The following is a 144,179-nucleotide window of genomic DNA, read 5'->3' as shown; positions in this document are numbered from 1 at the left end:
GTAAAATTGTTTTCTAAAATTCTTAGCCTTCGGCTGAATGAATACATGCCACGGTTAATACACCCAGATCAGTCTGGTTTTATACTTGGTAGACAAACCACTGACGCTATAAGAAGGTTGATTAATATAATCCATGATACCAATATTACCAAGTCACCACTTCTAATATTAATGATTGATATCTATAAAGCATTTGACTCGGTCTCATGGCCGTATCTTTTCAATGTACTCTCAAAATTTAATATCACTGGACCTTTCTTAGAAGGATTACGAGTTCTGTATGATTCTCCTACAGCTTCCATTAAAATGTTTAATATGCCTTCTCCCAGCTTCCCGATTCTCAGAGGAACGAGGCAAGGATGCCCGCTTTCCCCGCTTCTATTCGCTCTTGCGATAGAACCCCTTGCTTGGCTGATTCGAGAAGATCCCAATATAATGGGTTATAGCAAAGGCAGTAAAACTTATAAATTGGGGTTATATGCAGATGACCTGTGTCTCACATTAATTAATCCCTTAACCAGCCTTCCCAATTTATTTCGAGTACTGGACAAATTTCAACAAGTTTCGGGCTTGAAAGTCAATTTAAATAAAACTGAGGCACTACCAATCCATACTCCTTCCCACCAAGTTAAACTGCTACAGTTGAATTTTCCCTTTCAGTGGAAGCAACACTCAGTGAAGTATTTAGGAGTCAAAATAACTAAAAATTACACTACGCTATACCAAGCTAACCTCCCACCCATGATCCATCACTTACAAACTAAATTAATTGAATGGAATTCGCTTATGCTCTCTTGGCTAGGTCGTATTGCTGCTGTACGTATGGTGATCTTGCCGAAATTACTATATTTATTTCGTGCCCTTCCTGTTCCAATGTTCCACAATGATATAGATAAACTACAAAGGGCGACATTAAAATTCCTTTGGAATAATAAGCGTCATCGGATTAACAAATCAATATTATACCGTTCCCTAGAACAGGGAGGCCTTGCGGTACCCAATTTTCTTAATTACTATAAAGCAGCAAGGGTAGCGCAGTCTATTCTTTGGCATGCGAAACCTAATACAATCCCATGGGTTGACTTTGAGAATTCTACTATATCTCCGATTGCAACTGCATCGTTATTATGGTTGATCAATCCTAAGCTTAATCATTATCATATAGAGAATCCTATCGTTCGCTTACATTTACGAATATGGGCCACAGTAAGAAAGAAGATATTAATGCATGAAACTCATAGTAATAGGCAGCCTATCATAAACAACCCTGATTTTTTACCGGGGCTTCAGGGTTCGTCTTTTGAGTGGTGGAGAAATAATAATTTTAATATTCTGAAAGATTTGCTCACCCCCAGAGGTTTTATTTCAAAAAATCTACTCCAGGAATCCTATGCTATTCCTGATGCTGAGCTGTTCAGATATAATAAAATTTTACACTTTTATACTCAACAGGCTAATCTGAAACCCACTATGACGAGTTCTCTATTTGAGAATAGATGCAGATATCCAGAGCAGATGTCTCACGCAATATCCCACTTATACGCACAAATTAATGGCGCAAACATAGATGAGACTCCAAGTTATACCCAAAGATGGGAGAGTGAACTTGATGCTATTATATCTCCTGCTAAATGGGGACGGATTTTTGACTCGATACGTCATCTTTCTCCGAATGTTAGCATACGAGAATCTGCATACAAGGTTGTCATGAGATGGTATGTAACTCCTATCCAAAAACAGAAATACCATTCCTCAGTTTCAGATACCTGCTTTAGAAATTGTCAAGAAAGAGGGACGTATTTGCATTCTTGGTGGTCTTGCCCTGTAGTCAAACACCTATGGTCTGAAACTTTTCAAATGGCATCACGAATCTTTAATGTGCAACTTCAGCCAGATTTCGATAATGCATTATTTTGCTTACCCTCTAAGAAACTAGATAAATTACAAAATAAGCTACTGTCACAGTTATTAGCAGCAACGAGATGGAATATAGCCTTGAATTGGCTGGCTTCTACACTCCAAATGACACCAGTGACGAACCGAATTGATCATATATACTCATTGACGTATCTTGCGGCATTGGTTTCGGATGCTAGGGAAACCCACAAACTAATATGGGAACCTTGGGAGACCTATAAAAAGAATAATTCCACCTAAGATATTTGATTCTGGTTTTTTTAATTGCATACTTGACCTCATTGGGATAAATTTTGGGAAGCGGAAGTCTTTTCATGTACATGAAGAATGCTTACTATAAATGTTGTACATTTCAAATGACAACGGTTAGCCTGATTGAAGTTGTGCTTACAAATGCCTACCCCTTCCTTTTTTTTTATTTTTTTTTTTTAATTTATTTTTTTGTTATTATTGTTTTATTTATTTATTTATTTTTTATATGATTTGATTATTGATAACATGTTATATGAATGTTTTCTTTCACATGTTCAGTTTGAAAAATGTAAAATAAAGAGATTATAAAAAACCCGAGCGGATTTGATCGGCGTTTGTAGTAGAAAATATTGAGATAAATTCGGACTTTGATAAATAACCCCCTAAATGTAAATGCTACGGTAAAGATATGGGACCTGCTATCCTGAATGCTTGAGACCTGGGGTTTTCTGGGATGTTTCAGTAAATAACCCAAATTTTGTAAAAATGAATTCCTTTTTCTCTGTAATAAGAATAAAACAGTTCCTTGTACTTGATCCAAACTAAGATATAGTTAATTCTTATTGGAGGCAAAACCAGCCTATTGGGTTTATTTAATGTTTACATGATTTTCTAGTAAACTTAAGGTATGATGATCCAAGTTATGGAAAGATCCATTATCAGGGAAACCCCAGGTCCCAAGCATTCTGGATAACAGGTCCCATACCTGTATTGAATAATCTAGCCCGTATTGAAAAATATATAGTGAATAACATAATGCCTATTGTCAAATGTAAGCATATTTATCAGAAATCAATGAGGATTTCTGTAACCCCTTATGGGCACATTTAAGACGCAGGTTTCAGCCCACATAAAAGCATCACTTATATAGATTCAATTATATTCTGTCAGGTTGTAAAATTGAGCATGTATGGGCCTATTTATGAAGGCTCAATTTTTTTGGGTTGAGTTTTTAAAGGGGAAAACTAATTTTTTTTAGAGATTTATTATACCCCAAAGCTGCTAAAATTCTGAATCCAAAAATACTACCAGCTAAAACCTTTCAAGGTCATGTAGAAGTCAATGGCAGAGGTTCCTGAAGATGTTTCTTGACATTGTGATCTGTACTGGATAATCTGATAAAAGTCTGGGTTTTTGGGCAACAACTTGAAAAGATCGTATGATACAATCTGAATTTTCATACGATTTTATTGAGTCTCTTCCTGCACTGACTTTTTCGATCTGATTATTTGATAAATTAATTAAATTTGTGGATGGGAGTTGACTGTTTTAATAAAAATATTTGAAAAATTAGAGTTTTGGTAAATACCCCCTGTAGAGTTGCATTGTAATTTCTAGCACCTTAGAACATTAACATGGTACAGGTTGTAGGACCAAGCACCATGGAAATATGTTAGCCCTTACAGTAAGCACATGTATATCAGCTAACTACGTTTAAGATAAATACTCACAAGCAGATATGGAAGGCATGAGACCAGGGGTTTTCCAGATAAGGGTTTAGCACCATACCTTAGTCTACTAAAAAATACTTAAAAACATTAAATAAAAACGAGAAAAAGGTAATTATACTTGTAAAAGAAAAAAACAGATTTACTAAAATGGACACTATGGGAGCTGGCCTTCCAAGAATTTGGAGCTTTCTGCATATTGGGCTTATCGTCTCTCCAGTCAACACGATTTTCTCCCTGGCCCAATAAATGACATTCTGAAATTTGCACGCTTTAGGGAATTTTTACATATAGGGTTAAAACATGTTTACCGTAAGTCGATAGTGACAACTCATTTCCGCCTACAGTTCTGCTAGCACATTATACAAGTTGTGCAAGCTTGAATACAAGCTCAGATTGTGTCTAAAAATATTTGAAATCAGAGCATGTTGTATTGTTTTAAGTGAATAACATGAGTATAATGTTGCTCATGACCAGCAATTCTAAACTCCACATCCATCCACTAAAATTATAAGAGAGTATGAGAGTGTGTGCGCGCCATACCTCTAGTATACAGTAGCAAGGCTACACACAACTATCATATATAAATACAGTATAGAAGTAGTCTACATCATTGTACACCTGCAGCCATAATCAGCACAGCAGCAATTCAGTGCTGCTGATTTAATAACAGCATTAATGCAGCTATCTGCACCACCAATGAGATGTCTGCTGTCATTTCCAACTTGTAGCAGACCAATTGCTGACTGGTTGCTATTGGTAACTGCACTGTTAATCAGTCCCAATATGTGGTATTTTCTAGGGATGCACCATTTCAAGAATTCAGCTACCGGTAAATCCTGAACAAAATATGAGTCCTTAAAATCATGTAAAAAGCTCTGGACATCTGAATGTGGTATATGATAAAATATAAAACAAAATCAGATGTATTAGGTAATCCCTTGCATTTTATCATTTTTGGCCAGCACTGTCGAAGTATTTTGTTACCATCTTTGATCTAGATGCAGGACAATGGATCATTTCTCTTTTACAGAATGTTTGTTGACTGTTACAATTAAATGAGACATGAAAAGGCTCTAAGGGCTTATTTATGCTAAAAAGCACAAGTGCAGTTGCCTATAGGAACCAACCAAATGATCATTCTACCAGGTTAAAATGACTGCAAAGATCTGATCGCTTGCAATAGCCAAGAGCACTGGTGCAACTTAAAGGGGAGTAAACTTTTAGTATGTTATAGAATGGTCAATTTTTCGAGCAACTTTTCGATTGGTCTTTACTATTTATAGTTTATTGTTTTTGAATTATTTGATTTCCTCTACTGACTCATTCTAGTTTTCAAATAGGGGGTCACTGACCCCATCTAAAAACAAATGCTCTGTAAGGCTAACAATTAATTGTTATTGCTACTTTTTAATTACTCATATTTCTATTCTAGCCCTCTGTTATTCATATTCCAGTCTCTTATTCAATACAGCGCATGGTTGCTAAGGTAATTGGGACCCTAGCAGCTTAAACTGCAAACTGGAGAGCTGCTAAATAAAAAGCTAATTAAAGGGGAACTCTGGCTTCCAAACCAGAAATTTGATAAAGAGGCCCACATAACACAGAAACCCCAAATATACCCATCAAAGTTACACGTTTCTTCAAAAAGTATGAAAAAATGCCATTTTCTATGCTGAAATCCAGCTGTTTAACAGTTCTTCTCTTTCTGCATCATTTCAAATCCTGGCATGGAAGGTGGGACTAAAACACTGATGTTACAAATTGTAACAACTTCTTCACAGCTTACAGACTGCATGCAGGAACTACATATCCCACAATGCATTGCACTATGATGTTCCTTTCCTTATTGAAATCAAATCTGCAGGGAATTGTGGGGTTTGGAGAATGCAGTCTAAGGACAGTTGGCTGTTGATAACAGTAGTCAGCCAGCTCAGCAAAGTAGTCAGGGAGATCAGCAGAAGAGCAGGGGGCTAGGAAACCATTAAAATCATAAAAAGTCTGCATATTTTTCAAATGATGTATATTGCAAAGTTGCTTGAAATTATGTTTAATTTTCAAAAAGCTTAAGTTATGTTTTTGTGGAGGTCCCCCGAGTAAAAAAAACAAATACTAAAAAATAAAAAGCAATTGCAAACTGTCTTAAAATATCACTCTTTACATCCTACTAAAAGTTAATTTAGGGGTCAGGGCACACGCTCAGATTCAGGGAGATTAGTCCCGCCGGCTAAAATGTAAATCGCCGTCGGGGTGGCACTCGGAGTGCTTCGTTTCCCGAAGTTGCCTGAAGTTTCCTCGTGCGGCAACTTTGAAAAACGAATCACTCCGAGTGCCATACCGCCAGCGATTTACATTCTAGCCAGCGGGGGGGGGGGCAGTTCAGGGAGATTAGTCGCCGGGTGACTAATCTCCCTGAATCTGAGCGTGTGACCCTAAAGGTAAACAACCCCTTTAACACTGTTTGTAGGTTTATGAAACCTTGCATATATGTTTATAGTCTGTTCATAAACAGTCTTGCATAGAAAAGTAAACTGCATTTAGTGCTGTATTAATGCTAACTTCATTAGGGGTCCCATTAACTCCTTGATAATTGGAAATTATTTGCAAAATGACAGCAACATCATAAATGACAAGGCAGTTTCTTGGATTCAACAACCTACATAATAACACCAATCCTTATTGCTGAAAATCAGTGTGTCCCCTTCAGTACAAACTCTATTGGAATGAATTGGCTTCGTTAATGCACAAGCAAAATGCTCATGTGTACAAGCCCTGAAAATGGTATATTGGGCAAATAAAAGAAGACCTATTATTGGGATCAGAAGTTTCTGCAGCTTTTTTTTTTAACCCTAATAAATGTGTCTTGTTCAGAGGGCTGATTTGGACTAGTTTTACTTTCCTAATAAAAATCGGACTTCAATATAAATAAGGTGGAAAAGCAGAAACATGACCAGATCTCTTGGCTGCAGGAGGTTTATGAAAGCTGAAGGCTGAAGGGGATTGGTCAGCAGAATCCAACAATCATTGTGAATGAAAGAGGAAGTGCGATCATTATACTTTACTGCACAGAATACACATATGTATGTATATTGGGGGACACATGCATTTACCTGTTCCCTTGTGAGATGGGTCAACCTGTGAAAAAGGGACTTAACAGGAACAAAGTATAAAGGTCTGGGTTCCAACTTGGGAAGTAAACGCCCTAAGCAATTGCCGAGTTTGCCGATCCCTAAAGCCCCTGTGCATAAGTACGAGCAAGCCTTCTCCATTTCCTTCTAGAGAGACAGAAGCAGCAGTGGAGGTGGGAGGCGGGCCTCAACTTACCTGGTTTCACGGGTTTAGGCGGAGGTTTAGACATGTTCTCCCACTTCCTTTAGTTCACAGGCCGGACAGTGTCCTCTCAAGCAGGAGAGGAGATGATAAGGTAAATAGACAGTAAGGCGGACGATTGTAGAGCACAGGGTGGCTTCAGTCTCTCGAATGAGGAAGTATAGGGAGAGGCCGTCACTAGAGATGGGGGTGGAGCTCCACGCAAGCACGGACACTTAAATGTCATTCCATGCTGCGGATGGTTGCGCCCATAAACAATTGGGCCTTTCAAGAATTCTGTACGGTGTCCATTTTAGGACATCCATGTCTCTCCTCCCTGTGTAGTCTCTGTGTTGTCTCTGTGTTGCTAAGAAATCCTTATCGCACGTCTAACGTTGAGATATTCTCGTACTTCTCTCCTCGCTGTCTGCCCTTTCATTTATGTCATCTTCTATAACTTTTTTTCCCTGACAGGTCCCATCTCCCCCATTTAGCCTCCTCCCAGGGATGTCCACTCTTGGGCTTTTCCTCCAAATTGGGATACTATTTTAATGCTGTTGTGTACTTTTGGAAACCATAGACTAACCCCCACCCCCATGTACCTGATCTGTCAGTGGAAGTTGGGTAAAGTAGTTTTTGTTTATCATTTTGCCTACTGCCAAGGTTAAGGTAAAACTACAATACCCAGCATGCAATGGGACTGAGGGGCGTGGTAAAAACATCCTTTTCCGCCTACTCTACTTTGCAGAAGTTCTAACCTGGCAGTGCTGCAACCTTTCGTCCTGCTGCATCTGGTATGTAATTACTGGTATTTAATTGTACTACTGCTATGGGATGTGGGGGGCTGACATTTGTTTCTGCAGTTAATCCATAAACTATAACTATCAGGATCTTTTGGTTTTGCTGAGAGTTGTAGTTCAATTTTTTCATCTCTATAAAAAAAATGCCTAATAGTGTGTATATCATTGCTATTGCTTAATTATCCACTACCTTTAGATTATACATGCAGGAGGCTTTATTTAATACTATCACATACGTCTACATGTTTAGTGCCTCTTCTGGGCACTTTCTCAAGACTACATCTGTCACAGTATTGTTTCCAGGGTGCGTAGACTCGTATTAAGTAGTTCAAATAGATTATATTTTTAATAACCTCACTTGGAGTTTTGTTGAATGTGGTGTGGATGATACTGTAAACTTACAGAAGGCATTCCAGGCTAACTAACTTTGATATGTTGTGAGATTCAGATGTTTATGAATATAACCACTTAAAGTTATTTAAGTCTATATTTAGAAGGTAATACACAAGTCTAGTGCTCCACTGCTTCAGGAAAATAGGTCCAAACAATATTACACATGCAGTGGTGTTGCTGAACTAGAACTCAGAGACTCGTGTGAGTATAAACTAAAGGGAGCAGGGAATTTATGCAATACAAGTAACATTCTCACACTATTATTGTTCTCTGTGCCACAGATTGGCCTCCTGCACTTCAGTTAGGGAAAATGTTTTTCAAATGACAAGTTCCCTTTAGTGAACTAGACTTTAATACCAGAAACATTTTTATTCAAGACTTTTATAAAACAAGTGATGGAGTGCAGTGCTGGTATATTACTAGCTATAATACTGCACTCAATATTATCTACCCTCTTTTTAAATGCATTCAAATGAATACATTTAGGTGCAAAAGTGAAAAGAGAACTTCGCTAGCAGATCACTTGACGGTTACTCTACAAATTCGTGCCTGCGCAATACAGCTCTTGCCTCAATGAAAAATGATTTATGGACTTTTTGGCTCTGTTTTTATTTGATGCCCAACATTTGATGAAGCCCCTCTTAGCTAATAACAGGGTGATGAATCTGCTTGGAAAGGCCAGCATTACGTTTACAGAAAACCTCTGACCATCGGTAAGGCCAAGATCGTGTGTTGTTCTTGCATGTTGTGTGGAATGCCCTGGTTTTGTTTTACCAGAGAGCTAGGGTTTCATTCATAACAATGCACTCTTCTTCCATTAAATAGGTGTATAGGTAATTCTTCAGGTACCCTCCCTTGTTATGGGAAAGGAGCACAAAAAAAAAAATATGCCAGAGGGAATATAGCTCCTTTAAATTGTTTAACAAATATCTCTTTGTATGTTATGAATTGGCAAATGATGATGTTTTCTTATGCACACAGAATAACAACCATTCCTCTCGTGTAAACGATGAAACAGTTCATCATTGGAATTAGTGGGTAAGTTCACATGAAGTATAATGGTTGCAACACATCAGGCCTGTAATGTCCACTTGACTAGAAAATGTCCTTTGTGTGTTAATTGTTGTATAATATAGGATCTATTATCCAGAATACTTGGGACATTTTCTGTATGAGGGATATTTCTGTAATTTATCAGTATACCTTAAAGGAGACCCATCACCCAAAAAATAATTCCAAATCCTATTTTATCATGTTAGTCAAGCAAAATGAACTTTAATTACACTGTAAAAATTATTTGAATCTTGTTTCCTTCAGTCTGGGAATTCTTAATTATAGCAAGCAGGCAGGAGCCATTTTGTGGATATTGTTATTAAGACAAGCCTTGTATCATCTCAGAATCTTGTTTGTGCCCCACAATGGGGGACCTGATATCTATCCCCATGCACTGGTTATACAATTAAATGTTGAAGAGAACCGGGGGGTATGTGGGGAGAGCAATTACATCTAGGAAGTGCTGAATGGAAAGTGAAAGTAATCGCCTGGCCCGGGAGGGGCAGGCAATATTTGATTGACAGCTGAGATTTTTAAATGAGTTTACAACAGCTATGAATGCTTAAATAAAAAAATAATTTTGGTTTCATGTTTAATTTGAAAACAACATTTAGGGGCAGATTTACTAAGCTCGAGGGAATAATTTGAATGGAAAAAAAATGTGAATTTCGAAGTATTTTTTTGGGTACTTCGACTATCGAATTGGTCAAATTCGACCGAATCGAATGATTTGAAGTAAAAATCGTTCAACTATTCGACCATTCGATAGTCGAAGTACTGTCTCTTTAAAAAATACTTCGACTTCATACTTCGCCACTTTAAACCTACAGAGGTTCAATGTTAACGTATGGGGACCTTCCCCAGCACTTTTCTAAGTTTTTTTTTTGTGGTCGAATAAAAATCCTTTGATCAATCGCTTAAAATCGTTCGATTTGAAGGATTTTTTTATTCGATTGTCCGATCGAAGCTTTTGCGGTAAATCCTTCGAATTCGAAGGATTTTACTTCGAGGGTTTAACCCTCGAAATTCGACCCTTGATAAATCTGCCCCTTAATGTACAACTTTTTATGTCTGGCTGACAGGTCCACTTTAAAGGGGTTGAGTTAACTTTTAGTTTGATGAAGAGAGTGATATTCTGAGACAATTTGTAAATGGTTTTTATTTTTTATTATTTGTGGTTTTCTGATTTATTTAGCTTTTTATTCAGAAGCTCTCCAGTTTGCAATTTCAGCAGTCTGGTTGCTAGTGTGCAAATTGCCTTAGCAACCATGCATTAATTTGATCAAGAGACTAGAATATGAATAGGAGAGGGCCTGAATAGAAAGATTGGTAATAGGAAATAGCTTCACAGAACATTTGTTTTTTGATGGGGCCAGTGACCCCCTTTTAAAGCTTGAAAGAGTCAGAAGAAAAAGGCAAATAAATTAAAATACTATAAAAACTAAATGAAGACCAATTGAAAAGTTGCTTAGAAATGGCCATTCTATAACATACTAAAAGCTAACTTAAAGGTGAACCACCCCTTTTATTCTGCTTAAAATTATTTAAACATTACTTTGTCACCAATATGGATTTATGCAACTTAGTTAGGACAGGCAAAAAGCACTGTTTTATTTTTACAGAGAAAAGGAAAATCTTTTTTAAAGTGGACCTGTCACCCAGACGCAAAAATCTGTATAATAAAAGTCCTTTTCAAATTGAACATGAAATCCAATTTCTATTTTTTATTAAAGCATTCATAGCTGTTGTAAGTTCATTTAAAAATATCAGCTGTCAATCAAATATTGTCTGCCCCTCCTCTATGCCAATGGCATAGAGGCGGGGCAGAAAATTACTTTCACTTTCCATTCAGCACTTCCTAGAAATCGCTGCTCTCCCCACATTCCCCCTGTCTCCCCCACATTCCCCCTGTCTCTTTACCGTTTAATTGTGTAGCCAGGGCATGGGGATGGACATCAGGTCCCCCCATTCTGGTGCACAAACAAGATTCTGAGATGATACAAGACTTGTTTTAATAACAGTGTCCACAAAATGGCTGCTGCCTGCTTGCTATAATTATGAATTCCCAGACTGAAGGAAACAAGATTAAAATAATTTATATAGTGTAATTAAAGTTCATTTTGCTTGACTAATGTGATAAAATAGAATTTTGAATAATTTTTTTGGGTGACGGGTCCCCTTTAATTTAGAATTATTTGTTTAAAATGGACTTTATAGGTGATGTCTTCCCATAATATTGAGCTTTCTGAATAATGGATTTCCGTATAAATATATTTTTTGTAATTAAAGGGGTGATTCACATTTGAGTTAACTTTTATTATGTTATAAAATGTCTCTTTCTAAGCAACTTCAATTCGCCTTCTTTTTAATAGTTTTTGAAATATTTGCTGCCTTCTTCTGACTGTTTCCAGGTTTCAAATGAGGGGGTCACTGACCCCATTTAAAAACAAAAGCTCTATAAGGCTACATAGTTAATGCTATTGCTACTTTTTATTATTCATCTTTCTATTCAGGTCCTCTCCTATTCATATTCCGTTCTCTTTTTCAAATAAATGCATGGTTGCTATGGTACTTTGGACCCTAGCTATCAGATTGCTGAACTTGCAAACCAGAGAGCTACTGAATAAAAAGCTAAATGGCTCAAAACCCACAAATAATTCAAACTGATTGCACCTTGTCTCAGAATATCGCTCTCCACATCATACTTAGGGGGTTATTTACTAATAATTAAAAATAATTTATCGAAATTTCTATTTTTTCCATGAGCAGTGGAACTCTTGGGCGCTTTTGCTTTGGCAATCTTCATAGCTTTCCAGCGCATGCGTGAATAAGCTCTGTGCCGCGGCTCACTTCTGCGAGGAATCCAAAGATACTGAAGATGGTGCCCATGAGCTCCGCTGCACTACTCTGCATGAATTTGCTAACATTAATGCCAGGGGCACTTATTTTCAAGTAAGGTACTATGGAAGGAGAAAGCGGGGGGGGGCAATGGAGGGAAGGGGATTATTGATTAACGAGGGTTTAAAGGAACAGTAGCAACAAAAACCGAAAGTGTATCAAAGTAATTAAAATTGAATGTACTGTTGCTCTGCGCTGGTAAAACTAGCGTGTTTGCTTCAGAAAGATTACTATAGTTTATATAAACAAGCTGCTGTGTAACCATGGGGGCTGTTCTTCAAGCTGGAAAAAGGAAACAAGGCATAGGATATATAGCACATAATATGTATCTATTATGTGCTATGTATCCTGTGCCTTTTCTTGCCCTGTCCAATACAAAAATGTTTTATCTGTTATTTGTTATGTATCCTGTGCAAACACACAACTTTTACCAATGCATGCTAACAGTATATTATATATTAATTACTTTAAAACACTTTCATATTTTGGTGTTACTGTTCCTTTTATATACTAATGTATTTTCCATGTTAATTACACAACATACAAGGCATTTTATCACTGCCAAAGCTCAAAAATATAAGCAGCTTCCTTTGGTTATTCTAAACCAAAGTCAAAGTTAAACTACATCCAACAATTGGAAAACCTAAAACAACTTATATATTAATTGAACCTGGCATATAGCTGTCGAATAGCTGTTAAATACAATCCAATCCAACAATCCAACGTAAGTATTGTTTTTAGAAACCAAATTGCGTCTGCCATATTTTCCTTTATAAAGGCTCTTAAATCTGATTTAAGTATTTTCAGTGCTTGTTTTTAAAGTTAGTTGGAGTTGGAGTCAGTACATTTTGGCGACTTTGATACCCAAAATTGCTTCCGACTCCACAGGTCTGGTTAGAGCACTTTGGGGTAGGCTTACTGTATCATTGCAAAAAAAAAAATAAAAAAAAAAATGTGAGTTCTATTTTTTTTATATATTTGTCATTGTTACAGTATAACAAATGGTGGGAAAACAACCCTCGCTAATAGGCTTCTGAAAGTTCTGCCAAACTGTACTCTAATTTGCCAGGATGACTATTTTAAGGTACTGTATTGCTTATGAATGTTTTACATACATTATATTATACAAATAATTCCTGTGCATTCATGTGTACTTTACCTCACAATGACAAAAATAAAGTAGCTTCAAAAAAATGAATACCATAATGGCAAATAGGAAAAAAGTATAGACACAAGCCCTATTTACTGCACTCATGTAGAGCTAAGGAGTTTACTACCCCTTTTAAGCCTTAACCCTTTAAGTGCCACAGAACGTAGAATCTACGTTCTGTGGAAAAGTAACTTGAAATGCCACAGAACGTAGATTCTACGTTCTGCAGCACTTCCGGGTTCTGGAGCGGAGGAGCGGCTGTTAGAGCCGCTCGCTCCGTTCCGCTTCGATCCCCTGCCCCTAGGCAACGAGCAGAGCAGGGGATCGAGTGGCCCCTGGGGCGCGATCGCCCAGGGGCCCAAAAACAGCAGCAGGCACGTGTTCCTTACGTGTCCTGCTGCTGCAGCCTGCACTGCGCCATCCAGCTCCGCCCCCACAGCACAGAGACACGCAGATCGTCGCAGATGTCTTCCTGGGACGCCTCCACATCGGGTGCAACAGTCTTCAGCGACTTTTTCAGGTTAGTGCAACAATTACACACACAAACACACCAACACACACTTATTACAGTAATACACACTTAGATTCACACTTACACACACTTACACATACATTTTTGGGGATTGGGGGGGTCACTTACACTCACTGCACTTACACACACGTGCACACGCACACACGTGCACATAACATGTAATTTACCATTTGTACACACGCACACACACATACATGGCATTGTGGCTTTTTTTTTTTTTTTCTTATCGCATCGTCTCTTTTTTTTGCTGAAAAAAATGTTTTATTGCCATTATGAATAGCGTATTCGCTAACCGTACTGTGCAATATCTTTTGTATGTTATTTCGGTGATTATATTGCAATTTTGGGTATTTTGGTGCATTTTTAGCCATTTTATTGAATTTTTAGCCATTTTATTGCATTTTCAGCTCTGCGTATGTTGTGTTCACTTGTTTCTAGCCATATAACCTGTTTGGCCCAGCTAAAATATTCAAACTGTGATTCTGATGGCCGATAACACTATTCTGGAAAAAAAACATTGATTTTTGTGGTTTTATTGGATTTTTTTTCATTTCACTCTTTACTGCCTTATTTTGTTTTGCCTTGTAAATTTTATCTACTATATATCCATTTGGGGGTCTCTGTGCGCCACATAGTTTGGTATATCTATGCATATTGGGCATCAAAGTGTTCAGTAGACCCCTGTCGTTCATATTTAGGATGTTTTATGCTGATACGTTACGAAATGTGGGGCATATAATGGGGTAAAATTCAAGCTTTGTGACGATTTTCAGAAATTTGATAAAAAACGTTATGTTCAGCATTGCTTTGCAGTTTGGCAGTTTGTAGTAGAAACACTTATTTACCCATATTGGATTCGTCAGAATGTGTACTTTCTGAAAATATATGGTTTTCTGGGGTCTCTGTACTGTTAGGGGGCCTAATGTCGCATAATACACACACCAGGTGCTTATATTGCAGCAGCCAGCGCGTCAGCTGTGAAAATGTATATACACTATTGTCATTTGGGGGTCTCTGTGCGCCACATAGTTTGGTATATCTATGCATATTGAGCATCAAAGTGTTCAGTAGACCCCTGGCGTTCATATTTAGGATGTTTTATGCTGATACGTTATGAAATGTGGGGCATATAATGGGGTAAAATTCAAGCTTTCTGACGATTTTCAGAAATTTGATAAAAAACCGTTATGTTCAGCATTGCTTTGCAGTTTGGCAGTTTATAGTAGAAACACTTATTTACCAATATTGGATTCGTCAGAATGTGTACTTTCTGAAAATATATAGTTTTCTGGGGTCTCTGTACTGTTAGGGGGGTCTAATGTCGCATAATACACACACCAGGCGCTTATATTGCAGCAGCCAGCGCGTCGGCTGTGAAAATGTATATACACTATTGTCATTTGGTGGTCTCTGTGCGCCACATAGTTTGGTATATCTATGCATATTGAGCATCAAAGTGTTCAGTAGACCTCTGGCGTTCATATTTAGGATGTTTTATGCTGATACGTTACGAAACGTGGAGCATATAATGGGGTAAAATTCAAGCTTTGTGACGATTTTGAGAAATTTGATAAAAACCGTTATGTTCAGCATTGCTTTGCAGTTTGGCAGTTTGTAGTAGAAACACTTATTTACCCATATTGGATTCGTCAGAATGTGTACTTTCTGAAAATATCTGGTTTTCTGGGGTCTCTGTACTGTTAGGGGGGTCTAATATCGCATAATACACACACCAGGTGCTTATATTGCAGCAGCCAGCGCGTCAGCCGTGAAAATGTATATACACTATTGTCATTTGGGGGTCTCTGTGTGCCACATAGTTTGGTATATCTATGCACATTTGGCATCAAACTATTTAGTAGACCCCTGGCGTTCATATTTAGGATGTTTTATGCTGATACGTTACGAAACGTGGAGCATATAATGGGGTAAAATTCAAGCTTTGTGACGATTTTCAGAAATTTGATAAAAACCGTTATGTTCAGCATTGCTTTGCAGTTTGGCAGTTTGCAGTAGAAACACTTATTTACCCATATTGGATTCGTCAGAATGTGTACTTTCTGAAAATATCTGGTTTTCTGGGGTCTCTGTACTGTTAGGGGGCTCTAATGTCGCATAATACACACACCAGGTGCTTATATTGCAGCAGCCAGCGCGTCAGCCGTGAAAATGTATATACACTATTGTCATTTGGGGGTCTCTGTGCGCCACATAGTTTGGTATATCTATACATATTGGGCATCAAAGTGTTCAGTAGACCCCTGGCGTTCATATTTAGGATGTTTTATGCTGATACGTTACGAAACGTGGAGCATATAATGGGGTAAAATTCAAGCTTTGTGACGATTTTCAGAAATTTGATAAAAACCGTTATGTTCAGCATTGCTTTGCAGTTTGGCAGTTTGTAGTAGAAACACTTATTTACCCATATTGGATTCGTCAGAATGTGTACTTTCTGAAAATATCTGGTTTTCTGGGGTCTCTGTACTGTTAGGGGGGTCTAATGTCGCATAATACACACACCAGGTGCTTATATTGCAGCAGCCAGCGCGTCAGCCGTGAAAATGTATATACAGTATTGTCATTTGGGGGTCTCTGTGCGCCACATAGTTTGGTATATCTATGCATATTGGGCATCAAAGTGTTCAGTAGACCCCTGGCGTTCATATTTAGGATGTTTTATGCTGATACGTTACGAAACGTGGAGCATATAATGGAGTAAAATTCAAGCTTTGTGACGATTTTCAGAAATTTGATAAAAACCGTTATGTTCAGCATTGCTTTGCAGTTTGGCAGTTTGTAGTAGAAACACTTATTTACCCATATTGGATTCGTCAGAATGTGTACTTTCTGAAAATATATGGTTTTCTGTGGTCTCTGTACTGTTAGGGGGGTCTAATGTCGCATAATACACACACCAGGTGCTTATATTGCAGCAGCCAGCGCGTCAGCCGTGAAAATGTCTATACATATTGTCATTTGGGGGTCTCTGTGCGCCACATAGTTTGGTATATCTATGCACATTGGGCATCAAACTATTTAGTAGACCCGTATGTTTATATTTAGGATGCTTTATGCTGGTAATGATACATGGACAATACGATGCTGGAAAGTTGAAGCTTTGAGGCAATTTTCAGATATTTCACCAAAACCGCCAAATTTGGCAAAGCCTTGCGACTCAGTAGTTTGGAGCAGAAAAGCATGGGTACCCATTTTAGTTTCTGTAGAATGTGTACTTTCCAAAAATGTATGGGTTTGGGGGGTAAACATATATTTCTGTGTTTTTACCCCACAAAAATGCAGACAATGTGCTGATTTTTCATTAGCTGAAGTTACCCACAGGACAATTTTTATGTGCTAACTTCATTTTGGGGCCTCTAAATGCCATATACTTTGGTAAACCTATGCACAGTGGGCACCAAACTGTTTGGAGGACCCCTGGCAATCACAATTTGGGTGCTTTTTTGTGATACGTAATGATACATGGGCGATATGATGCTGGAAAGTTGAAGCTTTGAGGCAATTTTCAGATATTTCACCAAAACCGACAACTTTGGGAAAGCCTTGCGACTCAGTAGTTTGGAGCAGAAAGGCATAGGTACCCATTTTAGATTCGGTAGAATGTGTACTTTCCAAAAATATATGGGTTTTGGGGGATAAACATATATTTCTGTGTTTTTACCCCACAAAAATGCAGTCAATGTGTTGATTTTTCATTAGCTGAAGTTACCCACGGGACTGTTTGTATGCGCTAACTTCATTTTGGGGCCTCTAAATGCCAGATACTTTGGTAAACCTATGAACAATGGCCACCAAACTGTTTGGAGGAACCCTGGCAATCATATTTAGGGTGCTTTTTCTTGGTGCGTAACGATACATGGGCGATATGGTGCTGAGAAGTTGAAGGTTTGAGGCAATTTTCAGATATTTCACCAAAACCGACAATTGTGGGAAAGCCTTGCGACTCAGTAGTTTGGAGCAGAAAGGCATGGGTACTCATTTTAGATTCGGTAGAATGTGTACTTTCCAAAAATATATGGGTTTTGGGGGATAAACATATATTTCTGTGTTTTTACCCCACAAAAATGCAGTCAATGTGTTGATTTTTCATTAGCTGAAGTTACCCACGGGACTGTTTGTATGCGCTAACTTCATTTTGGGGCCTCTAAATGCCAGATACTTTGGTAAACCTATGAACAATGGCCACCAAACTGTTTGGAGGAACCCTGGCAATCATATTTAGGGTGCTTTTTCTTGGTGCATAACAATACATGGGTGATATGGTGCTGAGAAGTTGAAGGTTTGAGGCAATTTTCACATATTTCACCAAAACCGACAATTGTGGGAAAGCCTTGCGACTCAGTAGTTTGGAGCAGAAAGGCATGGGTACCCATTTTAGATTCGGTAGAATGTGTACTTTCCAAAAATATATGGGTTTGGGGGGTAAACATATATTTCTGTGTTTTTACCCCACAAAAAATGCAGTCAATGTGTTGATTTCTCAGTAGCTGATCAATTTGGATGTGCTAACTTCATATTGGTGTCTCTAAATGCCAGATACTTTGGTAAACCTATGCATAATGGGTATCAAACTGTTCAGTGGACCCCTGGCAATCATATTTCAGGTGCTTTTTCTTGGTACCTAATATAGTTTGGGATATGCGGAGCAGCAAAATAAAACCTTTGAAATGATTTTTCAGAATTTTGAATTTTTTTTTGAAAAACCGCTATGTTCAGACAAGCTTTTATGTTTGGTAGTTGGGAGTAGAGAGACATAGTTACCCATTTTGTAATCGGCAGAATGTGTACTTTTCAAAAATGTATGGTTTTCTGGGGTAAACCTACGGTTTCAGGAGTTTTTGCCTTGGAATCTAAAGCATGCCGTTTTCTGCCTTAGTGCTTTCAAAATTCGGCAATATACTGCCGGGAGTTTTTGAGGTACAGAAGTCCTAAATCTCCCTAAAACTATACATATCTGGTATTGGCACGTTCGAGAGACATAAGGCTTTCCAAATCAGTTGGATTTTCATCCGTAAAATGAAATATTTTTCTGGTATAAATTGATATACGATGAAAAATGGTAATTTTTCATTTTTTTTTGGTATTTAGCACTATAAATTTTTTTGCACAGGTGGAAATACATGAAAACTCAGGCAGATTTAGAAAGCTCAGTTTCTACCGAAAAAAACAATGTATAGTTTTCCTAGGTAAACTATAGGTTTCCCCTCAGAAAATGCCCCTAAAGTGAGAGAGCACAAAATGTTTCAAAAACGGCTGGCATTTCGCGTAACCAAAATGTGAAATTCTGCTGGCACTTAAAGGGTTAAATAAACTGTATATTTTGATAGACCTGATATTTTGCTATAACCTTAAAGGGGACCCGTCACCCAAATAAATTATTCAAAATCCTATTTTATCACATTAGTCAAGTAAAATGAACTTTAATTACACTGTATAAATTATTTGAATCTTGCTTCCTTCAGTCTGGTTTTTCAAAATTATAGCAAGCAGGCAGCAGCCATTTTGTGGACACTGTTATTAAGAAAAGCCTTGCATCATCTCAGAATTTTGTTTGTGCACCAGAATGGGGACCTGATGTCCATCCCCATGCCCTGGTTACACAATTAAATTGTAAAGAGAATGGGGGAATATGTAGAGAGCAGTGACATCTAGGAAGTGCTGAATGGAAAGTGAAAGTAATGGTCTGCCCCGCCTCTATGCCCGGGGCATAGAGGAGTGGCAGACAATATTTGATTGACAGCTGAGATTTTTAAATGAGCTTACAACAGCTATGTATGCTTTAATAATAAATATAAATTGGAGTTCATGTTTAATTTGAAAAGGACTTTTTATTATACAGATTTGTGTGTCTGGGTGACAGGTCCCCTTTAATGTTTGGCAAACTGAGACCTATGCTTGATGTGTTGTGATCTTTTTAGATATCCTTATTGAAGATATCTTGGTATGCACGTGAACCATTTGTTATTTGTATTTGGTTTATCTTGTTTATTTTTTGACATTTTAACAGCCTGATTCATACATCGAAACAGATGAAAATGGATTTAAACAGTTTGATGGTAAGTGAATATCTGAGACTCCACATATATTGATACATGTAAAAGGGAGGATCATTTTCCTTATCCCCCTTGAGAATTGTGCAATATGTTTGTCTCTGAAATTGCATAATTTAAAATGTTATATTTTGGTGGTTATTTCCATTATAATATATGTACTTATTTATTATGCAGACAAATTCAATTATTTTTATTCCTATAAATTTCAAGGCAGTTCCAATTTTGGCATTTCACTAGTGACCGTGATCCCCAACCAGTGGCTCGTGAGCAACATGTTGTCTGCCAATCCATTAGTTGTTGCTCCCAATGGCCTCAAAGCAGGTGCTAATTTTTTAATTCCTGGCTTGACGGCAAGTTTTAATTGCATAAGAACCATGTGTACTGCAAACAGAGGCTACTATCATAGAGGCCACTCACAGCCCATGTTTGGCACCCCAGGAACTTTTGGCATGCTTTTGTTGCTCTCCAATTTTATACATTTGAATGTGGCCCATGGGTAGAAAAGGTTGGGAACCCCTGGTTTAAAGAAAAGACAAAACATGTGAGAAAGCAATGGTTCTAGTTACAAATAGGTTTAACGCTTTGCATGCCAAACACGTAGCTCCTACAAGCTGGCAGACTTGGGCTCTTAACTGTCAAGAACAGCCAACAGTGAACATAAGATGCATTCAGGTGGCTTATTTTTTAGCAGGCAAAGTGTTAACCATGAAAGTTGTATTAATAACATTTAGGATATAAAGGAAAATACATATAGTAAAGCAAGAAAGACCAGTGACATTTTCATTATCTGATTTTTTTAACAGGATACCACTTTTTTGGCTCAGCACTCCCTGATACTTAAAGGAGAATTCAACCCCCCCAACTAATAAAAGCCCCTACCCCCTACCTTACATAGTCCCCCCTCCCTGCCCCCCCCCTGCACAGGTGTTAACATCTGTAAATGCCCCATATCCTGTAATTACCCCGCGTTGCAGAGTCAGCGCAGCGGAGCTCAAGGTTGCCATTTTCCAGTGATTTGGTAATCTTCGGATCTTCTTCCTTCCCTTTGGCAATTTTCGGCACGTGCACAGTTATCAAGAAGCAGAAGACTGCTCCAACTACGCATGTGCCAATACGGCGCTTACTTTTCAAAGAAGACCGAAGAGAAGAAGATTGTGCCCGTGAGCTCTGCTGCGATGATTCTGTGTGTGGGGGGGGGGAGCAGGGAGGGGGGACTATGAAGGGTAGGGGAATGAAATATCCTTTAAAGGGCAAGTCAACCCCAAAATAAAAATTTGCAGAATAAAAGAAAATATACTTCTAAAAAACTATCCAATATACCAATATAATTTTTTCAAAAATTTCAGTGCATTTAAAGTTATTTGTAAAAACAATTGCTATTGAAAGCAGCATTTGCTTAACTCCTGGTTTTGTGTTTTAAACAGTGTTGCAAAAGTCTTAGTTCCCCAGCAAAAATAGGTCTGTTAATCAGCTGCCTTTTCTTACATTGTATCAACAGTCTGAGCCACCAAGGCAGAGAAAAGAATGGACAGACACACTGCTTTTAATAGCAATACATATACAAATAACTTAAACACCATAGAAATGTATAATGAAAAGTTTCCTAGAATATTTTTTTATTTTATTAGGCAAAAATATATTTTTTGGGTTGATATTTCCTTAAAGCCCTGTATGCCATAAGCAGAGCAGATTTGGCCTAAAACTGGATAGTGTAAATTGGGGAACTCTCCACTAGTGGTTCTATCCATACATCTGTTTTGGTGCTTGTTTATTATGCAAAAGCAGAACATAAGATACCACAGTGTGCCTAAGATGCCACAAGTCATTTATTTGGTACATTGGCCCTGATATTTTGTGGAGAAACATTGAAAGGGGAATTGTAAAGTGAGGTTTGTAGATTGTAAACAGAATGATGGCAAGAATTCAGGGCGTAATTTGCATGTGGATAAAGGGGAAACCTAGAAAGTTTAGAGGCTTTCCAAGAGAAGTGGTGTTTAGAGCAGTGAAAAGCAGTGGTCAGTAACTGAGCCTTCTGAGGCTTGGAAAGGTAAGGGTTTCTCTTGAGAGGGAATTGGGGGGGAAAAAAATAGGAAGAGAATAAAACCGTAAATGAGAGCATTTTAAAAAGGAATGTGTGCCACTTTGAAATCATAATGAAATACCATTCAGGGTGTCACTATATAATGCAGAATTACCATTAGCTCTTTTTCACTGTATATATAAGATGTTAAAAATTATATTTGCAATTATTATCAATTGTTTTCAGCATTTCCTGTATACCTTTAAATAGAATAACTAACCATACATTCTGTTAAACAGCTTTTATTGTGTGTAATTATCAAACATTCTTTATAATTTTTTAGTGATTGAGGCTTTAGACATGGAAACAATGATGGCAGCTGTACATTCCTGGATAAAGCAATCTCAAGATACCCTGACTGTGGACGAAAATAAAGAAATGCACCATGCTTGTGAGAAAAAAGCATACTTTTTAATAGTTGAAGGGTTTCTTTTATACCACTACAAGTAAGTATGAAAAAGCAGAAAAAAAAACGATAGCCACTGTTTTTTATCTTAATTTAATAAAAACATTTCAACCGATGGATATATCCACTAGGATTAAGTATAAATAAAAAAGTCTCAATATCAAAAATATAATACAAGACCCAAAAAGAAGTTAACATATTTTGTTTTTAGTTTTTTTTTTGTTAAGCTTACCAGTTCACAAATAATATCCCACAACAAAGAGGTGACGGGGTTATACTGATAACCTGATTATTTACCTCACAAGGACCAAACATGTAGCTTAATTTTCCCTCTTTGTCCTTTTAACTTAAGAGACAACAAGATCAGTAAGATATGAGTATAGCTTATACATATTTTTTTCTACAAAGTTCTGTGTGCCACAGATGTATTGGTAAATATATATTTGTTACTTATAGAAGTTACTGTTGTAGGCCTCTGGAAAATGTGTTGAATAGAAAATACTTCCTAATCATTCCATATGAGGAAAGCAAAAAGAGAAGAAGGTATGTGTAAACTCTAAGGAGGCTTGTAAAGGTTCTGTTTTTATTCTACTTAAAAATACATTTTTCTTTTAACAATAGTCAGAGAATTTATAATCCACCAGACCCACCAGGTTATTTTGATGGACATGTGTGGCCTATGTATCTGAAGCACAAGAAGGAAATGGAAGAAGCTAATAATGAAATTGGTAAATAAGAATATAATTCTGTTAATTTTTATAAATAAGTAATTACTAAACATATAAAGCACCAGAGCAGAAAAAGAGCATGGACATGAAATTTATAAGCATTAAGAAGTCCAGAATTTTTTGGAAAATGTTTTCAGCAACCAATGTTTTATTATTTTGATTATCTGGTATTTATATAGCGCCAACACATTTACGGAGCTCTTTACAAGAACAATGCATCATTCACTCGATCAGTCCCTGCTTCAGCAGAGCTTACAATCTAATGTTCCTATCACATTCACACTCAGTAGGGCCATCATTTATCAGGAGCCAAATAACCTGTCTGTTTTTGGAGTGTCTTCCATGCAGATGCCAGGGAAATATACAAACTCCTTGGAGGAAGGAATCTTTTGATAATTCTTAAAACTCCAAGTTTCTGATCAAACTGTTCATCATAACTATTACCGTACCATCTTGTATGAGATCGGAGAATGTGCATGATTTTCAAGAACATGTGCATTATGAGGAGGATGAATGCCAGGGTCTTGCTTTTAGTAGAAGGTGTGCCTAGGTGTGATTAGAACTGTAAAATTGATGGATAGTTTGATGAATATTGCTTGCAGTGACATGGTTTGCAGGGGAGCACAGGACCCATAGTATTATACTGGGCTGGTGTTTACTAAAAGTACTAAATACAAGGTGCTAGAAACAAGCAGATCAGTGGGTACTATATTTTCTGATCTTTTGGGGCACACTCAACTTTTTAGTAACTAATGTTGATGCCAAAATAAATGCTTTTTATGGGGGTTTTTTATAGTAAAGCCCAGCACGACGGAAGGAAGTAGCTCTGAACCTTACTGATTAATCTTCAAGTTCATGACTGATACTGTACTTTTGAACCTGTGTTTAATGTCTAGACAATGCTTGCATTATTACTTTTTTTTTTTTTTGCAGAGTTGTCTATTAAGGAATAACTATAAAGCTGGAAAAAACATAATAACAAGCATTTCTTTTGGCATCAACATTAGTTGCTAAATGTTAATATTGTAATCTTCTGGGCCATACTCATATTGTTTGTATTAAGAAATCAGAAAATGTAGTACCTACTGAATTGCTTTTTTGCCACCTAGCATTTAGTAACATAATTTTCTCTTTGCTTGTTAGTATATTTGGATGGAACCAAATCAGAAGAGGAAATACAGTCTTCAGTCTATGCTGATATAATAAATAGGTAAGCATGTGATCTAGTTTAATACTACTAATATTAGTTTATTAATGGAGAAGAAAAGGCATGTTATACTGGGGGTAACAAAAGTTTGGTACCGCAAAGTGATTGTATCTACTTACCTGACACCCCGAGGGTTACTGTAGCGAGCATCACTGAGAGTCTTCCTGCTTCTTCTTTCTTTAAATCTCTCAGTGGCAACGAAATAGACAGCAGTATGGCTTTTGCTGTACTGGGCATGTGCAGCCACGAGAAGCAGGAAGACACGATCACTCTGTAGTGCTCGCTGGAATAACCCCGGGCTGGAGTAGTTTTCTGCTGATAGGAACACCGGCCCAGGGTTTCAGGTAAGTAGATACAATTACTTGGGGGTGCTTAATTTTTGGCACCGTCAAATTAAACATGCCTTTTCTTCTCCTTTAAAGATGTTGAGCCATATTTTTAATAACGTATGCAGTTTCATTTTAGTATGCCATTTCATCTGCATATAAAGCTCCGTTTATGTTGTACTGTTAGTTTGCATCTTCATTTTTAGCTCCACAGCTTCGACAGTTCCCCTTTAATATCTTTTTGGGATCTTTGCTTTCGCTCTTCTAGTAAATAATACTATAGCTTTTATTCTTTATGTACTGCTTTGTTCTGCTATCTTTTTAAATTTTACATCCTTCTAGTGTATGAAACAGTCATTGCCTTTTGCATAAAATTATATTCTAGGATGTAGTATACAGAAACCTGGTAGTCAATCATTCTTGCCCGATTTGCTGTCCTTCTTATAAGATAATGCTTTTTAATGGGTTAACTTATTAAGCATAAATATGTGTTGACAGCAGTTTGTTTTTGTGCTATTCATTGTAAGCATGTTGCTCTATGTTATTGCACAAAAGGCTCTTGCAAACACACATAGATACACAGGATAGTGTCAACAATGGTTTAGGCCTGTGGTTTCCCATACTAGTTCAGGTTGTGGGCACCCTTATTTTCAGCTACTTGATGAGCCATATCTTTACACTGACACGCAGTCTACGGTTTCTGTATTTATATACTTATATATCCACTTTAGAAAATTACACAATTGCACAAAATCTCAGCTCTGGTATTATTCAAAAGACAGTATACAACTCTTTTCAGCATGAGCTTGATGAATAGGGCTTGTGCTAACCAGACGGTTTACTTATGGAGCAGGCACATTGAGCAACAGCAGAGGAATTGATTCTCAGTCTGCATTTCCCTGAAGGCCATGACCCACAACATTGGGCACTAGCCTAGGCTTAGGGACTGAGCAGTTTGTTTATTCAAAGGGAGATAAGGAACCCTGAATAAATTTACTTGCTTATTATGGGAAAGAAAGAAGGGTGTTTAGGGCAATGACATGACACATGGAGCTACTTGTAGCCAGTTACTTGTCGCAGCTACAAAATAGACAATACTGATAACGTGTGTTTTAGCAATGACAATTCTCAGTATTTTCTATCGCAGTGTATTTTTTTCCTTTTTGTAGCCACAAGTTGCTGGCTACAAGGAACGCTGTGTGTCATAGCTCATCGTCTAATTGGTGCATTATAATGGCAAAGAAACTAGGAAAATATTGATTGTATTTTAAAATAAAAAAAATTCAAAATTCAAAACAATCTCTATTGTAGTTTTTTTAGTAAGTTTTTTTTTTTGTAAAGGTGTTTTGGTTAATCTGCTATACACAAGAAGGGGGCATGTACATGACTCTGGCTTTGACTGCTGTATATGCCCAGACCTCATTTTAAACCAGACTTTTACAGTCAACTGTACATTTATTACACGGTTAAGAAATACATGTGCCTCTGCCGTCTTCATGTATATGACACTTCTACATCTTTAGCAATTGTTTCTCTCCTTTTATCCCCTATATATTTGACTATAATATATTTTACCTCTCTATTTTATTTGCATGCAGAAGTGGGGAGGAGCAAAAGAAAGCTTCAGTATTATTAAAAAGTTCCGTAATTCAAAACTCTTGCATCCCCCAGAGGGGATGCTGTTTAACAGAAATAAAGAAGCGGAGGGATGGCATCCCTCCCCAATTCCAGCACAGGTGGTAGATGGTGTAAAATCAGAGTAAAGCTGGCTATAGATGCAAAGATATATTTGGAAAGGGAGCACTACTCACACTTCTCTGGTGCTGGTTTTCACGGTGGTGCTATTCCTAGACGCACGGCCACAACATCACATAGCAGAATTTACAAATGGATAAAGCACGCTACCATTTTTTTGCTGTGCAATGAATCCTTTATTGAGTCAGGTTTAACACAAAGATGTAGAAGAATATTTAGAGGGGGTCTACACCTCCCTTCATCAGGTGACCTGACGAAGGGAGGTGTAGACCCCCCTGAAAAATTGTTCTGCATCTTTGTGGTAAACTTGGCTCAATAAAGGTTTTATTGTCTACCCAAGAGCTATGAACGTATTGCCTATCTGAAGATATCAATGGGATACCACCACGATAACTTTTGTACGATTGCTGCCTGTCAATTAATGGACCAAGCATTGTTGTCGGAAGATTGACATAGATGGTTGGTCATCCGACATAGGCTGTAATATGCACCTCTATGGCCAGTTTAAGGAGACTCTCACAGCTTTAGAAATACCATTTTAATTTACTCCATTACGCCAATTTGGTGTAAAACTTTACTTACTTTTATACAAAATAAATGGAGTTGAATGTTGTGTTTACTTGTTTCTATAGCAGAAACTCATAGGTTGCTTTTACTTGCATTGCGTGAAGATATTTTTAGACACAAGCTATATAGGTGCTTATTAATGAATTGTTATTTTGTTTTTTTACAGCTTCTCGGTTCACAAGGAAAGCTATTAAAAGGAAAAGAAAGTGTGTGCCGCCTTCTCTAGGATATATTCATTTAGTGTAAAAAGGCATCCAGAAAACCAAAGTCCCAACACAATGTATGGAGAGTCCTGAAGAAAAGAATAGGAATATGTTTGAAGATGATATTGAACTGTTGTAAGGAATCTTATGGGGCACATTTACTATTGGTCGAATATCGAGGGTTAATTAACCTTCGATATTTGACCATCGAAGTTAAATCCTTCGACTTCGAATATCGTAGTCGAAGGATTTACCGCAATTCGTTCGAACGATCGTAGCAAAAATCGAACGATTCGAAGGATTTTAATCCATCGAACGAACGGTTTTCCTTCGATCCCAAATTGCCTAAAAATCCTATGGGGACCTTCGAAATTCTAAGTATTTTTTATTCTAATCCTTCACTCGAGCTTAGTTAATGTGCCCCTATGATTTTGAATACCCCATTTTACTCACAATCGACAAACTCAAAGCAATGGATTCTGTTGCTAAACTGTGCATGCTACATTACAATGCATATTACGAAGGCAAAATATACGTTTGACTTCACTGGCACTACGTGTTTCAAAATGGAAAATTATTTCCTCATGCTGTTGAAATATTTTATAGTGAAGTTCTGAAGTAAAGAAAATTTATTTTTTTAATTTACATGATTAATTTTATTAAAGAAGACATATATGCTTAATTTGAGGCAATAATGAATACTATATGGTGCTGGTTTTACTTTGGGCTTAATATTATAATTAACTTTAAAAAATGGCCCCTTTATTGGAGCCCTATAGATCTGCCACTGTCCCTGTTTCAAATGAGGGTGGGCATGTCCTAACTGTCCCTGCCAGAAGCACAGTAGGAGGGCATAGCCAATCACAACCCTGCAGTCACACAAGCAAAGACAGGCTTTAGTTCCCTTTTAGGTCAGCCTATGTACTGATTGGTTCCTATCCTACAGTGCCACCAGCTCTCCTGCTTAGCCTGGGAAAAGAGGTAGCAGGAAGTGGAATGGATGGTAGGGACTAGTAGGATTTTCAATAAATCAACCTGAAACTCAACTTTTTAAAGGAGACTTGTTACCTAAGATATAATGTCACATTCTTTTCTATTGTGCCAAGCAAAATAAACTTTACTTAAAAATATACAAATTATTTTGTTTCCTCATTCTTTTGCAAATGCACAATTTGAGTAGATAGACGAGCACCTTTTACGAACACTGTTATTAAGGGAAGCTTTGCATTAACTTGTTTATTCACCAGAATATTGAATAAATGAATATCAGCTTTCATAAGAACAGTGCACAGGATGAGTACCCCTGACTGCTGGGATAAAGACATTTACTTCCTGATGTGCTACGTTCCTTATAAGTGTATTTTCTTGCAACAGCAGAAGTTCACAGAAGTTCATTTTACTGGCACGGATACCTGACAAACTATTTTTGTTGTTATACACAACAGTTCAAGATTTGAAAAATAAAAAAAAAATCTTACATTTGTTACTTGCGTGGTCTGTGTACTGAAAGACTTTCTCTTTCGATTGACTTTGGTTCTGGAAGAGGACTTTTGCTATTTTAAAGGAATTGTTCAGTATAAAATAAAAACTGGGTAAATAGATAAGCTGTGCAAAATAAATAATGTTTCTAATATAGTTAGCAGTTACGTAACTACCGGGGAGCAGGGGGTGCGATTGGGCCAGGGCCCGCACCCCCTCAGGGCCCCCGGCAGCTTGCACACCACTGACTTTATTGTATTCCGGGCGTACGGAGGGGGGCGGGGGCCCGGCTGCACATCCTGTGCCAGGGCCTGCCCCCCTCTAGTTACGTTGCTGATAGTTAGCCAAAAATGTAGTGTATAAAGGCTGGAGTGACTGGATGTCTAACATAACAACTAGAACACTACATCCTACTTTGCAGCTCTCTTCCTTTCCAGCTAGAGAGCTGAAAAGCAGGAGGTTGTGTTCTATTCAGTTATGTTAGACATCCAGTCACTCCAGCCTTTATACATTACATTATTGGCTAACTATATAAGAAACATTTTTTATTTTGCACAGCCTATCTATTTACCCCATTTTTATTTTTACACTGAACTGTTGCTTTAAGTGTGCCGCTCATTGTGGATCTAACAAAATAGACCAGAGCAGCTACACACTCTGAAATGGAAGTTATCTACAACCCCATAGCCACTATAAAAACAAAAATTATTTTGTTATACACCCAGAAGTTATGTCATCCAAGGATAGCAGTTCCTAGTACACAGAGGTCCAAACAGCCCCCACCAGCCCACTTAATAGTCACTTTCTAAGGCATCTTACAGTAGCCCCTCTGGCATTTGCCAGAACCCACACCCTGGTGGCAAGTGAGGCAGAGGATTGTAGTTTATAAGCTACAAACTGCAGACCGGTCGACCTGCACCCATGCTCACATCCACTGTTGCTATTGCAACCTGCCAAATACCCACGGCAGGGCCCTAGTCCATGGGTTAACATTACAATGATAAAAATGTAAATCGTTTTCTTAAAAGTATTTATAAATCAATCACTCAATCTTTTTATGGCAGCTACAATGCAAGCTGCATATCTCACTTGAGAGGCATTTTCTTGCAAAATTAGTAGTTGCCCCCAACTGAAGTGTGTGCTTTATTGGAATGCACCTTCAGTAGGAGAGACAATTTTTCTATGATAGATGCCCTTTAATGACCTGGGTTAGTTAACATTTCTGCACTTCCCGTATGTTATTGTCTCCTGTGTATAGTAAATGCCAAGTGGAATAAAACCCAGTAGGAAAGAGGTTGCAGCCCCAAAAGTGGTGGTGGTGCTTGTGATGTCATTGGCTCATTGATTGTAGATCCACTGTCCATTTGCAGGCACAATAGATATGCTGCAGGGACTTTTAGGACGTATAGTTAAGTGTAATTCATACAGATGTAGCCGCTTCTCTTCTACAATTTGGGACAAAAATGCCTATTTTAGGAAAATCTCAGGAGCTGCTATGGCAGCTAAAAAATAACCATACTGATTGCAGTCAGGTTCAATTTGCAATTTTACCTATTGTCTTAAATAAGTAAAATCACAATCTGAATGCATTTGCAATCAGTGTGTATATTCTCTAGCTGCCATAGCAGCTCCTGAGGTTTTCCTAAAACGTGAATTTGTCCCGAATTGTGAAAAAATCTAGCCTTCGTTTGCACTAAAAACAATGGGACCCTGAGAGTAGAAAAAAAAACTAGCAAGATCACTACATTTCACCAGGCCCTAGTTTGCACGAAAAACCTTCCTTTGGGGTCAGATTGGAATAAGAAGTGAGAAGTGTTTTACTTTGTTCTTTCTTCTCTTGGCCAATACTGGGAGCTGACACTCTGGAGGCAGCGGCAGGGTTGCCAGGTCTAATTTTCAAAAACAGAAGCCAAAGTCAGCTACAAAACTAGCCAAGAGGCACTTCAAAGGTAGCCCAATAGAGCATATTATGTGCAGTGAAAAAAAGTAAAAAAAAATGAATATGTGAAAAATGTTTCCATGAAGCAAAACGGTACAGAATCGCCTATCTCCAGGGGCGTAAATACAGAGGGGGGCTCAGGAGGGCCTAATACATATAAAATTTCAATAAATATTGGTAAAACAGGTCAACTTCTAGACATTTTGATGGCCAGCAGATTTTTGCCCCAAAATTGTCTGAAATTCGGCAAAGTCACAGGTAGGGTTGCCACCTTTTTAAAAATCTTTGGGGGGCGGGGACACAAAGGGGCGGGGCCACACCACGGACGCTAGAAGAAGTAAAAGAAAAGGTAAGTTCCAGGGGATTGGGGGGCAGGCCGAGGGCTCCTTTTAATTGTATTACAAATTTACTGGCAGCTACATTGCCGGTAAATTTGTAATACCGCCCCGGCCATGGCAGGTATTTTAACGGCTAGGCCGGTAAAATACCGGCCGGGTGGCAACCCTAGTCACAGGAAAACAAGAGAATGCTTAAGACTGGGGTACAGAGCCCAAACTCCAGACTTCTACACAAGTCAGTCCCATTGCATGCTGGGTTTTGTAGTCTTACGTTAAACTTGGCAGTCGGCAAATTGTTAAACAAAACCTACATTACCCAACATGCAATGGGAGACGCAGGCTTGGCACATTAGGGCAAGAAAAAACCTTGGCAGGTTTCCGAAGTACAAAACAGCAGAAGGCCAAAAAATAGCCCAAAACTGTTCCTTGGCTAGTTTGTACTACCTGGCAACCCTGGGCAGCGGGTATGACTGGCAAACCACGACCCATTACCCCTATGCTATCCTTGCTATCACTCCCTCACGCCAGATACGCGCCGCGTCACGCATTTATATACATGTAGTCGTGACGCCACCATCTCGCGAGATAGGATTTGTGGCGTCGGGATTAGCTGTCAGGCTGGAACTGAACGTTAATGGGGTTGTGGGACGTTTAAGCAGCGATCCGGAATTGTCGGGCGGTATGGAGGAGCAGGATATCTGTGCCTATAGGGAGCGACGTCAGCGCAAAAGTCCAGAGGAGGAAGAGGCGCTGGAAAAAGAGCACTTCTGGAAGATCATCAATGCCTTCACAGGCTATGGGTGATTATCTTTGTGTGGCTGCCATGTCCAACGTGCACTTCCGCTCGCTTTGTTTGTTTGCACTTTGCAGCATCCATGCTGGTTGTCTAGCGATGCCGGGACTAGTTTAAATAGTAACTGGAGAGCACTGCAATATATATATATATATCATGGAATAAGTCTATATGCCTTCGATGCTGTCTCTGAGCATTGAGTGCCTCATTCTAAGCAACTTTTTAATTGGTCTTTTTTATTCTAGTTTTTGAATTATTTTCTGACACTTTCCCGCTTTCAGATGGGGTCACTGACCCCCCCATCTTAAAAAACAAATGTTCTTTTAAGTCTAAACATTTATTGCTGTTGATATTTTTTATTACTCGTCCTTTCTATCCAAGCCTCCTTCTATTCATCTTTCAGTCTCTTATTATTATTTTATTATTATTATTATTAACATGTATTTATATAGCGCCAACATATTGCGTAGCACTGTAAAGTAAATGTGATTATACAACTACATCACATGAATTACATACATAGAATATATGGAGTAACAAACATCACAATCAATACAGGTACAAAAAGGTGAGGAAGGCCCTATGCATAGGCATACAGTCTAAAGGGAAGGGAGTAATACGCAAGGTGTGGGAGTGGGCAAGATCGAATTGAGTGGGTGAGAAATGTGGTATTGCGTTTGGTAGTTAAGCAGAGTGAGGGTAGGCTTCTCGAAAGAAGTGCGTTTTCAGAGATTTCTTGAAAGTAGAAAGGTTGGGAGAAAGTCGGACAGACCGTGGGAGAGCGTTCCAGAGGAGGGGTGCAGCCCTTGCAAAGTCTTGAATGCGAGCATGTGAGGAGGTAATGAGAGAAGAGTTGAGTAGCAGGTCAGTAGAGGAGCGTAGTAAGCGAGTGGGTGAGTATATAGAGATGAGTTCAGAGATGTAGGGTGGGGCAGAGTTATGAAGTGCTTTGAAAGTCAGTGTCATTAATTTGAATTTGATTCTGAAAGGTAACGGAAGCCAGTGCAGGGATTGACAGAATGGCGAGGCAGAGGAGGAGCGGTTGCTGAGGTGTATGAGCCTCGCAGCAGTGTTCATTATGGACTGGAGAGGTGACAGTCTCTGGAGGGGGAGGCCAATTAAAAGAGAGTTACAGTAGTCTAGACGCGATATGATGAGAGAGTGAATAAGAATTTTGGCAGCGTCTTGGGTGATAAATGATCGTATTTTGGATATGTTCTTTAGGTGGAAGTGACAAGATTTAATAAGTGACTGGATATGAGGAGTGAATGACAGGGCAGAATCTAGGATAACCCCAAGGCACCGGGCCTGGGGAGAGGGGGTGATAGTGGAATTGTTAACTATGATGGATACTTCGGGGATGCTACTGGTGTTAGTTGGAGGAAAGAGAACCATTTCAGTTTTAGAGAGGTTTAATTTAAGGTAGCGTTGTGACATCCAGGTAGAGATAGCGGACAGGCAGGAGGAGACGCGAGTTAGGAGTTCTGGGTTGAGGTCAGGAGATGAGAGATAGATCTGAGTATCGTCAGCATAGAGGTGGTAGTGGAAACCATAAGAATTTATTAATTTGCCAAGGGAGGAAGTATAGAGGGAGAATAGTAATGGTCCCAGGACAGAGCCTTGGGGAACTCCAACAGAAAGAGGTAGGGGAGAAGATGCTACTCCATTGTAGGAGACACTGAAGGAACGATTGGTGATGTAAGAAGAGAACCAGGACAGGGCTGTGTCACGAAGGCCAAGTGACTGGAGGGACTGGAGGAGGAGAGGGTGATCTACAGTGTCAAATGCGGCTGAGAGATCAAGCAGTATTAGTAGTGAGAAGTGATTGTTGGCTTTAGCGGTTAAAAGGTCATTAGTCAGTCGAGTCAGGGCAGTTTCCGTGGAGTGTTGTGGCTTAAAACCAGATTGTAGGGTATCCAAAGCAATTCATGGTTGCTAGATTTATTTGGGCTCTAGCAACCAGATGGCTGAAATTGCAAACACTAGAGCTGCTGAATAAAAAGCTAAATGACTGGAAAACTGCAAATAATAAAAAAAAATGAATACCAGTTGCAAATTAGAAATTCACTAAAAGTTAATTTAAAAAAAAAGTTTTAATTTAAAGGTGAACAGTCCGTGTAATGAACTGGCATGTGTGGATTACATGATTAAAAGAAAGAAAAAAAAAAAACACTCTTCCACCAGCGCTGAAATTTCACAATGTTATTTAAAAAAAAATACTGAATACTCTTAATTAGGATAAATGCCACTCCCACTTAATCTTAATATTGCAATTAGCCAGTTTCTGTATTAAAGTGCTAGTGCATTTATATTAATAAATATATAAAAACTAAGTGGAGCATATATGATAGTACCTTAAAAAACTATGTATAAAAGAGTGCTGGGTATAAATAAAATATAACCCGTTAATTAATGAGTTCAGACCATTAATAGTTTATAAGTGCAGTTCTTTTAGTTAAATCAATTCATAAAGTTTTCAATAAATCCGTTAATCCCTTAATAGATTATGAAGTAATAAAGTGCAGTGCTAATAAATAATTGTCCCATATAATGGTGATTTAATAAAATAGTAAAATTCATTTTTACCAATTAAGTATTTCAGGATAAATGAATTCCAATGGACTCCGTTCAACTGAAAATAGTGAGAAAAGGAAAAGAGAAGGTGGAGTTGTCCCCAAAACTTCTGCCTAATTCATTTCTAATCCTGGGACACCACAAAGATGGAGAAAGGCAGGGTAACCAAGACTGTGGTCTCAAATTTTAACTTGCCCTAACTTATAAAGAACTATCTTAACCTCAAAAAAACACAAATCAATGGTCCCTTGGGAATCCCAGTGCGGGACCGCAATAGAAGAAAGAGATTGAACCGATTGCCAATTTGACCCGCTGCCCACCCTGCCCGACCAATTTCTTATTTAAATTCGAAGGCTTTTAAGCTAAAATTTCTTAAAAACAAATCACACGGCAGTTATTCCGCGAACGCGCGTTTCGTTAAAATGGCTTTTTCAAGGCCATTTTATGTGTGGATTAAGGCAGGAGTGATCCTTTTAAAGGAGAATGCAACCCTTTAAGGAAAAAACCCGTGCCCCACCCCACAGAGACCCTCCTGCCCCCCCCCCCCCCCGGAGTAAATGCGCCATACTTCATACTTGCCCCTCGGCGCAGATTCAGGTATCAGAGTTCCACGCAGCCATCTTCCAGGTCTTCGTCTCTTCTTCCAGCGCTACGGCAATTTTTGTGAGTTTCAGCACATGCCCAGTTGTTGCAAACAGCAAATTGCTCCAACTGTGCATGCACCAACACGCCAATCTCTTACTCAGCTTGCAGAAGACCCAGAAGATGGCTGTGTGGAACTCCGATGCCCGAATCTGCACTGAGGGGTAAGTTTAAAGTATGGGGCATTTTCCCAGGGGCAGTTAGGCTGGGGGGGATCTCCGTGGGGTGGGGGGTACAGGTTTTTTTCTTAAAGGGTTGAATTCTCCTTTAAAATAAAATGTCAGTATATCAGTTGTAATGCTGCACAGTCTTGTAGTCATTGGTTATGTGCAGGAAACTTTTTAGTGAAGAACTGGGAATGGGATACCTTTTATATGATGGGGAACAGTTTAATTTATAAAAGCAATTTAGATGGCAGACATAGAAATTATTTTTACATTAATAATGGCAGTTTTAAGTTATTAAAGGAGCAGTTCACCTCCCAAACACATGTTTTAAGTTCAATTGTTTAGTACAAGTTATGGCATTCGCAGAAGCACAGAGCACTAAAGACAAGCTCCTTAAAGGAGAAGGCTTGGGGGTGCTAAATGTTATTGACTTCCTGAAACCCCGGGCCGGTGTTCCTATCAGCAGAAAACTGCACCGGCCCGGGGTTATACCAGTGAGCACCACAGAGCGACCCTCTTCCATCTTCCTCTGTCTTCGCACGCATGCGCAGTAGAACGAGAAGCCGAACTTTAACTAAAAAGTCGCCTATTTCGTTCAACTGCGAATGCGTTTGCCCTGGGAAATTTGAAGAAAGAAGAAGCCGGAAGAGGATCGCTCTGTGGTGCTCGCTGGTATAACACTTGGCCGGTGCAGTTTTCTGCTGATAGGAGCACAGGCCTGGGGTTTAGCTAAGTCAATAAAATCACTTGGGGGTGCCTAGCATCCACCCCAAGTGCACCAAGCCTTTCCTTCTCCTTCAAACAGTCCTGTGGTAGAAGTGTCCAGTACAAATGTAATCCACAAATGTTCTTTGAAATTAGTTTCTTTATATTTAACCTACATTTTTTTCACTAATGATTTTGTTCTTTGCTTATTCAGGAGTAGCATTCATGAACAAGTGAACCGCACAGAAAGACAGTTTAAATCCCTGCCAAAAAATCAGCAGGAATTGCTTCCTCACTTCGTTCCTCACTTGGACTGCATCCGTCAGTGCATAGATCACAATCAGAAAATTCTGCAAATGATTGTGGATGATTGCACCCATATGTTTGAAAACAAAGAATACGGTGAAAATGCAAGTACACTTTTATATAAAATATACAGTGGGAATATAATATCAACAGAAACAAAATGTTTAAATTTGAACTGTTCGTCATTGAGATTTTTTTTTCTTCTTGATAACCGATCTAAATGCACTGCACATATTCTTTGTATTCATTTATAGAAATAATGTTTTTGCATGTTTAATAGTGCATTCGTAGCTGTAGGGAATGGGGTGGTAACTGCAAAGTTCCACTTTATGTCAGAATGGTCTCTTTATTCCCTAACTAATCACTGGGGTGCAAGGCATGCAAAACTGCAAGTGACGCTCAATATTCATAATGTAATGGTAGTCAGTGGGTAGTATACGTCTCCGTTAAATACACGTAAAATACTTTAATCACGCTAAACCCTAAATAAATGTGTTTTTAAAGTTATTCTCAATGTAATTGAATTGTTTTGTACCTCCCTTTCTGTTCTTTGGATCTGACTCTCTGCCTTGCGACATTGTTTCAGAAGTCAGAGCCAAGAGTGCAGAGAATGTAAACCGATTCCATTCTCAATAGCAGTTACATTTACATATCTTTAAATCAGTTAAAATGTTTCATTATTGTATATAGCGTAGGATAAATTAATTGCTTAGCAATATATTTTCTTTTACTATGCATAAAAACTTTTTTAGGTAGAGAACCCCTTTGAGGACCTTAATGTAATTCTTCCCTGTGGGTCTATAAACTCAAGGATAGATGCTAAATGTTGATCTTTGTTCCCATAAGTATCCACCTGCAGGAAGAACAAGATCAGTTTACACGTGCAGTACTGTGAAGCTCCTGGAATGCTCTACATGTCAACATTTTATAAAGGCTCATGGATACAAAAGCCTGTTATAGATTTTTAGATGCATATGCACTGCAAACACTCTGCTCTCACAGGACATACAGTATATTTTGTGTTATTCGAATTGATTTTCCACGTGACAACCATTTGACCTGTTGAGCATTTGTGTTTATTGCTGTATTTATAGATGGACCTCCCATTGAAAACAGATCACATAGTATGTAAGCCTATGTTTCCAATACACAGGGTTACAGAAAGCCTACTCCTCCATCCACCTTTGATATGGACAAGCTTAAATCTACTATAAAGCAGTTTGTGAGAGATTGGAGTGAGGATGGCAAGGCCGAGAGAGACGCATGTTACCAGCCTATTGTTGACGAAATTCTTAAACATTTCCCCAAAGATAACGGGTAAGTACTTCACTGTTTGTTCTTAATTTTAGGCTTTTGATGTACATTTTGACACTGGCTTTTTCCCTAGGAAACATCACTGTGTCAAAAACTGGTTACTAACATTGGTCTCTTCCCACGGTAACCAGTGAGAACTGACACAGCTATGGGCTGAGGTCATTAGCAGTATTACCATGCTTACCATGGCAAATCACACTGACTACAATGGGAAACGAGTGACACGTCTCTTCATCCAGACACCTGCCTATCCAATGTCTCATTCCAAAACTAAGGGGATTATTAGGAATTTGGTCCTACCTGCTTCTGTCAACAGTCTCTACTCTTTTGAAAGGCTGTTCAATACATGTTGGAAGATTGTTGGTGCAATTTGATTACATTCAGCCATAAGAGCTTTGTGGAGTTGGGTCCTGATGTTGGGTATCAGAGCCAACTCCCAGCTGACATTTCCACAGGTGTTGGAAAGGTAGAGGCAGGGGCTCCGTGCAAGTGAAATACTTCCACTCCCATCTCCACATACCCATTCTATTCAAACTTTGCTTTGTGCATTGGGAAGTATGGTACATAAACAGGACTAAGACCCTTACCCTAAACTGTTGCTTTTTCACCCTCCCAATTATGTATTAAGGCAGGTAGGGTTCTCCTGGCATTTGCCAAACCCATTTTCAGTCAGAATGCCACAAGGTGAAATTCAAATTATCACTCCAGAGGATGTGTTTAATAAGTGTGCTTAAACACTAAAGCTCGTAAGTTCAAAAGAAGAGATCTCTCTATAACCAGAAATATACTGGGTTGCTTCCATGGAAACCTACAGAGATACTGGTGATAGCTTTTGCAGACCACCTGAACACACAGTTGATATTTGGGTTTTGTCATATTCTTACACCTTTGCTGTAAGTGCACTGACAGGCTTCATGTCGGCCTTGTGAAATAAAAATGCGTTTCTGTGCTGAAATCTGACACCATGCCTGAGTGCACTTACAGCAAGTAGCATATAGTAGTAGAACCATTTCGATCTGCAATTTTTACGCAGAGAAATGCAAGGCAGCAAGTAGTCAGAAGGTTTGTTCACAATTTCAGAAGTACTGATTGTAGCAGACGGAAATGATCAAATTAAAATGCCAGTTGTAATGCCCTAAAAAATACAATCAAGGTATTTTTATTTACGCACATAACATTGCACTGTTCCAGTTTGCTGGAAAAACCGGCAGAGAAACTGGTTGTTGTTGTGACATTGGCCTTAGGGTAATGGCGCATGGAGAAATAAAATAACTTTGCATTATAGTCAATGAGAATTGCTGCTGGTAAAACTGATTATTCCTGCACATCTTATATCTTTACAATGAGTTCCAATTAGTCTAATTAAGCTAAGCTAGCTTTCTGACATTATATTTGAAGTACCCATATGAGAATTCAGGCTACACCTCTTTCATCATGCAAAAAATGGTGGACTTACAGGACTCTGTTTTATTTTTTGTATACAATATGAATCAAATGCAGTATAATGGGGGAAGCTGCTGCTTGCATGCTTTAGCTTGTTACAGCGCATTAAAATACAAGTTTATTATGAAAACATACACTGCCATAGTTAACTGCTTAACATTCTATTAGCACTTATGTCTTAGTAAATTATGGCACTTTTTTTTTCTTTTTTAATCTTTTAAACCTTGCAGTGACGTCTCCAATATAAATATCTTAGTGCCTGGTGCAGGACTTGGTAGGCTAGCATGGGAAATTGCGAAGCATGGATATTCTTGCCAAGGGAATGAATGGAGTTTCTTCATGCTATTTTCCTCAAATTTTGTGCTCAATAGGTAAGTAATAAATGCAGACCCTGCAGATGTTAACATGTAGTTGCGATATGTAACAAGTACAGGATAAGGGATTCATTATCCGGAAACACATCCAGAAAGCTCTGAATTACGGCATCTCTATTTTATTCAAATATTTCACATTTTTAAAAAAAGATTTGCTTTTTGTCTGTAATAATAAAACAGTACCTTGTACTTAATCCCCAACTAAGATCGAATTTACTTATTGAAAGCAAAACCAGACTATTGGGTTTATTTTATGATTACATGATTTTCTAGTTGACTTAAGGTATACTGTATATACCTGTATTGCTTTACTGAATTTAGGATGGACTATATACTGTACACATACACAATATATTAGTACCAAATAGTAAGAGCACCAGTTTCATTTAACAATGAGAACCATTGCCTTCTACATCAATAATAGTGTTCATAAACTACATAAACTATTACACTTATCCTGGTTTTCAATTTATTTTGGAGCAGTCTCCTTTTTTACTTTTCTCAGTTTACACCATTGCTAGCCTGATTCCTTTATAGGACTGATAAGCTGTATGTATACCTTGAATTCCTAGTCTTTTCCTAGTCTTTTCCTGTAATACTTGTGGTTTGGATACCTGCAGCTGTATGGTGATACATTAATTGCAATAAGAGACAATTTTCTTTTACCACTTTGTACAATGCTTATTATTTAAAAAAAAATATTATAAAAATTATTATACGTTTAATTATCATATAATAATTTAGTGATAATGCTTGCAGCAAGTAGAACTATAACATCACGGCACAATACACATTTTTTTATTTGTAAAATTGAATTTTGCAATATCAACAAAACTTCCTGAGTTCTGTTTTCTATGTGTGTGTAATGTATGTGCTATTGTAATTTCCTGTTTTCCAGATGTTCTGAAACTGATGCTTTTAAACTTTACCCATGGATCCATCAGTTTAGTAACAATCGTAAATCATCAGATCAAATAAGACCTGCTTATTTTCCAGATGTGGATCCTCATGATCTCCCTCCAAGCGCAAATTTCTCCATGACTGCTGGAGACTTTGAGGAAATTTACACAGACAAATGTAAGTCTAACTTCTGTTGCCTTTCAAGGTGAAATGAATCCACTAATATGTATTTAACTCACTTTATTGGGGCAGTTTTCTATTTTGCTTCAAGTCCATCCATGAGACTCAAATGCTAACTACTTAACTTTCCTATGTAGGTTCTTGGGACTGCATAGCAACATGTTTCTTTATAGACACTGCACATAATGTCCTAGACTATATTGACACTATCTGGAAAATACTTAAGCCAGGAGGCATATGGATAAATTTAGGTAAGTCTTTAATATTTATTTACAGGAAAAAACAAAACCTTAAACTTAATAATTAGCTATATACCTATAATCCCTAGTGCCCAGTATTTTAACCTTTATGTTATGGTCCGTAGAAATACTAAACACCCATTGACCCAGGTGGCAAAATTTTCAGTTGGGTCTCCCCTCCATAACGCATCCATTTTGTAATGGGCCCGGTATAGTCACACTTGCAGTCTCCATGGTAGTTGGAGCCACTGTTTATAGTGGACCTGCAGTGACCATAAACTGTCCAGCTGCTAATTATCCCAGTGGAAAGAGAATTTGGTGCTCTGCAAGTTGATGTTCAGCAAAATCCAGGTTTTAAACATAGAACAATTTTCTAGTTTTTTTTTTTTTCACACCTGGTTTTTAGCTAACCAGTGTGCCTTGTAGGCTAATGTTTTATATAAATTAAGCCCTTTAGCACATTGACAACAGCAATTTCCTAACCAGTGGGTTTCTGCCATACGTCATGTTTGCCTTAATGATATTTGCCTTAATACTTGGGTGGCAAAATGCTAAGACGCGTTGTTTGTGCTTATTCATTTTCTCCTCCTTGCAGGCCCACTTTTATACCATTTTGAAAATATGGCAAATGAGCTTTCTATAGCATTGAGCTATGAAGATATAAAAAATGTTGCTTTGCAGTATGGATTTCACATAGAGGTTTGTGCGGTGATTCCTGCTCTCTTTTAATGAATGTATCTTATTTCAACATATATTGTCATTTTGATGGGTTTTATTGGTCAAATAAAAATGAGTTGTTTGGTTACAATTATGTTATACAGATTAAAGTTGTGGGTGTGATGTGTGCCTTTATAGGTAGGAAAGATTGGTCAAAGAACTACAGGGACCTGGGGGAGGGTTACATGAACACAACTTGATCCTACTTCTATGGTTTCATAGTATTTTTCTGACTGAATGGTATATGAGAGAAGTCCAAATAGCAACATTGTGAAGCCTCTCTAAAACATTACCAGTAGTTTTAAATTTATTTTCCCGTTTGTTCAACGCTTAAAAATATATTGTCAGAATCCTTTCTCCCCTTTGATTGACACATGTATCACCATTGATGGGTCAATTTTTTGGAAAGTTTTTATTGCATTTTGTTCACCTTCCAACATTTTTTTTTCCAGTTCGTGGGGGGGGGGTCATTGACACTGTAAACTGTTCTAAATTGATATATTTAGTTGATACATTACTTTGGCCCTGCTGAGCTGAATCCCTGCGTTTCATGAAAGGGGATGTTCGCCTTTGAGTTAACATTCGGTGTGATGTAGAGTGATATTTTAAGACAATTTGCATTTGGTTTTAATTTTTATTATTTGTGGTTTTTGTGTGTTGGCTTTTTATTTAGCAGCTCTCCAGTTTTCAATTTCTGCAATCTGGTTGCTAGGGTCCAAATTATCCTAGCAACCATGCATTGATTTTAGTGAGAGACTGTAATATGAATAAAAGTGGGCCTAAATAGAACTATAAGTAATGAAAACCATACATTTGGTCACTTCGCCCTTTAGTAAATTTGCTCCTTTGGTTTTTTTTATGGGGTCAGTGACCCCCATTTAAAAGCTAGAAAGAGTCAAGAAAAAAGACAAATAATTCAAAAACTATAAAAAAAAACAAATTATGACGTCCTATTGAAACGTTGCTTATAACTGGTCATTCTATAACATACTCAGACAGATGCTGCTGAGAACTAGTGTAGCAAATTGTAACAGTTCAGGATCTGCAGCAGGTTTACTGAGATCGGAGCAACAAACTTTAATTCATGGAAAAACGGTAAATTGAAAGCAGTTAACAAAAATTTCTATTATTTCTGGTGAACAGTCTGAAAACAACTGAACTGGAAGTGTTTGGTAGGTGAACCAATTGTAAAATAGATTGACCAGCTGGAGGGAAAGCATGCAATGGGTTTGGGAAAATTTCAATACAGAGTTGATCCAGAAACTGATCCATTTACTAGTTTGGAATCCGGAATGATTTGTCTCCGTTTCTAAAGCAAATTCAAAGTAAAGTATTTGGAAAATGTTAACCTATTGCATACATACTTATTACATACTGTGGTAATAGGGTCCAGACATCATTGAAAGTAGTTCTCTTGCAATTTTTACTGTACTCCTTTTAAATTAAGAAGTGTTAAAGGAAAACTATACCCCCCAAAATGAACACTTAAGCAACAGTTTATATCATATTAAGTGGCATATTTAAGAATCTTACCAAACTGGAATATATATTTAAGTAAATATTGCATATTACATCTCTAAACTTGCTTGCTCATCCCCATAGACTACTGAAGGGAAACATTTTTTTGGTTCCCCCCCCCCCCAAGCTGTTCGCCCCTGCCCCCTGTCGGAGACGGCAAAATCCATTGGTTAAGTTAAGGGGAGAGCGGGTACCTTGCATTGCATATCTGCTACAGGCTCTGGGTATGTGCCTGTAATGTGCGGGTACCAATAATAATGTAAAATCATTTAACCCGTGTAACTTCAGTATTTGGCAGGAGAATGCAGATAAGATAGACCTAGTTAGTGTGTTTTTGACATGTAGGCTATTGCCTTGGCAAGCTCATCTTCCCTCAAACAGGGAACATGCAGCTTTAAATCATAATATAAATGAGTCTTTTTGAACTATATTTATATACTTTTAGTTTGTTAAATCAGTATAAAATTTGCAGCACTTTGGATTGTGGGGAAAATGCCTGAAGGAAGTACAGTAGCAACATTGTCCAAAAAATGCAGGATAACAGATCAAAATAAATGCATTCTTTATGCTACAAAGGACGTAACGGCAAACTGTGACAATACATTGGAGCCCTTATGGCCACCAGTGTGTATTCATTCAGTAGTACCTTATTGCAAATATAGCATTTCTCCACTCTTATATCATAAGCCAGCAGAGAAATGCCCATTACAGGTATTTGGTCTATAATTGCATGAGCAGTGGCAGGCGGATTCATTTTATAAATATGACAGGAGGCTGGGGTATATGAGTGTTTCTTTGCTAACACAAATTATGTGGTGGAGAAATAATTTTGCCATTAACCTGTGAATGCACCTCCTGTAGTAAAAGCTTTGCACACAATAAATAGTTAAGTTCTTTCTCTTTCGCTCATATCACAGTTAAGCCTTTACTGAATGCAAACAAATAGTGTGTGTAAACAAGCTTCATGTTTGAGAACTCCTTTTCTGTTACTTTTCTCTGAACAGTTTGAAAAAGAATCGGTGTCAACAACATACACAGTGAATAGTTTATCTATGATGAAATTCTTCTACGACTGTATCTTTTTTGTGGCTCGCAAGCCACAGCAATAATGGACTCTGCAACCTAAAAAGAAGAAAATCTAAAGATGGTGTCTTGGGGCAATCAAGAGACACTCTGAAAGGTGCCTTTTTATCTGTAAATGTGTTGGTATTTAACCGAGTATTTCAAACACTGAGTGCACATTACTTGGCAAATGGCAGTGCACAATTACAAATAATACCAACTTGAATTTTAATTTTATTCAACTTTTTTTTTTAAGTTAATAAAATCTGACTCCTGAAATTAAACTTTTTATTATGTCTGCATATATTTTTTGTTAAATATTTTAAGGAGAATGAATTTGTCTATGGAATTGTCCAGCAAAATGGTGAATAAAGTTTTTGTGTATTTTTAATACTTTTTTGTGTATTTTAATACTTTTACAGATTTTCAGTCGCAGGTACTGTAAAACATTTGTATTGCATAGAAATATTTAACTAAATGAGTAAAATGCTTGGACACAAACACCAGTTGTTATTTTATTATAATACACAAGCCATGATAAGCCTATAAATTATATCCTTATAAAATGTGCTTAGTGATTAGTCATTTCTGTCACATGAATCTCTGAAACTTGTGTATTATGATTAAAATACCCCATTTCAAAATATGAGGATATTAGAAGTTACATCGGATTTCCATGAAATGTATAAAAACACTCAGCCTTCGGCCTTGTGTTTTTATATGGTCATGGAACACCTTGGTAACTTTTAATATCCATACTTTACAATAGGGGGTACTTTATGCACTATATAATACACAAGAGCCATGCATAGCTTGTAAATGATATCCTTATAAACGGTGCTTAGTTATGTCATTTCTGTCACGACTCACTGAAACTTGTGTATTATAATAAATAAAGTACCCCCTGTTGCAAAATATGAGGATATTAGAAGTCACCTCGGAGTTCCATGATCTGTATAAAAACATATGGTCATGGAACGCCTCGGTAACTTATAATATCCTTATATTTTACAAGAGGGGGTACTTTATTTACTATATCATTAACCTTTTTTATTTATTTATAGAGCACCAATTTACTCCACTGTGTTTTACAGAGATTATTCATGATTCACATCAGTCCCTGCACCAGTGGAGATTAAAAATATTTAGTCCCCATCATACACACATTCACCATAGTCAATTTAAATCCGTTATTCACCTTTAAATTCAACTTTTAGTATGATAAATAGAGTGCTATTCTGAGACTATTTGCAATTGGTCTTCATTTTTTTATTTGCGGCTTTTGAATTTAGATTTTTGTTCATAGAAAGATAAGTAATTATTATTATTAACATTTATTTTTTAGAGCGCCAACATATTGTGCAGCTCTGTAAAATGTGTTTATACAAAGAAATCACATGCATTACATACATAGAACATACAGAGTTACATAACGACCAGTACCGATACAGAAGGTGAGGAAGGTCCTGTGCAAAAGAGGAAAAGGGAATGAGGTGGGAGTGGGCAAGATCAGAAATAAGCAGGTGAGAGATGGGGCATATGGTATTGAATTTGGTAGCTAATCAGAGTGAGAGACGGCTTCTCTAAATAGGTGTGTTTAAGAGATCTTTTGAAAGCAGAAAGGTTGGGAGAAAGTCAGACTGACTGTGGGAGAGAATTCCAGAGGAGGAGTGGGAAAATAAATATTTTTTACATATTTATAATATATATATGTTTTTCCCTGATGAAGGTTCAAATATAGAACCGAAACGTTGTATATAATAAACCTGCTTTAGTTTACCTTTTTTTCTCGTTATTGCAAACCTTGGAGTGCTGTCATTTGTTGAAATATATATATTTACAATAAAATTATAGCTAAACAGCAGTAGATTTTTGGTCGGTGGCCCTCATTTGAAAAAGAGTCGGAAGAGGAAGACAATTACTACAAAACCTATTAAAACTTTTCAGTGGTTTTAAATAATTTGTAAATGTAATTGCAGTTAAAAGCAGTATCGGTCATTCTTCTACCCTGGGTCTGACATTTAAAATAATGTAAAAAGAGTCAGAAACTGCACTGTGGAGACATTAAAAATTAAATCTACATATAACTTTGAGACCATAGGAATTCTGTAATTTATATTGGAAAGTTGCTTAGAACTGCACTTTTTTCCCCATAATGCAAAAAAAAAAAAAAAAAACATACACATACTTTAGTTGATGCTGGTATTTACCCATTTTTCCATGCTCCTCATCTCCCTTCTTGTTGTTTTTTTTTTTTTTTGTGGGCGGGGGCTGGGTATTTTTACTTGCTTTAGGTTTCTGCTTTAACTCACTGAAACACTAGTAGTCCCACAGCTTGAATATCATTACACTTTCTACCATTCGGTTATTGAGATGTACAATTAGAGGGCCCTAAAATGTTTGCATACTTCCCTAGTGTATTGGTTTGTGCAATCGCATAGCAGGAATTTCAAAATTGTCTTTGTCCTAGTAACTTTTATTTATTAATACATTACAATTTCCTTGGTAAAAGTAACTGTACTAGTATATTAGGTGTAACCCTTACAGCTAGTACACATTTAATAATATTGACCGTTAGCCAACTTTCAATTTTGAATGGCGACCACGCGCGGATCAGAAATACTGCGAATAACCATTTTGATTAGATGCTAGATATGCCAACATGATGTACATTGCAGGTTCTGGCTTAGATAGGAGTTTCTGTACCTACAGCCTTCTATAACTTCAAGATTACTTAGCGGATGGAGACTGCATTTGTTTCTCTGTTAACCCTTTGCATATCTGAAATGACCATTAATGCATTGTTCTATACTTCTATTTCCTTTGTTGTACGTTTATTCTGTACCGCTCCGTTAGATTTCTCAAATTCAATAAAAATTATTGAAACAAAAAAAGTATACATGTGTTATTTACAGTAACAAAATTATCAGCATTTTGATGCTTTGTGCTGGACTGGGATGTCAGGGGCAAACCTGAAAACCTTACTCTATGGCCCACTCTCCAATCTATTTTTATTCCTTTTTATTAAACTTTCCTAGCATCTTTCCATTACATACTATAAACTATCCTTACATCTGTTTTGCTGCTTTGTTTTAATACAAAAATAGGGAATGACCATGGAATTTTTAGAAGCCGGAGGGGGGGAGTTTTCATGGTATCCCAGTGGTCCAGTCAGACATTGGAGATGTTTCACGGTTCAGTCAACAGGGAGACCAGAAGAAGCAAGAATCAACAGGTTTCTGTAAATGAGCTATATTTCGGATTTCAGAGTTATATACAGCACAGCAAAAGTATCTGCCGACCAGTTTTCTCATTTCACTGAAATATATTTTCTACAATGAAAATGTATTCTATGTGAGATTGTTTGAAGGGGTTGTTTAAGTAACTTTTTTTTTTTCAATACATTTTTTTATTGAGTAACAAATTTATATAGACATTTCTTTGTTTTCAATTTATTTTTGTTGAATTTTATAATACATCAAACAATTCATTATATAAACTGACATGAGGTTTTCAAAGCAAATTAAATAAAATAATTGATAGATTACTAGAGGTATATTAACGAATACTGGTTAAAACCAGTGAAAACTAGTAAAAAGCAATAACTGGAAACTACCATGTAGCCAAAGAGTAAAATAACACCATTCTGTTTAAGATGACATGGCCAATATCAGAGTATATCGACCTATGCTACTGGTAAACATCACATATATAATGCACATGAATAAAATAGGTGGAGTAAATATTAGCTGGTATTAAAGTAATCCAGTAGAGGCTAAAAGGAACAGTCTGCCTAAATTTAGTCAGTAGAGATAAAATTAGACCATTGAGCAGCTGTCTGACTAGCAAACGGTAGTCCAATAAAATAACTAAAAGCAACTAAGACAACAACATTAGTAATATATTATCTGCCATCTCTCAGCTATGCCAAACCATAATAGGACAACGGAGACTAGATAGTATATTAAGATTAAATTACCAGTATGTTAACATATCAATCTGAAGGTGTGGGCTAGGCTAGATAGGGGGGTCTGTCATAGAGAGGAGTGTGTTGCAGTAGTCTGTCCAGTATCTGTAATGGAACCACAGTTGCCAGAGTTTGAGAAACTTTTTTTTTTTGTCTGTTAAGATATGTCATCTTTTCCAGGGTCATTGTCCAATCCATTCTGTTTTTGAGAGGTTAAACAGGAATTGGTTTAGTCTTCCAGGCCTTGGCGATTGTTCATTTTGCTGCCGTCATAATCACCATAAATAGCTGGAATTGTTGGAGTGTAAGCTCATCTGGCTTTTTACATAATAGGGCAGTAGTAGGATGCTCAGGTTCAGAGATACCGAAGACAGAATGAACCATAGTGTAAACCCTGATCAGAATCTCTAAATATTAGGATATCACCACCACACATGAAAAATGGTACTTTGAGTGATATTCTGAGACAATTTGTAGCTGGTTTTTATTTTCTTTTTGTGTTTTAGTTATTTAGCTTTTTATTCTGCAGTTCTCCAATTTGCAATTTTTGCGATCTGGTTGTAAGTTCCAAACTACTTTAGCAACCATACACTGATTTGAATAAGAGACTGGAATGTGAATAGGAGAGGACCTAAATAGAAAGATGAGTAATAAAAAGTAGAAATAACAATACATTTGTAGCTTTGCAGAGCATTTGTTTTTTTTAGAGGGGGTCGGTGCCCCTCATTTGAAAGCAGGAAAGAGACAGAAGAAGAAGGCAAATAATTTAAAAAAACTATAAAAAAAATAACCTTCTGAAAAGTTGCTTGAAATTGGCCATTGTATAAGATACTAAAAGTTAACTTAAAGGTAAACTTCCCCATTAAGTAATGGAAACTCAGATCTATTTTTTTGTTATATAAAGAAATACATGAAATACTGAAATATGATGTTGACAAAAGTATTTGACACCCATCTTTGAATATTTTCAAAGATGAGTGATGACTTGTAAATAAGTGTCCGTATAAGTGGGAGTTTGTCTTATGAATTCTGTAGGATTTTTTTTTTTGTTTCAGACCACAGCGATGTCTGGTTTGCTAGATTTCACCAACACCAACAGACCTGCCACTAATGATCTGTATTTGATACTGTACCTGAATAAACAATCTGAAGATTATTTGTATGTGCTTTGTTTTATTTTAGAACATAAATGTATTTGTTTTAGAACATCCATATTTTCAGCGCAATGCTAAAGAGGAATGGGTATTGGTTCAATAAAAAAATATTCAATCTGGTTACTCCACATGATGTTTATTATACCTACAGTATATATGAAATAAAAGTGCATGAAACTGCTTTTTGCCTGTTTTACTGTACTATGGCCACTGACAAAACCAGGGCAAACTTTTTTAATTGCTACATAAATACTTCCATAAATTGTTTTTACCAAACCCTAAAACTCCTCATAATTAATACTCAAGTCCCACCATATGAAAGAATTGCCTTATCCATAGTTATGAACAATACTGTTATATATAAATACACTTTGCATTCCCAGAAAATGGAACAGTTCTTTGAGAAACAGCAGCAAGTCCCATGATGTCGTACATTTCTCTTTGTAATTGTTTGACCATTTTTTATGGGAACTCCAATGGAAAACAAATTTTTTTTTGTTGCCCTTTATAGCCCTAGAGGGCTGCAGGGTTGCCAGGTCTAATTTTCAAAACCAGCCAAAGTCAGCTACAAAACCCAGCCCAAAACTTCCCAAGATGCACTTCAAAAGTAGCTAGAGTTGCCACCTGGCCAGTATTTTACCAGCCTGGCCGGTAAAAATTATGGTTGATCCCAATGTTATTAATAGGGAAAAAAGATAAATATATAGGAAGGCCGGTATTTTTTCCAGAAAAGGTGGCAACCCTAAAAGTAGCCTAAAATAAAACGTGCAGTGAAAAAAAAAGTCTAAAAAATAAATGAATATATGTGAAAATACAAAAATAGTAACAAATGGCACACTCACTTCAATGCTTCTGCTTCAATTCAAATCGTGTTCTTTTTATTTCGGTGAGATCAATAAGCAAACGTTTCGGGGTCAAGTCCCTTCATCAAGTGCTACTTCATCAAGTAGCACTTGATGAAGGGACTTGACCCCGAAACGTTTGCTTATTGATCTCACCGAAATAAAAAGAACACGATTTGAATTGAAGCAGAAGCATTGAAGTGAGTGTGCCATTTGTTACTATTTTTGTGGATATGTGATAAAAGCTCTTTAATTGCAGCAGAGCTAACATTTGAGCACCTCTTTATTTTTCTACATAAAAGAAAGATAAAAGTTTAGCGGAAGAAAAAATTGACATTTTGTACCTACGGATATGTGAAAATACATCTTTTTCAATTTTCACTGATTTGCACATTTTTTCATGATGCAAAATGGGAAAGATTTGCCCTTTTCACCAGGGCCGTAACTACAGAGGGGGGGGGGGGGGTCAGGAGGTATAGGTGCCCCATGAGGCCTGAATCATATGCAATTTCAATATATATTGGTAAAACAATTCAACTTCTAGACATTTTGGTGGCCAGCAGATTGTTGCCCCAAAATTGTATGAAATTGAGGAAAGTCACCTGAAAACACAGAGCCCAAAATCTGGTAATTTCCAAGTTCTACACAAGTCAGTCCCATTGCTTGCTGGGTATTGTAGTCTTACATAAAACATGGCAGTCTGCAAATTGTTAAACAAAAACTACATTACCCAACATGCATTGAGGACACAGGCTTGGCACATTAGGGCAAGAAAAAACTTTGGCTGGTTTCCAAAACAGAAACCAGGCCCAAATCCGTATCTTGGCTAGTTTGTACTTTCAAAACCTGCATGGACTTTAAATTAGTAGCCCAATTTGACTGGAAAGCAGCCAACCTGGGCTGCCGAAAATGTCGCACGACAGGCTTGCAGGTAGAAAAGCAGACAACTCAGTCCCTTTTTCAACAGCTTTGAAAAGCACCTCGGTAACAGTTACCACAGGAGGCGAGCGGTGGCGCTGTACTTGGTGAGCTATGCCTACTCTATCGTTCCTGCGTTCCAAACAGCGGAAGGAAAACAAATCCGCACGCTGTTTAGGCGATAATTCGTAGCGCCAAGAATAAGACGGTACCAATAGATCAAAGCCAAATATTAATTACGAAGTTATTGTAACACGCAGAGTTGCTAAGGACTTTTATAACTTTGACTTACGATACGACTGAGTGACTGTGTTGCAGCAGGGAATATAGTGGCAGTCCTGCTGTTGGCATAGTGCGGGCATTAGACTTGCTCCTGGCGAAGTGTGTTTGTATTGTAACACTGGGCGCTGCGAATGGCTAAGAGGAAAGCGGAGCATCACGTGGCTACCTTGGCGCCCCCGTGCAAAATGCATGCAGGGGAATTGTCCTCATACCAGTATGAGCCCAGTAGCGACCCATTGACTCCCAGAAGGAAAAGAAAGCTTGGGGTGGATGTTTGTGTGGACGTGATACTGCCTGCAAGGTGCAACAGTAAGACTCCTGAGCAGGAAACCCTGCCAGCAGCCCAGCCGCCAGTTCCGTGTAAGAAGCAGAGGGTGATGGAGAGCAAAAGCACAAATGAGTACAAATGCCAGGTAATTGCACGTGCTAAGAAAATGCAATCGATCCATTGCACGTACACGGAATTTATGTACGAAATGTACTTGGTTATATATGAAGTATGCAGGACATATTTGACTTTTGTAAAGGTAAATGAAAATTAAATGACTGGTGGATGCCAAGCAGTTAGGCCCTCCAAGTGATTTTTAATCTCACTCACTTCCTACTCGGCTTTAAAGGAGTAGATCATCTTTGAGTTAACTCTTAGTATGTTATAGCATGCCTAATTCTAAGCAACTTTTCCATTGGCTTTCTTTTTTTTTATATAGTTTTTGATTTATTTGCCTTATTTTCTTTCAACTGTTTCCAGCTTTCAAAATAGGGGGTGGGCATCGTATCTAAAAACAAATGCTCTGTCATAATTGCTACTTTTTATTATTCCCCTTTCAATTAAGGGGCCCTCCTTTTCATATTTCCTTCCTTTATGTATATCAATGCATAGTTGCAATGCTAATTTGGACCCTAGCAACCAGATTACTTAAATTGCAAACTGAAATTGCAAGCTGCTGAATAAAAAGTTAAATAGCTCAAATCAAAAGTCACAAATAATAAAAAATGAAAATCAATTGCAAATTGTCTCAGAATATAACTTTTAAAGGTGAACAACTTAAAAAAAAAAAACCCCAGCATGGATTGCTCTATTTAAGGTGGTTGTGTAGAGTGTCCCGCAGTGACATAGCCTTGGGACAGTGAGTGGGATACTTTTAATCGACAATCTTTATGCCATATATTGGGCTGTTACTTACATGGTCCCATACTGAGCATATAAGAATATCACCAGCACACAAGGTATGCATCTAGCAGGGCAAGTCCTTGCAATTTTATTTAATGCATTGTGCACCATGCATTAAATAAAATTGCAAGGGCTTGCCCTGCTAAATGCATACCTTGTGTGCCGGTTATATTCTTATACGTTTCACTGGAGGTTGCCGATTTCCCCAACACTGAGCACCAAGAGGAGATATTTGGAATGGTAGGATGTGCGGTATTTCCATTTTTTTGGAACCCATACTGAGCATGACAGATGCCTTTTAATTCTGCAAGTGCTGATTTCGATGGCATCCTTTTTTTATCTCATCTGCAGGCCTGTTGAGCTGAAGACCGGCTGTTCTGCATTTGAGAAAACTTATATTGCCTGTCCTGGGCTTAGAATTGTTACTGACCCCAAACCACTGAATTGCATCTTAAAGGGCTACTGTCATGGGAAAAAAACATTTTTTCATAATGAATCCGTTAATAGTGCTTCTCCAGCAGAATTCTGCACTGAAATCCATTTCTCAAAAGAGCAAACAGATTTTTTTATATTCAATTTTGAAATCTGACATGGGGCTAGACATATTGTTAATTTTCCAGCTGCCCCTGGTCATGTGACTTGTGCTCTGATAAACTTCAATCACTCTTTACTGCTGTACTGCAAGTTGGAGTGATATCACCCCCTCCCTTTTCCCCCCCAGCAGCCAAACAAAAAAACAATGGGAAGGTAACCGATAACCGCTTCCTAACACAAGATAACAGCTGCCTGGTAGATCTAAGAACAACACTCAATAGTAAAAACCCATGTCTCACTGAGACACATTCAGTTACATTGAGAAGGAAAAACAGCAGCCTGCCAGAAAGCATTTCTCTCCTAAAGTGCAGGCACAAGTCACATGACCAGGGGCAGCTGGGAAATTGACAATATGTGTAGCCCCATGTCAGATTTCAAAATTGAATATAAAAAAAATCTGTTTGCTCTTTTGAGAAATGGATTTCAGTGCAGAATTGCTGGAGTAGCACTATTAATTGATGCGTTTTGAAAAAAACATGTTTTCCAATGACAGGATCCCTTTAAGAACTGCTAAATGGCACAGTTTAAATAGCAGATATCAGATAAAATTTGTAAAAAGCGAGTTTAGTTCAAACATTACAACCTGAACAAACTATATTCTACAGCATTGTATCCTATATGCCTTTTCTCATTTTTTCAGATTGATTGCTACACAGCAGCATATTTATATAAACTATACTAGCATTTCTGAAGCAACCACAACCATTTTACCAGTACAGGGCAACAGGACATTTATATTTTAAAACACTTTCATTTATTGGTGCTACTGTTCCTTTGAAATTGCTGTGCATCCTTGTGCAGGAGGCGCACCCAGTGTTCTTACTACAGGAGAATAATTATGCTAGCAGTGAGCTATGGTATCTCTCTGTACAAGCAATGAGAAAACCTACGCAGTTGTCCCTTCTGTCAGGGCATGGTCTGCCATGCATTGCTATAAATGTCTCCTTAGATGAACAACCCCATACATTTGTATTTGATACACTGATAGCATTCACTATAATAGAGATATTTCTCCAGTGAGAAGTAGATCAATGGCAGTGGAACATGAGGCACTTTGATCTCCACAGCATTCAAAACATTAAAGGGATCCTGTCATCGGAAAACATGTGTTTTTTCAAAACACATCAGTTAATAGTGCTACCCGAGCAGAATTCTGCACTGAAATCCATTTCTCAAAAGAGCAAACAGATTATTTTATATTCAATTTTGAAATCTAACATGGGGCTAGACATTTTGTCAATTTCCCAGCTGCCCCAGTCATGTGACTTGTGCCTTCACTTTAGGAGAGAAATGCTTTCTGGCAGGCTGCTGTTTTTCCTTCTCAATGTAACTGAATGTGTCTCGGTGGGACATGGGTTTTTACTATTGAGTGCTGTTCTTAGATCTACCAGGCAGCTGTTATCTTTTGTTAGGGAGCTGTTATCTGGTTACCTTTCCATTATTCTTTTGTTTGGCTGCTTGGGGCAAAAAGGGAGGGGGTGATATCACTCCAACTTGCAGTTCAGCAGTAAAGAGTGATTGAAGTTTATCAGAGCACAAGTCACATGACTTGGGGCAGCAGGGAAATTAACAAAATGTCTAGCCCCATGTCAGATTTCAAAATTGAATTTAAAAAAAATCTGTTTGCTCTTTTGAGAAATGGATTTCAGTGCAGAATTCTTTTGGAGCAGCACTATTAACTGGTTCATTTTTTTTCCCATGACAGTATCCCTTTAACTGTTATGTGAATCGCTTCCCATTGATGTCAGTTAGAATTTCAGTGAGTAGTTCAGTGAGTCACACACATTTATTGCCAGGTTTTAGGTTTTGGCCTTGTATAAAGCTATGTTGGTATTAGCTATATTAATAAAGCATTATAATAATGCCCCTTGTGAAATGGTCTGCAGTAGGTTTTAGTATGCTGTCAATGTTTCACGAAACCATAGTAATGAACATGAATTGTTTTGGGTACTTTACTAAATCATTTTGTCATTGATATGTTTTTGCAGAACGATGATGACTTCAAAGAATACAACTCATTTAATTACTGGAGGACTCCTTTACCTGAGATTGATCTTTCTGAAATAATCATTGAACCTGAAGAAGTTAATAAGCATCCTAAACCTAAAACAGAAACATTAGAAGAGATGGACAGCTGACTTTACATTTTATATTGAGTGCAAGCATTTTTTTTTTTTCATTTTTGTCAATCTTACTATTTTTTTTAAATGACAATATAAATCCTTTGTTCAATGTGAAAATATTTTTTTCTGAGCTGATTTATATTTAATATTTTGCGTAAATATGAATATTCAAATTGGGTTTGTATTCCTTTCAGCCTTCGACAGGCCTCCCCCCCCCCCCCGAGGATTTCATAGTCAGCCACATCCCAACATTGTGGATTTAGTGCAGTAATACTTCTGACTTCTTTTCATCTAAAAAAAAATATTTTTTTAATTTCCGTTTTTCTAAAGCACTAATGGAGCATGCCCAAAGCTGTACAAGCCCTATTCATTGAAGTTATGTTGAACACAAGTGTATATTGCCAGTTTAATAAAACAGTAGTTTTGTAGCTTTGTAGCTTTGGGGGTTGTTTTCCTACATAAATGTCATGCAGATACTAATGGAAAACTGATGTCATTCTAAGTTTTGTCATAGGGGTATAAATTCAGTGAAAGTCAGTCTAAAAATTCAGGTATCCACTACCCCAAAACAGTCAGGTAAGTATTGCTGTGACCAATGTCGACCATGCTATGGATTGGAGACTTTTTATACTGGAGCAGCATCACCTGCAGTTTTTTCTTCTTTGCTTTTTAGGGTATAAATTGCCTTAGCAACCATGCATTGATTTGAATAAGAGACTGGAATATGAATAGGAGAGGGCCTGAATAGAAAGACGAGTAATTAAAAGCTTTACAGAGCATTTCTTTTTTTAGATGGGGTCAGTGACCATTTGAAAGCAAAGCAATAATTAAAAAAGATATACAAAAGAAAAAATGAAGGTCAATTGAAAAGCTGGCTAGAATTAGCCATTCTATAACATACTAAGTGACAGGTTTATTAAGTTGTTTTTTCAATAAAAAAAATAAAATACATTTTTTAAGGCTATTTTTCAGTCAAAATTTGAATCCAAAAATACACCATCTAAAACCTGTCGAGGTCATGAAGGAGTCAACGGCAGAGGTCCCTTGAACCACTGGAAGATGTTAATAACCTTTATGATGCTGGAGTATTTTTCGGTGGGTTTCCCTCAACAACTCGGGAGTTTTCTGGTTGTTAACCCCGAATCCACTGATTTGAGTGTTTTTTACATTTGAGTTTTTTCTTAAATTAGAAACCATTTGCGTTGTGACTTCATTTGAGATATAAAAAAAAAAGCCCACAAAGCTCTAAAATTCAACTTTTGATAAATAGCCCCCTAAAGTTAAAATCTTTAATATGAACCCCCCCTTTAAGTTGAACATAGAACCACAGATAAAATCTCATGAAGCAAAGGTTCCAGTGCACCATATTTGCCAGTGCATGGCTCATCAGCAGATGAGGAAGTGAAGAGAAGCTGCAGCTCATTTTGCACAAACACTTGACACAAAGGTGGGCCATGCTTTGCCCATGGACTGATTGGAGAGCATATAAGATCATCCACCTTTACTTTTATTTAGTGTTCAATGGAAAAGATATTGGCACATTTCATGCTTCTTTAGAGCAATACATTTCTGGACACGTGAAGATTTTTTCTCCTTTCTGTTAACCATCAGAAACCCTGTGTCACTTTATGGCATGGATTCTAGATATACACTCATGCTCAAAGCCACTGTCCCACAAGACAAATAGTTTTTACCTATAAGGCTTGTTAACATTTTTACACTGTTGCATGTGATGCCTGTTGAGGAATTAGCAATAAGTAAAAATTACGATGTTTAGCAAAGGAAAAGTAAACATGCATTAATAAATTTTATAATTTCATGAAATCTGAACCTCTAATATGTCAATAAACGAAAATAATAGAACACAATTCAAGCTTAATTTAAAATTAAATGTTCTTATTATAGGGAGGGTTATTAAATGATTATAGTATTCCTTTGACTTTTGAACATGCATGTGATCTGCTTTCTGTATGTGACGTGAGGAGCCACTGGGCTGTGATAATGGAAAAAAACCTTTTTCTGGTTATGGAAGTCTTTCTCTGGTTGGACTGCTTGGATATATGCTTATCACTTTTCTCATAGCATAATACATATTTGCAGTGCAGAACACAACTGAGAAACCCAATGTATGTTTGTCACTTTATTTCCATTGCTATGCATTCCAGATATGCAAATTTTCCTTGAATTGCCTTTAGCTGCTTGCAAGGTGCAAGCCTTTTTTAAAAATATTATCTAATTTCTGTTGGAGAAACCAATATTAGTTGTGCTTTCATAATTGGGAGGACAGTTAAAGGGATGCCATTCCTTGTTGCCAAGTTGAGGTGTAGTGGGGGTAGTAGTTATGAGAAAGCATTTTGTAGCCCTACTGGGGGCCCTAAATAGATTTCATCAGATTTAAGTACGCACTTGTCTGGCTGAGCAAGGCAGTATACGACAAATAACATGGAATTCATCGATGTTCACTTTAGTGCTCATGTTTTTTTTTTTATTTACAGACTGAGGGTGACATGATCTATCCAAGCCACTTTCCTAAGTTTGGGAATGGCGGGGGGGGGGGGTCGTACTGAGATAAGGAAACTAGTTCTGTTGCACAGAACCTGATGCACTCTGTTAAACAAGGAGTTTTGGTAGCTGAAGTGGACAGTTTGTTTCCCCGAAATTAACAGTTTGGGTTACCCAATTGATCTAAAAATGCATACAACTCAATGCTGAGCAGCCTCTGTTCCAGTATTCTAAAGCTCTTAAAAGCATCACACATAATTTTGTACAAGAGAGGATGCTAACTTTAAGGTTTGTAACCAATTGGATTTTACTAGTGAAGTGAAGGAATCTTAGGCAATTTCAGATTTCTACAATAGTATTACATGCTATTCAGGTTATAGACGGTACCTGACTTCATTTTAGATAAGCCATCCAAGTTGGTTTTGTGGCTGTCATTTCTCAAATGGAGATACAGACCAGACTTAAAATTGTATATATTTATTTATATAGCACCCCAAATTTATTTAACAAAGGTCGAGTTTGTGAGGTTTTTTATACCTCGAATGAAGTCACTCTATGTTTTCTAATTTATGAAAAAACTCCAATGTAGAAAACTTGAATCCGTGAATTTGGGGTGAAAAACCTGAATACTCAAACTGAGTGAGATTTCCGCAGAAAAAAACTCGAATTAATCGAGCTTTTGATCGAAACCCACTTTATAAAGCCCAAACATTGTGAAGGCTATTAACATCTTAAAATGGTTCAAGCGACCTCTGCCATTGACTTCTGCATGACCTTGACTGGATTTAACTGAAATATTTTTGGATTCTAGCTATTTCGAGCTTCAGGGTATAATAAATCTCAAAAAAATGTAACTTTTTTTTTTACATCAGAAAGATTCAAGTTTTGACTGAAAACTACCCTTGAAAAACTCAAATTTTTCAGGAAAACAACTTGACCTTTGATAAATCTGCCCCTTAAATATGAATGGGAGAGGGACTAAATAGAAAGATAAGGGATAAAAATTAACAGTAATAAAATTGTAAGCTCAAGCAGCAATATTTATAAGCTTCTGGGGTCATTGACCCCCATTTGAAAGCAAGAAAGTTAAAGAAGAGAAGGGCAAAGTAATTAAAAAACTATAAAAAAATAAATAAATAAGACCAATTGCAAAGTTGCTAGGAATTTCACAACGTACTAAAAATTAACTAAAGGTCTTAGCGGAGGTGGAATACTTTTGAGTTTGTAAATCTAGTTTGTTTGTGACAACAGTCTTTTATGTATCTATGTACAGGTATGAGACCTGTTATCCAGAATGCTTGGGACCTGGGGTTTTCTGGATAATGGATATTTTCAGTAATTTGGATCTTCATACCTTAAAGGGGTGGTTCACCTTTTAGTTAACTTTTAGTATGTTATAGAATGGTTAATTCTAAGCAACTTTTTAATGGGTCTTCATTATTTATGTTTAATAGTTTTTTTTAATTATTTGCCTTTTTCTTCTAACTCTTTCCAGCATTCAAATGGGGGTCACATTTAAAAACAAATGCTCTGTAAAGCTACAAATGTACTGTTATTGCTCCTTTTTATTACTCATCCTTTTATTCAGGTCCTCTCCAATTCATATTCCGGTCTCTTGTTCAAATCAGGGCATGGTTGCTAGGTTAATTTGCACCATAGCAACCAGATTGCTAAAAAAAGTTAATTAGGGAAGCTGTTGAATAAAAAGCTAAATAACTCAAAAACCACAAGCAATAAAAAATGAAAACCAATTGCAAATTGTCAAAATGTCATACTAAAGGTTAACTCGAAGGTGAACAACCCCTTTAAAGGAAAACTATAGCCCCAAAATGAATACTTAAGCAACAGATAATTTATATCAAATTGAATGACAAAGAATCTTACCAAACTGGAATATATATTTACATAAATATTGCCCTTTTACATCTCTTGCCTTGAGCCACCATTTCGTGACTCTATCTGTGCTGCCTCAGAGATCACCTGACCAGAAAAGTATATTATTATGATAATGGTTCATTTACATGAAGCAGGGGTTTACACATGAGCTGTTTCATGCAATATCTTTTTATAGAGACCTACATTGTTTGGGGGGTATAGTTTTCCTTTAAGTCTAGAAAATCATTTAAATAAACCCAATAGACTGGTTTTGCGTACAATAAGGATTAATTATATCTTAAGTTGATGGGATCAAGTACAAGCGACTGTTTTATTATTACAGAGAAAAAGGAAATCATTTTTACAAATTTAGATTATTTGGATAAAATGGCATCTATGGGAGACAGCCTTTTCTTAATTCGGAGCTTTATAGATAATGGGTTTCCGGATAACAGATCCCATACCTGTTGTTAGATTGAGTTTGGTCTATAGGCAACATTGTGTCTGTGATACATTTCTGTACAGTATCTGGAGTTGTCTTTGTCTGAAGGTATTTCCTGGTGCACACAGCCTTGAAGCCAATCACGCATCTTGTTTTTGGAATAGGGGGTGTTTTCACTTTTATGCAGAGTCTTCCAAAAGTGTGAGAGAAGTGTATGGCCAGTTTCATGTTTCCTAATCCATCTGTGATGCTGTGTATACAGCCATAAAACCTGTGCTGCTCTGTGGTGGTAATTCCAGGCTTCTCTTAGCCTGATGTAGAGTTCTGCACGGAACCAATTTCTAAGACCCGGACCGGACCCGAACCTGCATATTTACCCACTTATTTACCCACTTTGATCCGCTACCTCACCCGGATCTGCAACCCGCCGGCTACCATCAAACAGGTGTTGGTGGTGCTGCAAACCGGAAGTGCCGTCATCAAATCCTGGATTCGGTACATCCCTAATCCTGTCTCACCCCTGCACATTGTCCTTCTTGCTTACATGCTGTGGCCCATGGGAAATATAGGGCCTGCGCAATCTAGATCTAATAGCAATCCACCACTGGTTATGGGCTAATTTCCATATGATGCAATAGTTTTGTCTTAAAGTAAGGAGAACCTTGGCAAATGTTGGAGTACATTTTTACCAACTCTGTATATTACTTTCATTAGGCTTATGGAACAAGGGATGCTTTGACCACCCCTGTTATCAGGCTAAAAATACAGTAAAAAAAGTCCCCATAATCTTGACGTGTCTTCCCATGTTAATCTAATCAGTGACAGGCCGACCTCCACTCTGATTGTGCTTAAACCAGTGCCCACATGGTAATCTTGGCTCTACAGCTAAACATTTGTATAAATATTAAAGGTAAGTAAAGGGCACACAACAAATACTGTATGTATCACAATATCCATCACTGAGATCTTGCAAATGATTCAGTCCTTGAGAAGGGACTCTGTGCAATACACTGAAATATTCCCACTTGTCAATGAATTTATAGTTTCAGCCAGATTGGACCTGCAACCTGGTTGGCTGTACTAAAGGGGTTGTTCACCTAAACTAACTTTTAATATGATGTAGAGCAGGGGTCCCCAATCTTATTTACCCGTGAGCCACATGTAATGTAAAAAAGTAGGGGGCAACGCAAGCATAAAAAAAGTGAGATGCCAAATAAGGGCTGTAGTTTGATATTTATATACAGACTGGCAGCCTATAGGATCTACATGGCAGTACACCTAGTTTTTATGCAATTAAAACTTGCCCCCAAGCCTGGAATTCATGTTGCTCGCGAGCCACTGCTTTGGGATCACTGATGTAGAGAGTAAAATTGTTTTTCATTATTTGTGTTTTTTGAGTTATTTAGCTTTTTATTCAGCAGCTCCCCAGTTTGCAATTTCAGCGATCTGGTTGCTGGGGTCCAATTTACCCTAGCAACCATGCATTGATTTGAATGAGAGACTGGAATATGAATAGGAGAGGCCTCGAATAGAAAGATGAATAATAAAAAGTAGCAATAACAATAAATGTGTAGCCTTACAGAACATTTGTTTTTTTAGATGAGGTCATTGACCCCCATTTGAAAGCTGGAAAGAGTCAGAAAAAGAAGGCAAATAATTCAAAAACTATAAAAAAGAAAAAGACAAGGCGAGTTGAAAAGTTGTTTGGAATTAGCTGCTATTGTATAACATATTGAAAGTTAACTTAGGGTCAAGCACCCCTTTAATGTACACGACTGATCACAAATAAATAATATTCACTGTGCATTAAAAAAACATTTATGTTTAGCTCTAATATCATTAATGTAAATAAGATGAAAGAAACCATGTTAAGGGCCCACTTTACACTGCTGATACATTTTAGGGTGGACACATTTTCTGGAAAAAAAAATAACTGCCTAGTTTATTATATACAATAAAATTGGCATCAGTTGGCACTTGGGCCTTTCTCAAGTTTGACCTGTAGCTATGTGGTGGGGCAGGGCCGCCATTAGGGGGGTACAAGTGGCCCAGGTCTGAAGGGGGGCTAGGGAGTGCTGAACTTTTCAAACGAGCCGGGCCCCCCTTAACAGCCCGAGGCCGTGCCGCCCTTCCGAAGTCCCGAACAGCCGAAATGCAGAGGTGCTGAACAACCAAATTCCCAAAGCAGCGAAAAGGCCAGAAGTCCTGAAAATGGCAAAAATACCCAAAGTCACGATAGGAGGTGAAGTTGAAGTACTGAAGCAACAAGTTCAATTCTACTGAACACCAATGTGTGTTTTTTTATTTAAATAAATTTAAAAAATATTCTCTGGGGCCCTAATTTTATTTTAACTTGTAAGGGGGGCCCTAGCACCAATGTTTTTTTTTTGAAAAAAAATATTCTTTGGGGCCCCAAATTTTTTTTTTACTTGTAAAGGGGGCCCTGGCACCAATGTTTTTTTAAAAAATATTTTATGGGGGGCCCTGGAGCCAATGTTTTTTTTTTAACTTATAAGGGGGCCCTGTCACCAATTATTTTTTTTTAACTTGTAGGGGGCCCTGACCACCAATTTTTTTTTAAAAAAAAGTTTTATGGGGGGCCCTGGCACCAGTTTTTTTTTAACTTACTGTATAAGGGGGCCCTGATCATCAATAACTTTTTATAACTTATGTGTGTGAGGTTGTTACTTTTTTTAGCACTATGTGGTTTTTTAACTGTGGTGTGGAGTGAGCAGGATTTGGGGTGGGGCTTGGGGCCCAGGGTCTCCAAAAATTTGTTGTACGGGGTCCCGTGATTTCTAATGGCGGCCCTGTGGTTGGATACCTGCTAGAGGCCCACCATTGGGATGGTGCATATCTGTTATTGGGGGAGGGAAGCTGAAAAATCTGCAGACTTAAAAGTATAGAGACCCAAAAATTTTGTAGACTCACAAGGAAACTTCGGGCCACTTTGGAAAATGAAGCGCTGGCATCCCGCTGGCGACTTTCATTCTAGCAGGCGCGAAGGCAGTTTGGGGAGATTAGTAGCTCCAAAGAAGAGGATATTTGTTCCGGGCGACTAATCTCCCCGAATCTGCCAGTGTGTCTCTGCCCTTAAATATGGAGACCCAAATTATGGAAAGGCCTCATATCCGGAAAACCCAAGCAGTCTACATAACAGCTCCCAGTCCCATACCTGTACTGTGTAGAGCAGCACATAGGGACAAACAAATCTCAGATCAGAGTGTGTACGGGGAGTAATGCGCAAGAAGAGAGTAGATGCCAGTGCGATTTATAAAGATTCCAATAGATACAAAAGAAGACGCGCCCACTCTCCGGGGGAGGTAGTCCCGGGACGTGCCCAGGTGCGTGGGGATCTGAGCTCTGCAGAGGGAGCCCGTCTTGCAGGAAAGAATTCCCGGCCCAGGAATCATCTGATTGTGTAGTAGAGAGATATGTTAAGTGCTTGGAGGAAGGATCCACCGCCCCTCCCTCCTCCCCCGGGAGAAGCAAGTGTTTCCCTGGAAGGTGGGGGATTTCTCAGGCTGCACATTGCTCCTTTGCCTGCCTCTGTCACAGCTGACCTGGAAGACAAGTCTTACTAGCCCATGGGCACCTGTATGCCACAGACACATGTATTGGGGAGCTGCACCTCTGTGTAACCCCCTGCAAACATGAAAGTCCAGCTAAAGGTACAGTACAAAGAGAACTCTTTTACTGCTTTTCCACTCACTTTTTGCTGACTAGGGAGTATAATATGAAAATGTCTAACAGAGAGATAAGCAACCTGTGGCTCACCTGCTGATCCTGCACTGCAGCCTGCTGTATAGAGAGATGCTTGGCAAGGGGATACTACTTGTCTTGTTATATATGTGTATATTGCTATGGGGAACTCCTATGCTTAGTCCAGAAATTGTGTACAAAGTAGGGGTTGTAACCCCAATAGATCATTTCCCTTAATAATATAAATATAATACCTTCAGAATACAGTAGTTACGCATCTTCAGCCATTTTGGAGTTATTTGTAAATATAATTGCTACTGAAAGAAGTATCTGCCTTGGTAGTCTTTGCACTGCCGCTTCTGACTATTGAAACAATGAGACAGAAGCCAGCTGATGCGAGAAGTGTGCATGGCAAGGCATAGTGGGAAATGGAGTCTTGGCTGGAGGAGAGCTGTCTTTTCAGATTGTTTCAAGAGTAGGAATCCGCAGTGCAGAAAATAGGAACTGCTGTTAATGTCATTTACAAATAACTTTAAAAATGTTTAATATATATGAAAAAAAGTTCTAAGAACGTTTTTCATTAGGCAAAAATGACACATTTTTGGGTTCATATGTATTGAATCTTCCATTTGACCGTTCTCACTAAAACTGTTACAACTGCTTATTAGTTTACAATTACTGCTAAATTGTCTTTAAAAAATAAATTCACTTGATAATCCCAGGTACAGTATTATCGGTTCTGCACCTTGTGCTGGTAATGAGCTGCTAGCCTTAGGAACAGTGAGTGGGAGTTAATAGGCAATATACTTTAAGATACAGCTTTTAGAAAAAATGTATTATTGTCACTAATAAGGTATTTGCCAGCCATCGTACTGCTGAAAGGTACATCCAATGTGCTCCAAGCATCAGAGGAATTCAGTCCGTAACCCTGTGCTGTGTGTGCAGTTACCATGGTAACCACAGATACTGACTGAAGGTGATAAAAAGTGTGTCTAATGCTGGTTAGAGCTGTTTTTATGGAAATTAAAGTGACAGCAATCCCCGAAGCAGGATGCTTTTACTTGAAATAATACTGTGAGATCCCTTATTATATGATAAGGGTTTGAGTTTGTATCAGGGAAGACGAGATGGATAAGAATACTTTCAGTTGCATCTGTGATATATTGGTTTTGTGACGGGTACTTATTGTCCATCCTAAGGCTATGGCAAGAATGAGAAAAATTCCACAAGTCGAATTTTGTAAATTGTTTTCACCATACCAAAACACTTGAATCAAAAAGCCACTTGTGCCATTGTCTTAATGCTTGCCATTGTACCACTGTGATTTCAGATTTAAATGGTATGTAGATATCTGTTATTGTGCTTGATGTCGGATGTAGGATGTAAGTTGACCCAAGACCTCCGCCTCATCCTGTATGCATAGAATAAAAGCACCGAGTCTGTTATTCCACCTAATACAGTTCAAACCATATATTTTGCTACCATTTTTGTAAGTAGTTGGGACTTGAGACAATCTGCCACCCTCCTAGGCCTTGGCCTTTGTGGCATTTTCCCAAGTGGCTCGTATAGTAATAGCTCATTATTGTTAGTCTGCACTTGTGAGTATCCCCACGTTATTGGAAGCAGCGCTTCCTCACCATGGGGCACACCACAGGGACGGAGTTGCTTGTATTAAGAGGCACAGGAGACAAGTCTCTGCCCCATAGAGATGACAAGCAGAGAAACAAGGACACCGTCCGTACTTTTGGAGAAAGACAAGGAGATTTGTTGACTTTTCAAAACCTGATCTTACTTGGGCGACAAATTTCCCAAGAATGCCTTCCCCTTAAGGAAAAGTTCAGTGCAAAAATAAAAACTGGGTAAATAGATAGGCTGGGCAAAATAAAAAAATTTCCAGTTAGCGAAAAATGTAATGTATAAAGGCTGGAGTGAGCAGATGTCTAACATAGAACATAATACAACTTCCTGCTTTTCATCTCTCTAAGGGCAGGACTACACAGGCGATTCCGCCTATTTATTAAGTCTTGAATTTTTCTGGTCAAGTTTTTATGGGAAAAATCAGATTTTTTCGAGATTTATTATGCTCCAAAGCTGCTAAAAATCCACAAATGCTCCAGCTAAAACCCTGTTGAAGTCATGTAAACGTCAGTGGCAGATGTCCCTTTTACAATTGCAAGATGTTTTTTTGCCTTCATGATGTTCAATGATTCTGGGCTGATTTTCTTTCAAAAATCAAAAAAAGTAGAGGGTCTCAGGCAACAACTCAAAAAAGGTGAAGTTTTCGGGTGACAATTAAAAAAAGATGCACAATTTTGTCAAGATGTTTTTAAGAGTTTTAATCAATACCCCCTGGTGTCTCCGGGCCAGTGTAGTCTTTTCCTAAATGGAGCACTGGCCAAGGGATCAATTTATTCGTATAAGATTTTTAGAATTGTATTTATCAATGGGTGAAAGTTAGAACTCACCATTTGATAAATATGGTTCTAAAAATCCCATAGGAATGAATAGAACGTGGGTGAGTTTTCATTTATTAAGCTCTAAAACCACATCTTGATGTGAGTGTATCCACGATTAAAAGTACAGCTTCCACCTGCATACGAGTAAATAGAATTGAGTGTAGGGGAGATTGGTCTGAAAAACGGGAAAGCAGGTCAAGCCGATCTCCACTCCGATTGGCTCTATGTATCTGCATGCAAGTGGAAGCTGTACTTTTAAGTGCAGATACTGGAAGTCACTGATTTCAGTGGATCTGCTTCTCTATGCCTCATTAAAGTCCTTAGGCGGAGAGAAGCATTCTGTACACTTAAGGCCAGATTTATCAAAATGTGAGTTTAAAGCTTAATAAATAAAAACTCAACCATGTTGAGTCCTATTTATCATCAGGCTCATTTTAGTGGTTTTACCTCAAACAAGTTAATTTAAAGGTGAACGACACCTTTAAAAAAATGAAGGAAAAAAAAATGAAGAAAAAAATAACGCTAAATGATCCAAAAAAAAAAAAAAACGAATACCTCTAAAACCCCTAAAAATGCAAGTTTTTTTGGACAATTCCTAACGAAAACAAATCCGAAAAGTCCAAATTCATTAAAAACGGACCACTTAGAGATTTTTGAAAAAAAAAAACCAGAAATTTGATAGTAAGCTAATCGACCCCTTGGTGTGCCCTTGCCCTTGGTTAGGACACTTTTCATATTTGCTATTTTTTCTATTTTTTTTATCATCCTCTCCCACGTATAAAAGTAAAATTGCCAACAGTAATAGCAAAGAACTGATTTTAAGCTGTCATCATATTTCTGAAAGGCACACTGACCCAGATTGCAGAGCAAGCACTTGGAAGTACTCTGCTCTCATACACCAGAACATTGCATCTATATATCTTCTGATAAGGGCTTTTACTACACTTGGCCTGGTAATATGTTTAATAAGTAACATTTACCTGCTTTGTTGTGAGTGCTAGGTAGATCATTATCCCTAGCAGACTGACAGTGACATGGTTATACAAGACAAATCCTGAGGAATGCCGAAAGTCATTCCTGAATCATGTTATGATATGTCAAAGGTGGCAAGACGTTACCAGTGTTGGATACTACCCCCACAATGATCTGCCACTTCAACAGCAATATCTGAGTTCAGTTACAGCTCCATGGAAACTACAACTAAATTATATTTAACTCTTATATATGTAAATTATATATTATTCTAGTCAACTCAACAGCACCAATTCCTCAAGAGGAACTGTTTCACCATCTCTCTTTTGAGAGTGGGCCTTTGGTGTCTGCTTCACATAACGAAACATTTGCACCACTGAGCAGTTCTCCACTTTAATTGAATGCCAAAATGTCATTGCTCCAATTGAGAGGTAGGCTTGTACAGTACGGTTCCCAGATGACTTCAACATTTACGGACACATCCTGCTAAAGGGCTGCAATGTTTGCAGTTTATTTTAAATGCAGTAAATGCATATTCCAGGTGCCTCTGAATTTTCTAGTGATCTGGCAACCTTAGTGTGCCCAGCATTGACAGATAAGCCAATCAGATTTGCAGGCAAATGGACAGCATAACCAAATTTTAAAATTATCTAAAATAATTCTAAGCAATTTTCCAATATTATATTAGTTAAACATTTTAAGTCGTTTTAAAGTTATTTGTATCTGTAATTACTAATGAAAGCAGTATATTTCCGTCCGTTTCTCCACTGGTGGTTCAGTCTCTTGAATTATTGTACTAGAAGTCACCCTTGCATGTCTCTTCACAGGTCTATTAGATAGCTGGCTTCATTTTGTTCAGTGATCATATTAGGTCTGTCAGGTTTTGCCAGAAGGGGAAAAAGTAAAGGAAACAACACTCTGTTTAACATTGTTTACTAGCTGGAAAACATGTTACTGGAATTGTGCCATTTGAACTTATGTACCTTGCATTCAGTAAACAAGTCTTTTGGCCTAAGCAGATTGGATGGAAAAGTGATAAACATGAACAGGTACAAGAAATGGTATAACACTTGCTTTAATCTAGAAGGGCATTTGTTTTCCAAATGCAATGCTACTTTTAACAGAACATAAATCAGAACAGGTATGGTATCTATTATCCAGAATGCTCAGGACTTGGGGTTTTTTATTAAAAAAATCAATTAAAACCAATAAGCTCCATTAATTAGATCTTATCTTAGTTGGGCTCAAGTTCAAGGTATGTTTTATTATTACAAAGAAAAAGAAAACAAATTTTTAAAACGTATTATTATAATTATTTTTATTATTTTGCTTAATATGGAGTCTATGGGGGGATGGCCTTTCTGTAATTCAAATATGTCTAGATAATGGGTTTTCAGATAACGCGCATCCCATACCTGTTTAAAATTGTATTTGCTGCAAATGTATTGTATTTTGTTTGAAGACATTGTCCTCGGAAAAACATTTCCTATGTTCCTGTAATACTATTATTCTGCAGAACTGTCTGCTGCTGATGACCTTCAGTTAGACTTCAGTCCTTTAATCGTTTTTGTTGTTTGAAGGCTATAAGGTTCAACTGGTATACTTCAAAGAGCTCATACAATTATCACAATAAAAATGGCCATACACAGGTCCTATAAAGTAGAATATTTATTACTATTGGGTTATGTCACACATGGAGTTTTTCCAAATCTTTTTTAAAGAACATTTACAAAAAATTTTATGCGGAGTAAATGTCTGTGGAAATGATGAGCTATTATACCCTCATACAGCAGTGTGTTTGTAACTACCCATAATTCCTTCTACTCTGCCACAAACCTTAGCACTAATTCACATCTCCCACAAACCACCACAACATTATGTCAATCTGAACTTTGTCATGTGCATTTATGCAAGTAATAACACAATGTGCAATGGTAATGACTCACACCGAAACACTTGCAATGAATGTGGGATCTGCACAAAGTGCATTAAATAGTGGTATTGTGGGAATTGCTTAATAATGGCATATAACACATAAGTAAAATCTTTAGAAAATTCAGTAAAATATGATACGTGTATGCACATCATTCGCTGTTTTCACACCATGTTGGGACTTTGTGTAAACACGGTTTAAAAAACGCCACATGTGACATGTCGCTAAGAAATAGTTTAATAGAGTAGATATGATTCAGCCTCCAATTTCTTCACTTTATTGCTGTAAGATTCAGTAGGTGTCTGTGTTACACCCCATGTGCATAATTCAAGGAAAAATATAGAATCAATACAGCTCCAGGCAGTAATTTTCAACTGCCCGAAACATGTAGTGTGCCTGCACTGCTGAATAAAACACATTGCAGTTGAAAATTACTGCCTGGAGCTGTATTGATTCTATATTTTTCCTTGAGCTAAGAAATAGTTTATTTGTAGACTGTAAATGCAATACAAATATTTTCACTTTTTAGTACTGAACTCCATGGAACGATTCATCGTACATCGATGAAACACATGCGATGTGTTGGACATGCCGAATATAATGGGACTGATTGAGAAACCGCAGGTACAAACTACACATGAAGAAGTAGCCTGCGGCGTTCACATCCGACAGTCATGTAGTGTCGGATACATGTAGTTTGTACCTGCTATTTCTCGATCAGTCCCATTATATTCGGCACATCTGACATGTCGCATGCCTTTCATCGGTTCTGCATTGTTCTGTGGAGTTCAACCCTTAATGTTACCAGTCCATTAAAATATTTTATGGAGGCAGCCTTCACCCTAAAAATAACACTAAAAAAACATGTATCCCTCCACTCAGTCCATTAAACTCCTACCAAGCACTTACAACTCGCAAAACTCTTCTATTTTCCATGGGATGGAATAGACATTTGGCCAGTTGTCTCAGCTTCATAGTTTAATGCATCTAAAATGCAGCCATAATAAGGGGTTATTAGCCTGCTAGACCACAACAGAAGTATCTGTTTTTAACTCCTTAAAGGGGAACTAATGCAAAATGGAAAATGTAATATTGTCTTTACTTGATGAAAATAAGGCATTTTACAAATATAATAAATTACAACTTCTGTACAGTTTCTTAAATAACCATGTTACTTTTCACTATCACCCTTATAGCAATTTGTCTTTCTCTATATGCAGCTTTGCGTCAGAGTTGGTTATTTTGATAGACAGCTGTAATAAATTGTCTAGGCAATGGGAACACACACCAATGTCAATGCCTAAAGGTGGCCATACATGAGCAGATTTGCTCGTTTGCAGATGTCACCAAATGATCAGATCTTGCCCCGATATGCCCACCTTGAGTGATTGATATTGTGCTGATCCAATTGTGGGCTTTAGGGCCCCATACACTGGGCAATAAGCTGCCGATATGGTCTTTTATTGGTAAGTGTATGGCCACCTTTACTGTCAAGAAAAATCTGACTCCAATGTCAACTTAAGACATGAGATGCCGCTAATATCAAATTTTCATCATTAGTTCCCTTTAAGTCAAAACATTACAGCTCATTAATGTGCGATAATCACTGAACAATACATTGTCATTACCTCACAGGTAGAACTATTCACTTGATTCTAGTATTGTTTATCAACTAAGTCGCTGTCCTTATCCATCAACTTCCTGACAAACCAATTAATGTCTATAATCCTTTGTAACCAATTGAAATTTATAGTAGGACAAAAGGACAATCCTTTAGATAAACGTCCCAGTTCATCAGCCGACAATATCCTTTGTGACACATATCTTTTCTTGTTTATCCTTCTTAAACAAGGCTCTTCCTTTTTCACATGTGCCTCTCCTTGTGTTCCTTGTGTCCTCTCCACTCAACCCATTAACAATATATTTAAGACAGAGACATTTTGTGCATACTGCTACTGAAAAATGCCTTTCCCTTTAAACAAAACAGGGATTGTTTGTCCATATATTGCAATATATTTAAGCTGGCCAACTACGTCAAAGTCATCCCATATCTGGCCAGTCCTATGCTCAATTTTATCTGATTCATTAAGAATTCTATTGCTTCATTATACATTTTACAAAGGGACTAAGTTTTACCTGCAACTTACTAGCTGCTTTCAAAGTAAAACTCCCAAACTTGGCTGCCCTTTTATTAGACACCAGTGGGATCACCTGACTATAGTTGGGAAGGGTGGGAGCTACAACATGGAGCTGGTCACTGCTCCTGTATAACTATAACAAACAAGGGAAAGTTGTGCTCACCACTAATTTTAAAAACCATTAGGTGGGGGTGCAATGAGGCTGTGACCACAAAATACATATAGACATATACAAGAGTCGTCTGCACTCAACCCATTAACAATATATTTAAGACAGAGACATTTTGTGCATACTGCTACTGAAAAATGCCTTACCCTTTAAACAAAACAGGGATTGTTTGTCCATATATTGCAATATATTTAAGCTGGCCAACTACGTCAAAGTCAAGTCAAAGATGAAAAAGGTCCTAATGAGGACAGAAACGTTGTGCATTTGATACCATGCATTAATAAACAATTGAGTTTTTAAAGGGAGTGCTGATCTGAAGATAATTGGTGTATACAAAATGACCGTGCACCCCTTCGTTTGCAGAAGCTGTTTGTCTTGGAGTGCGGATATATATATATATATACATATATACAGTATATATATATATATATTTGCCATTTACCCTGTTAATAACATTGGCATTATACCATCCCAGCAGGAAATACACATCCTGTATTTGTGTATTTAAAGCACTTGATAAATATCCTTTATGAAAACTTGGATTCAACCTCAGTATAGTACTGTTGTTTTTGCTCAGCCTTTCTCAACGTGTTTGTGTAGATGCTTATTTTGCTTTTGAATTTAATTGAGTTTGAATGTATTTTTGGTTTTACTTTTGCTTTATTTTTACTAGTGCTGCTAATTACATGGTGTGAAATGTGAATGGGGGTTTTATAAACGGGTCACAAGCAAGCACCTGTACCAAAAGGAGGGCACCCACAAACCATAATGAAAACTACAATTAAAAGCTGTTTTGCTACTTAGAACCATAATTACATCTTAAACATACTGGATTTGTTTCTCTTTAATTCTAAAAGTAAGTAATGCCATTTCCACTGTGAAAATATTAGCTCACTAATTAACATGCATTTTTTATTTTTAAGTCTCAGAAATCATGGATTGAAGGAATCTACAATAAAAGAGAATGTGCAAAAATCATACCATCATCAAGAGATCCACACAGGTAGATTTTATGTTCTGTTACGTTATTTGTAAAGTTGGAGGGTTTCTGGAAAAACTTGAGTTTAAAGTTTAAATAGGGAAAATATTAAAATATTTCATGTTTCTGTAAGGTAGATAATTAGATTACCAGTGCACAGATAACCCCTCTGCATAATGGGGTTAGTTTATCTGTAAGGCACTGTAAGGGTTCTTACACATGTTGCGTTTTCTTCCGTTCAGCTGCAGGGGAGCACAAGAGTAGACACACTCAATTATTGTGAAGGACGCATGTAAGCGCCCAACGCAGGTGGGACGCAGCATGTTGCATTCCACCTGCGTTCGGCACTTACATGCGTCTGTGTGAGTACAGCCCCCTTTACAATAATGGAGTGTGTCTACTCCTGCGCTCCCCTGGGACTGAAATAAAGAAAGCACAACACATGGGGAGCGCACGAAAAAACATCCGAGTGTAAGAACCCTTAATCTAATTGTCTACTTCACAAGTTTATTGAACTTGTGTTGAACAAGGGGGTGTACTGGAATGCAAACAAGAATGCTACCGCAACAAAACCATTGTTTAGTATAAGTAACAAAGGAAATTTGTATGCAAGTTCTATACGTCAGTCAAGAAATTGTATTTACCTGATAGGCATCTAAATGCAATTTGCACCACATAAACACAATAATCTCTCCTGATTTTCTAGGGCCCTTAACCAGTTACTTTTGGTAGGGTTAGGCAGGGTTTAAAAGCTAGTATAAAGGATGAGATGATGTTGGAAAATTAGGGGGCAGAAGCCTTATGGTGGATTTCTTCACTGATTGTAAAGAGTCCAGCAAATTAATTGTAGGCATATGCTATAGACCCCCTAATGTAAGTGAAGAGGAGGAGGCTAAGCTCCTGATGCAAATAGAAAAGGCTGCTAGTTTGGGAAAGTAATAATAATGGGAGATTTTTATTACCCGGATATTGACTGGAGCAATATTACTGCCAGGGCTGTTAATGGGAGCAAGTTTATAAACTTGTTGCATGACAATGTGATATGTACTATCACCCAATGTGCTATCACCCTACAGGACTGATCTTTTAATAAACATTTACATCTTGAGATGAAGGTTCTTACAAAATGGCATATATTTGCACCCAATTCTTTGATAAAAAAAATCAATATTTATGAGAACATAGAAAGTGTTTATGAAAGCGTTATAAGGTGCACCTAATATGCCATACACAAAATATGTTTTCATCACATCCAGTGCACAAGCAATGTATGGGGTCAGTTCACTAGATTTATAACCATTTACATCAGTGCAGAGTCCTTCACACTATAGGGTATAGTTACGATTGCAGCCACATGTACAATCTTGCTGAAATGAATGCATTTATTGCACATATTGCCAAGTATTATGAAATTCCAGGGATTAGATTGTAAATTCTTGCAATTATGGTCCTCTAATACTGTTCTTACTCTGTAAACCCTTGTCTAATATTTTTTGTAATATCCTTGTTCATTATTAACTAAAAAAGAGAGAAAAAAATTCTATGTCCTTCCATCCCCACTGACAGGCACAGGATCAACCTGTAAGCACGTTAATTAAAGTATGCATTTTTGTGAGGAAATTTGCTATGTGTGTATATGTGCTGGCGGCTGATCCTGTACCTGTCAGTGCACACACAGTAGATTGTGTACTGACTACTCTTCAAAATATCTAGTATAGGTACATCTAAAACAACTGGACTTGCTGAGTAATCATTGAAGACGTTCAAAATATTAATTACATTACCTATAGGTCATGTTGGTTTTTGTAACTAACTCTTACTTGAAGTTCCTAAGACTGACAGTTTTGCCAACCTAACTATCCCTTCTCACCTTGTCTGTTATAGCTTTTAATAAAGGGTTAAGCACTACTGCTGCAAAATAAGGCAGCTCCCCTCATAGAGGAACATAGGGGATCAGATAGGTAATGTAAAAGCCTTGGGTAAATATGTTTACAGCAAAATTATAAATGAATGCCAAGACAATGTTATGATGTTTAAAAACGTTTAAAAATTCCTTGTTTATAAATCGGGCACTTAATTTGATAATTATTACAGGGTTTGCTTTTTTTTTGGAAAATTCATAGCATTTAGTCCTAATACCACAAAAAAGACATTGGCAATCTGCAGTAGTGCCAACCATTATCTGATGATTATGTTCTGTTCCTTTTGCAGATGCCATGGCGGATGTCAGGTTTGCCAGACTCTAATAAGGTAAAAAAAACAAGCCACTCCACATTAAAGTAACATATTCTAGCCATGTAACTCATCACGTTTATATGTTGCCTTAAAAAATATCTAGACCAGAAATAAAAATTTTTGTGTCTAATTTGTCTAATTTTGCCAAACGAGCGGATTTGATCGTGTGTGGCCACCTTTAAAGTAAAAAACAGACTCTGACTCCATTCCAGCAACTTGTAAGAATAAAGTAAGGGTCATGAGGTCAGTATTGAGCCATTTGTCCCAATTCTCAACCATGTAGATCTGCCTCTAAAGTGGCAGTACACATCCATTGTTTCTTAAACTATTCTGTGTCAGGATCCACAATCAAAAGGAGACAGGTAATAGATTTCATAGCAAATAATGGGTCTCAAGGCAGAATCCGAGATTTGAGGTGGCCATACATGGGCAGATTAAAGCTGCCAATATCGTCCTTTAGACCAGTTCGGCTGCTTATCTGCCCGTCTGCGGGGGCTTCCGACGGGTCTCCCCGATCAATATCAGGTCTGATGTGGTCTTACGACCTATTGGTGCCCATTTGCTTCGTTGTAATCCAATCAATTGGCCATAGGACCAAATGATCGGATTAACCCCATATGCCCTGCCTTTGGTGGGCATATCGGGTTAATATCTGCTTGTTCAGCAACCTCGCCAAGAGAGCGGATCTTATCGTGTATGGCCACCTTTTATCTGGATCCGTTTACACATATACTGATGAGCTAAACTGTTAGTAGTAAGCTAGGGCAGTAAGTTTGGGCATGTGGAACATGTTTTACATTACATGCTTAACATGATACTGGGCTGATAATGTTAACTTTCATATTACTGGATTGGTTGCAAAGGTAACACAGAGTTCTGAGACACTTAGGGGTATACTTATCAAAGAGTGAAGTTAGAGATCGCCACAGTCCTCTAGAGTGAAATTCTTAAAGAGTATTTATCAATGGGTGAAAGTGAAAGTTCATCCTTTGATAAATATGCCTTTCAAAATCCCATAGAAATGAATGGAGAGTGGTGGAATTTCCCTCTAGAGGGCTGTGGTGATCTCTAACTTTACTCTTTGATAAATATACCCCTTATATGTCTGTGATTTCATTATTGTATATATCTGGGCTGGCTGTTGGTGTCGTGCTTACAACTATCTGTAGTATTATTACCAATTGGCAGCTTGCTTAAGGCCATTGGCACACAGGCTGAAGGCTCGAGCTGTTGTCAGCCTGGGTAGAAGCAGCCTCCCTGCCCCTGCCCAAATGATTTGAATCCGATCAGCCTGCATGTGCACACACAGAGGAGCTGAAGCTGAGGTCAGCCCAAATAAGCTAAGGAGGCATCTCCATGCTGTCCCCTGCTTTGCTTCACTGTGTGTGCACGCAGGCTTATCAGATTCAAATCACTTTGGGCAGGAGCAGGGAGGCTGCTTCTCTCAGGCTGAGAACAGCTCAAGCCTTCAGCCTCTGTTTGGCCATATAACAGAATTACTATGTGAAAGTGGGATCCAGTAAATGGTATGGGGTACATACTTAGAACAGGGGCCCCGGAGTACATGCCCCAGACCATCAGGTTCAGGTACACTTACAGCTTACAAACAGCAAGCTGTCACAAATTGGTAGGGCGCGGAGTTTGTGGCTAATTCTAGTTGTGGCGTGAGGCATCAAATACTTATGATTACAGGCTCCTGAGATAAGAAGGAATAAGATTTTGTTTAGTAGATGGTTTATTCATAGGGACCCCTATTTAGATATTTTGTATTTATTTGAGTGGAAGCTGTCATTCTACTTACCTAACTGAGGTAAAAAGAAGCGTCATCCATATACACCACTAATACTTATAGCAAGCACAGATACACAGACACTCAGATAATTGTGTGGCCTTGTGGGTACAAAACCATAGGAGCTAGTGATTCCTATTTTTTTTTACTATACTGCTGTTTGCTTCCTATAACAAGTACTGTATATACTCGAGTATAAGCCATCCCGAGTATAAGCCGAGGTACCTAATTTTACCTCCAAAAACTGGGAAAGCTTATTGACCCGAGAATAAGCCTAGGGTGAGAAATGAAGCAGCTTTTGGTAAGTTTCAATCAAAAAATTGAGGGTTTCTGCTCCCATTGGAGGTGCCGGCGTCTCATTTTTGGATGCCGGCGACCATTCTTGGACTCCGGCGAATATTCTTGGAGACTATTCTTGGACACCGGCAACTATTCTTGGATGCCAGCAACTATTCTTAGACGCCGGCGACCGTTTTTGCGCTTGACCCGAGTATAAGCCGAGGTAGAGTTTTTCAGCATATTTTGGGGGCTGAAAAACTCGGCTTATACTCGAGTATATACGGTACCTTGTAAATGAGTATGTTTCACTTATAAGAACTAGATAAATCCTTAATCATTTTATTCAGGATGCTCTTGAGTGACAAAGTATTATATAATACATTCTTTTTTGGCTGAATCCCATCACTTCTCTATAAGAGTCGGTGGAGGATGACTTCTGTAAATGTTGTAGCCAGAATTCAGGCACAGATAGCAAATTTACAATACAGAAAACCATTCATTTATCTCACCATGTCAGAGAGTTGGCATTGGCTTTGTCTGAAAGAGATCATCTGGCCTGTTGCATGCAGCTACTGTTCTACGTTCTTTACATTTTTGGGGGTCACTGAAATGAATGTACCCAATATTATGAATATTTTATATCATAAAAACTAAATATAGGTTGTGCTTTAGGTGTTGTTGTGGACGGTTAATTGGAGATCACCCTGGGTTAGATTATGGATGGCCAATTTGTCCTTCCCCCCAAGACAGAGAAGAAGAAGAGTGGAGTATTCTAAAGCATACAAAAGCAAGTCCCACTGATGCATTTGGCACAATAAATTTTCAAGATGGCGATCACACCTATCACGCAAAGGTATGCTGTGTTCTATGTCAATCCAATGACTGAAATATAGCTGAATCCCAGTTTTACTTTCAGCAGATAATTCATTGAATATGAACTCAAGGAAAATAAAATTAGGGTTGTGGGATGTGTGCAAAATCTTTTAATTTAACAGACTGGTATTATATTTTGATGTTAGCAGCTTAGCTGTATTAGGGAACCAAAATTGATGCTCTTTCTCTTTAGTCTTCAATACTCAATATCCATTTTAATCCAGCGTTTTACTAATAATTAAGTGTAAGGGTGTGCTCACTGACTCTGTAAACTGTTCTAAATTGATACATTAGTTGATACATTTCTTATCTTTGGCCCTGCTGAGCAGAATCTCTCAGTTGCATTAAAGGCAACTGTTAGGGCAGAGACACACCTTCAGATTCGAAATTAGTCGCCCGGCGACAAATCTTCTCTTCTTCGGGGTGACTAATCTCCCCCAACTGCCTTCCCCTGCCTTCCCGCTGGCTAGAATGTAAATCATAAACAAGAAAATAGTTGAGCTCAATTCAGTATATGTGTTCCACTCCACTGCAAGCTTTAAACACACAAGTGTAATCAAAATCAAAATCAAAAAATTGTGACGAATGGCTGGACACCAAAAGACAGTAGGTGACCTTTCATTTGCCACTAAGTAAGCTAGTTCAGGAAGTGGTAACACCGAAAAAAGTAACAAAGTGTAATTAAAACGTAACTTTTACTATTGAAATTCTAAAAGACACGCTCACTGAGACACACACCCACTAGCCAACCAATCCGTCGGCAGTGCTGGACCGTTTCCATAAAAATGACATGCAGTTTAAAACAAATTCAGCATAAGGTGTGACGGTGGGGTCTCAAAGAGACTTCATTAATTGTTGTGGAATTGAATTAAACCCCTCCATATACCTGGAGGCCACAACCCGCCCGCTCCCTCCCTTCCAAGCAGATACCCCCGTGCAAGACCTGCCTATCTACGTTGGGACTGCGTGGGAGCTAAGCACTCCACCGTCCACCTATGCCCGCCCTACGCGTTTCGCCGATACCTTCGGCTTCGTCAGGGGCATAATTACACTTTGTTACTTTTTTCGGTGTTACCACTTCCTGAACTAGCTTACTTAGTGGCAAATGAAAGGTCACCTACTGTCTTTTGGTGTCCAGCCATTCGTCACAATTTTTTGATTTTGATCTAGAATGTAAATCGCAGGCGGGATGGCACTTGGAGCACTTCGTTTTCCGAAGTCGCCCGAAGTTGCCTCATGAAGGCAGTTCGGGGAGATTAGTAGCCCCGAAGAAGAAGAAGAGATTTGTGATATGGTGTAATAAAGATGACATATTAATTGGTTTTATTAGCTGCCTTAGGAGTGTAAGTGCTAAATAATGTCTTTGCAATTCATTCAAATGAGTGTATATCACTGCCTAATCAGTTGGCACTTATAATACTAATACCAATAATAATAATACTAAAAGCACCATACATTTTTTTAAATTTCATACCAATTTATATTAATTTTGCAAAAAACTTCCCACTTGGTGTATTTCATTCATTTACCCTGAGGTAAACTCAAAACTAATTTGACCAATTAGTCCAACAAACAGCAACATCAGAAAACATCTGCAGGATAGCGAGATAGCTGTTCTTTTCATTTCTTTTCTATTAGTTTGTGGTTTTTGAATTATTTAGCTGTTTATTCAGCAGCTCTCCAGTTTTCAATTACTGCAATCCAGCTGCTATGGTCCAAATTTCCCTAGCAACCATACATTGATTTGAATAAGAGACTGGAATATGAATAGGAGAGGACCTGAATAGAAAGATGAATAACTAAATATTGAGTAACAATAGCAATAAATGTGTAGCCTTACAAAGCATTTGTTTTTAGATTGGGTCAGTGAAAAAGTCAGAAGACGGAGGCAAATAATTCAAAAATTATAAAAAAAAAAAAAAGAAAGAATGAATGAAGGCCAATTGAAAAGTTGCTTAGAATTAGCCATTCAATAACATACTATAAGTTAACTTAAAGGTGAACCACCCCTTTAAAGAAAAGATTGAAGCCAAAGGCCTAAAGGCCTAAATTCACCTTCAGGTTAACTTTTAGTATGTTATATAATGGCTAATTCTAAGCAACTTTTCTATTGGTCTTAATTTTTTCTTTTTAATTGATTTTTTAATTGATTCTTTTTGATTGATTTTTTAATTGATTCTTTTTGAATTGAATCTTTCCCGCTTTCAAACGAGGGTCACTGACCCCATCTACAAACATATGCTCTGTAAGAATACATATTTATTGTTATTTCTACTTTTTATTTCTCATCTTCCTATTTCAGCCTCTCCTATTCATATTCCAGTCTCTTCTGCATGGTTGCTAGGGTCATTTGGATCCTAGCAACCAGATGGCTGAAATTGCAAACTGGAGAGTTGCTGCATAAAAAGCTAAATAACTCAAAAACCACAAATAATAAAACATTTTTGCAAATGGTCTCAGAATATCCCTCTCTATGTCATACTAAAAGTTAACTCAAAGGGGAACCACCCCTTTAAACAGTTCTGGAGAACTTGGAAAAAAAAGATAAAATATGGAGACTTCAACCATTTTTACTCAGCATTTCTTAAAGAAGCTTTTTCATCTAACCACACATGACATTTCTGCCTGATGAGAGATCTGTTGAGAGGCAAAGTACACTTAACTTAGGTATCAAATGAAGGTAATGCCCTAAACCCATTATCTTGAATGCACAGGCATCTGTTGGTGCTGTGGATAAATTGCAGGTAGCATTAAAGGAAAAAGAGTACAGGCGCTATGCATATGCTTTTACCCCTCTGAAACGTCTAAGCCTCCCGTAATCTTCATAATTCTCCATCTCTACTTTAAAAAAAACATTTATCGTTCCTATCTGTATTATTCCTTTATATCCACTTCCAGTACATAAGGATATCCTATGATACCGAGTTGGATCTGTTAATGCATCTGATGATTAAAGAATGGCAAATGGAACTGCCAAAGCTTGTGATCTCTGTCCATGGCGGGATCCAGAATTTTAAGCTTCCATCCAAAGTAAAGCAAGTTTTTGGCAAAGGATTGGTAAAGGCTGCTGAGACTACAGGAGCATGGATCCTGACAGAGGGCATTAATACCGGTACATTTTGTGCATATTTTTTAATGTAATAAATACGAATGTATTCAATGAGTTGTGTTTTGTACCACTCAGAAAAATAACTATGCCCTTCTCTGCATTTGGTGCTGCCCACACCTGGCCATATGGATCGGTGGAATGTTGGCATCCCCTGGTACAAACATACCTTGAACTTCATTTAGGACATGTGATGGTGTAATGATGGATGGTGTGAGGGCAGGCATTTAGTACAGACCTCTGTTGCACCTGTCAGCACGTTGCTCAGAATGTTCATTCTGGCACAAGCTAGTAGCACCAGCCATTGGCAGTGGCACACGTGTTTATGGGATTTAAATGTACCCATAGCCCTCCAGCACTGTAGTGAAATGATATGCAATTTGTCTGCTTTGGAAATATTACAGTACCCTGATATAAATATTCTATAAATTGGCAGTAAATTCATGACTATATTCATATTTAGTGCCTTTTCAGAAATGATAAGCATGGTAGCAAAGACTGGTGTTTAAATTTATAAGTGCCATTGAGTCAATAGTATTGACAAACTACAACTGCTGTGTTTTTTGTACTAGGGAGCTGACACTATTCCCTTTTTTTCAGGGGCCTCCAAACACGTGGGCGATGCTTTGAAAGCTCACGCTTCTCAACACCTGCGAAAAATTTGTGCAATTGGTATACCACCATGGGGAGTTATTGAGAACCAGCAGGATCTAATTGGCAAAGATGTGAGGCAATCCCTATCTGTTCTAACCTTTATTAAGTCTTTGTTTGCTATTTTGTTTATCTGTATTACTGTAGGAACAGTTAACACCAAGAAATGAAAGCATTTTAAAGTAATTAATATATAATATACAGTTAACATGAACTGGTAAAAGGTGTGTGTTTGCTTCATTAAGACTACTATAGTTTATATAAACAAGCTGCTGTGTAGCAATGAGAGCAAACCAAATGAGGAGACCAAACTGGAAAAAGGAGAAAAGGCACAAAGTTACATACACATAAGAAATAAGCCCTGTCCAATACAATGATATTTCATCTATTATCTGCTGTGCCTTTTCTCCTTTTTTTCCAGCAGATGAATGGCTGAATGGCTGCCCCCATGGTTACAAAGCAGCTTGTTTATATAAACTATAGTAGTCTTCTGAAACAAACATACCAATTTTACCAGTGCAGACACATATTTTAATTACTTTAATAAACTTTACATTTTTGGTGTTACTGAACCTTTAACATTGCTAAGAGTGTAAAGGAGTTTTGAAAATATCAACACTCGTTAATCTTCATGTTCATTTTCCATTAATTTAACAGTCCAGTAGTATATAATATTAATTCAACAGGGAGGCCCAAAATTCCCATAAGAATGGGTTTTATTATCCATTGTCTGAGTTCCTTAACACTCACTTGCTTTTGTGTCCCCGTTTTCATTCTGCTTTTTGGGAGAATCCTAATAGGACAAACAATGCAATCTGATAATAACCGCCTGTTCCATGCTCTTAAATATAGCATACAATTATATCTCTTTGTTTCGAGTACTGCTCTTATCTGTAGGTGTAAAGCATAGAGAGGAAATTCAGCAGGGGGTAGAACTGAAAGGTGTTAGATTCTGCATACAGAATGTGTATACAGGATGGGGGCTACACTGAACTGGACGGACAGTTATCTTTATTCAGATTAAAGTTATGTTACCATCACTATATACAGTTCAGCCACCTATTGGTGCATTCAACCTAGCATTGAGCATTTAGAACATGGATCAGTGTTATTTGTACTGTCATTCCCAAATCATACACCTTTTCAGCCCACACATGGTAATCAAGAACTTTTCTTCTTAAAGTGGGTTTAATATAGGACATTGCCATGGATACTAACTCTGTAGGATGAGAAAGAAAGTGTTTATGTAATCTGTTTTTTTAACAGCTTTTTTTTCATCTTTTTATTTAATTGTTAAATGCACTTTTCCAGGTTGTGTGTCTGTATCAGACACTGATAAACCCAATGAGCAAACTGACCAGTCTCAATAGCATGCACTCCCATTTTGTAATGGTGGATGACGGCACAGTTGGAAAGTATGGTAATGAAATGAAATTCAGGAGAAACTTGGAAGAATTTATTTCCCTTCAGAAGATCCATACCAGTACGTATGTATAACCAATGCTGGGGCAGCTGGCCTGCTTCTGTGATATGTAGGATGAGCTTCTATTTGCCATTGGTGGCATTATGGTGGAACCTGGAGGAAAAAGACAGATCGTGATTGATGTACATCTGGGTGATTGATGTACATCTGGGTTTAAAATGACAATTTTCTATTTTTTTTGTGTGATTATACCGTCTGGGGTTAATATGCTCATTATCCATTTTGTGTAGTAATTATACTGGCACATCAGGGGTATGTTTTGGTAAAATTGGTGTGGCATTTAAGGATGTGTTCACAAAGTGCATGTAGCGAAAACAATTTTCACATTGCTGCATGTGCCAGATTTTCATTATTTATACTCTCTACTTAAACAGCCCTCCCCCTGTTATACAATTATGTAAGTTGCGAGTGGCTTTATGGGCTTTGCCTTTGAATTCATTTCCTGCAAACTTGCCACCTAGTTATTGTATACAGGCTTCTAAACAGGTTGTTTTTGCTTGATGACTTTACACCCCCCCGCCCCCTGGAAGCTCATGCATAGACATAATTTTAATGTTAAATGAGATACTTTACCTACAGGGATGGGGCAAGGTGTTCCTGTGGTTGGGCTGATTGTAGAAGGAGGTCCAAATGTCATCCTGATGGTATGGGAATATGTGAGGAGCTCTCCACCAGTACCGGTCGTAGTGTGTGAAGGAACAGGCAGAGCAGCTGATATACTGGCTTTTACTCACAAGCACACAGCGGACACTGGGTAAGTTCCCTTTAGATTTGGTGTGTCTTCACTTAATAGGGAAAATATATTCAGAATTAAATATATTTATGTATTTAACAGACCCATTTTTATACTAAAGGCAGATAAGTCCACATCTGAAAGAAGAAATCTTAGAGATGATTCAGAAGACTTTTAATCTTGGCCATAAACAATCAAATCACGTTCTTTATATTCTAATGAAATGTATGGAGCACCGTGAGTCTGTAAGTAGGATCAACTCAATTAAAAAAAAAACCCCAATGTAATTCATTTTTAATACTTTTTTATGTAAATATGATGGGTTCTTAATGTGGTATTGTGTGGTCACCAACAGAAATCTGGGGACTTTACAAGTAATTTATATGGGGGGCCCCATGAACACAAGCGTTCAGTACAGGTATGGGATCAATTATAATAATACCAGCATTAAACATCAAAGGACTATAGAAGCTGGAACTTGAACTCAAATAGAAAAAGCTTAAATACCGGTAAGTGAATTCTGGATGCAGAAACCGAAAACTCGAATGAATCGAGTTTTCGGTGAAAAAACCTCAAATTACTTTGATTGAGTTTTCGGGCAAAACCCACCTAATTAACATCATGAAGGCTATTAACAACTCCAAATGGTTCAAGGGACCTCTGCTATTGACTTCTACATGACCTTGACAGGTTTTAGCAGGAGTATTTTCTAATTTGAGCTATTTCCAGCTTTGGGGAATCATAAATCTTGAAAAATTCAAGTATTTTTTTAAAACAAAGAAACGAAAAATCAAGTTTTATTTTTTAACTTGAAAATTTGAACTTTGATTGAAAAATAGCCTTGAAAACTCAAATTCTTAGGGGAAAAATCAACTCGACCTTTGATAAATAACCCCCTTATTGTATGAAGATCCAAATTATGGAAAGATCCTTTATCCGGAAAACCCCAGTATGACCCCAATATGAACAGCTACTGTTACTCTATAATAAGTAGTTCATATAAATAGTTAATAAATAATTTATGTGCTACTAAGTCAGTCAGTTCATTTAGCAGTCAGTGGAATTTACTTTAAGGGGCCCATTTATTAAACCTCAAATTTATCTGGTCGAGCTTTTTAAAGAAGAAAATTAAATTTTTTGTGGAAAAAAAATACATTTTTTAGAGATTTATTATACCCCAAAGCTGATAAAAATCTGAATCCGAAAATACTCCATCTCAAACCTGTCGAGGTCATGTAGAAGTCAATGGCAGATGTCCCTGAAGTAGTTTCTTGACATCTTGATCTGTGCTGGATAATCCGATAAAGTCAGGGTTTTTTTCCCAATTACCTGAAAAAGTTGAGTTTTCACAGCAACAATTCGATAAAGTTGAGCTTTCAAAGTATACGATACAAATTGACACTCAATTTTGTCTTTGATTTTGTTTTTTCGCTCTGATTTTTTCAAGAAAGATGATCTGATAAATTAATTCAATTAGTGTAAGGGAGTTTGGTTGACTTTGTTTTTATAAACAACTGAGAATAATTAGAGTTTTAGTAAATAATCCCCATAATTTTGAATCTATTTGTGGTTAGTGGAATTTTCCCCACTGCACTTGTTATGCTTCTCTGCATTGTCATTGCTTTATATGTAACTTACACAATTTGCAATTTTCCCAGTGCTGGTTAAAAGAAATGTATTTGTAACCCACAGGTAGCACAGATTCCCAGAGGGTGATAAATCTTCTTGTGTCACATTGCCATGCTCCTTCAGAATGTCCCCAGAAATTCTTGACGGGGCCTGGTTTGCTATGGTTTAGCTTGTTTCTCAGAGAGTCTCAGCAGGTCACTGAGTTGCCCCGGTTTTTTTTTTTTCAGATATCCATATCTACATTTTCTTATATGCCACTGCACTGTCCATTTAAGGAGAAATACATTTAAAACAGCCCTCATTGTAAATGTGTTGTGTCCCCATTATGATCAACTTCAAAACAGGAAAATGCCAGAATGTATTGAAAATGTTTAATAATATGTTTTCTAAGTGTTGAGAATGGAAGGCATAGAGGCTGCAGACTGCATGATTAGTTTACTGGTTGACTGGCAGCTGTACATAAGACCTTTATTTTTGTATCTTTCAGATCACTATATTTGATGCAGAATCTGAAGAACAGCAGGACATTGATTTGGCTATCTTGACAGCTCTGCTAAAAGGTTAATTATTTTTTAATATTTGGAATGTATGAGCATTTATTGTATGCAATCTATTTCAACTTTTATAAAAGGCAACCTGTAATATATTTTATAGGGACTAATATGTCTGCTCCAGACCAGCTGAGCTTGGCACTGACCTGGAATAGGGTTGACATTGCCAAAAAACACATACTTATATATGGACAACACTGGAAGGTAAATTATTTATTGCTATATAAAACACAACCTGAGAATAAAACAAAGAAAATATTGGTTAAAAAACAAGGTTATTTCACTTGACTTACACAGTCAATATTTTCTCTAATTCAAGTATGGAATCTGTTATCTAGAAAGCACAGAAACCAGGAAATTCCTATTCCTGCTGTGTCCTATTTAACAAAAATACTGTTAAGTAATAAGAAGACAGTACCTTGTAATTGATGGTAACTAAGCTAACATAAATACATGCCGATGGAAAAATAATCTTATTGTATTTTTTAATGTTTAAATGTTTTTGGTGACCTTAAGGCTTGGTGAATCCAAGTTACCAGGCATTTTGATTAGTGGATCCCATTTCATATTCTAGGAATATTAATTTTCTTCCATATAAATAAACAAAACAGCATGATGCTTTAAAGCTGACATAAATTCTCCTAAAGACTGAACTAGGGCTGTAAAATATGTATTGGCACCCAAGGGCATGTGTCTATGGTAGCAGTCTATATAAAAAAAATCTCCCTAGTTTATTTATAATCCCCTAGCCTGCCATTGGACACTTGTGGTTAAATGCGGGGGCAGAACTTTAGGGGAGGCAGAGGGCTATGGCATTGTACTGTGCATATGTTTTTAAGGTAGGAGAGAAGGATGTAGTAATGGATGTAGTAGTACAACACCATCTGGCGGAATGCAGGCTGTCCATTACAAATACTCTACTGGGGTATTTGCTAAAACGTGAATTTATGTAATTTATTTTATTAAAATAAAGTGGACCTAACGCCCATCCATGAATTAATCTATAAAGAAATCAGCTTGAAATAGTCGGTGCAGGAAAAATCTCTACTAAATTGTGCAACAATTCAAATTGTACAAATTTATTGAGTTTGATGCCCAAATCACACGATTTTTTTTCTAGTTGTAGCCCAAAAACCCCCACTTTTTCAGATTATGGTGTATAACCCAGCACAGATCAGGCTGTGATTTAGCTGCTTTGGGGTATAATAAATCTCTAAAAATTCAAGTTTTCCTCTTTAAAAACTCGACTAGGAAAAAAACGAGGTTTAATAAATAGGCCCCTACATGCGAATTCTCTAATCTCCAAGTTATTCTGGAGGTTAGAGAATTCACAGGTAACTGGATTGAAAGCTTAGACGTTATTGTGCTAGTCTCAGGTGTAATGGCTTGTACTTTGGATTTCCAATTTTTGATCTGGTTTGTTCTTGTTAAGGAGCAAAACTGACCACGTGTGTGTCAGCTCTTATTTTCCACGTGAATGAATAGCCATTTATTTACAGTTTCAGAAGGACAAGAGGAAAAGGCTATACTTTTCAGCATCTTATTAAAAAAGCATTATTTATAAGAACAGCTTCTCATTTAGTTTAGAAAAAGCCCTTGGGGTCTGAAATCGTAGTGGTGATGGTTTTCCCACACATTTGTTAACAGTAAACCTTTTTGCAAAGTATTTATTTCTGTTTCTTTCTCAAGTTATAAAAGTAGAAGTGGGGTAAAGCAAGACCCCCCCTGTTGACTGCTGCAGTAAGTCTGTTCACAGACAGTCTGAGAGTTTTTCTTCCCCCAAATGAATATAATCAATCTCTTCAAAGAATGATTAATTGTGAAAAATATATAAAAATTTGGGGAGGCATATAATTGTATTTGTTTTTATTTTGGCTCCAGATATTGTGGAAGAATTTTGCCAAGTGTCATAGAATCTGGGTTAGTGAGTGAGGTTCAGACTGAAGTGTATGAACTGTAGGGGTTCTAAATGAATGAAGATTCTGAGATACTTAAATAAAATTATCCATTTCATTGGATATCATGAAGAAAAGTTGGTATTAATCCTGGTTACTAGATAAACCAGGATGATGTCAGCAAATAAAAAATAATTTTTTACAAAGTCCTGGCATATGTACGCCTTTAAATGGTATCATTGGGAGGTGTTGAGATAGTTGTGGAAAAGGCCCAACCATTTCAACACCTACCATAGATAATCCCACTCATTGAATTCAAAGGCTTACCCTGAGTCTACTGAGGATATCCATTGCTCTTCATGGCATGAAGCCAGATTGCTCAGGGTACCAGATTTTCCACCACCTACCAAAGCAGAATGCCCTAGATATTTTCAAGGATTTTTACATTTGTGTTAATTAATTGACGATATTGGTTGCTAGGAGGGGTCCTTGCCTGCTTAGAGAATATCAACTATTAGGGACTCGGTAGTGAATGATACGCTGTAGAGTTCCTTCATCTCATGAAGGTTACCATTAATGTAGGGGAGAGCTTCTTTCACTTCTGGTTTTAGGGAGGTCCTGCTACCCTCTCATGGCCAGACCTAGGGCAGGGAAAAAGTTGTTATCTAGAATGTATGTAGGTGGAACTACAATTATAGAGTTATTTATTGAATTTGGAAAATGTGGAAGCAATCAAGCATTACTCATCCTGGAACTGTCCTTGGTCTGAATGTTACTATTGTTGAAGGAATTAACTGTTTTACAAGGAAGGTCTTGACTATGCTGTTTTTATCCCATTTCTCTAGAGTCACCGTGTTGTTTTATAATTTTGTATATTTTCTATGGAGGAGTCATTAAAATTCTCCTCTAACTTTTCCAGCTTGTTTCAGCAGATCGTAAGGTTCTCTTCTAACCTTTGTTATGGACCCAGCCATCGAAGCTGTATCAAAATATTTTATCTTTAGTTATGTGGTGTCTGTCCCTGGACAAATGCTGGGCTTTCCAGGACCAAAATGTTAGATGTTAGTATCTCTATCTCTGTACATTAGAAATTCCACTAGGCTGGAAGAATGGGGACTAAGGATCTCTATAAGACACATTTCCTGCGAGAAATTTTCCTTGAGCCATAAACTTCTGGCCTTTCGTCTTCTCCAAGTATTGCTACATTACTCTTTCAGAGACTGTTTCTAGGGCATTTTATGTTTCTAGATTAGCTTGTATTTATTGCCAAAAAAAATTCTGTTTTGCATGGGATATACCATTAGAAGGAAGGATAGTCTTTTTTGATAACCACCCAATTGTGTCATAGCGGTTTCTGGCTCTCTGCTTTGGTAGCAGTGATTGGCTGTGAAGGTGACTCTGGCTACACAATAGGCTCCAGAGCTGAGCCCATCTGGAAGGAGTCATTGTTGTCTCAGGCCTGTTGTGAGTTGTTTGTGTACAGTAGAAACCTAATTTTAAGTTTCCCAGGGGTCTACGTCAGAACGGTGTACATTCTGGGAAAATGTTAAATCTGTGAAAGAAAAAAACACCACTTGCCTGAATGGGACGGCTGCAAAACAGCATCAAATCATAAAAATCAGGGTTCTACTGTATTTTTTAAGCTTCACCTCCACAGCCAGCCTGTTAGTTTCTTCCATTGTGTTTTAATAGGGGTCAGTCAGCTCTCTCTTGGTGCAGATGGCATAGTGCTCACTAGGGGCATTTTCTAGCAAAATAGTATTGTTTCCCCCAAGCAGAGTGCAAGCTCTATTAGTCCGCACCTCTGGTGCCCACAAAAAGTTTCTAGGGTTGCTGTCATGCATAAGAATTAATCCTTGGTACATGTTTCTGTCCTTGTTTCTCTATTTAATGTTTGAAAACACAGAAGATTGTATGTAGCCTTGCACCCATGGTGGGAGAATGCTACTCCCTCAACAATCTCACCTATCACCAACATTACCTACCTGGGGTCCCATGTTCTCTTTGTATGTGCAGATGAATAAAGCTATAGCTCTCATTGTGTAACCATGTGGTACACAATATTTACATATGTTTGACTCTATTGTACCAGATAATTCATACACCTGTTATGCACTTGTCTAATTCTTGAGAATGTAGTTCCTCTACTTTTATTACTCAATAAAACTGTGTTATTTAAAAAAATGTGTTTAAGTACAAAGTCAGATTGTCTCCAATGATATTAATCATTCTACACTGATGCAAGAGATCAGCCTGGACTTTCCAGTTATTCTAGGGTTCCTCTAATCAGTTGAATCAGTAGCCACAACATTTGAAACAACTAAGTGGGTACTAAGCCTGTACTCTTCCAGTACAACCTACTCACTGGGGCTCTTCTTATTGGAGATCTTAGGCACCTCAGTGGGAATGGCACTTTTTATCAGTGGTGATGATTCTTCCTGGCCATAAGACATTCTCACTGGCTACTGATCAATAACCCATGTCACAAACAGACTGCTTAATCTCTATCTACTTTAAGGTGATCATTGTTGGATGGGGTCCATATAAGGTTTTGTTACATCACACTTGTAACACTTCTATTGTTCACTCCCCCTTAAACCCTGTACTGTTCACACCTGAGACCCAGACTGAAACTGCCCACCTTGTTCGCTTGTTCACACTTGTACAAACAGTACCAGCACTTTGTCACTGTATTTAGTACATCTTAGCGTGGTCCTGATAGGTTTCCCTTTCTCCTGATCTGTTTTGCCTTCCTTATGCTCCCTGTGTGTGCCATACTCTGCCTGACTTATGCTCCCTGTGTGTGCCATACTCTGCCTGCCCTATGGTCCCTGTGTGTGCCATACTCTGCCTGCCCTATGCTCCTTGTGTGTGCCATACTCTGCCTGCCCTATGCTCCCTGTGTGTGCCATACTTTGCCTGCCCTATGCTCACTGTGTTTGCCATATTCTGCCTGCCCTATGCTCCCTGTGTGTGCCATACTCTGCCTACTCTGTGCTCCCTGTATGTGCCTTACCCCGCAGCCCTACTCTGCCTGTGTGTGCCATATTCTGTCTGCCCTATGCTTCTTGTGTGTGCCATAATCTACTCGCCCTATGCTGCCTGAGTGTGCAATATTATGCCTGCCCTATGCTCCCTGAGTGTGCCATACTCTGCCTGCCCTATTCTCCCTGTGTGTGCCATACTCTGCCTGCCCTATGCTCCCTGTATGTGCTTTTCTCTGCTTGCCCTACTCTGCCTGTGTGTGCCATATTCGGCCTGGGCTATGCTCCTTGTGTGCCATACTCTTCCTGTGTGTGCCCTGATCTGCCTGTGAAACATAAGCCTGGTATTTGTTCTGGGGGTTTGTAAGCTTTTGAAAATTATTGTTAGGGGCCCCTAAGGTGTTTAGTCATGTGCTGGGGGTGCTGTGTTATCCACAGGGGAGTATAAGTGATATCCCTGCAGTGAGCACCAACCAATTGGTTTTATGGTGTGCTACCACAATTAATGTGGACATGGTCTTGTGGTAGCATGGGTGTGGTTTAAAGTGGGTGTGGTTCAAAATAGGGATTGGTCAACACTGGCTTCCATTATCGACCCTCCACCATGTAAGCCAGAAAAAATTCATCCCTCAGTGCCAAAGAAGTTGGACAGCACTGGCTTATCTGAAAGCAGTTCCATTCTGAAGTGCTGGCTCCTTTTTAAAGCTCACAATCAGGCATAATGCACTGAGATGGCTGCTTCCACACCAATATTACAGCTAAAAATACTTTTGTTGGTTCAAGAATAAAATTTTAAATGGTAGTGTGAATTATTTGCAATGTAAACAGTGTAATGTAGAATGAACAGTAAACCATAAAAACATGACAGAATGCCTTTAATTCTGTTTTTTTTTTAATTCTACTTTCTTCTTCTTAGGTTGGGTCTTTGGAACAAGCAATGCAAGATGCACTTATAATGGATCGAGTTGATTTTGTAAAATTGCTAATTGAATATGGGGTGAATATGCATCGCTTCTTGACCATTGGTCATTTGGAAGAATTATACAATACTGTAAGTTTTTTGAAATTTAGCTAACTGGAATGTGCAAATATCATGTAGTTCTGGACAGGGGAGATTCAGTTTATGGGATTATTTAAAAAGTATCATTAAAAGGTTAATTTTTAACTCCCTGCTAGAGATCTCAAGTGGATACTATGCCTGCTTAGATTTCCTTACTCTTTCATATTTTTTCCTTACAAATCTCTCCTTTTGGCTTAAGCCACATTTATATTTGATGGGGAGGGAAAACTGAATGCCTGAAATGGACTCAATGAAGCTTGCAGTGAAACTTGAAACATTGGTATCTGGTTCACAGGGGATGTTGACAGATCACAAAATCACCTCTGCTTGGAACATGGACTTTCAATTGGTTTGATGTTAATACACTGTGAGCAAAGAGCTGGTGCTTCTGTACCTTTCTTTCAGTGTCATCTGATATTCTTAACATTTTGCAGGACACTCTGTACTCGTGCAAAATTTTGTTTACCTTTACATGTAACACCAGACCCGATCTGCTACACAAGCGGAGTTTATTATAGATCACAGTTTAAAGAAAAGATATTCTGTTTCTTGGCAACCTCTTTGCCTACAGTACATGTGCCGGCTATTACTCATCTCAGTACTTTCTGTAACCTTTGCACCAGTTACAATTACATTATAAAGTATTACATAAAATGCAGGACACGCTGCAATAAAGATGGACCAAAAGCCAATCATCCGCAGTATTGCATTTTGCTGCATGCTCCAGTAGTGCACTCTCAGCATAAGGGATGTTGGGTAATTTGGAGTTTAATTTTTTATGTTCATACTGTTGAATCAGGTATGTTTGTGTAAAAAATACATTTATATTCATATCTGGAAGTTCAGATGTTTATATACACCTTTTCAACATGAACCCAACTGAATGAGCTCATGTCAAAAAGAAGGGTATATTTTTTCTTTGTTTTTTTTTAATTCAAAATAGTGCATACTGGTTTACAAATTCATAGTAAAAATTACAAGTTGCTTATCAGCTTTTTTACATACTGACATCTCACCTCCAAACACTTATGAATTTCCAGAATAAATATATATAAATAATAATAGTACTGTATATACTTAAATAATATTTCTATTAGATTTAATAGTTGTTTTCTTCTTTTCAAGAAACAAGGCCCCACAAATCTGCTCCTACACCATTTGGTTGGAGATGTAAAACAGGTATGAGGATATGGCAAGAAAAAAAGGCAAATTTAGCTCCCAGTATTCTTCCAACAGCTTACCAACAGAGATTGTATTTACGTCAATATGGGACTTATCTGACATTCGTATGCATAGGCCCCATTTTATTGGCAATCTTGTAGGTGTTTTTTTTAACCTCTCTCAACCACTTACTTAAAATGAAGAAGTTGCTGGGATGACTGGTGAAACAATATCAAGATTACTCTGAATAAGTCATTCTGAATTGCCCTAAAGGCATACTTGTGTGTTTGCATGACAAGCCTCAGTGATACTGGTGTATAGTGACCCCTTTAACACAGATACAATATTGCTCCCAGGTTGATACTTTTATTTTATATTATTTTGGCACAAGTCATCCAGTTCAGTTGACCAGAAATGTATTGTACTTGGAGCAGGTTAGAGCCTCCATGCTGGTTTATTTAGTTGTTCACAGTGTGGTGAACAGGTCCGTACTACCAGCATGCTCACCAAGGTCAATTGTGTGCCCAAACATAGTTAACAATTCTGCTAACTGTCCTGTTAGTCAGATGTTCTACTATTATTTGGAAAAGTAGATCATTTTTTTTAAAACAAATTACATTCTTAATAAACAGTAATCTAATGGGCCTCATGACTATGAAGATTTTCATTCTTCCTGGTCATAGTATAATTAATTCTAAAACAACTGAACTTGCTGAGTCTTGGACTTGCTAATGGGCCTCTTTTTGTCAATAGAGCAATCCTTCTCCAGATTACCGAATTTCACTTATAGACGTGGGACTTGTAATTGAGTACTTGATTGGTGGAGCCTACCGAAGTAGTTATACAAGGAAAAGTTTCCGAGTCCTGTACAACAGCCTCTTCAGGAAGCATAAGGTATTTCAATAACCATGATAAAATAAAAGGGTTCATTTATTATTTCCCAGAGTGCCTGGAGTAATGCTGCCCTCTGCATCGAGAGTCGGCTCAAACACCTGGTAGAGAGTACAGCATCAGGAGGAGCAGCCGATCACTGTTAATGCCTGCCCTGAGGACAGGGTCCCATTGTAGGCTGAAACTTAAAACATTGACGCTCCCACTGAATGACATGCAAGCTAAGAGTGGTGGCACCTCTGCAGATTTTAGGGGAGATTATTTGTCCAATGACAAATCTCCTCTTCTTCTGGTGACTAATCTCCCGAAATGCCTTCCCGTTGACAAGAATGTGAATTGCCGGTGGGATGGCATTTGGATCGATTCGTTTCCGAAGTTGCCCAAAGTTTCCTCACTTCAGGCGACTTTGGAAAACCAAAGTGATCGATATGCCATCCCTCCGAAGATTCACATTCTTGCCGACGGGAAGGCATTTTGGGGAGATTAGTCGCCAGAAGAAGAGGAGATTTGTCGCTGGATGACTAATCTCACCCGAATCTGCACGTGTGCCACCACCCTAAGGGACATGTGAGAGGGGTGACACCTACGTGTCTCCCCCCACCTGTCCCTTACTAATACAAGTCTCTGATCTCTGAAAAGCAATACGACAAAGGAAGAGTGGAAATGGCCAATTGCAGCCTTTTTTTGACCTTTGCATGCTGTGGTAAATTACCCTATTGTTTGGTCTTCACTACTTGCTCCTGTAAAGGAACAATAACACTAAAAATTAAAGCATTTATTACAAGATAATGTGCTGTTGCCCTTCACTATATAGCAGCTTGTTTATATAAACTATAGTAGTATTTCTCAAGCAAACACACCAGGTTTACCAGTGCAGAGCAACAGCACACTATTTAGAGTTATTTAGAATAAGATTATTAAAAAAAACTTTTTAGCTAATATGAATTCATTTTATTCTTGCATAACAAATTTAATAAACATTTATTTATATATTTATTGAATACAGCTATTTGCATACACACACTGTACTTTAACATACTTTTAATGTACTTTTTGAAGACTCAAGTGGTCATTTACTACATACTGGGTGAAGATGTGCACAGCACTAAGGGGTGCAAGAGCATGCCCTTTAGTGGCCAATTAGCAAGCACTTTTTCCTCTTTTCTGGCTGTGGTCTGCATCTTGCACCAGATAAAAAAAATCCAGTGCAAGCCCCAGATCAGCCATGTGTTTACTGGCTGCCATAGGGCAAGGGCAGTACCATGTTGTAGCCTGTATCCTCCTCTGCTCACTAAATTGAATAATCTAGGACCTGATTTTGATCAGTACTGCTTGGACTTGGACTATAAAGTGTAATGTTTCCTGAAATAAAATCCTCCGTAACCACTAAGTACCTGATCATTTACACAAGTGTTTACACGGCAATGTCTCTGCCTTGTGTGTGTATGTATAAAACTTAAAAGAAGTCTCTTCATTTATTATAAATACTGTATACCAATAATAAGTGTACTGTTAAATGTCCTTATTGACTGCATTTGCTGTTTCTGTTGTCTCTGCTAGAGATCTGTTCAAAGTTCCCCCAACAGCCTTGCACAAAGTTTGTCTCATCTTTCCATAAACCAGAGTAGCCAGATGAGCATCAAGCTTGAATCCCCAGAGAATACCTTGCATTCCCAATTTTTCCGAACAGCACAACCCTGTAGAGGCAAGGTGAGCCTTCCAATTTTTTGATCCAGTTTAATTTAATTTTTTTTAGCTAGAATCAAGTTTCTGATCTACCATGTGCACAATCATCATTCATTATGTTTATATTCTTTGTAATACTTTTGGAATTCCTACATATAGTACACAGTGATTTTTATATTCTCTGTTGCCTTTACTTTCTTGCACTACAGTTTTAGTTATGCCAACTGAAAGCAATCCACAGAATGTCAAGGCTAGTCAGATGCAAAATCCAAATGCATTTCATACTGTAAATTTATGGTACAATGTCTGGGAACAAGGGGCAGATTCACTAAGGGTCGAATTTCGAAGTTAAAAATACTTGAAATTCCACCCTCGAATTGAAATCCTTCGACTTCGAAAATCGAAGTCGAAGGATTTAGCGCTAATCCTGCGATCGATTGATCGTAGGATTTTTCGTTCGATCGAACGATTAAATCCTTCGAATCGAACGATTCGAACGATTTTAATCCAACGATCGAAGGAAAATCCTTCGATCAAAAAAAGGTTAGCAAGCCTATGGGGACCTTCCCCATAGGCTAACATTGACTTCGGTAGGTTTTATCTGCCGAAGTAGGGGGTCGAAGGTTTTTTAAAGGGAAAGTACTTCGACTATCGAATGGTCGAATAGTCGAATGATTTTTACTTCGAATCGTTCGATTTCGTTCGAATTTGAACAAATTTAACCAATTCGATGGTCGAAGTACCCAAAAAATACTTTGAAATTCGAATTTTTTTCATTCGAATCCTTCACTCGAAGTTAGTGAATCTGCCCCTAATTGAACGGGGCAAGGGTAAATAGAAAATATTTTGCATTTAAAATCATTTAAACATAATGAACATGTGGAATTTAAGTGCGACTAACAGTGTTAATAAGTAACTATATACGCCCAAACAATTTACCGTAATGTAAAATTGCTCTGAATCTCTTCTGAGCACTTTTGCAATTCATGTCACATTGAGCAACAGAACCAATCAGAGAAGTAATAGATTTTTTCTGCATCATTAAGCTACACCTTCTGGTGTATGGACAGAACAGCAGGGGACACTCCTTTTATAAATCCATGATATATGTGTAAAACTGCTAATATCTTGAAAAGGCATTCCAGGACCATTGTCTACCAAATGCCATGATATGTCTGAGCATACCAGTTTGTCTCGCTTTTCACAATTTGCTGTGTGAGCTGGTGTCATAACTTTAGATCGCACATTGCCTTGATTGTAAGCAGGAGCAGGTTGAGGGTCTTTGTCTTGGACTTGGAAAGTGCCCACTGCAGCTCTATCTTCATAACCCTTTCCTTTAATTCATGCCAAATACTCTTGAATATGTTCAGAATAAGTTTGTGATATGTCAGAAAACTTTTTATTTTAACATTCAGAATTCAGTTCCAGATTAACTTTAAGAAAAAAAAATAGATTGTCTAATAATACCTACACTGTTTCGTTTCACATTCACTGAGGCTGACTATTTCCGTATGCTGTTGAAATGCTAGGTTCTTGTCTAAAGTATCTATACTGTTCAATTCTAACTTATCTGTTATAACCCCAAGGAGAAGACAACATGCCATCAAAAGTCAAAAAATAAACCCAAAGATGAAACAACATCCACAGAAGATAATGAACCAGTTGGCTTTATTTACCCTTACAATGACCTCTTAGTTTGGGCTGTACTGATGAAAAGACAGAAGATGGCTATGTTTTTTTGGCAACATGGAGAAGAGGCCATGGTCAAAGCAGTAATTGCCTGTAAACTCTACAGGGCCATGGCACATGAAGCTAAGCAGAGCAACATGGTGGATGACACTTCAGAAGAATTAAGGAAATACTCAAAGTATGAGCATAGCTTACCCATTTGGTTTTTATGATAGTGCATGTATTTCATTTTAACTGCAATCCTGTAATCGTAAAGTACGCTTCAGCATCCTATATATATAATACACAAGAGCCATGAATATCCTGTAAATTAAATCATTGTAAACAGTGCTTATTGATGTCATCACTTACAATTGGTGCTTAGTGATGTAAACATGGCAAAAAGCTGACTGGTGCAATAAGTGTCATACGACTCAATGAATCTTGTGAATTATAATAAAGTACCCCCTGTTGAAAAATACAGGAATATTAGAAGTCATCTTGGAGTTCCATGACCTGTATATAAGTGTGTATAAAAGTCTCCTTGGTGACTTATAATATCCTTATATTTTTACAATAGGGGATACATTGTTTATATACACAGCTGTAAACAATGGTTCAGTGATATTTCCAGATCTTAAATACATTATACAGTGAGGCAGAGGGCAGTGAAATTTTATCTATAAATCAGGGATGCACCGAATCCAGGAGTCGGTTCGGGATTCGGCCAGGATCCGGCCTCTTTCAGCAGGATTCAGATTCGGCCGAATCCTTTACTCAGGCCGAACCGAATCTGAATGCTAATTTGCATATGCAAATTAGGGGTGGAGTGGGAAATCGCATGATTTTTGTCACAAAACAAGGAAGTTATAAACATTATCCCCTTCCCACCCCTAATTTGCATATGCAAATTCGGATTCGGTTCGATATTTGGTTTCCCGAAGGATTCGGGGGTTCGGCCAAATCCAAAATAGTGGATTCGGTGCATCCCTACTATAAATATGATCAAAATGGACTCAGAAATGGTCAGTCTTGCTAAAAATGCATCTAACTGGGAAATAGGAAGTGAATAAGGGAGACAGTAGATGCCTGTAAGGACTTGCATTGTGCTTTGCTGGCTTTTTCTGAAAGCACGGGATCATGCATAATGAACTGAGATGGCTGCCTACAAAACGTTATTAAAACTAAAAAACATTGTAAAAGGTATGTTGTAAGACATTCAACATAAAGCATTATTAAAAACTACACAAAAGAAAAATCATGACAGTATCCCTTTAATAAAACACGACATGAATCGGAGTGTATATATGTGAGTATGTGTGTGTGTTAAGAGGTGACTGTATAACATAATACTTGCAGGGATTTCCCTATCTTCTGTAGAGGTTTTTACCTGTACTAGCTTTGGTTTAGATGTTATAGAGAGCTATTGTTCCTTTCTTTAATCCTCCTTATTGGTTCACTAAGCCCTCTTTTCAATCTAACGATACAGTTGCTTAACCTTATCATGGAAAGCTTCAGACCTGTGTGGGCACCCATGTGAAGCATCTCCACACTTGAATTTGTTGAACAAGCAAGTCCAAAGTTTGGAATACTGTATATCTCATAAAGAGGAGGGTACAGACAGCACCCCTAATTTCATACCTAGTCAATGGCAACATGCTGTTGTTATGCATACAAGGTCCAGCTGTCAGGATAGTTCAGTTGTGGTCTGTTTGAAAGGAAGTGAAGGGTCTGGTCGGAGCCCACGGCACATCGTAATCGGATCGTTCGGCCATACGGCCGAACAATCAGATTACCCCCGATATAGCCATGTTTGTTAATGGCATATTAGAAAGATCTGCTCGTTTGGCGATGTGCATCTATGACCACCTTAATGCATAGGTCAGAGATTGAATGTGAGGAAGCAGATCCAGGGCAGGAAGGACTGGGTCAGGGACTAAGGGGGGGGGGAATATAATTAAAAGTCACAAGCGTAATTTAAAATGGTGCCTTTACAATGGTTTATCACTGCTCGCAACGTAAAGTCAGTCACTGGCAAATATTACATTGCACATTTTCGCTAAGCGTTTAGTGTTAACACCTGCTCTGGTGTTTCGTTAAATAAAATTTGTTGGAAAAAGACGTTTTGTGACTAAGAAATTGTATTACATCCACGTTTGCAAAAACGATTTGTTCGCAAACTTTGCGATGAAGTTGTTGAGGCCTTTAATCAGTCAAAACGGACGCAAACGTTGTCGCTAGCGTTTGCAAGCATCTTTGAGCATGTTTTTTGTGCAAGCGAAACATATTACAAACATATTAGAAGAGGCTGGTTTATTAAGGCCCTTGATTACAGGATTGCTGAGACCTGGTATAAAACCTTAAGGTGGAAGCAGATGCTATTTACATGACCAAGCTTACAAAGTCTCTTGTGGGTTAGACAAAAAGTGTATTGATCTATAACTGTGCAGTCCATGGTACTGCCACGGGCAACATATAACATTAGCTAATAGGCAGACAGCTATCAGTGTTATGAACACACAACAGTTACATTTTCATTGCTCTAGTGCAGTGGTCCCCAACCAGTAGCTCGTGAGCAACATGTTGCTCTCCAACCCCTTGGATGTTGCTCCCAGTGGCCTCAAAGAAGGTGCTTATTTTTGAATTCCAGGCTTGGAGGAAACTTTTGGTTGCATAAGAACTAGGTTCACTGCCATACAGAGTCTCAATGTCTGTTGACAATCCACATAGGGGCTACTAAATGGACAATCACAGCACTTATTTGGCACCCCAAGAACATTTTTCATGGTAGTGTTGCTCCCCAACTCCTTTTACTTCTGAATGTTGCTCATGGGTTCAAAAGGTTGGGGATCCCTGCTCTAGTGCAATAATACATCACAAGCTATCAGCAGTTACCCTGAGAGCCGTGAATGGCATTTGTCACCTCTTTGGTTTCATGTGTAAGAACTAAACCCATTGTATTTTATACAGTAGTGCTAACTGCCGAGGAGCCTGTCTGTTTTAATGAAAACTGCATATGACTAGTGGGTTCCATTTGTTACTTCAGAAAAATAGAGAGGACTCCTTGGGTGCCATGACACTAAAGGTGTAGTTTCTGTTTATTATGTCTAAATGTCGTGTTTATGTCTAAATGGGTGTTTATTTTTTCATAGAGAATTTGGACAGCTTGCTTTGGACCTCCTTGAAAATGCATTCAAACTGAATGAGCAAATGGCCATGACGCTTTTAACATACCAGTTAAAGAACTGGAGTAATTCAACATGCCTACAATTAGCAGTTTCATCTACACTGCGGCCTTTTGTATCCCATACTTGCACACAGATGTTACTGACAGACATGTGGATGGGTCGTCTGAAGATGCGGAAACACTCCTTGCTTAAGGTAATGCTTGAATCTTGCATGTGTTAACCACTTGTGTATTGAACCCATATTGCTTATGGAGCCAGAAAATCATTTTAAATCATTAGTCAATATTTTATTTCTTCCTATAGGGCTATTTTAATTCATTGGTAGGTCCATGCTAATCCCACTGGCATCTTCAGCAAAACAAGGCAGTACTAGCCTTGGCCTACCTAATGCACACACACACACATAATAGTGCTGATTGCTAAAGGTAACAGAAATAAGAAATGAACAGGGCTATTTTGCTGACCATGCCAAGCTGATTAAAACGAGGCATCTGCTATATTTGAATAGTTGCTGTGCTTAAAAGTTATTGCAGATGAAAGGGCTGTTGGCCTGTCATGGTGGGCCCTGGGCAGATGTCCCCTTTGCCTTGTCTATAATAAACATCAGATGACAATTGCAAGAGTCTATGGTAATTTTGTATCATATGCTTACTGTTGCCAGTTTTACTTTGGTATATATCATGCACCCTAGATTTTCTCTATGTGATATAGTAGTATAGTGCTAAATAGTAGACGCACAACGTGCATAACTTGGACATGAGTTGCCAATTCACACACAATCTAGCTTTCACGTTTGTAAATTGTGCAAGTTTTGGTACCAGCTTTTGCACAAAATGAAGTAGATGGAAGTTAGTTGCATGTGCAACCCCGTAAGTAACACCACCTTACATTACTTGTTAAAATAAAGTGCCCCCTTACATCAGGATTTGAAATGCAAGTGAATTCCTTTAACAAGTATAACCACTAGTTATATTTTTACACCTGATGTCTTATAGTCCAAAACCTCTGCTATTTTCTGGGATTACAGAATTATCTTGGTGTGGAGTGCTCTTTAGGACTAGATGTTCTGCTTTTCACAGTATTAACAGTCAAGTGCTAAATTGAATATATGTCCATAGTGTGGAAGGCAATGTTTTTTTGTGTAATGGATATTTATAGAAAAAAAAAGGATTTTTAATAATTGCATTGAAAAAAGAGGTCAATCAGGCAAACTATGTAATATTTACTTATCTTACAGTCACAAGGTATCATCACTTACCTATTGTAGTTACTTAGTGAATTATGTTTATTAATATGCTGGAAAAGAGCAGAATGCCAAGGTGACATATAAAATGTAAGACTTTGCATCTTGACTGGGTTGGAACTGGTCTGCCTTGATATGACTTTATAGTACGTGTAACTTTCTACTTTTATACTGTATTTCTTAAGGTTATTCTAGGTATTCTGCTTCCACCCTTTGTCTTTATGTTGGAATTTAAGACCAAGGCAGAAATGTCCCATGTACCCCAGGCACAAGAATTCCATCAGTTCTCTCGTCTGTATGTAGACCCTCCATCACTAAACACAAAGGAACAGGTAAAGGGTTGACATTTCTTTCTTCTTCATACTGTTAAGAAATCATCCCTGGTCTGACTTTCTATCCTACCTGTTGTAACCCAAGGTTAAAGATTTAAATTACACCACTCAATGTTACTATTGTATAATATTGTATACATGATAATAGCAATAATTGAATGGATACTGTGATGGGCAAACATGTTTTTTTTCAAAACACATCAGTTAATAGTGCTTCTCCAGCAGACTTCTGCACTGAAATCCATTTTTTAAAAGAGCAAACTGATATTTTTATATTTAATTTTCAAATCTGACATGGGCCTAGACATATTGTTGGTTTCCCAGGAGCCCCCAGTCATGATAAACTTCAGTCACTCTTTGCTGCTGTACTGCAAGTTGGAGTATCACCCCCACCCTTTCCCCCTCAGCAGCCTAATAAAAGAACAATGGGAAGGTAACCAGATAACAGCTCCTTGGTAGATCTAAGAACAGCGCTCAATAGTAAAAATCCATGTCCCACTGCGACACCTTCAATTACATTAAGTAGGAGATACAACTGTCTGCCAGAAAGCAGTTCCATCCTAAAGTGCTGGCTCTTTCTGAAAGTACATGATGAGGCAAAATGACCTGAGATGGCTGGCTACACACCAATATTACAACTAAAACAAAATACACTTGTTGATTCAGAAATTACATTTTATATGGTAGAGTGATTTATTTGCAGTGTAAACAGTGTAATTTAGAAAATAAAACTACACCATAAAATCATACAGAATCAATTTAAACATTTGTTTTCTCCGTTGCTCAAATTCTACCACTGACATAGAATTCTTCCTTTCTCCAGGACTTTGATGCTGAAAGAGGATCAAAGCAGCCAGGAGAAGAGCAAAATCAAAAGATCAGTAATAGTCTAGGAATCCTTCCGATAACTAGGAAAATCTGTGAATTTTATAGTGCTCCCATTGTCAAGTTCTGGTTCCACACTGTAAGTGATTTCGTAGGAGGTAATTTACTATATTTGTATATTTACTGATATAGACTGATTTTAAACTTTTGTTCTTTGCAGATGGCATACTTGGTATTCCTCATGCTTTTCACATACACGGTGCTGGTGAAGATGGAGCCACAGCCCAGTGTCCAGGAGTGGTTTGTAATAATTTATATATTCACTACAGCAGTTGAAAAAGTTAGGGAGGTGAGTTCTGTAATTCTCCTTTTATATAGTAGGTGAAAACCTACACTGGTCTCCTTCCACCATCCATTTGTATATATGAATATATATATATATATATATTATATCAAACTCCTATTTCATACTTGTGGCCACACCAATAGTTACGCATGGCAGCACAGGTTTATATGGAAATGTTGGAAGGCATACACCTAGATTGGGGCTCAGAACAGCCTTTCCATATGCTGGGCCGAATCGGGTTGATCTGATCATTGGTCCTAGGACCTACAGAGACTCATCAGATGAGGACTGCATTAACAAGCCAATGTGCTCCTCATCCGACAGGATCTTCATACATGCCTGATTGAAATTTTCCCAATTTTAGGCCAAATATCTGGCGGGCAGGCGCATCAGTGGGCTCCATACATGTGCCAAAAAGTTGGTGGGACCAAGTTGGCATCCTTTGTCAGCCTGTGTATGACTATTTTAATTTATTCTTATTAAGAGAAGGGAAGAAGATGCTGCAGTATTCTTTTGAAATAAAGGGAGAATAATAAGCCAGGGCAGCAAAGGACAATTGCAAGTACTTTTGGGCAGGGCCCTCTTTACCTCTTTTATCAGTTATTTTCGTTGTTTGTAATCTGTATGTTCATTGTATACACCCATTTATTCTGCAGATCTGCAGCATATGTTGACACTTTATAAATCTGTGTTACTATTCATAATAATAATACTTTAACTGAAATATAATGGGAACTAATTTTGAGGGAAACAAATAATGTTAAGCTTTTTATAATATCATTTTATATTTTCCCTTTTAGATTACTCTTTACACTTTTTATTTTCTTTAATTTCAAATAAACATCATTTATAAACATTCAGAAGGTTGTTTACTAAAGCTAGATTTTTTTCTGATCGAGAGATTTTGGGGGTAAAACTTTTTTTTTAGATTTATTATACCCAAAAGCTGCTAAAAGTCCTAATCCGAAAATCTTAAACCTGCCAAGGTCATGTAGAATTCAATGGCAGTATTTGTGGGATAACACGACAGAAATTTAGCTATTCAGGTGTCAAATCATAAAGATTTATACAATTTGAGTTTTCTCTCGATTTTATCTAGTCTTTTCCCGCACCAAATGTTTGTAAGTTATTTTATTGATAAATACGTTTAAATTGTGGATGGGAGTTTGGTCGATCTTGGTTTAATAAAAATATGAGATAAAATCGAGTTTTAGTAAATAACCCACTCAAACACCAAAAATTGAATCTTCCGGAATGGAAAAGTGTTGCTTCTTTTGTCGTTTCTCCTCCTTATATTTTTGTGATTCGAAAGATGTTGTTATCTGGATCTGAATGGTATTTGTAATTAGCTGTGTTTAACTTGTTTGCTAGCGGTAATTTTGACTTGTTATGTATTATCATGCCAACAAGTTAATTTGAGATCATATCAGGTAATTGCAGCAGCACGTCACTTCAGCATTTCTCCCATATTAGCCTGCTATCGGTTAGATCTAGCTGAGAGTAATTTCTTATGCTATAATGCACAGCGTGCTTTTTCAGCACTTCAAGGAGCTTAACCTTACATGCATGCTCAGTGGAGCTGAAACATGCCTTTAGGGAACAATCATGTTTACACTGTCAGCTTGCTCACTAAAATCATTTGAAAAAAAGGTTTAAAAAAAGAAATATTTGTTTTAAATCATGGTAAAAAATTTTTTTTTTGAAAAGCAGTATTTTTTTTTTTTAAATATAAAATTTCCTTGGCCCTCCTCCTAGTGGCCGCAGCTTCACCCAGGAGATTTGCTGAAAAATGAGCTCTTATAACAACAGCCACATTATCATCAAATATATGCAGGCATTTGCCTTGTTATTCCCAGAAACAGTGCGCTGGTTCCTTTTCTTTTTTTAATAAGTGGGAATTGGCACAGGGGTCAAATGGAAGGATCAGGAATGTTTCTGCTTTAATTCTCCATGTGTCCTTAAAATCCAATATCATTGAACCTAGTAACTGTGTGCTTCCATATTAATTAGTTGTTATTAAGGTTATACCTTCAAACGCAAATGAAGCAGAACTCAGTGCAGGTCTGGCATATATACTGTATACACACAGCAAACACCTTTCTGCCACTGAATTAAATTATTATCAATCCTTCCCCCTTTCTTTCTCTTTTTTCTCATATAGAAATGGAAAATGCCCATGGTATAAGGCTCAACTTTATTTGAAAAACAAATGCATTTTTCAATGCAAATAACATTGAAATAATTGAGTTATAAAATGCTAATTGATTATATAATGAAAAGAACATAGAGGGGCAAATTCACTAAGCGCCGAAGCGCCGAACGCTAGCATCAATTCGCTAGCGTTGGGCATTTTCGTTACTTCGCAAATTCACTAACGAACGCTGGCGTAGATTCGCTAGTGTTACTTCGCACCCTTAAGCCTGGCGAATTTTCGCTACGGACGTAACCTCGCAAATTCACTAACGCACGCAGTGTACTGAATGCTACCTTTTACGCTAGACTTCCTTCGCCACCTCAGACCAGGCGAAGCGCAATAGAGTAGATAGGGATTGCTTCCAAAAAAGTTCAAATTTTTTCTAAGTCCCAAAAAACGCTGGCGTGTTTTCTATATTATGGGTGATAGGCTGAAAAAGATCGAGAATTTTTTTGGGGCTCCCCTCCTTCCCCCCTACATTTCCTAACTCATGGAACTTAACTATACAGTGGGCACATGTGTAGGGCAAAAAAAAATTTTATTTGATGTTTTGAAGGTTTCCCAGGCATTTGTAGTGATTCTACGTATTCCTCCATTGAAATTTGTATTTTGCGCCGTATGCAAATTAACCTTCGCTAGCGTAACTTCGCTTCACTTAGCGAATCAACGCTAGCGCAACTTCGCAACCTTACGCTACCCCTGTGCGCAACTTCGGATTTTAGTGAATTTGCGGAGCACTGGCGGAACTACGCCTGGCGAAGTGCGGCGAAGTGAATTTAGTGAATTTGCCCCATAGGCTCTATCAAATCCTTTATAATGTAGTGATTGTAAGCACAGAGATTGGGTTTTAGCTAAAGAAGAAACTGGTCAGTGAGATAAAAAGTATACTGATCCAAAAAGATTGATCATGTGGACATTCTCAGCTCTGTTTGTCAGTGGCTGTTAAGCCTTCAGCTTGTTATGTGCCTTAGAATGAGATTTAGCATGTCACTTGTGTTTGCCTTTCAATAGAGAAAATTTGCTACCAGCTATTTTGCAGATGCCATGCTGTCGGTGCACAAACTTGGAGCAGCGTCTGCTTAGCACTGATGGCAAGTGCACAATAAGATATATATCTGCAAAATATAATTATAAATAAACAGAATGAAAGCCAAACATAGGAGGCTGCTTTGGTATTTTGATACATGTTTCTGAATCTGCCATAACATAAATTCCTTTTCTTTCTATCCTTAGGTATTTGTGTCAGAGCCTGGAAAATTCAGCCAAAAAGTAAAAGTTTGGATCAATGAATACTGGAACCTTACTGATTCTATAGCAATTTTCTTGTTTTTTATCGGTTTTGGCTTGCGCTGGCCTGAACCTCCATTTCAAACGGCAGGGCGTTTAATATATTGCCTGGACATTATATTTTGGTATGTGCGCCTTTTAGACTTCTTTGCAGTGAACCAGCAAGCAGGCCCTTACATTACAATGCTAGGAAAAATGGTAAGTGCACAAACTCTAATCATATATTCAAGTCAAGTGTTTTAGATGGCAGGCTCTATCTATCTATTTATCTATCTATCTATCTATCTATCTATCTATCTATCTATCTGTCTATCATCTATCTATCTATCTATCTATCTATCTATCTATCTATCTATCCAGTCTATCTATCCAGTTTATCTATCCAGTCTATCTATCTATCTATCTATCTATCTATCTATCTATCTATCTATCTATCTATCTATCTATCTATCTATCTATCTATCTATCTATCTATCTATTTTTACTCAGCAAATACAAAAGAAAACTAAGAAAGATTAATAAACGATCCACTACTGCTAAATATTCCTATGTCTTTTATTTACATCAATTTTTTTTGATGTTACTGGTCCTTTAATAATATATAATAATTACAATAATGTACTGTTTGAAGGGCAATCTGCCTCTTTTATGCCTCTGTTGGTATGTGGACCACAGTCTGCTCTATGTTTATTATCCACGAGTACCACTAGGTCTCCGAACTCAATCCTATCTATCTATCTATCTATCTATCTATCTATCTATCTATCTATCTATCTATCTATCTATCTATCTATCTATCTACTGTTTGAATTATATTTGATATATATATGATTTTTTTCAGACATCCAACATGTTTGGCATCGTGATTATAATGGCAATTGTACTGTTGGCATTTGGGGTGTCACGGAAAGCGATTCTGTCTCCCAATCACCCTCCTTCTTGGACTCTTGCTCGTGATATAGTGTTTCAGCCATACTGGATGATGTTTGGGGAAGTATATGCTGGGGAAATTGATGGTAAGCTAAAGTCTTGGTTAGGACATTTTTGAAGTTAAAACCAGGGCCCACCCATCTCCTAACTTGCCAAACATGGTGGCAATATGCTGCTGGCTGGATACTGAGGACTTTGGAAATTTGTATTTTATATTAGAGATGTCTAAGCTGCAGCCCTGCAGCTAAAATAGAGCTCTCAGCTGGAGGATGCTGAAGGTTGTTTAAAACATGCCTCTGTTGGTGTGTGGACCACAGTCTGCTCTATGTTTATTATCCACGAGTACCACTAGGTCTCCTCCATCAAGAAGTTGCCTATCATAGTCTCTTTAAGGAACTTGCCTGTGTGAATGACACTAGCAGTTGCAAGACACCTATGGCAGGTGTTAAGTACAGGGCTGCCATTTGCCCACATGCTGAATTTGTTGCAAAATGCAACCTAATGTGCACAATTTTGCGCTCCTTAATAATCTAGCAGTTGCACCTGTGGGGTTAGCCATTGAACTTCTTCTGCCACTTAGCCACTCAGATTGCCAGTTTGTCCAGATTCCCTTGTCACTTATAATGATATATACTGTATTACAGGGCATTTAGATGTCAGGATCACAAAATATGCATAACTCTAATTTCAGAGACCATTTGGACCAATATAGGATTCGGACCAATATAGGATTCCCCTAATCTACTGTATGCCGTAAAATGTCCTAGGGGGAGTGGGAATTCATATGTATGGTAGGGTTAATCCCACAAATAATTTTACCTGGGGGGCCCTGACTAGACGAATGAAGCCCCTGTTACAGCCTACCCATATTATTACATTTGCTTTCTTCAGCTTCAGCTCAGCATTATCTATTTTAAAAAGTAGGCAAAACCTCTAAAAATTTACCTGTGTTCTGATGGGCAGTTATTTGAATGATTCTATGATGCACTGAGACTCCATGCATTTACTTATTATGCAGTCTATTTGCTCTCCTTGGCTGGCTCAGCTGGGGACACTGCTATTTCCTTATATCATATATATATATATATATATATATATATATATATATATATATATATATATATATATATATATATATAATATACATCAAAAGAGTAATTGTAATAAGAATAATGTTAATAGTTTTTGTTAATGGTGTTATTTCTTTAAAGCCTGCGAAGAGGATCCAGATTGCCCTTCTGGTTCATTCATTACCCCATTCCTTCAAGCTGTCTACCTCTTTGTGCAGTACATCATCATGGTCAACCTGCTGATATCGTTGTTTAAGTAAGTGCCATTCATATCTTAATACAGATGCAGGTTTAAAATACCTTAGCAGAACTTAAATGGGGAAGTATTTAAGGACCCCTGTTTGGTTATTGCAACACTTTTAAGCATTTCACTTAACCTGATTTTGGATTGGGTTCGGTTCAACACTTATAATTCGGCCAAATTTCTTCAAAAACTGCTGATATTTAGCGGAATCCCAAACAGAAGCCTGAGTTTGGTGCACCCCTCTTTATAATTGACTTAAGCCTTTAACATCTACCTTAGACATTATGTGCTAAATCTGTACTAGTGCTTGAATTAAAACTCATTTTGTAACATAGGTGCAAATTTACTCAATTTATCAGCAATTTGCTTTGATCACTGTAGTGCAATGAGATATAATAATGAAAGCAAAGGTAATATTTGCTTCTATTTACTGCTGTGAAGTGAATCGGAGTCTACATTAGAAAATGAGCCCTGTAGTTGTTGAAAAGCAATTCGATTGTGAATTTAAGGTATATATGGAAATATGTAAAAGTCTATAAAATGCCTGATCCAGCATTTGCTTTTGATATTTTTATTTCAGTAATGTCTACAGGGAAATGAAATCTATCTCCCACAAACTTTGGAAATATAATCGCTACCGATATATAATGACTTACTATGAGAAGCCGTGGCTACCGCCGCCCCTGATATTCCTTAGCCACATAAATTTATTTATCAATCGCCTTTGCCATCACCGATCTCACAGTGATTTTGACCCAGAGGAAACCGACATGGGACTGAGTAAGTACAAACCTAGAAATAAATTCTGCACCACAACTCTATTCCTAACCATTACTACCATTACATCGGAGGTCTGTTCTCAAAACAAGTACCTGCTCATTACCTGCTGTGGACTGGGCAAATATTGCACTTTTTATTAGATGAGCCCAGTACTCAGTTTTATGTAATTCCATGCAGCAGGTTGTGTCAGTGGAATACACATTGAACCATAGTAAGCTAACTTTCCAGAGGCTCTTACTTGTTCCAAAAACACCTTAGCATAACATAAGCAAACATTACATAACTTTAATTTTGTTTAACTATTATAGCCTCTGCATTTTTCAAGGTTGTTTACCTTTCTCCTGTTGACTTTAAACTTTTAATACTCTTATGGATCTTATTCGTCATTCTTTTACTAGCAGTAAGGGCTACAGAACCTCCAACCAAGTCTTACAGCTAATCATATCATGGACTAAGCATCTATTCTCGGCATATATTTTCAGTGGCTTCTAACCAATTGAAGTCTTGTGCGAGTTCAGAACCTATGTACAAGCAATGGGGCCATTCAGATCTGACAGAAGCAGTAAGCGTTTCCCTACACAAGCCAGTTCATGACACTGATTACTAATCATAGAAACAAATACAATAGTAAATATATAGCATTTAATGGTGTCAGAGCAAATAATTTAGCAAAAGAGCTTGTTTATAACAAAAATGACATCTCAGCTTAGTAGTCAGTAGTATTTATGTAATGATTGTCCTTGCTATTGGAATGTCGACAAGGCTAGATCATTTTTCAGAGATGGAGCACAGATGCCACCCAGTGGACATTTTTTACACTTCATGCACCGATTCCTTGCACACCTGAGTGCTAGAAACATGGTATAATGTGCGTCTTATGAAAATAAGTACTCTGACCTGCATTATTCAGATAATATTTAGTTTGAAAAGAAAACTGTAACTCTCATTTATTTTCTTCCATATCTGCTTTTATCTGCTATATGTCAGCAGCATTTCTTTGGAAACTATAAGGGTGTTTTATTTTTGTTAAAGGCAAAGTAACACTAAAATACTATTTTTAAACAGCAGTTATGAAAAATGTACTGGCATGCATAAGAAACATACAGATACCTTACTAGAGCCTATATACTGGGTGCTAGGAGCATATAATTACAAAGTTAATTTGGGTTAAAAGAAAATCAAAGTTCATTAAGTTCAACCCCACCTAATGAACCCCAGTGCTCACATACACACATAACTTATACAGATCTATCTATACACGCACAAACAAATATCTTTACTAATTTGAGCTGATCTGGCCAACACTGCTGCCAAACTAAAAAAAAGAATGAACAATGCACTTTCCCTGGGCCCTTATTTTGTCATTTTTGCCGTTTTTACACTGCTAATAAATAAAGAAGTTGAAACAACAGCGCCAATTTAATTTTCTGCTGTGTCTGGTTAGCAAGAATGAACAACAAGTGATGCTCTAGTTTCAAAGCCATTATATTCACAGTAGAAAAACTGCCAATATAATGAAAAGTAGAACAAAATATGTAAAATGCAATTAGAAAAGCACAGTGGGGGTCATTTATAAAGTTTGTGCAGCGCATATATTGGTTGTACTGCACATGCTTTTTCCTGAACACTAATATATTGCAGTGCTCTGCCCGTCTTTATGGTTTTTGTGAATAAATTTACGCAAATGAGACTGGTGTTTGCGTTAGTGCGCCCACTGTGCTAGGTTGTTGTGTGCGAAAAAAACATTGACAGTCACTTCAATTTGTAAAACTGTTTTGCGAATATTTTCTCCGCCACCAAAGTTGTGGTGTAATTCAAACGCAGATTTTTGACATATTTAAAAAGCTCTTATAGACATTCGCATTGTAAAAAAAATTTGCAATTCTGTTTGCACACTCTTATTCAGCTTTATAAATGTAACCATGCGCAGGGCAAATATATTCATTGTGCAAACCAATCTGCCTTGCGCGAAGTTCATTAATGTTTTTTGAAGTTTGACACTTACTTCAATTAAGAATTGAATACAAAACATAACCATTTGCCCTTGATATGGAAGTTTTTTTAAGGAGCAACCCACCTTAAATTTACATTTAATATGATGTAGACAGTGATATTCTGATATTGTTTGAAACTGTTTTTTTTTTTTTTTAATGATTTCACGTTTTTTGTTCAGTAGCAATCTGGTTGCTAGTGTCCAAGTTAACCTAGCAACCAGGCAGTAGTTTGAATGAGAGACTGAAAGATGAATAGAAGACCTGAATAGAAAGATAAGCAATTAAATGTAATAATAACAATTGAAGCCTCACAGAGAGCAATAGGTTTTTGGCTTCTGGTCCCCTTTTGAAAACTGAAAAGAGGCAGAAGAAGAAGGCATATAATAATTCAAAACTGTAAGAAAAAAAAAAAAAATGAAGACCAGTTGAATAGGGTGAATGTAGTATCTCATTCGCCCTATTCATGTAGGTCCAATCTGTAAGCATGTGATCTTTAAGTCTTTTTGAATCTTTAGAGCTGTACCTCAGTGATAATGAGTTGAGGAAACTCCATGATTTTGAGGAAAAATGCGTGGAAACATACTTCCATGAGAAAAATGAAAGCCTGCACTCCAGCAAAAACGAAAGAATCCGTGTAACAACAGAGAGGTATGGCCCTTAATGTTGTGCGAGTAGTAATTAATTTAGAAATGATCATTTCAAACAACCAGCATCTGTCCTTTCTGTGTAGAACCGAAGAGATGTTTGCCCAGCTGAAAGAAGTAAATGACAAAGTTTTCTACATTAAAGACTCCTTGAGCTCCCTGGACAGCCAGTTAGGGCATTTGCAGGATCTCTCGGCATTGACTGTGGATACTTTAAAAATCATTTCAGCTGTGGAAGTTGAAGAAGCCTTTATGAAAGACACGAAAGTGCTCACCTGTAAAAAGCTCCCGCACAGTTGGAGTAACGTTCCAGATTCTCATCACCACAGAGAGTATAATTACTATAGTATGCCACCTTCGCTTCTCAGGACTTTAGCCAGGAGCCAGTGCCCATCAGAGTATCAATGTCCTCCACAGCAACTGATTGCCCAGTTAGAAAACCATACATCTGAAGAACCCACCATAGAGAGTGGCATTATTACTATGGTGGTGCCACCAGAAAGCAAATCTGCTCCTCATTACGGCAATTATTTGGATGTACCTTCATCTCCAGTGGGGCCCCCTACACCAACTGACTCAGATATGCTTAATGAAGGAGAAGCAATACCGGTACAAGCAAACAACGAGGGGGTTTGTTCCATCCATGTAGACCAGTGTTTATGTAGCCAGCAAAAGCATGAGAAGAAAAGTAGAAACAAGACTATTAAAGATGGTTTAAAGCCTCTTGTGACAAATACAGACGAAAGCCAAAATGGAGAAAGCCATGAATGCTCGTGTGAACAGTTTACTGCTGATCTCACTGTTGAGACATCAATACAATGCAACGTTATTGACCCTGGGGGTGGTTATGTAAATGTGGCATTTTCAGAAGAAGGAGAAACTGCACTATTTGGTGGAGGGAATAGCAAGACACTTTGCCAACGTCCCACCCAGAGTTCAAAATCAAATGTGTTTCCAAATAAGTCTGATGGATCTAGAGCCAATGATAGGGCTGGATCTGGTTTGTGTCACAAACAGAAAACCTCATTCCTGAAAAATTCACTTCATAGGAATAGCTCATCAAGAAGCAGTAGTTCTAAGTATCATAAAGAGAAGAAAGATGGAAAGATCTGTACAATCAAAGGTAACTTATATTTAAACAAAAAAATGTGGTATTGCTGCATTTATTTCGGTATAATAGGAGCTGTAGGTAAAAAATATATCTAACTAAAACATTATATGGCTGATTTACCAACATAGGTGCAAAGGTATGCCATTGCAGTTGCCAAAAACCTAGTAAATCAGTCCTTATAGCTACATTTTATAAACAAAAGAGGCATTCAAGGCAATATAGCCTTTCAGAGAAACTTGTTTATAGATCAGTATTGGTTTTGCACTGCCCTCTATCGTAAATGCATTGTATAGCAGCCAGGATGGAGCCAACCACAAGCAAGTAATGTGGGGATAAGAGTGGCAAGGGGTTAGATCTGAACAGTAAGAAAGGCACTAGTAAAGATTTTAAAATAATACAAATGTGTGCAAAAGACTGGAATGTATCAATATCCCCACATAATTGTGTATACATGCACTCAAATGACAGAAGTGACAAAAGCTTTTTTAAAAATAGAGCATTCAAGCAGATATTCACCTGTGTTATACTCATAGCAGGATTTGCCACAAGACAAGGCACTATTCAGATTTTCACAGCATATACATTCTGACACAGGACAGACTGACAGCCTGAATACCACAGTAACTTGTTTTTGACCTTGCCTTAGTCACTATGGCCTTTTCAACCTGAGTGAACAAAGCCCCTATTATTCTCCATATCTCCTGTGCCTCATAGAGCATCCTGGGAGAGACACACTTGCTGCTAGGGGTTTTCTTGTCACTGTGTCCTCTTTTATTAGATTGGCTTAAGAGTTTTGGTGTATGATCTGCCCTGCTGACTGGAGCACGGTTGTATATAGGCAAACTTAAGTGGCCACTGATTTCCAAATAGTGAAATATAAAGTGTTATTTTGATAATCATCCATGTAACAAAGCCCTAAATATACTCCTGGCCTTTACCTTTCAACAGTCCTGTCCCTCTAATGCCTAGGTTAAACATATAATGTATTTATAAATTGATTTTACTTACCTCCCTGTGTATCGTATGGTGCTGCTGTCTAGGTTATTTTGTTCTCTAATTCTGCTTGCAGATTTTGCCAAGCCTCCTGAGAGCTCTAGGGTTACATGGGCCAAAGAGAAACTGCGTAGCACATTCAGAAAGTCAGTTAAAGACAAGCCAAGGCCAACTCAACTTCAAGTTCCAGTAAGCTAAAATCTTGGAATAAAAAAAAAGTAAAGGGTCTATGTAGCTGAGGATTTTGTTTTTTAATCTTCAGCATCTTTATTCAGTTAAATTATGGAAGATGTGTTTGTTATATTCATGAGTATGTTTAATAATCCCAGATCACTTTGTAAGATGTATGCATACTATACTGGCTGGCCATTGTCATTGTGCCACAATCTGGCTAAAACTGATTTTGTTTCATGTGTACAGAAACTGTCTTTGGTTGCTATTAGAAGTCATATACATTGTGTAGCTCAGCCCTATTTAAGAAATTTTCACACTGAATCTTTAAGTGTTAGCCAGGGGATGTACTTGAAGGCAGACTGCAAGTTCTTTGGACTTATTGAATTCAAGCCCCTTTTTGAGGCCAAACTTTTGGCATCACCCCCCATAGTAGCCCATAACTAGGTTATAAACATACAGTATGACAACATCGCTGTATCAGATATTTATCCATAGTCTTTAGAATAACTAGGACATCATATAATTGTTTACCCAAAACCTTGCTCTAATAGACATTCTACTAGTATCTAGGACAGAGAAAGGCATTCTACCCAAATTAGTCCCGAAGTGGTCTCCAGGCTGGGGCCCCCTAGAGCTACCTTCTGGATTGATATTGATCAAAGTGACTAAACTCCCTGTGATTGTGATAGTCCTGGGGTTGTTACAACTGTTGGGAATCAGCCAAGCTTTCATTTTGTCTGTCCATTTCCTCTGTTGGATATTAACAATTCTCAAAAAAACTCTGAAATCTAGGAAATAATAATAATCATCTTTGTGAAGTTCTGAACAAATGAAGAAACTGCAAATGACTATTGTATAACAGAGTACTCTCAGAGCTGGTATGGATTAAGTATTCTATAACTAGGTATCTTTGTTTATCCCCTGTGGCAGGTGATAACTGTAGATGGTTGTTCTCAGAGTACACAGATGAGCTCCGAACCTGCAGATTGTGGCAGCTGGAAATCTGAAGATGAACCCAGTAAAAACAGGCTGACAGTATCAAGTTTCAATCAGCTAAGTAAGTGCCCACCTGCCTCTAGTAAAAATATTGAGATCTATTTCACATAACATATTAAGCTCTTTAACTGTGTTACTTTATAAGGCTAGGATTATTGCACCAGATGGGTCAAACACAGACTAAGTAATAAATGTGGTTGTATTGGGAAACTAAACTTGATATGCTTTCCTCTATGAAATAGTGCCTCCTGCATTTGATATTTCTGTGTTTGGTGGGGCTCAGAAGATTTATTTCATGATGGAGTGTCTTTTTTGGACAGGGGTGGCATGTTCTTTCTGTAGCAGTCGAGCAGAAAATTCTTTATTGTGATAGAATTGCAACTGTGGGACATAAACTAATCAAGCTCTAATTAGATGGTGCTGCATGTGTGAACTCTGGACATAAATTGTAGCTTCCAGAGATCATAAGTGGCACCATAATGTCACATTGTGGGTCTTTATCAAGGCTCTTTTGGTTTGAGATGAAATGGTCCAACATTGTATGATGTGATTTTCCCAGAAAAAGACTTAAGACCATCACCATCACTGGAGCACACCTTTTGCTATCTTGGAACAAAAATAAGCGGAGGCATATTCCAGGGATGACACTGGTTGACGAGCTGGGTGCTTGAGTTTAGACAATGTCTTTTGGGCAGTATACTGCAGAAATTGAATTGAGGGCTGAGTGTACTAGAAATACAGTTGTTACCAACAGTATGTCATTAGCTCTCCCCTTTTGTTTGTCATGACTCCTCTTTAGTCAGGCTGCCATTATGATGGACTGTTAATATGTGTTTTGTTAAACTACGTCTTACTTAGGCTTAGATCACATGACTTACATGAGACAGCAACTGAAGACACAAGAATTTGAAAGACACCTAGTCCAGACTAGTGAATATCTCAGGCAGTCCAGAGAGGTAAGTGAAAATATAGATGGCAAATGAAAACTTTGTAAGATATGTATTTGCACTGTGTTTGCCTTTTTGGTAAAGATTTAATCTTCTACATCATAACGCTATGGTGTGTAATCTGTAGGGTGTTATTAATTGACTAACAGTAAGGTACAGCTGTAGGTTAATGTGCATATTATACATATTTTAAAGGTGGTGATTAACCAATTCTAGTTTTACTAAAACTATACTGTAACACCCTTTATAGTGTAATAGTTAATAGTTTCAAATATATGCTAACATTTTGACACAATACCTGTACTTGTATATACACAAACTACTCGCCTTAAACAGGGTACAAAGAACTTGATAGCTGAATGCAGTAAATGGCTATGCAATGGCATCTGCTGGTAGAATTCAGTTTTGCTTTAGATATATGGATTTTAGATATTAAATTTCAGAAATATATTTAAACCACATATAAAAAGGGTACTGAAGACACAACTACACTATCTTTGAATGTGCATTCTTTGTTACCTGGTTGCAAACTATTTAAACTCACTCTGTCTTGTCTTTAGGATTTACATAATAGCACCCAACTGAGAAGGAGCTCATTGTAAGTATTGTCTGGATTGTGTTTGTGGCTACATATACCTATAGGCCAGAAGCTCTTTATTAGGGTCTGGCCACACAGGCAGATTCGGGGAGATTAGTCGCCAGGCGACAAATCTCCTCTTCTTTGCGGCGGCGAATCTCCCCGATCTGCCTTCCGCCGGCTAAAATGTAAATTGCCTGGGAGCAGGCACACGGAGCACTTCGTTCTCTGATGTAGCCCGAGTCAATTATCGCCTGGCGAATAATCTCCCCGAATCTGCCCGTGTGGCCAGACCTTAAACTGTATATTGCTCAATCAAACTCAAATATGGTAGACACGATAAATGCCATGGGATTTTTATTTTTTAAACACTAGATTTTTATTTCTTAATTATCCTCTCATACAGTATATGCCAAGAGTAAATATACAAATAGGAACCTGTATTGAGATTGCTTTATGGTAGTCTTGCCTTTGAGCTATTGTACTGTGTCTCATGCTTCATCCCTATTGTTAGTCTGCGTGAAATATGGTCATATAAGCATTGCCTGGAGATGTGGCATAGTGGCTACAAATTGTCTGCTTTTTTTGGGGGGGGGGGAATGATCTGCTGCCAATAGGACTGGTGGTAAAATATGCTAAAAGCAAAATTAAGCATAGAAAATGTATAATTTTATCCAGTAACACTAGTTGATACAGTCACATGATGCAGAATACATTGAAAATGTTTGATTAACTTGCTGAATTCATTTCTTTAATTTCAAAAATCAGTTTATGGGTGGCGATGTCATTTAATACACATTGACGTAATGTCGATTGGATTTACATCTTTGCAGTGGTCAACCCAGCAGTTAGATTTTACTGGTCTAGTGCAGAGAGAATAATGAAAGAGAACAACATGTGATTGGTTGCTAGGGATTATAGGATCAAGGGTAAGCTGCCTGCCACTGTATTATTTAGCATCCCTTCACAGCCTTGCTAATGCCATGCTACATGTTATTTATTAATATAAATGAGCACGTGCCATTTATGATAGTGAAAGGCATTTGTGTTTTAAAAAAAAATTAACTTGGGAATTTGCCTCTACCGATTCAGGAGTCTTAAGAAGAAATTTGAATGTTTGCGTGTGTTCATGGGTATGTACAATGGTTTTTGGATTGACGGTGGAATATCAAAATAAATATTGTGTCCCTGATGAACTATAATAAAATCACTCTGAATTCAGCTAGATAAATACCATGTAAAGTGAGGCCAGTTTTACTTAAATACTGTTGGTTCTTATCCAGTAGCACCCATTTAGATATCTACTTTTACTTTCTAACTTGTAGTAGACAAATAGTAATAATGATCAAAACTAATTACTGATGGGTTCCTTTAGGCATTCCTATTGTGCAATTTATCATGTGTGTTAATAAATACAAGCCCCCCCACACACAACCCCCTCCAATTAAAAAGGTGTGAAATTTAGACCTAGAATTTCGGTCTATGGGCAGAAATGATGGACAAAAGATTTAGCAACACAAACAATTAAAGTTGTGTGGTTAACGGGATAAGGTTGAAATCCCCTAATCGGGCATGTACACCAGCTGGGAAAACAATATGCTTCAAGCTTCTGTACAACATTTGCCCTTGTCGTGTGTAAAACATTTATATAACATTAGATTCCCAACCCTAGAGGTAGTTGCTGGCGTTTCTTGGTAGCTTATTCTATCTCTGTGGAAAGCAAACTCTACCTTAAGTAGAATCTTGTAATGACATGGCTGTGAGTTTTCATAAAATCATAAATAGCTCCAGGGCATTTAATCCGGTGGAGCATAAAATGTTTACATCTAGAATTTTTAGTGTGCTCTCTTGCTCCTATATCACATTTGTCAGGCATTTGAGTCTGCATTTTCTGTCTTTATTTTTTAACTCCTTCTTTATTTGATTTACCACTCTTTACTATGAAACTAGAATATTTGTTCCAGTGTCAGTTAAAGGAAAAGGAAGCTCAGATTCACTGGTGGGGATACATTTTTTTAAGGCAACTCCAGTGACTAAAATCACTCATTTTCTACCCTAGGCTGGCAGTCCCCTTGTCTAGAAAACATGTCCATGCACAGTAATTTTTCAAACCCAGCTATATTGTATATGTATTCAACAAGGTATCCATTGGAGAATGAAAGAAAGCCCTCTGAAAGACAGTACCTCAGGTCAGGATATATTTTTAGAGAAGAGGAGTGCTGGCCCATGGTCAAAAATCATTATTGTTTAAGAACAAGGAAGTTCAACTTCATAATTTGTTATTCACCCCCAAGTGGGTTTGAGGTTATTTGATAATAAATATTGGCCAATAAATGTTAAGAACATAGTAGGTGTTATTTTCTAACACTGGGCAAATTTGCATCTGGGCAGTAACCAATAAGTTACTGTTACTGTTAGTTGCTTATTAGTTGCTGTTATTAGGTTGTAAGCTTTATGGAACAGGGACTTCCTTCCTGCTGTGTCTCTTACCACATGGCACATAATCTCTGTATATTTACACTTATTTATTACATATAAAGGTCTCTGTTGAGACTGAAACGTTGGTTCAATAAATTTATATATTTTTTTGTTTATAACTAAAGAGCTGTGAGTGTGGTGTAATATGATGTTGTTGATGATCAAGTTAAAAACCTTGAATACCTTGAATTTATCGAGTTTTCGAGTGAAAACCAGCGTCAAACACCCAAATATCATGATGGTCAAAATGTTTAAAGGGACCTCTGCCATTGACTTTTACATGAATTCGACAGGTTTTAGCTTGAGTATGTTCAGAATCTGACTTTTAGCAGCTTCAGGGCATAATAAATCCCGAAAATGTGAGTTTTTAGTGAAAAAACTAGAAATTTTCAAGAAAACAAAACTTGACCTTTAATAAGTAAACCCCCATAATCTTCAAAAAGAACCAGCAACAATGGGATACTTTGAAAAAACAAAAGGAATATATCTTGTAAAGCACAAAGCCAACATTTCTCAATTTACCTACCCAGGTAATTATCTGACACCACCCGGTTGGTTGAAGTTTTTGGGAAAAATCTCCTGACCAAAACTGACTTATCTTTGCCCAGTATAGCTTTAACAGGGGAGAGGTCTCCACTATGTTTGACTTTATATTTTAGAGTACAGACAGTTTAGGCTAGTCCATGTAAGTGATGAAATAACACAACAATACATAGAAGTCTCCCAACTCTATATTGGTCCCACGCCTTTTGCTTTCCCCAGATAATCTGTTTGTAGAAGTTGTCTGCTGGAGCTTCTTAGATTTGCACTTTCTATCTTGCACCTTAAGACCTGCCTTTGGCTTTCCAGTAGAAATTGAAGAACTTAAAAGCTAGAATACGACAGGCTAAATCCTCATCTCCAGTATTATCCAAACTGCACTGTCAGCTCCATGAGAAGACAGATGATACCATTCTCCCATGGTGTGATTTTCTGTAGAAAGTAGGGTAGTGAGGGGCACAGTTATTTTTACCTCCCACTTGTAACTCCAGTTTCTCAGTTAAGATAAGTTTTCATTACATATCTCATCATGTCCTTGAAGCTGGTTTTGAGATGTAGTCTAGAAGGTTACTTGTCTCCCTTCTTCAGCTGAAGACCCTTGACTCTTTCAATAAAAGCAAATAACAGAGCAGAGAAAAATGTGACACTCTGGGCAGCTTTGGTTCACCAAGAGAGAGGCTATTCAGCTTGACATGATTTACAGATGTTACACTCTTCAGTGGGAACCATGTATTGAATGCTTCTTTCTATCATGACTTCCTCTATGCTGAATTTGCATCTGCCCAAATAGTGTAAAAAGTGATCTGATGTGGCAGAACTATACGTTATGCAATACTATCCATGAAAGAGAATTTAGTAATGGAAGTTCATTTCTGCTAGCCCAGTCCAGTTGATATCCAACATTGGTCGAAGTAGGAGAAGTGGAAGGTTATAGCTCCAACATAAGGTGTATCGTACAATAATGGTTCCAGTATTATCCGGAACGTTCCCTCCAGCTTCACTCCATTAATCCCTACTTTTATCGGATCTTTTTGGAGTGCCATTTCAACTTTGGAATCTCTATGGTAACTCATCTCAATATCTCGGATGATCTGTTTCCTAAAATGAATGAGGGTGAAGCAGGGCAATGTATGGCCATAATGCTGCCATAAGCTTGTTGAATGCACCCTTTTATTCTTTTTTGTGTTAAATCTCCAAAAAAAAGTGTCTCCATTTGTGAAAATAGAACCTGTGAGGCAGCTAATGGTTCTGACTTTCTCTCTTCTTGCTGTGCTGATCTTTGGTGTCTCTCTTTATTTTATTTTCTACATTACTGTAACCAGATAGTAAGTAGTCCAGTTACTATATAACCGTATTTATAGCATTTTCAGGTATAATAAATCTGCAGTAAAAAGGGATCTGATTTACATGATGAGATTGTTTGCATAATGACAATGATGAGATTGTTTGCATAATGACAATGTAAGAGTGCTGTCACTGATCACAGCTATCAGATGGGAATCACAGATGACTATTTTAAAAATAAAAAAGTAACTAACATGTAATGCAAATATGTATGTTGTCAGCACCATACAAAAATGTGTCGGGAGACAGCTATTTTATACTCTGAACCATATGGAATGTCAGATCCTTAAACTGATTGTCTTATATTCCTCTAAACAAGCGGTTTCATAACCATTGGGTGGGACAGTAAGAGTAAAGCATGGTTTGTGAATATTTTTCTGTATTCTTTTGTTTGTGCATGATTTAACCTCTTTTTTCCCAGATCTGTCACCATTCTGAACCCTGGGGTATTCCAATAAGAACCTTAGGTCTTGATAACTAGTCATAACTAGTGAGTTTAGTTTGGAAAATGCCTTCAAATGTGTAAAGGAGTTATTTACACTGCAAACAGCAATATTTTATGTATTAAACAGTGATAGAATCATTTGTATGTAAAATAACAACATTGTGTCATACATATCAGAGAAAAGAAAGTTGTATGTGCTCTTTTCTTGTTTGTTCATTCTCAGAGTGAAACTGTTGATATTATCTTGATGGCCGCTGGCTTCCTGTAAATTTATTTTTTTTATTTAGTTTTGCCCTTATGTCATTGCAGATTTCGAAATTCCGATGAAGTAAAAAGTAAGTTTGTTGCCTTGACTTCTGTTATTACTGTTTTAGTGAATTTTATTTTAGTCAAGAGCTATGTTGAAAAATGAAAATAAATGCTTTCGAAAGAATTTATGATTATGGATGGGTGCATGACAAAACCTGCCTAAAAAGTCTCAGCATCGCTAGATAAGGAAAAATGGAAAAACCTTAACATGCCCATCGGTGTGCCATAATTACCATTATGTAGCTTTCCAATTACAAAAATAGACAAAATGCTATTATAATAAAGAGCAAATAAAAGAACATGAATGAAACATGCAAACTATGGTAATTTGCCTTCACTTTTGAGGTGGCGGTGAGATAATGGTTTATTAGGGATGATAAAATAGACACCAAAAAGCTGATTTTAATGTTATATTTCTGCCTGAAACATTTCCAGGCATTCATTCACTGATGAAAATAACTGTAGAACATAAATGGGAATGGGAATTATGTGCGCATTACAGTGATGTCTCCAACATTTTATTGCAGAAATGGCTGCTTCCTTAAAAGCTTCTCAAGATTTAAGTAATCATTACTCAGGTAAGTCAACAGCAAAGGGAAATTAACTCCAGTGGGGTAAACTTATTGTTTAACCTGTTTGTAGTATAAAGTATGACATGTTTGACATAGGCTTTCTGGCAGAATTCTAGGTTGTTAATGTGTTATATCTGTGCCAACAGGGCTAAACAGAATGATGTAATAAGTAATTATAGCTATAAAAACAGACCTTGTGGTATTGTCAAAAATATGGTGCCTTGTAACCTTTTCCAAAAATAGGAAGGGACCAGTACAGAAGAGGTTTCTCTTAGGATACAGTAAAGTTCAGTTCAATTAGAAAACACATACATTCAGATGGAGAATTGGCTTTCCTAAATAATTTCTTAAAATATGCCAGAAAGATTTTTTTTAATATACTTTGTTTTGAGAAACCTAGGTTAGGATATCACGTTATCCAAATGATTTTGGTTCAACAACTCTCCACCTGTATACTGTTATGGGTTAATGTCCCAGAACATATTTCTGTCTGGATTAGAGTATTCATTTAAAATTAAAAATTCTAATTTTCGAGTTTATTTAAGTGTAATTCGACTAGGGAATAGTTAAAATTCGATTCGAGTTTTTAAAAAACTTTATTGAAATTTGAAATGTATCATGTACTGGCCCTTTAAAATTCAAATTCGACTATTCGCCACTTTAAAACTGACGAATTGCTGTTTTAGCCTATGGGGGACGTCCTGGAATCAATTTGGAGTTTTTTGGAGACATCCTGGAAATCGAGTTTTTATTGGTGAAAAAACTCTATTTGAATTTGAATTTAATTTGAGTTTGCTTGTCGAGCGCATTCACCCGAATTTGATTTTTTTTTTTTTTGAAAAATTTAGGGTTACCTTAACCAGTGGTCCTGCAAGGGAAACTTTTTTTCAATTTATTATTCTGATCTTTTATCAACCAAAGGTTTTTTGGTTGCTTAAATATATGTGATGGGATATACTATTGAATTCCCTCTTATTTCAGAATTGACTGTAGAAAAGAGCAGTAGAAAATAGTTTTAAAACCACTTCATTGTTTAGAGCAGAACATTACACATGTTTAAAAATGGATAGATGTTCAGTAATTCTCCCTGGTAGCGGTTAGTTTTATAATTCTTTGATAGTCGGCGCAAGGAAAAATGCATTGTTAGTAATTTCTTTCTTTTGTTTCAGCTGTGGAAAGGAATAATTTAATGAGGCTTGCACAGAGCATACCTTTCACCCCCCTGCACCTTTTTGGTGAGGTTTCACTTTTTACTGTGCATTGTTATAAAAATGATTCCATTGATTCTTTTCTAATCTCTCTCCTTTTTCATTTATCTATGGGCCGACTCCACATCTTTTCAGGACTTTTAATAAGAATCCCCAATATTAACTGTAAAAACATAACTCATCTTCTCTAAAAAGAATGGGGAGCCTGTGATTTGGTGACCTGACCTGGAAAGTATGACATTGACCAGCAATAACTGACTTCAAATGTATGTGTGAGCATTCAGCCTCAGATACAACCAAAAAAGCAAACGACAAATCTCCCTGCTTATTTGTGAGAAAAATCAAAAGCAGGCATTGCATTGCGTTTAAGCTTAGTCACCACGAGTAATATCATTTACTTGTGATCATTACAATGTTAGCGAAGGTCCAGGATTTTCGGAGAAATGTCCTCTGCGGCAGCAAATTTTTACCATGGGCAACAAGTGTGTCATTGCCGTTATAGTACAGATCTCAAATGGCAACTCAGAATTGCTTAAGTGTTCTTTTCCACTAGTGATTTGCGGGCTGACCCAATACCCGCAGGACCCGCGGTAGGACGGGTTCAGGTCGACCTCGCAGTGCTCCTCGCGGATGGCAGGCGGGTGCTGGTTGAGCTCTTCTCCTGCTCTCCCCGCCTGCCACCTTCAAATGCCGACTTCCGGGTTCCAGTTTTATAGTTTCACGTCTGCTTGTCCCTTTTGGACGTCATTGTGACGTCATCGGCGATGTGGGTCTATAAAAGGACCCTGGAAGCGGGTGCGGGCGGGTGTGGGTTGTAGCAGGGTGGAAAACCCTGACCCGCACATCACTATTTTCCACATATTAATTTGACCAACATATCAATATAAAATGTTTCTAATATAGTTAGTCAAAAATGTTATAAAAAAAAGCTGGAGTGACTGGATGTCTAACAGAACACAACTTCCTGCTTTTCAGCTCTCTTTGTTTCCACTCATTGGCTAACAGGCAGTAACCGATCAGTGACTTGAGGGGGGGCACATGGGTCATAACTATTTCCTTTGGAATCTGACCTACATCCTGAGGATCAATTGCAAACTCACTGCAAAGCTTTATGTCCCATGTGGCACCCCTTAAAGTCACTGACTAACTCAGAGTTAGAGACCTGAAAACAGGAAGTTGTATTCTGTTCTGTTATTTTAGACATCCTCTCACTTCAGCTGCTCACTATTGAAAGCATTTTATATTTTGCACAGCCATCTATTGACCTAGTTTTTATTTTTAAACAGACCTGTTTCTTTTAACAGAGTTTTGCAACACAAACCTATTTATAAGTATATATTCTGTACTTAACATATACATTTACCTCTGTCAATACACAAAGTTTCATGAAAAAAAGACCCCTATTCAGGCAGTTACATATGCACCATATGCATTTTGTGTTATAGATGTTATCAAGGCTGGTTTTGGGGCAAGTGCAAAAAGCGTCTCTGCCTTGGTCCTCTTGACCATAAATGGTTCTTAGAACAAAGTCATTGTCGTCGACCTCATACTTCAGACATAATTCTAAAATCATTTTTTATTTCACATTTGTTAAAACGGACAAATTAGAATTTTTACAAAGGAACCGATTTCTATAGACAGACTTTATAAATGAAAACATTCCTGGGTTAATGCCTTTCTGAAATGCAATAGATAGATTTGTGTGATAGATTTGTGTGATGGCTAAAACCAAACATAGACATTCATGCTGGTCCCAAGGTGCAGGGGAAACTGTACTGGAGCTAAATTAATTATAAATTAGTTGTTGAAAATGGTTAATAATATACTGTCCCTTTAATACCAATTGGATAAAGGTAACGTTCATGTTTTGTGAACTTCATTAATAAATTCACAATAATGTCTGTCCTATATGTAAATGTTTAAAATGTTTCTGTCCAGCTGGAGAAGAAGTCACTGTTTACCAACTAGAGGAAAGTTCTCCAGCAATTCTAGATAAAAGTATGTCTTCCTGGTCGCAGCGTGGGATGGCAGCAATGCTCCAGGTTCTGTCCCCAGAGGAAATGGACGGAGGTCTCCGAAGGGCGCTGAAAGTTGTGTGCACGTGGTCTGAGAATGATGTACTGACACCTGGCGAGGTCTTTATAGTCAAATCTTTTCTTCCTGAGGTAGTACAAACATGGCAGAAGGTTTTTCGTGGTGACACTGTGCTAAATCTATGTCTCAGGGTAAGTTTATATGACTGCAGAATGGAAGTGTCTGCATAAAGCAGCAGTGTTATCTGTACAGTGTTGCATACTTTCGATACCTTGATTTTCACGCTGTAGTCCATTCAGAACCCAATCATTAATATATATACCTTAGAACCCCCATTTTATATCCCCTGATTTTAAGGTTCCCCTAATTTTACATGGTTGTTTTGTGGTCCCACCTATATATAATGCATAATACATTTTCCTGGATTTTACACCATTTTTTTCTGGTCCCCTGAAAAACATAAAATGGGGGTTCTACTGTATTAGGGATAAGGGATATTTTTTTCTGCTATTGCTGAGCTAAAAATACTTTTTTACTTGTGCTCTGATAAACTTTAATTACTCTTTACTGCTGTACTGCAAGTTGGAGTGATATCACCCCCTCCCTTTCCCCCCCCAGCAGCCAAACAAAAGAACAATGGGAAGGTAACCAGATAACAGCTCCCTAACACAAGATAACAGCTGCCTGGTAGATTTAAGAACAACACTCAATAGTAAAAACCCATGTCTCACTGAGACACATTCAGTTACATTGAGAAGGAAAAACAGCAGCCTGACAAAAAGCATTTCTCTCCTAAAGTGCAGGCACAAGTCACATGACCAGGGGCAGCTGGGAAATTGACAAAATGTCTAGCCCCATGTCAGATTTCAAAATTGAATATTAAAAAATCTGTTTGCTCTTTTGAGAAATGGATTTCAGTGCAGAATTCTGCTGGAGCAGCACTATTAACTGATTCATTTTGCAAAAAAAATTTTTCCCATGATAGTATCCCTTTAAGGCTTAGCCTTATGAGAGCTCAGTTTGCTTAATTGTACAAAAAAACGAATCCCTGCACTTATTGAGATAAAATGTAATATAGTAAAACAGCAACAAAGTAAGACCTGTGCATCTGTCTTTTATGTCAATTCTTTATTACTACCCCAGTGTCTCCAGACCACACAGCCAGTTGCTACTGAACCCAGGACTGATTTAATTGGGACTTTAGGTTAGAAATAGCATTAAACATAGAAAGGAAAAAACCTCTAAAACCACTAATATCATTTTCAAATCATTATTTAACATTTCCATACCAAGAATCATATTCCAAAATATTTCAACATGAGGCAAAAGCCTCATGTTAAAGTACAGTACTACTATATACAGAGATCTACAGAAACAGCTGATAACAAAGATGACAGATTGTTGAAACAAATACATACCAGTTGCTATATGCAAAGCTAATATGCACTGCTTTTTTTTAAAAAGGAAATTCAACAACAAAGAGCAGCTCAGAAGTTGATCTATACCTTCAATCAAGTGAAGCCACACAGTATTCCTTATACTTTAAGGCAAGAAAATACATTTTACTTTTATCATTTTTTTGCTGGGTTTATACAACATACAAAGAGGCAAAGTTCTCAGCTGTTCTGTACAGATAGGGTAGAACTGAGTTTAAAAAGACCACCAAAAGCGATGGAGAGGGCACTGTTGGTCATAGCTTAGATATAAAGAAAAATCTATTACAAAAAATAATCGGTTAATTGTATTTTTATTGCTGTTTTTCCCCAGCACCAGAGAAGTAGTAGGTGTAGCTCCCTCTGGCACAATGCCTGTACAGGTATGGGATCTGTCCATTACTCAGAAAGCTGAGAATTAAGTGAAGGCCGTCTTCCACAGACTCCATTTTACTTAAATAATTAACATTTTTAAAATGTATCTTTCTTTTCCATGTAATAATAAAACATTACCTTGTACTTGATCCCAACTAAGATACCATTACTCCTTATTGGAAGCAAAACCAGCCTATTGGGTTTAATTCGTGTTGAAATTACTTTTTAGTAGACATACAGTATGAAGATCCAAATTATGGAAAGATCCATTATCTGGAAAACCCCAGGTCCCGAGCATTCTGGATAACAGGTCCCATACCTGTACCAGGTTTGAATAAGAAGTGCAAAGCAATAGAATACAAAAAGTGGGGAGCACCAAGTAACCTGGAAATGCATGGCAAGTTGCACAGCATGTAGTTGTACAGCATGAGACTGTATACAGGTGTAAGAAACCTACCCTGGTGGTCTAGTGGGCAGCGGGGTCCACGCCACGTCCTTGGCGTGGACGCCCGCTGTGCCGCTCCTGTCCTCCCCTTGCCGGCGCCATCTTGGATTCCTAGGGCGCACGCGGCGTGCCTGCGCGTCTCTTAAACTCAGCGCCAGCGCGCAATGGCACTAATTTGCGCACGTTTTGGCGCGAATTGGGACCCTATTTGAGGCCCATTCAGACCTGTAGCCAATGCCCGTTATAGGATAATTTCCTGTGGTTTCCTGAGCCTTGTGCTACCTGTTCCTGAATTTCCTATCCTGGCTGTTCTTCCCGTGTTTGACCCAGCCTGTTCCTGACTATTCTGACCTCTGTATCCTGATCCTGCCTGTTTATTGACTACCGAGCCTGCCTGATCCTGTTTGTCTCATTAGCCGGTTTTGAACCTTTGCGTGCCTAACGACAACTCCTTCTGCCTGATCCAGTCTGTCTGATTACCTGGTTTTGACCCCTTGCCTGCCTGACGATTCTGTTATCTGCCTGTCCTGATCCGGTCTGTCCTGTTTCCGTTTCCAACAAATGCCTTGTACTTGACCTTCTGCCCAAAGTCTCTTGCTATCCGGTCGCGCCCCTTTGCCAGCCAGAACACCTCGCCTTGTACCCCTTGTTAAGTCCACGTGGCACCCAATTAACCTGAGGGCTCCTCCCGAAGCCCAAAGGTGGTCACACTACTGGTGAAGCCGAGCCGAGACCAGGGTCCTAAGCACTTTTTCTGGTATTGGGTGCCGGCCGTGACATTAGGCTTTAAATACCACTCACTCTTAATATAGAATCTTCAGAATCTGGGGAGAAGGCTAAAAACTGGGGCTTTATCTCATACAGTAGGTGTCCCACTATTGTACACAGCTGTACAGTGCTGGAGGTTTCCCACAATATGCAGATACATACATACATGTCCTACTCCTATAGGTAATGTATGGTATGTAGGTACTGAAGAAAAGGAAAGGGCGTGACAGAAGGGCATTCATTTGGGGTAGGCTAGCCAGACATTCAACCAGGGAAACAGAATATACCTCTTTATTAGATGCATCAAGTACAATTATTTTTTTTGTTAATTTTAAAGTCAATTACACCACCTTTTCAATAGAAGCAAGTGTTCCATGCTGTCAGTTCCATTTTGCATATTCCCTTGTCACTGCACAATTTATGGGTATGAGAAGAAAAGTGCCCTCGAGGTGTTTAAGCAGAAATATCAAATGGCCAGATACGATCAATCAATATTATAGTCACTTCCAAGTGTTGGCTGAAGATGCCTGCGGGAGGAAAATGTCTCAGGCTCCCAAAGAACTTATTAGCAAAAGATGGTTAATGTAAAGACAGCCCTGATACATGATGAATGAATAGTGAGCGTAATGTAACAATTACACTAAATCAATAGCAGATACAAGCAAGGCATCATTTTGTGCTTTGCCATCTTACTGAAACAATGTTTTGTTATTACAGCTGTTAGAAGTTTAGAATAAATCCTATTTTCATTTTTATTAGTCCCTAAGGCCAGCCAGCAGGAGATGCCGGATACACATTTTTGTGCTTAAATCATATGTTGATAAACCAGGGAGCTTGTTTGTAATGCAAGCTACATTATGGTTTTTTCTGGTACTTTTGTCAATATTTTGTACAATTTTTATACAGCAGTCAGATCCACTACATCTTGTAATATCTGTATTATTATACATAGTAAGTTAGGTGGAAAAAAGACACACGTCCATCAAGTTCAACCTTTTAACTTTTTTTAACCTGCCTAGCTGCCAGTTAATCCAGAGGAAGGCAAAAAAAACCCCATCTGAAGCCTCTGCAATTTGCCTCAGAGGGGGAAAAATTTCTTCATGACTCCAAAATGGCAATCGGACTAGTCCCTGGATCAACTTGTACTTTGAGTTATCTTCCATAACCCTGCGTATTAAAAAAAGCCACTTTACTTTGTCAAACTGCTAATAATGATTTGTACTGGTTTGTTGCATGTAGTGTTACACAAAACATTTCTCATCTTTAACACAAGCCCAATGGTCGTTAATCTTTGGTCAGGCACCCTAAATAGGGTGGATTTGCAATATTCTATTAAGACAAGGTTACATTATTAAAGACACTCAGAAAGGACCCACACAGCCCTCTCCTGTAATGCTTCTTCATCCTTCTGCTTATGTATGCATAAACCACTGACCCACATGTGTGTGCGCACTGGATATTATGATAACCAATGCTACTGGAACCTGTTGGGGGCCAAACAGAGAAGCATACTTACTAACATTCCACATGAGACCATATACCACACATAACAATCCACCATTCCCAGTTATGTTCACACATGCCACAGATTTGGTCCAGCATCTCTTGTTTTTTTTAAGGAAAGCCCCTTTCTGGTCCATAAATCAGGACAGACCCCCATACACAGAGACTATTGGGATGTATTATATTAGTACTCTATATGGAGTACTCCAATGTGAAATAAGGGGTAGTTTATAAGGGTAGTATAAAAATGCACAGCAGTCCTACATACCAAGCTCTTACTACAGTAAGGCAAAATGAAAAGTGTCTAACCAAGTCTACCTAATAAAGAGGATTACCCTAATGACTTATCCTTACTTCACTCAAAGTAAGAGAGCCATCTGGACATATATGCATGGGATTTTTTTTGGGTGACGAGTCCCCTTTAAACAAGTGTTTTAGACATGCCCTGGAATATAATATATTGCTTTAGTTCAGTCCCATTGCCTCGTATGCAGCTAAGATTGCTGAAATTTTATTTCTAGGTTTCTAGAGGTCTTTCTTATATTCTGCCATTCAGCTAACCAATGGCTTACTATAGAGAAGTACCTGACTGGAGAATTCCGCAAGTACAATAACAACAACGGCGATGAAATTACCCCCACCACTTTACTTGAGGAGACACTGCTGTCCTTTTCTCATTGGAGTTATGAATATACGAGGGGAGAGCTGCTTGTTTTGGATTTACAAGGTAAGAGTTTGTAACTATTCGAAACATCTGTACTGTTACGAATACTAAAATAAGGATGGCAGTGCATCATGGGATTACATGGCATAAAGAAATACTCAAGTGGTAGTTGTGGCAGTTTGTGTTCCACCACCTCAGAACTTGGCAGAACCTCCAGTGTTTCCAAAGTGGTTTGCGTCAATCGCCACAGCGCACTTGCACTTACAGAATCGAAAGCACAGCAAAATTGTTGCAATTGTGTCTGATGCAACTCCCCCGGTGCCTGTAATAATGCTGGAATGATAGGGAAAAAGCTGCATCGTGGGCAATAGCGTCTGCAATCGAAATCTCACTTGCAGTTGTAAATTACTTCTACAGTCTTTCTTTGTCTTTCTGCACTGCTGGTTCTGACCCTTACATTTTGCCAAAGGTTTGGTAATACGTGTTCATGCATGTGTGTACTGAAATACTCAGCGTATGGCTTGCTGTTTGCTTTCAAACGATACTGACTGAAATGAGCTTATATGACATGGGTCCTTGGGATGCTGTATAGAAATACTGCCCTATTTGCAGGCTGTGAGCTGTGATAGACAGCAAGATGCAACTGCCAGCCAGAGCCAAGCACCGGTTTTTAAAAAGCATAAAAAGGTGTAACTCAGGGGTATGTATAAAACAATATTCCAGTGTTGTCAGTATTACTTGACTAGCATTGAAAAAAACAAACACATTAAAAAAAACATCTATGGAAAAATTATGGCAAATGGATGAGATCACCTAACGTGCACATTAAATATGCTTCTGAAGAGCATATCGATCATAATAAGTGGCAAAAATGTAAGACCAGACGAACAGTTGTGGATTTCTAGAGCTGAGAGTAATTACGGAATGTATGTGCCTGAAATATACAGCAGATGTCTCTCTCTCTTTAAGAATCCAGTGCAATTGCAGCTCTACGGTATCTCATCCTGTGCAGTTGTGGCTCTGTCTCGCCTGCTATATTTAAAGCAGTAGTGGCTCATTTCATTGTTCCGCTGTTCAGTGTCCTCCATGCACATTCCGAAGAAAAATCAATGTATTTCTAAATATGCTCCAAAGATTAAAGTGCATTACCTCTGTAACTCGCTGCCTCTGACGTTTACTATGTATGTTTGAATAGTTTCATTTTTTTATTTTGCAACTGTTTGAATTCCATACTTTTATCTAATGCAATAATGCTCTGTTTTTTTGAATTTTTTTACACCCTTTTCAGGTGTTGGGGAAAATCTTACAGATCCATCTGTTATTAAACCGGATGACAAACAGTAAGTTTATTCCCATTTTGCAAGTTACAGTTACAGGTGCATTTTAATTAATGGGGAAAGGGGGCATTTGCCAGGGCTCGCTAGGACAGGGGTCCCATTTATAGACCTTTGTCTGGTAAAATGTTTCACTGAAGCAGCCCTGAGAAATGGCAGACACTTCTTTTGAATTTATTGCAGGAGCCCTACAACATATCAATTTACATGTTTTTTTTTACTTCCATTTTCTTCTGCACTTTTGTAATAAAAGTGGAGTCATTTTTCTTTTTGTGCTTTGATTAAGTTTTATCCAGATTTGCCTCTGTAACCATAACTGGCCTTTTACAATCAAACTACTTTTTATCATGCTAAATAAATAGTGACAAAATACACCACATATCACCTGGTATCATTGCAAAAGAAGTGTGTATTTATCAGGCTTTGTATTGATTCCCAGCAATCGCATAGCTCTATGTAAATATCCGGTGTAAAAAGAAGCAACAGTTAATAAAATGCTATAGGAAAATATGGCGTTCATCCATCGTTGGTTTTTCTGTTTTTTTTCCTGCCAAAACTTATTTGCTGTTTGAATTTTGTCATTGATTTTAGTAGATTATCCGTGGTGTAAAATAATGGTGTCAAATCCAGCAATCAAAATAAAACACACACCTTGATATATTCACCATTTATTTTACATAACTTTTTATGCCATTTTTCTGTTGTAGTCTGGCTTTCTTATGCAAAGTTAAATCAGTATAGTTTATCTCAGGGGCAGATTGCAATTCTTTTAAGACATAACTTTTAATTCTGTATATACAACAAAATATTTGTTGTATATAACATTTATATCTAACCGCAGACTTATTAAAGGTCGAGCTGTGTTTTACTGAAAAATTCAAGTTTCTGAGGGTAGATTTTAGTCAAAACTTGAATTTTTCTTTAAACTTGATTTATTATGCCCTGAAGCTGGAAATTGTTCACAACCATCATGTAACAGTCATGGCAGAGGTCCCTTGAACCATTTGAAGATGTTTGTAGCCTTAATGATGTTCCGGTGATGGGTTTCGCTCGAAGACTCAATAAATTCGTGCAATTTTGGATTTTTTTTGCAGAAAATTCAAGTTTTATTGTTCCCCCCCAAATTCACTGACAAGAGTTTTTTACATTCAAGTTTTTTCATAAATTAGAAATCATTCGAGGTATAAAAAAAACTCGACCTTTGTTAAATAACCCCCTAATATTTATGTTCTATAGTTTGATAATAAACATATTTTTAATCTTCTATGGATTCTATAAAACAAGGCATGGGAAAGTAATGGACCTTACATTACAATGACTTGGGTATAAAGGGGAACTTCATAAAATATTATATTTAGCTATATTGTCTGATAACATTACTACTGAGTCAGAAACACTTTCACAGAGGTTATAAACTCGGCCAACTAAAAATGATTCTTATTTCTTATTATTTCCACTACAAAGGGAAGATAACAAAAATGTGAAGGCGTGGGGGCCCTTTAGGAGCAATGGTGTTAGAGTTCTCTTCTGCTGTTCGTAGCTCCTTTAGAACAATAATGTTTGTGTTGCAGGCCCTTCAAAAAGGGATTCATCTATAAAAGTTTCAACCTGGGCATTGCATTCCCTAGTATACTAATGAAAATCTACAGATGGATCCATCTATATCACAAATGATTTCTTGGGATATCAAAGAATAATTTTTAAACTTTTTTCTAAATGGTATTGACTCCTATAAAACTGCGAATCTGATTAAAGGGAAATTATACACCTAAATATTCTGATTCTATATAAAAATATATCACATAAAACAGTCCTTATGTAAAATACTGTTATATATACTGTATTAAGCTTTTTCATAAAGACTATACTTTTCTAGTAGTACTGTATATGCCATTATATAAACTCAGGGGTTTGTTTTAGCGGAGATGTTTTAGAAACCCCTCATTCTAAACAAAATACTTTAAAACCAGGAGAGGCTTATTTATCAAAATCTGAATTTGTTAAAATATCCAGTTGATTTGCACTCTGAAATTCACAAGCTCAAATGATTGTTTATGCATTAAAGAGGTTAGAATCCAAACTGGACTGAATAAAACTGTGAAAAAAAAAAATCTTGAATGCATAACATTCATATTCTACTCATTTTCAATGAATGTACAAACTCTCAAAATTAATTTTGGAAAAATCATTTAAATTGTGCCAAAGACAACTGTCCATTGACTTCTACATGAACTTTCAAGCTTTTTGAACATTTGAGTTTTGAAAACCACAAAGAAATTTGAATCGCATTAGTCATTTTTTACCATTCCAAATACCACATTATTGATACTGGAAACACAGGACTTGAGACATAGATATAATTATCTCCTCCACTGGCTTGTTTCTATATTATGTTCTCATTCTCCCCTTGACTATTGAGCAATACACTTGTCCGGTCTGTACCTCGCTTACCTTAGGGGTGGTTCACCTTTAAGTTAACTTTTAGTATGTTATTTTTTTTTTTTTATAGTTTTTTTAATTATTTGTCTGAGCCTTTCCAGTTTTCAAATGGGGGTCACTGACCCCATCTAAAAAATGCCCTGTAAGGCTACAAAATTATTGTTACTAATAATTTTTATTGCTCGTCTTCCTATTCAGGCTCTCACCCATTCATATTCCTGTCTCTTATTCAAATCAATGCATGGTTGCTAGGGTAATTTGGACCCTAACAACCAGATAGCTGAAATTGCAAACTGGAGAGCTGCTGAATAATAAGCTAAATAACTAAAAAAAACACAAATAATAAAAAATAAAAACCAATTGCAAATTGTCGCAGAATATCACTCTCTATATCATACTAAAGGTTAACTCAAAGGTGAACAAACCCTTCAAATGATATTGGGCTGATGCTGTCTATGTAAGTTCAGTGTAGTAGGGGTTGGGTTGCGGTTGTCAAGTGCAACAAGGAAGTCTGTGGGGCAATGCACCATGCATGAATTACAGATATATTTTATTAAAATCATTTTGAAAGCAAGTATAATACAAAAATTTAATATTAAGGGGGTTATTTAATAAAACTCGATTTTTTTCTGGTTGAGGTTTTTTGGGCAAAAGCTCCAATTTTCAGAGGAAAAACCTAGAATTTTTAGAGATATATTATACCCCGAAGCTGCTAAAAGTCAGAATCCAAAAATCCTCCGTCTCAAACCTGTCAAGGTCATATATAAGTCAATAGCAAATGTCCCTTTTAGAATTTGAAGATATCGTGATCTGCTCTGGGTTTCGTCCGATGATCTGAAACTTTTGAGGGTCTTTGTACGATAACCCGAAAAAATCGAGTGATTCGGGTGTCAAATCTGAAATTTGGAGTTTTTTCCCGACCCAACTTTTTTGAGTTATTTTATTGATAAGATTGTGGATGGGAGTTTGGTCAAGCTTGGTTTAATAAAAATACGAGATGAATTTGAGTTTTAGTAAATAAACCCTTGGAGTCAACTACTGCACTGGCAAAGGGTGATTAAAGGTGAACATCCAGCTCTGTGCCTAAAAACCACAGAGTTTGCCCAGACACAGTAACTAAAGATTTTTGCTTTTAAACCTACCTGCTATAGCTACTAAGAACTTATATTAAATAACCTCTCAATGCTCCATCTGTGAACAGTGTAGGATGCTATTAATGTAATAGCAACTATATTTAAGATAATTTTAGATCGGAATATGGACACTTTAAGATGTATAGGCATATCATTCATTTACTTAAAACTTTTCTTGCAGTTCTCTCACCTTACATAATGAACAGTGTGGACATGTATAAAAGCTTCACTCAGTCACGCCAATACAATTTACTACTGATTGTTGTCATATTTCCTTCCTTTTTTATAGGTCACGAGGGATGGTGTTTGGGCCAGCTAATTTGGGAGAAGATGCTCTTACTAATTTTGTTTCAAAGCATCACTGCAACTCTTGCTGCAGAAAGCTCAAACTCCTTGGTGTGTATTAGACTTGTTTGTCCAATTGCAATCTACATATTAGTGTGACTTTTCAACTGCATCCTTATAGGTAGTGTCCGCTGATGAAACTGACAAATTATCTGGGCAGCAATATGGGTAAATAATATATGCAATAAATGACTTTATATTAGAATGTAGTAAATATATACATTATATAATATATAATTAGATTATTTTTTATTTAACGGAGAAGGAAAGCTACAGAGGCATTTTATTGCCAATAGATTAGCTGCAATAGAGCAAGCTAGAATGCTATATTTATTCTGTAGAATGTTTTACCATACCTGAGTAAAAAGCTCTAGAAGCTCTCTGTTTGTTTAGGATAGCAGCTGCCATATTAACTTGGTGTGGCATCACTTCCTGCCTCTCCCCTGTCTCTCCCTGCTCACGTATAGCTCTGGGCTCAGATTACATTTGAGAAGTGGGGGGGTGGATGAGGAGCATGAGCATTGAGCATGCTCACGCCTGGGGCAAGGAGGTTTAAGATGAAGGCAGGAAGTTTGATACAGAAGCCCAGGTGTACACAATAGAAGGAAAAAAAATGCTGTGTTTCTTTTGACAGAGGACTCAGAGCAGCACTACTTTGAGGGTTTACTGGTATATTTTGGTGGTTCTTTCTGATAAGGCTTACTTAGTTTTAACCTTTCCTTCTCTCTTAAGAGACTCTTAAATAAAAAAAACCACCAAATTTTTTGCATAAGGCCTGTGAGTGCAGACTTGTTCAAAGATATGTGTATTTATATATAATTAGATGTTTTTTTTATTTGAGACTCTTAAATAAAAAAACATCATTTTTTTGCATAAGACTTATGAGTGCGGACTTATTCGAAGATATGTGTATATATATATATATATATATATATATATATATATATATTTTTTTTTTGATAAGGGATTTACTTAAAAGCTGCCCAGAGAAGAGATTAAATCTCTGACACTCGTATTAAATAAAGCACGGAATGAGACTGTCTTTCACTGCTGCAGAGTCTATTAAATAGAGCTGCTTTTTGCCTTCCTCTTTGCCCTTGGACTGTCAATCAGTGGAAAGAAACATAGACCCAGTACAACGGGAACAAGCCATGCAACGCAAAATTATATTAAAGTGACCCCTACAGCGCCAAAAAGGCACTTATAGTGTTAGCAATTCTATTATTAAACTCTTTATCCCTGTCTCTTATTTTAAGGCTGGAATTTTGTTAGGATCATGTGGATCTCACATTCTGGCACAGCAGTGTCCTACAGTCACACCTTTTCATTAGGCGTTCTTGTTCACCTCAAGGTCATTTGTATTCTTAATGTTTGAAGTATGACTATGGGATCTGTAACTTTTTAGCTACATTCAATTAGTTTGTGTTATTTCTTATGAAACAATGCTATAATGGATTGCAGCCATGCAACACAATGTAACAAAGCAAAAATGTAAAAAATGCAAAGTAATGGCGTATTCACCATCTTTTGTGTGTTTTTTGTGTCTTGAAAGTTTTAAGAGATAAATTTGGCTTTAGAAAACTGTTCTTGTATCTTTTTGTATAGTTTATGTACCTCTAGAGAGTAAGTGATTGTGTTTTAGGGGCAGATTTATTAAGGTTCAAATGGTAAATTAGAATTAGAATTTTATGTGTCAAAAATCACAAATTCGAATTTAAAAGCACCAACTCGAACGTAAATTCCAATGTGAGATTTATCACACCTTGACCATGGAAAGAGTTCTAATACGAATATTCAACACCTAAAACCTGCCGAGTTAATTTACAAGTCAATGGCAGAGGTCAGTAGAACCATGTGAATATGTTAATTGCCTTCCTGACATTCAAGTTTATTTTTGGAGGAAAACTCGATTAGAATTTTCAGGGTCTGGACTATTCGATCGTATATTAGACATTCGAGTTTTTTTCATAAATAACATCCCATTCGAGTTGTGAGTAGATTCGAATTTATTAGAGTAAAAAAAAATTCAGATGATATTTATTGCAGTGTTTGAAAACATTTGCTTATGTTTGTGGCACTCATTAGTGGGTAGAGAATGCTTATTTCTGCCTCAGTCCCCCGATTGGAACTCTTCCAGTTATTCAGAATGACATTTTTATGATCACTAGGCACTTTTCAGCTGGCTACCCAATATTGTTCGCTACCTCCTCCCAGTGACTGAAATGGGAAATGGCTGAACACATATCCAAAATTCTTCAGGTTAAAATTTTCCATTTACATCAAACATATTAGAGCTGAAAAGTATGACTTCTGACACTGCCAGGTGTTTCCCATACAGATCAATGCGTGTGTGGGGGGTGACGGGGCAATTTTAGAGACACATTTCAACCAATTTTGTTCAGCCAGCTTTTGAGCGTACTGTGCACACTTCAGCATACACTATTTGGTCAATAGGTTCACACAGGCTATTTAAACCACCCTAATTGTTGACACAGGTGTCACACAGGCTTATATTCCTTAGCATACTTAGCTTTGTGCATTGGCAGTAGAATGTGTCATATTAAAGAGCTTAGTGACTTACTTACTTACTTAGTGACCATTAAAGGCTCCTTCGTTTATAGCAGGAGAAATAGCTCCTCTTCCTGGGTCGATATATGACCTTTAGAGTTTCCTTGTTTAGTCACAAGGTGCTAAAGTATGCTTATATATGCATATGTATATGCAGTTCCAGGGATTTTGCCAGAGACTCCCCAAGGAGAAGGGAGTCAAGAGTGGAACCCCAGAAAGTATAGGATCTAGTTAGTGGTGAGTTATATCTTATTATAGGTCTCTCTAGGAGACACAGTAAAGCTCAGGGCTATTTAGCTTAGCAGTTTTTGGCTCCACCAATTAGTATTAGAGGGACCAGGTTCCTGATGGCATTGTTGCACAGGAAGAGAATAAGCATAAGTGTATAGGCTTTAGGGTTAGATAGTTCTTCCTGGGTTCCATTCGAAAGAGGAGTTCCACAAGAAGGGAAGAAAGTGATTGGTCTCTCTTTACATGTCTGATAGAGGTGAATGCTCTACTCACAGTGCTGTACGTGAGTATACACTACACGCTGAGACTGAAATTCTCACCTGGGAAGTAAATATTAAGCTATTGATTAAAGGAGCATTGGGCAGTTCCAGTTTACTATAGCATTACACCATCATAGGACACCACCTTTTTTTAACAGTGATATTTCTGGCATGCTAAAGCTGCACTGGTCAACTGTATATGAAATGGAATAATAAACATTCAGTTGCAGAGTAGTAGACCGCTTTCGCAATGTCACCATCATATTCTAATTTGTATTCTCTCTATTGCTTAATGATGGGTACACATCTGAGATAGAGTGAATGAAAAGCCATAGTTAGAATCAAAAAGCTTTTTGCTCTGCTGCACATGTGCTCCTGGCCCATACAGAGGGTTCCCAAAGAGAAAGAAGATGGCAACTTCTTTCATTTTTATTTTGTCCATCAGTTTATATCAGTGTCTGACGTGTTTGAACTGTAATACAGAGTATGTTGATTGCAAGGTACAGTTAGATCCATAAATATTTAGACAGAGACAACTTCTTTTCTAATTTTGGTTCTGTACATTACCAGAATGAATTTTAAATGAAAGAACACAGATGCAGTTGAACTGCAGACTTTCAGATTTAATTTAGTGGGTTGAATAAAAAGATTGCATAAAAATGTGAGGAACTAAAGCCTTTTTTTAACACGATCACTTCACTTCAGGGGCTCAGAAGCTATTGGACAATTGGCTCAAATGCTATTTCATGGGCAGGAGTGGGCAATTCCTACGCTATGTCATTTTCAATGAAGCAGATAAAAGCCCTGGAGTTGATTTGAGGGGGGGGGGTGCTTGTATGTGGATGATTTTGACAACATGCGGTCAAAGGAGCTCTCCATGCAGGTGAAACAAGCCATCCTTAAGCTGCAAAAACAGAAAAAATCCATCCAAGAAATTGCTACAATATTAGGAGTGGCAAAATCTACAGTTTGGTACAACCTGAGAAAGAAAGAAAGCACTGGTGAACTCAGCAACGCAAAAAGACCTGGACGTCCACGGAAGACAAGAGTGGTGGATGATCACAGAATCATTTCCATGGTGAAGAGAAACCCCTTCACAACAGCCAAACAAGTGAACAACACTCTCCAGGAGGTAGGACTATCAATATCCAAGTCTACCATAAAGAGAAGACTGCATGAAAGTAAATACAGAGGGTGCACTGCAAGGTGCAAGCCACTCAAGCATCAAGAATATAAAGGCTAGATTAGACTTTGCTAAAAAAAACATCTAAAAAAGCCAGCACAGTTCTGGAAAAACAATCTTTAGACAGATGAAACCAAGATCAACCTCTACCAGAATGATGGCAAGAAAAAAGTATGGAAAAGGCGTGGAACAGCTCATAATCCAAAGCATACCACATCATCTGTAAAACATGGCTGGGGCAGTGTGATGGCTTGGGTGTGCATGGCTGCCAGTGGCACTGGGACACTAGTGTTTATCCATGATGTGACACAGGACACAAGCAGCCAAATGAATTCTGAGGTGTTCAGAGACACTGTCTGCTCAAATCCAGCTAAATGTTTCATAATTCAGATGGACAATGACCCAAAACAGCCAAAGCAACCCAGGAGTTTATTAAAGCAAAGAAGTGGAATATTCTTGAATGGCCAAGTCAGTCACCTGATCTGAACCAATTGAGCATGCATTTCACTTGTTGAAGACTAAACTTCGGACAGAAAGGCCCACAAACAAACAGCAACTGAAAGTTGCTGCAATAAAGGCCTGGCAAAGCATTAGAAAGGAGGAAACCCAGAAGCTGGTGATGTACATGAGTTCAAGACTTCAGGCTGTCATTGCATGAGCATTTTATTTTCAGTTTTTGAATTTGTCCAATTGCTTTTGAGCCCCTGAAATGAAGTGATTGTGTTAAAAAAGGCTTTAGTTCCTCACATTGTTATGTAATCTTTTTGTTCAACCGACTGAATTAAAGTCTGCAGTTGTTTTATTTAAAATTCATTTTGGTAATGTACAGAACCAAAATTAGAAAAAAAGTTATCTCTGTCCAAATATTTATGGACCTAACTTGCAAATAATAAACTAATTTTCGATGGTATATAAACACTACCAAACCTTTCAGTGCATTGTGGGGGAAATGATATGCTACTTGTGCTGCTAACTCTTCTCAGATACAACAAAAATTCTGAATTTGTGGATGGCTTCATATTATGAAAGGCAGTGGAAATCAAAATTTCACAGTTAGATTCACATGGCAATTCATTTAAAGTATGTTCCTGCTTTAAAGATACTACTACAGTAATATTGTTCTAGATTATTTAAGCAGTTTAAGAAAAAGGCAAACATTTAGGGAAAATCTGTTTGTCTTTATGTGAAATCTCTGATAAACTCTCTCGTTGCCTTAGGGACCGACTCAAAATGTGTTGTGGATTGAAAGAGCTGTATGGCCTGTCCTTCTCTCATTGTCTGATGTGCCATTATTTTCATTCTTTCTGAAATATTTGATCTTAATCTCCTGCAGATTTGAAAAGAAATGACTACTCACCTGGGAGGATCAATCTAGGGTTTGAAATTGGAGAAGCAGACACAGATGAAGACCTTGTGGAATATAATACAAGACTGTAAAGGAACATTTCTGTCACATAAATTAAGTATTGCACCCAGTCTGACTATATGACAAAATGGTTTGGATTGCCAGATTGTACGTATCAACAACCACTAATTGGGACAACTGCTAGAGTCTGTGAATATATGGCTCAAAGGTAACATTTGAGTGATATAAACCAGAGCCTTATTCTCACTCTATCCTCTGTAGCTTCTTTAAACCCCAGGAATATGTTGTTCCTTCTGGATGGATGAATGCTGATGCAGAAGTTTAGAAATATAACATTTCCCCTCTGCTGGTAAAAAAAACAAAAACAATGTGAACTGTGGAAGAAAAATCTGTACATTTTGTAAATCTGTACAAACTGTGAATTTCAATAATCATATTTTTGGAATAGCCAATGAACATATATTTCAAATTTCTGTCTGTTTGAGGAAAGTGGGACTTGCAGTTCAGCTACAGCATTGCCATTCTGGTAAGAGTCCTTCTTAGATTGAGTATCTGTAATAGACACAGAACAGGCTTAAACACATTTGCTGTTTGCTCTGTATACACATTTTTTACTGTTTGCCAATGTTACTGCCAGAAAACAGCAGCTTTAATCATCTTGTTCTTAAAGAGGAATTATCACGAACACATGAATGTAATATGAACTTTATATCACTGAAATAAGAATCTTTCCTTGGATAATCAATGAAAAATTCCCCCTCTCTCTGCAATATCTTTTTATTCAACTTTTGTTTAACAGTAGCTCTAATTCATTGTCTGGGCAGTGTGAGCCCACTCCAATGTATTTGACCCAAACTGTCAATCAGAATCTGACTCTGACTCCTACATGCAGATAGACAGACTCCCAAGAGGCGGATACTATAGAGCAGGGGTGTCCAAACTGTGGCCCGAGGGCCAAATGCGGCCCAGGATGCATATGAATGCGGCCCAGTTTGGTTCCTGAGGAAACGTCATGTCGCAAAGGATATAGGAAGAGGGGGGACTCTACCCATTGCCCAGTTAGTAATAATAATATAATAATAAGTCTATTTAATATCCAGGTGTCCCATATTCCAGTGTATAGCTCCATCTGGTTATCCAACTGGCATTGTATTTCTTTTCTGTGTATTTCCTTTACTTTTACAAATCAAATGTGTTTGTGTATTTCATGTGTGGCCCCAGACAATTCTTCTTTTTCCAATGTGGCCCTGCGAGCCAAAAGTTTGGACACCCCTGCTATAGAGTAACTTGATTATTTCAGAAACAGGACAGAACATTTAAATGAATGTATTTAGAAAGTTCCTTCAGTGACAAGAAGCTCATATTAATTGTTAATTTAATTCAAAATATAGGTCAAACATAAAATCAGAACAAAATGGGGTTTATTTCAGTTCTATGGTATTTGGTCATGCATCAGAAGTTTCTCACCCTTAAAAAATGAATAAAGTATTTTTATGAAGGGCTAATGAGCTTTAGTTTTTGTTGAAGTAAATAGTGCCTTGATTCTTACCTGTTTCTATACTTAATACACATTTTTATTTGCTAGCATTTCTTTAATGTTACGTACACAAAATAATTCATAAAGACTTTGACCAAATACAAACCAAACCTGTAATTTATGTGCTGTGTGGATGGGCCCCAAGAGGGAAACATTTTGTGCCCATTAGGACCCCAGCACTTGTGCCCATTCACAGTTATATGAAAAAGTTTGGGAACCCCTCTCCGCCTGTGTAATAATTGACTCCACTTTCAACAAAAAAGATAACAGTGGTATGTCTTTCTTTTCCCAGGAACATCTGGGGTGTTTTCCGACCAAACTTTTTTATTTAAGCAGTATTCAGTTGTATGAAATTAAATCAAATGTGAAAAACTCGCTGTGCAAAAATGTGGGTACCCTTGTAATTTAGCTAATTTGAATGCATGTAACTGCTCAATACTGATTACTGGCAACACCAAATTGGTTGGATTAGCTCGTTAAGCCTTGAACTTCATAGGCAGGTGTGTCCAATCATGAGAAAAGGTATTTAAGTTGGCCAATTGCAAGTCTCAAAAGATCTGAAAACAAAGATTGTTCAGTATCATGGTTTAAACTGACAGTTTCAACTGTAAGGAATGTAATCAGGAAATGGAAGGCCACAGGCACAGTTGCTGTAAAACCCAGGTTTGTGAGAATGGTTATAGACAACCCAAAGATCACCTCCAAAGACCTGCAAGAACATTGTGGTCTTTATACAAATGGTCTGTAGATGTCACTGTGCTCAAGACTTGTACTGTGCATGCTTTCTTTACACCTTGTGGTGTTAGAGTTGCTTACTGTTGTGTAATGGCTGCATGAGCCTGCTAATAAAGCACTGTTATACTCTACTCATCCACGGCTACCAAAACATAAGGCATATCTTGCTGCAGATGGTGTATCTGTACATCATTCTACAATTCTGCAAAATTTGCACAAACAACATCTGTATGGCAGAGTGATGAGAAAGAAGCCCTTTTTGCACTCACCCCACAGAGTCGCTTGTTGTATTCAAAAGCTCATGCCATTTTGGAACAAAGTGCTTTGAACTGATGAGACAAAAATTTTGTTATTTGGTCTTAACACAAAGCACT

The 144,179-nt window shown here is 37.7% G+C and overlaps 5 protein-coding genes across 10 annotated transcripts in view; 4 read left to right on the top strand and 1 right to left on the bottom strand.

Annotated features, from left to right (window-relative positions):
- Nucleotides 1-7,082, bottom strand: part of ostf1.L (osteoclast stimulating factor 1 L homeolog) — a 28,496-nt gene extending 21,414 nt beyond the window's left edge. Inside the window, 1 exon segment of the mRNA NM_001086942.1 lies at nt 6,942-7,082. Coding sequence (NP_001080411.1) covers nt 6,942-6,975 — 34 coding nt within the window. The 5' untranslated portion in view covers nt 6,976-7,082.
- A 292-nt stretch (nt 7,083-7,374) lies between these two features.
- Nucleotides 7,375-27,936, top strand: nmrk1.L (nicotinamide riboside kinase 1 L homeolog). 4 transcript variants are annotated; one of them, XM_018244134.2, is made up of 10 exons: nt 7,375-7,720; nt 8,606-8,832; nt 9,101-9,157; nt 13,064-13,154; nt 19,781-19,829; nt 22,190-22,352; nt 22,769-22,855; nt 22,934-23,040; nt 24,184-24,250; nt 27,062-27,092. In XM_018244134.2, the coding sequence occupies exons 3-10, from the start codon at nt 9,129-9,131 to the stop codon at nt 27,087-27,089; spliced, it is 621 nt and encodes a 206-aa protein (XP_018099623.1). In that variant the 5' UTR covers nt 7,375-7,720; nt 8,606-8,832; nt 9,101-9,128; the 3' UTR covers nt 27,090-27,092.
- A 3,482-nt stretch (nt 27,937-31,418) lies between these two features.
- LOC108714534 (carnosine N-methyltransferase) lies at nt 31,419-44,179 on the top strand. Of its 2 annotated transcripts, XM_018258852.2 has the most exons (8): nt 31,419-31,654; nt 35,950-36,145; nt 37,195-37,358; nt 39,029-39,169; nt 40,071-40,249; nt 40,390-40,503; nt 41,087-41,190; nt 43,731-44,179. In XM_018258852.2, the coding sequence occupies exons 1-8, from the start codon at nt 31,536-31,538 to the stop codon at nt 43,833-43,835; spliced, it is 1,122 nt and encodes a 373-aa protein (XP_018114341.1). In that variant the 5' UTR covers nt 31,419-31,535; the 3' UTR covers nt 43,836-44,179. The 2 variants fall into 2 exon arrangements, with proteins under 2 accessions (XP_018114341.1, XP_018114350.1); XM_018258861.2 differs by lacking the exon at nt 41,087-41,190 and having other exon boundaries at nt 31,420-31,654.
- Nucleotides 44,180-50,757: 6,578 nt separating this feature from the next.
- LOC108714527 lies at nt 50,758-55,267 on the top strand. The gene is made up of 2 exons (XM_018258839.2): nt 50,758-51,364; nt 54,705-55,267. Exons 1-2 carry the CDS (start codon nt 51,083-51,085, stop codon nt 54,852-54,854), a joined length of 432 nt encoding a protein of 143 aa, XP_018114328.1. The 5' UTR covers nt 50,758-51,082; the 3' UTR covers nt 54,855-55,267.
- A 7,632-nt stretch (nt 55,268-62,899) lies between these two features.
- On the top strand, nt 62,900-142,528 carry trpm6.L (transient receptor potential cation channel, subfamily M, member 6 L homeolog). Of its 2 annotated transcripts, XM_018258825.2 has the most exons (39): nt 62,902-63,329; nt 71,952-72,031; nt 74,219-74,257; nt 76,983-77,163; nt 80,082-80,295; nt 80,890-81,014; nt 82,252-82,423; nt 83,003-83,177; nt 83,278-83,401; nt 85,273-85,345; nt 85,440-85,540; nt 91,132-91,266; nt 92,401-92,454; nt 93,190-93,330; nt 94,888-95,037; nt 96,600-96,880; nt 99,834-100,062; nt 101,298-101,444; nt 102,268-102,408; nt 102,490-102,618; nt 106,043-106,294; nt 106,938-107,112; nt 108,238-108,352; nt 108,921-109,120; nt 111,630-111,762; nt 111,845-112,881; nt 113,939-114,051; nt 114,967-115,093; nt 115,891-115,988; nt 116,540-116,577; nt 121,673-121,698; nt 122,200-122,250; nt 123,414-123,479; nt 125,391-125,677; nt 126,951-127,033; nt 130,532-130,737; nt 131,963-132,014; nt 135,870-135,976; nt 141,501-142,528. In XM_018258825.2, exons 1-39 carry the CDS (start codon nt 63,312-63,314, stop codon nt 141,602-141,604), a joined length of 5,979 nt encoding a protein of 1,992 aa, XP_018114314.1. In that variant the 5' UTR covers nt 62,902-63,311; the 3' UTR covers nt 141,605-142,528. The 2 variants fall into 2 exon arrangements, with proteins under 2 accessions (XP_041420213.1, XP_018114314.1); XM_041564279.1 differs by lacking the exon at nt 135,870-135,976 and having other exon boundaries at nt 62,900-63,329.
- The last annotated feature ends 1,651 nt before the right edge of the window (nt 142,529-144,179 follow it).

This window comes from Xenopus laevis, chromosome 1L (assembly GCF_017654675.1).
Source record: "Xenopus laevis strain J_2021 chromosome 1L, Xenopus_laevis_v10.1, whole genome shotgun sequence".
Taxonomy (NCBI): domain Eukaryota; kingdom Metazoa; phylum Chordata; class Amphibia; order Anura; family Pipidae; genus Xenopus; species Xenopus laevis.
This window is presented reverse-complemented; position numbering and strand designations above follow the sequence as displayed.

Excerpts from the sequence above, each read along its gene's own strand:
- nmrk1.L (XM_018244144.2), top strand. The coding sequence starts at position 9,129 with ATGAAACAGTTCATCATTGGAATTAGTGG. Across the intron at positions 9,158-13,063 it reads TTCATCATTGGAATTAGTGG|TATAACAAATGGTGGGAAAA; the intron begins GTAAGTTCACAT and ends TCATTGTTACAG. Across the intron at positions 19,830-22,189 it reads TGGATTTAAACAGTTTGATG|TGATTGAGGCTTTAGACATG; the intron begins GTAAGTGAATAT and ends ATAATTTTTTAG.
- LOC108714534 (XM_018258852.2), top strand. The coding sequence starts at position 31,536 with ATGGAGGAGCAGGATATCTGTGCCTATAGGGAGCGACGTCAGCGCAAA. Across the intron at positions 31,655-35,949 it reads AATGCCTTCACAGGCTATGG|GAGTAGCATTCATGAACAAG; the intron begins GTGATTATCTTT and ends TTGCTTATTCAG. Across the intron at positions 39,170-40,070 it reads TCAAATTTTGTGCTCAATAG|ATGTTCTGAAACTGATGCTT; the intron begins GTAAGTAATAAA and ends CCTGTTTTCCAG.
- LOC108714527 (XM_018258839.2), top strand. The coding sequence starts at position 51,083 with ATGGCTAAGAGGAAAGCGGAGCATCACGTGGCTACCTTGGCGCCCCCG. Across the intron at positions 51,365-54,704 it reads CAAATGAGTACAAATGCCAG|AACGATGATGACTTCAAAGA; the intron begins GTAATTGCACGT and ends ATGTTTTTGCAG.
- trpm6.L (XM_018258825.2), top strand. Across the intron at positions 102,409-102,489 it reads TCAAGTTCTGGTTCCACACT|ATGGCATACTTGGTATTCCT; the intron begins GTAAGTGATTTC and ends TGTTCTTTGCAG. Across the intron at positions 132,015-135,869 it reads ATTAAACCGGATGACAAACA|GTCACGAGGGATGGTGTTTG; the intron begins GTAAGTTTATTC and ends CCTTTTTTATAG.